This window comes from Tetrao urogallus, assembly GCF_951394365.1.
Source record: "Tetrao urogallus genome assembly, chromosome: 7".
Lineage (NCBI taxonomy): Eukaryota > Metazoa > Chordata > Aves > Galliformes > Phasianidae > Tetrao > Tetrao urogallus.
Window position 1 is genome coordinate 9,233,483 of NC_136820.1, and position 144,179 is coordinate 9,377,661.

The following is a 144,179-nucleotide window of genomic DNA, read 5'->3' on the forward strand; positions in this document are numbered from 1 at the left end:
TTTAAACAGTACCTGCTGTGCAGAGAGCTTCTCATTGCTTCATTGTGTGAACCCTTCAGGAGGCTTTTTAGTGGAAACAGTAGAGCTAAAGGAAGAAATGAAGAAATGAGGGACAGGGTGAGAAGCTGGTAACAGAGGTGAGGGTTGTCCTTGCTTCAGGGTCTAAGCAAAAGACACTTTTGAGCTGCATACAAGTAAAAGAAAAGCCTTCTTCTTTTGCCAAAGGGGATTTTGTTTTTTTCAAAGCAACAGAAGCTCCAAGCTAGCAGTGAACTCTGCCAACTTGCTGAACAACTCTGAACTGAAGTCCATCCCTCACTCAGCATCACCATTTCCCCCATTGCTAGCTCTTGCCATAGCAGCCACTAGAGTCCTTGAATGTCATATCCCATCACGTCCCTGCAGTCCGACACTGGTAATGTGACGAAAAAGATTATTTCAAGGATAAGGAAGATTGTTAGAAAGAAAATGAAGCTCTTGTTTCTTGGAAGCCTTCGTCTATGGCAGCTTGTTAATCGAATGGTGTCAGAAGTGAACATTTTTTCCAAAAGAAATGGGGCAACAGAGCCTCTGCATTTCTCATTTGGGATGGGGCTCTGTGAAGTATAGGAATACTGAAAGTGGAAAGCAGCCATCTATTTGCCAAGGTAGAACCGTATGTCTTTGTGGCAAGAGGATGTATGTCTGGTCTCTCCCCGAAGACCAAGCTCGGGAGAGGAAGGGAAGATGTATAAGAAAAGGCAGAAAGGCCAGCTTTGTTACTTGGAACTATCTGGAGAATTCCTGGCAGCGTGCTGCTGGTGACGGAGGTGTCGTGCCTAAAGTCACCACAGGCTGGCCATGTGGCCAGAGAAAGGCCTTCCTCAGCACTGGAACAGAACTAAGACATGACATTAAGTGGAAGTTATTTGTACGTGATAAACAAGTGGCATTAGTTTAACAAAACCCTGCAATTATGCTGCATATTCTGGATATGATCTCTTTGCTGTTCTTCAGGAATAACGTGTTCATACGGTGATACAAAGCCCTGCTGTCTGGGGGTGCCGGTTTTGTAATCACTCCTGGACAAGCTGGACTTTGGGTCATACTTCAACAGGCCCACTACCCTGTAACTGATTAAAAGCCCCTCTTATTCTTTGTAGCACTACCTGAGGTCTTGGCTTTACAACATGATTTGGGTAATGAGAGCAAGGTGATCAGGATTATTAATAGACATCACATCTAGCTGGAAAATTGGAAGCTGAGAGTAAACGTGAACACCTCCCTTAAGTGAGTTTTCTCTGTGAGCTGGCGAAAGGATTGAAGTGCGAGGCAGAATCATTCTCATTTCCAGTAATATTTTATTGATTTACTTCACATCATGCAGTTCAATAACTCATCCTCCAAATAGATGAAACTTCAGCTCCATATAAATAGGTATTAATCTCAAGTAAATTACCAACGAGTCTTAATTAAGCAATAAGACAGAACAGCCCATATAGTCGGGTTGATTAATGGCACACCTTGGACATGCACCAAGGCACAGGGCAAAGCAAAGTGCTTTCAGTCTGCTCATGGCCTGAAATTCATCAAGAGAACACAACTCCAAATCGCCTCAGGGCGTGGACACAGTCAAGAGCTTGGCTCTTGCTCCAGCCGTGACCACAACTTTAAACTGCCTGTTTCAAAGGAAATAGGGCAGAAACAGAGTCCTTCCAGTTCTTACAAAGCAGCAGGCCATGTGATTGCATTGCTGTTTGCATCTCTCTTACGCATCCGGATAAAATACGCCAGTAAGAGCAGTAGAAGCATGGGAGGTATAGGAAGTATGAAACTCGACAAGCTGAGAGGTGCCTTTGCAAATCTCCAGAACACATCGTGTAAGCCAAAAATATGTCTGCGTATTCTTCTCTGCGTCCTCTTCTCTGAAGAGGATATCGCTCAGATTTTGTTTATGGCGCTGTTTATTAGGAGGGATGTCCTGGAGGTCAACAGAACCAAAAGAGTGGAAAATCGATGCAAGGGAGGGAAGAGAGGGAAAAATTCTCTGTATGATTCTCGCCTTGCACACCGACATCAAAGCCTGCTTCCTGGTATCTGAAAACATGCTGTAGCCCTTCATATTTCCCGCTAGAAAAGTAGACTATTAGCATACAGCTGCAGCCCTTAGGAGAGCTAAACAGAATGAACTGGAGATTTGGCAGAGTGTTTTTCTGCTTTTTTCTACAACAGGCTATATAAAACGCACAGAAGAGGGAGACACTACAAAGCAGGTTCTCAACTACAGTAATTCAGTGCAGCTCCATTGTAGTCAGTGGAGCTATATTGATTTACACTAGTGAGTTCATTTACATCTGTCTCCCCCTGCCCCTCTCTCTCCCTGGTTTTGGAAAGGTTTTGGAAAGGAAAACAAGTGCTGAGGAGAAAATGACAGAGAAGGGCAAAGAAATTCAAGTAGCAGAGAGCAGAATGAGAATGCATCAATATACAGCAATGCAAAGACTACAGGGCCAGAAAGGGAAAAGGGAGACAAAGGGCATTCCTGGGAAATCGAAGTTTCCAATGGAAAAGGCACTGCAGCCAAACAGTCTGAAACTGCTCACGCCATTTCTGAGCCTATCCTGAGAAGGGGGGAACACAGCTTTAAGAAGTAAATAAATAAAGCACTCCCACTTTGCTCCACAGGCTGAGATTACAGGTTCGTAACTATGGGATCCTGCTGGTTACAGGTTTCCATTCCCTCCTTGCTCAGGACTACCTGGTCTCCTGGGACTCTGTATGCCCCATCCTCACTGTCCTTTTCCTGCTTACTCAGGATCCCTTCCAGCCACTACCACAACACCTGCCTGGCACCTCCTTATGCTCCTTCCCTGCTAAGCCCCTGCTACACAGATTTTGTGGGCTGCACACGACCTGCACATAAATCAGGTGGATGAAAAAAGGAGGGAGAGTGGATAAAAAAAAGAGCAACTGGCCATCAGTTATCAGCACTGGGGACTTCAATCTCATGGGTAATTGCCCTTGCTGATGACAGGACTAATCTTGGCTATCATATCATTTTCTAGCTTAACAATAATCTTTCTGTGTGCTGTCCCCCCTTCCAAAACAACTGGAAAAGTCCAGACTGGAGTGGGCTGGAAGCTTTGCAATGAAAATCAGGGATATCAATCAAATTAATATGGCAATATGCTACCTGGGACAGCTGGGGACCAACCAGGTCACTTATTCTACCATAGTCTTCTTCTGACAGCATGAAGCTCTGGTGGGGGTGAGGTGGGCAGGAAGAAGTCAGCAACCTTCTCAAGCAGCTCTGCAGCATCCAGCAGACAGCCTGAATCACGGCACCAGAATGAATTTGAGCACGTCAGGATGCCGTGCTAACTCTTCCTCAAACTTCAGCACTCTGTTGTAGTATTTTTATTCCAATACCAGAATAACAGACTGCATATTAGAAATCTTTTTTCTCTTTCAGTATTCACTCTGCACACTCGACCCACTTCCATGCACATAAACACATTTGAGCTTCTAGCAGTCCAGCTATACTCGTCCTAGCGAAACCCTCTAGGGCAAATGGAAGTAATACCAGCCAAAAGTGCTTTGGGTAGTGCACCTTTTAGTCTGGTTCACTGATGTAAATGAACTCTGTCAGGGGAAAAAAAACTGTTTGTTTTCATGCTTGATGTTGGTATAACTGCAGCTGCCATAAAAATATTGCTGGAAATGTCACTGCAGAATCACACCCTGACTGACAATGAAATACCAGCCAACGTTTCTAGCATAAATCTTGCATAAAGAAAGTGCCAAGGTTAAATTTCTAGGGCAAAGGGAAGCGGGCAGACCCAGCAGGCAAGAATTTAAAAGGAAGGGAAAAAGAAAGGTACCTTAGGAGAAAACAATTCTATTATTAGATAGATATTCATTCATGTACATCAGCTGGCAGCATCATGTCCCTTTAGCAGTCAGTTGCAGAACAGCAAGAATTTTTATGTCTGTTTAAGGCCTCTGGATAAAGCTGCCAATTGTTGAATGGGAAAAGCTCCAATGAAAATATTTAGCTTTGGCGGAGACGAGGCCACCTACGAGGCTGTCCGTTTCCCTTTCTTCTTCTCCTTCTGCCTCTCCCAGCCCCCTCGCAGCCATTAACTTAATAGCAGCTGCTGTGACAGTCTGAGATACGCGGAGAAGTGTAAGAAGACCATCCTGTACCCCATGCCAACACTGTTAGTTCAGAAATATTAGGAGATTATTTTTAAGTTCCCCCTGTTGTATGCAAGGCTAGAATGAAGGAAAAAAAAAAAAAAAAAAAAGGAACTTAAGAGGATTTTCATGCAGTGTTTGTTATTCATTTTGTTGTTGCCACAGCATGTGGGATTTGTGTGCATTTAAGATATCAACTTAACTACACTGCCTTCACTTCATTACTTGTGTTTGCCAGCTGATGGAATGCCAAGGTGAAGCGAGTGAATCAAAAAAGATTTAAAGTAAATACCTTTCAAAATATGGGGCAAACAATGTAATATGGCGAGGTGGATGGAGAAGGGGAAGAGGAGGGGAGGAAAAGGGATATCGAGTGCTGCTGTAATAGAATGTACCTCTCCAAATGACTAATGAGTGGAGAAATCATCTCAAACATTGCCAGAGACTTGTGTTGTCATCAGCCCCTTTCTCCAGAGGGGTTGCCACACACAGGTTTTATTTGGCTATATCTTTTGTTGTGCTAAAAAGGGGTTCCAAGCATTAGTTCTCCTCAGAAGGATAACTTAAATAAACTACAGCACCGTGCTGCTAATTGTTTTGTGTCATTTGCTCCGCTACTGAATGGGTTTTGTCTATAGGCAAGTACATGTGCACTGGAGATTCTTCTTTCATCCGCTCATTCTCTGAGGTATAAGCACCAGCTAGGTGTTCTGTGCCCTACCCCTGCTTTTTTGGACAGTCCTATTCAGCTAAATCACGTGTTGTTCACATGGCAGAGCTCTGCCCAAGGGCAAGAGCTGGCACTGATTTCTAGTCTGAAAGGTAAAATCTATCCTCACACACCTACCTAACATTTCTTTTGCTGAGGAGACAGACAGTCAGTAGAAAACGGTTTAGAGAAAGGTAAGAGAAATCCCATTGTTGAAAATCGTGAGATAACTTGGGTCTTGAACAACTCTCAGGGGCTGCCACTATGTGCACTTCAGGCTTTTAGGGTCATTTGTTTTCTCTCTTTTAAACAGCGAAACACTATTTTGTCTATGGGCACACCACTGTAGAAAAATCAGAAAAAAAAAATCTCTATATATTACCTCTCTCTCCTCCATCCGGATTTTGGAAATGAGACTATTTCTATTATCAGTGGCAAATTGGAAAAAGATATAGCCCAGTGAAAAGGACAAGTTATTGCTACTCATTGCGAACATCATTTTCCAGCAGCTTCAAAATCCACAGACCCACCAAGACAACCTCCACTGGAAAAGAAAGTCAAGAGGGCTTCAGGGATCTGATAAACACCATGTGAAGCATGAAAAGTCCGCTGCTGAATTACCATGGAAAGGTCTGATTTCACAACAGCCTTCCCCAGGCCTTTCTGCCTTCTAAGCAGCTGCCCAGAATAGTGCTTTTAACCTTGAAACAGCTCTGGGACATCCAGAATGCAGTGTCCCCCAGCCATTGTACATCTGGGTGGGACGGCATGGAGGATCACAGCAGTAAGGAGATGGACATCAGAGTGCCCACACAGCAGACTGCTGCACTGCCCACAGCACGTGCTGGTGTTACCCACCCTTCTGTCAGCACAGGGAAGAGCAGCAGGGCAAATGGGGGCTGGGAGGGTTTTGGCATATGCTGGGAATCAAACCGCATAACCAGGATCCATGGAGCGTTTGCACATTGGTTGTGTGCAAATGTTAGTTCCCTGCTGTAGCCTGGGCACAGCTGTGGCAGCACACGCTGCTCAGGGTAATGCAGGACATGGTGTGATCACACCTTTGCTGTTCTCTCAAGCTCGTGGTGACCACTCTTCAGTCACAGCCAGGGGGCACCACACAAGATGTTCAGAGACCTCACGGATCCAGATAGGTCATCCCACTTTGTGCCTCTGCATTTCCCCTACATCTTTTTGTTCTCCTGTTTACAGTACTGCTTACAAGGATGCTGTGGATTGCTCTCATGTGTTTCACTTTTTCACCTCGACTATTTATAAAGCCCCACTTAAAAGGCTGAAAATAAAATTTCTTTATTGATTTGGTCTCTTTTTCCATTTGAAAAACATTGATTTTTTTTCCTTGTGTTTTTAATGGAGCTTGAAATTAACATGAATCTGTTTGTTCAGATCCCTGTCTGAATTAGTGCAGTTTTAGTAATAAAGTTAGGTAGCTGTTACCTTGGAAACAGAGCTCTGTTTTAGAAAACATTTTAGCAAACATTGGAGCTAAAGAGAACAGAGTAGCAAAATCAAATTCCTCAGTAAGGGATTGGTGGGTGTTGGTATCAGCCAGTACCTTCAGCCCAGAGCATGCCGCCTGCCTGACGGCAATCCCATAAGAAGTGAGTTAACTCAGGGGCTCTGGCTATTTTACAGTGTTTCAGTTTTTGCAACGGCTCTCTTCTTCCCTTCTCCTCTGGTAGCGCGGTGGTGTCAGTCAGCATTAAGGATTCACAGCTCTTCACTACCTAATTGCCGCACTAATCTGAACTCCTTGGCTTAGCTGTGAGATCCTCTACAGGTGCAGAGGTTCCTGCGGCTCCCCAGCAGTGCAATAGTAAAGGCACCGGGGACAGCTGTCACGGCAAGATGGCCACAGGGAAGCGGCAATTGGTTGCAGGGATATACTGCGCTGCCACAAACACGCGAGTTGGAACAGCGGCCTGCATACACAGAAATACGAGGCCTTATCTTCTGCAGAACAGCAGGAGAGAGCCTCAAGACAAAAACGCTGAGTATGTGACAGTTCAGAGTGGTGGTACACACACAAGGTAGAATATACTTTTGCTTGTATACCTATACCACAAGCAAAACTGGAAAAAAAAGTTGTCCATATACAACAATATCACTGGACAGAACAAAAGGTGAAGCAGACTGAGTGAGATGTGTTAGGCTCAAACACCTAAAAATTGCTCTTGAAGCGGGCTCGATAAGGTTCATTTTTCTCAGTTTCTTTAGTTTTCAGTTCCATCCAAGTGGTGCACCAGGAGAGGACTGTTGCCTTCCTCCCTCCTTTGAAAGATGAAGAGTTTTACAGAAAAGAACTGCAAACAGCAGAATTGTTTCTACACTTCCTTTAGAGGTACAATTCTTCCATGCTTGACTTTCTCTGACCATGAAGCTAACGTTATTTCAGCCACGTTTACTCAGGTCCCAATTAAAAATAAATAAAAATAAAATGCTGCAGGAGAGATGAGAAGATGTTCTGCTGAGGCTTGTTCTTTTTAACCGTTTCTGTCTTCCAATATCACCTTCAAATATAAAACCCCCAGCTCTGCAGAACGCTAACTGACTGCTTACTTGGGTACGTACATCCTTAGTGGGCAGGCAGCAGGACGATGAGGAACAAACGATAATGCTCCCTGTAACCTCAGCATTAATGCACATAGCATAATAGACGGCTGGCCACTGCATTTGAAAAACAGTTCATGAAGCAAAGTAGAAATGATGGGTATGCAGGATATAATTACAGCAGTAATGTAATAACATTCCATGTTAGATTATTAGGGGTCTATTCTGCCCTTGACATGCCTACATAACTTCCATTAACGTTAATTGAGGTTATGCACGTGAATCAGCAACTGAGCAAATCACTAAATTAATTACATGTAAAGTACCTGTTTCATTTTTTTAAATCCACCAATACGTTTGGCCTGTGCAAATGCTTATAGTCTAGCAGAGAAGAACCACAGTGTGGAGGAGAAGCCATGTGGAAAAGGCTGTATGGTTTTTAAAACCCCATTATACAAAATTAAGTTTTGATAAATAGGTAAAGGATAGTAGGAATACTAATTCCTGGACGGGGCTTCCTGCACATCCTTCAGAAACCCTGTGGCTTTGTTTAAATAAACTAGGAGAGACTCCTGCTCTTCTGCAGCACCTCCTGCAGAGGAGGTTATCTGGAGCTTTTATAAACAAAGGTGTAAAACGCCGGCTCTGCAGGCAAAGGCGGCACCTACTGTGAGTGCAGCCATGGGAGCAAGAGCAGGCTTGGACAAGGCACAGAGCTACTATTTTCTTCTGCTTGGCAATTGCAACCCCCACTTTCTGTCGAGGCACGCTTTGATCAAGCAGATGTGATGACAAGGATCAGTGTGACAACAAAGTCTCTGCATACAGTGGAAGAAGTTTGGGCTTGAAATTCAAAGCCTGTGTTTCACTGAAGGGTCTTACTCTGCACTTATCCTGGAGTCTGAAGGATGGACGTTGATCTACAACAAATGGAATCACTCTCCTCTCCCTCCTTCTTCCTTTGATTTTTGGTCTGAGTGCTGAGAGCTGTTGAATTTTCAGTACTCCTGAGCAGTTAAAACCAGATGCAAAGGAAATTAAAGTGCCTCCTGGAGGAAGGAGGGGAGCAGTAAATAACCTCCGTCACCTGCACCTCTAACCTGCCTTCTTGTGATACTATAATTATAGCAGAGCTAGGTCGTCAGTCTTTTCCACCCCAGGAACTCCCTGGAATTCCCTTCTCAGTGAGCCAGGCTCTGGAAGGGATTCCCCCACCCATTCAGCAACCTGAGAAGGTCCGGATGGCCATAAAACCTCGGCGCCTGTTTGTGTCCTCCACTGGGAGGGGGCACAACTGCCCCACGTTGAGACTTCCTGAAATAGAGCAATATCCATGAAGCGACCAACAGAGACTCCCTCATTATAGATTAGAAAGGATGCCTGAGCTTTCAGACTTTTTATTTTGTGTGGAGTAAACAGCCTCTCTGGTTTCATCTGGACATGTCTTGAAAGAGCAGCTCTTGGAGTGGCTTTAGTTACAGTGAGCTCCACTGCCCCCACAGATGGCTGGTGGCCTGTTTCCCCACGTGTGCCTCGTGGCACTGGAGCATGCAAGCCATGCAAAGAGCCTTGGCTTCAAAGAGTTACACTCATGGGCTCACTGCCTGTCTGACAGGCAAATGGGAACTTAAGTTTCACCTCAGACAGTGTAGACACAGCTGCTGAAGCAATGTGAAGCTAACCCTGGCCAGCTGCACTGCAGATGGTGTTGCCAGTTTAATTAGTAATAGCATTATTTTCTGTAATTCTAAACATATATTTATTAATACTCATTTATTTGCAATAAGATAAGGACTTTGAAGTCCCTTGTCATCACTGGGGTATATAAACAGGACCAATTGGAAGCATAAGCAAGGTGTGTAATCACCTGTGCTGGTAGAAAAGGGAGAGAGGTAAAATTTCAGCATTAAGGATGCATTAAGATGCTCTGGATGTCACTGCAGTGGACCTGGCCTGGCAGTGGCAATGACAGAGCTATTCCCACAGGCTCAATCTCTCCTCAGGAAAAGCAAGTAGAATCATAGAATCATAAAGTCATCAAGGTTGGAAAAGACCTCTAAAATCATCCAGTCCAACCATCCACCTATCACCAATTCTAAACCACGTCCCTCAGTACAACATCTAAGCATTTCTGGAGCGCAATGTAGGAGTGATGGCTTCACTGCCTCGGTGTCTGGTTTACTTCTCTCGCTCTCTCACAGATACAGACAAACAAGCTGTGCAGGAGGCATGCTTCCCAGGAGCTGGGAAATTAAGGCAGCACAGAATAAAGGTGTCTAGAGTTGGGCTGTGCTCTTCCCCTCTCTCTGCTCTTTAGCATGTGGCTCAGTGTTGTCCTGTTGGAACCAGCAAAGGTGGAGAAGTGGAGGGAGAGGTCTCCAAAGGAAAGGAATCTCATCAGCAGGACCATAGCAGCCAACAGTGTGACTTGGCAACCTGTGCTTAGTGCCTCACGATGCTCAAGAGATTGTGCTTCAAACCATGGGCTGAACAAAGAGTGAGAGTAGGTGCTCTAAACCCAAGATGTCCTGACACCTTACACGTACCGGGCTGAGAACACGGAAGCCATCATGAGGAAAGGACTGGCCTCCACCTCACAGTGGCCACCACAGAGAGAAGATGAGGGTACAAATAACAGATGGTTAGATGCCAAATAAGAATTTTGATGCGTAATTTCACAATTTCACATTTAATAATATTGATCTATGTATTTACTTGAGAAACCAAATGGCCTGTTCATCCCTTGGTTTTATCTGGTTAAGTTTACAAAGGTCTCCGAGAGGCATTTAAGGTTATTCATGTCATAATGGCCGAGCTTCATCACCTGATGTGCACGTGGATCCTGTTCCCACTGTAATTGAGATTCAGGGATATCAGAAAACGGAACTCACCTCCAGCAAGTCACAGAATCACAGAGAATCACAGAATGGCCAGGGTTGGAAGGGACCTCAAGAATCTCCAATCCCACCCCCCACCACTGGCAGGGCCACCAACTTCCACATGTAATACTAGACCAGGCTGCCCAGGGCAGGCCTTGAACACCTCCAGGGACAGGGCATCCTTTATTCCTCCAACACCTCCTGCCTTTCTAAGGCATCATCTACATACACAGGCTCTGTGTAAGCATACTGGGGCTGATGGTTAAATATGCCTGTATGAAACACCCAGGAGCTGGAAATTTCACATTGTAATTCCACAACTACTGATTAACTGGCCCAAATTCTTCCCCATTTTATTAGAAATTGCACATTACTGGCGTATCTCCTTTTGCATTACAGACTGTATTCCTAAATATTCTGTTCCAGCTTGCTTTCTTTAAAAAAGTTCTGGGCCGGGAGAGAAGTTGTAAATAACAAGAGGAAATATGGCAGCTCAGCAGCTGCACACAGAGCCAGCCAAATCAAGGCGAAATTGCACGATTCAAGCGTTCGTTCAAGTGTTCACACTTAGACAGAGGCAAAGAGAAGTGGGCCATACCTCCTTCACACCGGAGCTGTCGCTGAATTTAGGAGACGCTTTTCACATGATTAAATCAGCACCTCTGCGCACGGTGACTGCAACGTGTAAGGAGGCGGCTGTGCTAGAAAAGAGACGCTTTTCCCCCTTTTCAGCCGCGGGGCTCCGCGCTGCCTGAGCCGCGGCCGCCACCTGCTGCCTCGCCGCCGCGCTGCAGCCACCCGCCCTGCCCTGCCCGGCCGAGGGGCGGCCGCCAGCCCCAGCTCCCCGCCCGCGCTGAGGCAGGCGCGGCCGCCATGTCGGGCGGTGCCCTCAGCGTGCGTGTGGCGTGCGGGCACGGGCGGTGGCGGCGGGCTGCTCTGAGGGGCCCTGGTGGGCGGGAAACGGCCTGAGGAACGGGCGGATTTTTATGAGAGGGGAATGTGTTTGTTCAAGCACAAGTTGCGGTCAAGGAGAGGCGAGGAGCGGGGTTCTCTGTCTTCAGCGGCAGACGAGGGTTTAACAGGGACAAGCATGGCCACTGAGAAGGAACATCACTCACCACCGCCCAGAAACCTGAGGGAGGCAGGTGCTGCTGCCATGTTGAGGTGCTCAGGCTGTGCCATGCTCCAGGCTCAGACCCCTTCCCGAGCTCCCCAGCCACCCCTCTCCTCTGCTCTATGCTCTGTGTGCTGCAGCCCCCAGCACACATCCCCTTGCTGTCCCAGCAGTCCCTGTCTGTCTGCCCATCCGCAGCCTCAGCAGAGCGTGTCCTACCTATCTCTGTGCCCTCACTGCCATCCATGAGGGCCAGCTTCCCCTCTCCTGGCTTGGCCTTTCAGATGCAGCAAGGGGCCTGGCAAAGCCCAGTGGATAAGATCTGCACGGCATAAAGGAGCACAGAGTTGCAGCCGTGCAGCGGAGGGATGCGATCTTGGAGCTCAGGAGTGCTCTGGTGCTGGGTAGCCTGTGGTCTCCTGCCCGTCAGTCTGGCATTTTCATAGCAAATCCCATGAAAGGTTGAGCCAGCTGAAGCAAAGCAAAATCTTGCTCTGGTATTTGTCAGCTGATTTTAGCTTGTGAATTAAGCCCGCAAGTGAGAGACTCTCCTGAGGGTCTTTGAGCAAGAAATGCCTGATACAAGGCAAATAGTGCTAACATATGGTTAGGAGTAACTGGCATATGCCCAGAATCCCTGCCACATTCTTTTTTCACCTACCCTTACCTTTCTTACTATTCATTCCACTTTGCTTTGCTTGTTAAGTGTTACTGATGTTCATTTCACAGACAAATCCCAGACTGATGTAAATCACACCACATCACTGCAATGCCCTCTCACATCCTTTCTCTTTAAACAGTGTAGCCACAAAGTGCTGTCTGGCATTTCCAAATAGACGTCAGTCCTCTTGAGATTCGGATTTACTTCTCCACTTTTTGGCATACTAAGTCAATGACAGATAATGACTGTCGCAGCAATCAAACAGTACGCATAGGTTGTAATGATTCAGTGACTTTGAGCCAGAGCATGGGAAGAGGCAAGTTGAGGACTGAAGTTTTACTCACCGAGGATCTTCCTTGGAAATGAAGTAGAAGGATTTAAATGGTTTTGCCTATCACTGCTTTGGTCATAACAACAACAGCTAGGGTACAGTTCTGTGGGTTTTAGAAAAATGAAATAAGGCTTAGCAGAATTCTTCCTTGGTTAGAAAATATTTATTCCTCTGTATCTGCATTGATTACCTTTAGGTATGAACAGCAACGCCACTCTTATCCTTCAAATGTTTGTTCTAGTCAATAACAAAATTAATTTGTATACCAACAAATCACAGCTATCCAGGAGAGCAATGAGCTCAGTATATAATAGAGATGAGAGTTTTGGCAAAAGGGAGAGTGTAGAAACAGCCCTGCTTATAAGAATTATTGATAAAAGAATTATATCTTTATAGAATCCAATTCTGTATCTTGAAGCATTTTATACACTTAGTCTTCAGTGAAAGCAGCAACCATCTGAATGACTGCTGTTTGGTGAAGAAAATTGATTTTAAAATATCTTATTTTGTTCACGATTTTTATTTATTTATTTATTCATTCATTCATTTGGTACTAAAGTTGCACCCAGAGTCTGTAGCACAGATGCAGGTTCCTCTGTGGTAGGCACTGAGTAAACCTGCACCAAAGGACTGTGGCCCTTTACAGCCATCACCCAGGATCTGGTTTCTAAAGCACACAGCTCAAAGAGATGCATGTATCTATATATTATCAAATGATTGCTCTAAAGCTGATGCCTGAGATAAAAGCATCTATATTTAGTCTCAGTAGGCTCTCAAGTACCAAAAAGTACCTTAAGAAAGCTCAGTATCCACACATAGAAGGCTGATTCGCTTAAAATCCAAATCCAGACTTGAGCTGCCAGTGTTACAGGCACAATGAATCCGAGCAGCTCACAGTAGGAAAAGAATTGTTATAGAAGGTATATAGAGGGTATGGGAAAGGTGTATAGAGGGTATGGGAAAGGTGACATGCCATCCACATGCCAGACATGCCTTTCAGACTCTGCCTGTACTAACTGAAAGTTGGGAGGAAAAAAGGAAATGCTGGCAGTTTGCAGGGGTGGGATAGGTTCCCAATACCTTACCTGACTGAATTTAAGAAACAGGCTCGTATGGCAAACACTCACTGGTTCTTCTCCAGTGGTGCAGTGAGCAGGCAACTTTCCCTCCCTGCGGGCAGCATCTGCTGAGTGACGTGGAGCACAGGAGCTGCAGAAGGGAGGAACAACTAAAGAGCCAGTACCGCAAGAGGCACAAAGAAAGATGCATTGGGACTCTCACAATCCAGAAGACTTTACACCATTTTGAAGTAGGTAAGTTGGACACAGAAGTGGTAGGAAAAAAAGTTTTATTCTCCTGATATAGCGCATGTGGAATTGCCAATGCAGGAAAATAAGATGTTGAGAAACAACATTACCACCAATCACAAATGTGACATTGCCAAATTTTTGGCTGCTCTAAACCAGCACAGCTACCCTGAGTTACATAAACCAGCAGCTGGGTCAGGAACTAAACCTTAAATCAGGGAAACCGGAAAATTCTGGGAATGCAGACATTTCATCGTGCCTCACACCATCCGTCTTTTGTTAAACTTTTTTTTTTACTTTTTTTTTTTTTTTTTTTTTTTTTTTTTACATTTGCCCAGAAAACATGCCAGCGTGTCTTTCACAGCACTCTGATGAAGAAAATTCAAGCTGCTCTGCCTGATATTAAAAGAAGTAGCTTTTGGTAGTATTTGGATGCTGTCCAATTGCTAAACTGTAAAGTGCAGTACGTAACACAAGCACAGCTTGAAGGGTAAGCAGCAAAAGACAGATGAAAATGAAAGTTATCAACAGGAATAAAAGAACATGCAAGCAGAAAGCAGCAGGAGAAATACACAGTGTCTGAGAATGGAGAGAAATGCTTTAACGTGCTTTAACAGTGGTATTAGCGATTTAAACACAACCACACAATGAAGTTCAGTATTAGCACCATCATGAACTGGAAGTGGAAGAACGAGCTTTGGAGTGAACAGAAGCATAGCATGTGGCCAAATGTGTGATGATGTGCAAATGGAGAGTCTCCTCACCTGAAACATGTTAGATGCTGAAGAACAATGCTAGCCACATAGTAGAGTGATGAAATCAAAGTTGCAACATGTAAGATTAATGTATATTAGAGGAAATAGCTTCTCATGCTGTTAGAAAGATCATGGTCTGGTTATGAAGCACTCAGTGGTGCAATCTCCAAGTATTTATCATTCCAACACATCCAATTAACAAAATCGTATTCAAGTATTAGTAATTAACTGCAGGATATTAACCTTAAGCTTTGAATTTCCCCAGATATTGTCAGTTTGAATCTGACTCTTGGCATTATGATAGCGTGTTTTCACTTTTAAAAGGAATGATAAGGTCCTAGGAATATCACATCAGCCTTCATAATGAGGGAACCATAAAAACAGGGCTGGAAGGGACCTTGCGAGGTCACCTAGTCCAGCCCTCTGCCCTAAGGCAAGATCAATTATACCCAAATCATTTCTGACAGATGTTTGTCTAACCTGTTCATAAAAACGTCTAGCAATGAAGATCCCACAACCTCCCCAGGCAATCCATTTCACTCCTTCACTCCAGTTACAGCTGGAAAGCCTGTCCTAATGTCTTCCTTAAATTCTCCTTTGCTGCCATTTAAATCCATTAGCTCTTTTTCTATTCCCAGTGGACACAGAGAACAGTTTATTACTTTCCTCTTTGCAGCAAGCTTTACATATCTGTGTCACGTTCTTACTCCTTCCTCGGCATCTCCTTTTTCTAGATGTAGAAACCCAGTTCTTTCAGTCTATCCCCACAAATCATGTTTTCTACACTTGTGATCAATGCCATTACTTTCTGTTGGGCATTCAAATTGATGTACATCTTTCATTTTTCAAGTACAGTGTACAGAAGTGCACACATTACTCCAGCTAGGGTCTGGAGCAAAGAATAACCAGGGTAGGATTGCTTCATTTTTCTTCTCTGTGACACGTCATTTACAGATCCAAGTCACAAGTCACAGTCTGGATGAAATGGGAACTGTATCTTCTCAGCTCCAGCTTGGCTTGTTGTCTAGAAAGAAAGTTCCATCTCTATTTATCTTATACAATCTTGAAACATTTTACAAGGGACCAAGTATTTTTATTTTCTGCTCTAGAGGCTGATGAATGTCACCTTCCCCCATTTTTTATTTTTATGATATTTACACTAATTTGGCATGATTAAAAATTAATACTGGAATACTCACTAGCTTAAAGGAGCAAGTCTTCTAATTCCCATCAAACTTGAATGCACAAACTCCACAGGTGCCTTTGAAAATCCCTGCTCTGAATGTTGTTGTCCATTGGATAAACAACTCAGACATCACTGGCTTTCTACACAAACGCAGCCTGCCTGGAATAACTTATGAAAATCATAAAATTGATTTAAGCTCTGTTCAGTGCTCCATAAATTTTATGCAGTCCTTAAATTATAAAACTGCTGCTGCTGTGGTACTGATCAGAACAATGCTTTATCTCTTCTCTAGGGATAGTTGGCATGTCAGAGGAGAACAGAGGAGACCGAGGCAGCTGAATTGTTTGTTTCTATTTAACAGGGCAGAATAAAACAGCCTGGATGCCAGGGCTCTAGTTCCACCGAGACTGACTGCATCAAGTTTTTATATATAATAGCTATTATAGTCTTCCTTTGCCTTTTCTTATTATTAAACCAGAAGATAGCTGTCGCTGATTTCACAAGGACACTTTTTTGCCTACATCATCAGATTTGTGGAGGACAACTACAAGGCACTTGAGGTATTCCCCTTCTACTCTATAATCAGTTCCCATTCTCAGATATATGACAAGAAAATGCTGTGACTGTCCAATTGCACACTGATGTAGAAATGCTGTAGAAGCCTTGTCAAGTAGCCTGTCCCACAGCCCAGAATTCTACCAGAAAAAAAGACGGGCTCTCTGCTTTTACCAAGCTTAGATTTCTTAGAAGTATCTGTTTCTTTTCATCTCTACATTCATTGGCAGATTAGAAACATCATTTTTGGCACTGAATCTAAGACAAGGTAAGATAAAAGTCCTCATGTGGGGAAACTATGCTTGAACGGGCTCCCTACTCTTCGTCTTGGCCTACTCACATATTAAAACTGTAGACCTCAGGCTTTGTCCTGTGCTAGCAAACTGAGATTGAGTATCATTGCTTTTTTTTTTTTCCTGAAGAAGTCTCATCTGCAGTAGCCCAGTTTTCAAAAGCAAATGCTCAGTGCATTTTACTAGAATCGCTCTTTTCAGTGTTTCAACCTGGGCATCCAAAGTCAGCAGCTGCTGGGAGTCTTTTTCTTAGCACTGTCGTTTTCCAGCTCTTTCCACCCTCCTGACAACGTTTCCTGGTCTGTCATTCAGTCAGTTGTCATTTTGAAGGGATGTGTTTTCAACCTTTCTATACTCACGCTTTTCTCCCACGTAACCCTGTGAGCCTCATTCTTCTTCATATGCTGTGTTTTTGCTCAGAGGTATACAAACCATCTGTGCCTCTAATACAATGTTCTTAAATAGCCTCCAGGCAGATCTCTATGGTTTTTAAGTATTTCTCTTTGCCCTTCAGCCTGCTGTTAACCATTTTCCTCGTAGTTTTATAATCTGCCCTTTTAAAGTTCGTCGTTGCTACGTTGTCCCTAAGGGACAGTTCTTTTTATGATATCAAAACTAAAAGCGTGCCATGATCACCATTACCCCATGGAGGTTTGATAACTTCCTCTTGCAACTTCTGCCTATTACAAGGGAGCATCCTCTGGCCCATGGCCTTAACTAATCAGGTTTTGCACTAAGGATTGCCACGGGAGCCAGAGGGAAGGATTACTTTGCCAGCTGTACTGGAGTGGCACCAAAACCATTTTACATCACCTGATAGAGAGAAAACTGCTTTTGCCAGCTGTTGCTTTACCGCCAACAAAAAACAAGAGGAAAAGGTGATGATGGGAAAAAAAAAATCATTCATAATTTTTCCTACTGCTCCCATCCATTTTCCTCAGGAAGAAGTTAAAGTTACTTCCCAGGGGCTTGCTCTAAGATTTTATATGTTCTAAAAATCTTGAGATCAGTTTACAGGAGGTTGCAGCCACCCATGTAGTTCTTCTCCAGTTTTTACAGTTACCCTTGTGACTGCTGCCTCTGGAATAGTCTCAAGGAAGTGGGGCAGAAGAGCAAGTCTATGACATGGAAAATCTCTTTGCAGATTAACACTTCACTGCAGGAACAATGAGATGATGCTGACAAGGCAGCTGATAGACCAGTCTGTCAGGTAAATGGACGAAGGATTGATTTGTGGCATCTTGCCACAAGAAAGGGCTATAGGTTATTAACCAACTTCAATGGACAAATACTTGCTGAGACTGCATATCACACTTCTTGTGCTGTGCCAAAGGTAATGACTCATCTTCAGGCATGCCTGATGTCCTTGAGAATGCAATTGGCTCTACACAGCCAAGTGAAGCATTACTTAGTTAATACACTACAGCACAAGGGAAACAATCAGCTGAAACGATGACACTGCTACTTCCTGCTTTGTTATAAATCTGAAGCTAAATACAGGCTGCTCGTACTTAGTGCATGCAAAACACAGCCTTTGAGCCTCCGGTGATACTTCCTGGAAAAGTACTGGACACAAAAACTATCAAATAGAATTCTTACTCATCCCTTTCTGTTTAGGTCAATGAAATGAACTTTTGCAGTCCAACAGATCTGTTTTTAACTTTGAGTCAAGCCGGAGATATAGCCAACGATAAGAACTCAGAGACTACTTGCCCATACATGCATTTTGTTGCTCACTCTGCCAGGTATCTTTGAAATTTCCTTTCTCAGTAGTGGAGTGTTCCTGATGATCCACCTTAATTCCTATCATTTACAAAAAGATCCTATTCCTTTCAAATAGGGATTTCCTTCCTTGATCGCAGACATCAGCGCTGCTCTGAAATAAGCACTTGGATGTCATCTGGAAAGGTGAGATGTTCTGTCAGCTTTGCAGTGTGACAAAGCTTCCTCTATAAACACCCATCACTACTGTGCAGTTATGCTATTGCAATTCATCAATAATTTTTGAGTCTTAAAGAACTGGAACTTGTCAAAGATTGTATCAACAAAAGCTGTACACAATTCCCACACCAGTTAACAGGCCACATCTGACCAAGTTTCCAGTGCTGGGTAACAAGCCTCAGCTATTTTCACCTTCCTCCTTCATAGCGCTTCTCTCACACTTGGCTGAAATGAAGCTCCATGAAGGAGGGGAAAAGAAGATTACTCTTTACATAAGGGAAAAAGGAGGGAAGAAAAAGGAAAAACAAAGCAGCAGCTGAAGGATTGTCCATTGTAGTGGATAGCCCCATGCTCCATCTACTCACTTTGGCTTCCCCTTTACTAGAAAGTTCCCACAATTATTTTTTTCCATGGCCCATTGCTTAAGGCAGGTGATTGCTTAAGACAGTTTCACATTTATTTCATAAATGAACCAGTAATTGTTCTCTTTAGTCACAGGTTCTGTGGGGTGCTGATGGCGTGTGTAATTTTCTTGATGTGTCACATAAAAACACTGCATTTTCACATGACTACTTGACTAAAATGCTTTTGTGCATCACTCACACCTCTTAATAAAATATATCCAATTAGTTATTGCTAGGTGAACTGGGAGTGAAATACAAAGGTCTCCTGGACTGAGCACCACAAACCACAGTCATAAGAAAGTAAAAAACCTGTGTTTCTGTATCCACCTTTCCTTACCCTGCTGCGCTGCCTGATGAACATGCTTTTCATTATATTATTTCCAAGCAAACCCAATTAATTTATTTGCATTCCAGACATCTGTCATGAAGTTGCAGGGCTAGGAGCATGATTAAGCAAAAGTACTGTACCCAGAATTTTAAAGTAATTCTCTTTTTACTGGATTTGAATCTAACAAGTCTTTCATTAATAACTTTTGTTTAAATGCTGACAGGATTCAAACAAGACCTCAATCTCTTTCTGAGTGTGCCAAATTGGCTCCGCATTTGGGAGGCTCTCTCAGATTTTAAGGTAAATGTAAATTCCTCTGATCTATGGCAGGCATTTTTCTCTTGATAACCACGTCTCCTGAACTGCCTTGCAGCGAAAGCAAAAAGCTTTCGGGCTCCGCAAGAAAGATGTAAGCAAGTGTGGCTTTGTGCTGATGACCAGAACTGGAAATGTTTAAGCAAGCATTAATCGGTTAACTCATCCCTTCATGAGTCTCAGCAAGTCAGAATATTTACTCAGTCATTTAAACATGCCCAAATATTCCTTAAGAATACTGTAATACCAATCTCATGGTTATATATATGTGCGTGTGTGTGTATTTTAAATTGATTCAAACAGATGTTAAACATACAAAGTTAATGAAAAGATTAATCTCTGGGAACCTCTGATTCTCTATTCCTTCTTCCTGTATTTTTCTTTATTATATGCAAAATGTCCTCATGGGAATCTTCAGGATCTTCAGATGGTTACATGGCACATCTCTGGCAGCTGTAATATCAGACCCAAGCCACGTCAATACCTTAACATCGTTCTAATTTTAATCTTCTGGAAGGACAACATACTTATTCATTTTCAAAATCAAGCAAACTCACAATAAGCGTGAAGTGGCAGGCAGGCTCGCATCTGATCTTATGCTGTAAGAGGTTGCGATATATGAAGACAGGCAGCAATTACAAAAGACTTCACTATTGGATGACTCCAAAAATTCAGTGCATTTTTAATTTAAATATCCTTGGACCACTTTCAGAAAACATAATTTATTGTTTAATACCAAATTAACAAACTCAAAACAGCTGTTTCACACAGCAACTTCAAATTTGCTCCTCAATGAAGCTTTACAGCCCAAATAACTTCGAATGACCTGTCATGCAGCACAAGAACCAGTTTCATTGCTTCATACCCTGTAATTTCGCAGCAGTCTCAGTCTTGCTTACATATGGCTACATAACACACAATATATTCAAGACATTTCAGACCAATCAGTCCTGTTTCCACCTCCTGGTGCTTCCAGTCCCATCAGCAGTTATTTCATTTTGGTACATCCCATAACATAAATAGTACAGGAATGGTCATTTTCAGTGCACCATACACGGTCAGTTGAAACATTTTAAAACTTTCTACCACAGCCATAGCATTTCTTGACTTAGCTTTCCTGTTTACAATTTCCTATTCAAACAAAATTAAAATACTTTTTCCACAGATTAAAGATGAAATGCTTGTCAAGAACAAACTGATGTCCCCAAAAATTACAAATACATATGTAGCTAACTAGACTGTACTTCCAAAAAAACACACCACCTTCACACATCAGAATAGTAACCAAAGTGTATGATCTCAAAGGGTTTAGGCATCTTTCTTTTGCACTAGTTGATACAATCACAATTTTTCATATCTTGCCAGCACAATTAATTCAAATTAATTTGATGCCTCTTGGACTGCATTCAGTGCAGACAGCATTAAGACTACATGATTTTAGAAACTGCAGGCTTGCTTACTGCAAGAGAGCTCACATAGAGTTTATCTGACAAACCATACGTGCAAAATTTAGTGCAAGCTTTTGTTAATATACGAGGCAAAATACATCAATTTCTGTTCCACAGCAATGAAGTCTCTCTCTTTTGAATGTTAAGACAATAATAAGTAAAAAAAGTACACAACTCTCAATTAAGCCCAACTGATAGAGGGGAAACAAAATTCTACTAATGAAGGACATTTTAAAATGAACTGACTAAAAATACATTTAAGCTGGATATGTACAGGTATATTTTGCTACTCATTTAGCTATTTGAGATGCTACTCATCTCAAAGAGCTTTGACACATTTGTTTAAACTCTTTTTTAAAAATACAGATGTGAGATACTATTCCTGCAGCTCCATCTGAACTGAGAAGTCTGAGCTCAGTTTTGCTCATGCTATGTTTCTCTAGATGAACGATAACAAAGTAAGAAAAGATTCAAATATCGTGTTTAAATTTCTAAGAAAATCCACACTCTTCTTCTAATCCCAAAAAGGATAACTAAACATATACAGCTCCTAATCATCGTTTTCCTCATCATCAAATGAGAGAAGACTACTGTTTTTTACTTGCTTGGCTGTACTTTGAGAAGTAGTTGCTTCTCTGTCAGTTTTCTTTTTCATCTTCTTACTTGAACTTACATTGAAGTCCAAAACCTTCTCTGATGAACGTTTGGCTGGCTTTCTGAACATAATTTTTCCATCAGCAGATTCTGATTCACCATCTATAATGAATGGAATAAAATGAGAACTCAACTTCACACAACCATACAGAACTTCACTACTGTCTTCTCCCCAAAACCAAGACTAGTGAAACCTCTGCTAGAATAAAACGAACATGAATATGTAGAGTTTTTTTTGACTACACAGTCTCCATCAATGAATGCCCTCGAGGCACACAGATCTGTTCCATGACAACCAACCCCTGAAGACAGTTCTCCTCCTATTGTTCCGAGTAAGAAACTAACCAGAGCTCTAACTGTAATGACTGTGAGCAGAAAAGCTTTTCCCACACAATCCAGCCTCATCCACGTACCAAAATGGAGGGGATAACTTGATATGATCCTCAGTTCTCCTTCGCTGTTTGTAAAATCCATGGCAATGTACTTGTTTTAAAATTATAGTAGCTCTTTAAAGAACACATGTAAGGGACAGAGCTTTTCTTTTACTCTAATGTGCCATGCCTTGGAAAGAAATAACTGTTTCTTCTTCTCTGCATGTACTGCAAATAGTTAAAAACCAAATCCCTTATATTCTGAAGACCCTTTTTAAGAAGAAACCTATTGTAAAAACCTGAGCACCAATTCTGTCAATGACTTCTACATTATGTACGCTTCTCCAGTAGTTTGTGAAAGAACACCACTATGCAGAGAACAGCTAGCTAGGTTTTTTGACAACATTTCAGTACTGGCACATTAGAAAAGCATTACACTCACACATAATAACCAACAAAAATAAACTGTGCATATGATAAGCTTATTTGTCAATTGATCCTCTGTGATATCTGCATGGAAAGCTAAGTATTTACATGCTGTACATTTGATTTGTAAGTTCATGAAATGCTAACAATAAATTCTGGGAGACAAAAATGACTAATTGTGAAAACATACCACACCACATATCGCTTTTCTCAGAAGCTGGGCTAAGAAGTCAAGACTCAAAATATATATACGTATTTTTTTTCCACATAACTGCTTCTATTTTAACTCTTGGCCTGGTAAAACAATGTTAAAATTTCAGTATGTGCTCAAGGACGTTCCGTTCAGCAGGAAGCCCAGGACAACTTCAGAGAGCTGTGATGTGTCAGCAGCGCTTGACAAAGAATCAATCAGATGACCAAACACAGCAGGCGCAGGCTTTCCTAAGCAAATTGTGAGAAGAACAGAATATACTATTTTGAAAGACTCTGAGGTAGCAGCTCAAGAGATCTGTGTTGACTTGTTAGGATTGTCTTTCCCAGATTCACTTCACTTCATCCCTTCTGATTTTACCAGACTGTTAGAACATGACAGCTGTCTTTTTTGTTTATAGTGATGACCCTCAGAAATAGAAATGTGTTCAGCAATGCAAAGAAGAGGTTAAAACAGCAATCTCAGTGTTGGTAGTTTCTTAAAACGAAGTCCTGATAAAAGACTGTAACAGTATTACAGACAGCAGGATTTCTGATAAATCCACTGAAACACAGAAAGTAAAAGACAAGCAATGTAAAAGCACAACAGGAGAAATAATAAAATCCACTTCTTACAAGAAAAGAGGCAGAAAACTACCACTAATAGTTCAGTTGTGACCGTGCTGAGTCACTGCTGCTTTTACATCTGTCACAAACCTTCATGCTGGCATTTTCAGACATGGAGCTGAAAACCCACTTCACCAGTGACATCAATGTACAAAGCCACAAATTCATAGCACTTCTCCTTTCTCCTATTAATTACAGTTTATATCTTGCAAGAGGAGTAGAGAAGTAGAGAGTATCTGAAAAGAAATACTGCTCTTCTGTTTATTTTTTATGTAGCAGTCATTTGCATAGCTAGCAGCACAACTTTTCAGCAGTCAGCTTCTGTCCACATAGGTTTATTAGGCTGTAGGAGAAAACAAATGCCAATAAATTGGAAGGACAGGAGGAGCAGTATGAACAATATTTCAAGATACACATCTATTCAATGACAAGGGTTGGAAAAAATTTATGGCAACCTACTGAATTTCTTTATGTTTCTATGTTTATAAGTTCAGGTCAACAATTTCCACTGTTCTTTCTAGTGCTTTCTAGTCACCCTCCTCCATGCATGCCTTTGGAAGCTTTTACTACAGGAACTCCACATACCACTGTCATGAAGATGAGATGACCAGCCTTTTCTCAGATATTCAGACTCATACATTTATGAGAGAAAAATAAAACCATAAAGAATGTTTTTGTTATTTAAGAATTGTAAGATGAACTCTGATTTAGATTCCTCCTGTTTACACGTCAAAGAGCAGCACGAACCCTAAATGTGATTTAATGGCTGTGAAAGCTTAAAGGGTCTGATACTTAAGACAGCATTGCCCGTAATCTCTTTGCCTCTCCTCTTTTCCTCCCCTAGCCCTAATGTGTAGAATGCAGCAGGAATAATATCAAAAGAGTAAGGACACCTGCCAAATTTGGTCACCTGCAGAGCATCCCAGAGACAAGATGAACTAAAAAATCCATAGAAAAATAAATTCTGGAGAGTACAAAAAAAGCTGGGAGAAAGTATCTTGCATTAATTACCATCTTTTGTGCAAACTTAATTTCTCATAAGGCCATTTTTATCTATGAACTGCTAGTAACCATTTATAAAATGCTGCACAAAAACTTTAAACAAAATGACTGATGTTAAACAGAGGCCTTCTTTCTAAGCTCCTAAGCTAGCCCTCCACTCATAAAATATTTCAATATGGAAGAACTTTTTTCCTCATACAGCAAAGTTTAAGTCTTAACTAAAAATGTGCTCTATGACTGAATTTGCAAAAGCCAAAAAATTGTGCTTTGCCTCAGGAGGCAGCTTAGTGCAGCTAGGATCAACTTACTGATCAACTTACTTGTTTTTGCCAAATTAATGCAAAAGTGTCGTTCATCTTTTAAAGAAAGCACAAGCCAGAAGAATTTGGTGTCTAAGATTTAACACACACATACACACACACACACACACACACACACACACACACACACAAAAAGTGACTCCATGTCAACCTGATTGTAGAACAAAATGAAGCAGAAAGGATGCAAATGAAAAACAAAAACTCCTAGAGTAATATTCTAAGCCAAAGCCTGAATGCAAGAACTTTCAAATGAAGGCAATCCCTCAGATATATAAAAGAGGAGAGGGCAAAACCTCAAAACAAAATACTTGCAATTTTTTTGAAAAGCTGACAGTTTTTATTCACAACGGATAGTCAGCAGTCTATTTCTTTTGACCTACCAAGGCACTTTGGCATTGATGTCAACATGGTGGGAGGAAAAATTATCAGTTCTGAAATGTATTTCACTGCTACTCTTTCAGTTTTTGCATAATTTCACTGCTGAGTAATTTGGGGCTATACATTATGGTGTGGTATCTGTTACATTCATTTCACTTTCTACGCCGAGATAAAAGAAATGTGAAATTTAATTGAATCATGCAGTGTCAAGCTTTCATTATACCCCCAATTTATACAAGTGGCAATTACCAAAAAAGAACTGAAACTAACGCATTATTCAGAATTCTCTTAATTAAACTGGAAGCAACAAGCTGCCTGAATACCTGCCTCAGACTATAAAGCTGAAATGAAACCTCTACATTTAAATCTCCCTACTGACATGGCAAAGATGGACAAAGACTTGAAGAAGCCTTCAGCAACTTGCAGCACCAGATCTTCACTGACAGTTTCACACTCAGTCCTCTATATAGCAGAGGCATACATACAAACACATTTAACCTGGGTATTCCCATAAGAACAAGAAGCAAAAGCAAGACCTCAAAGTAACAGCAAAGGCAGATGAGCAAATAGTAGCACTATCATGCAGAACAAAGGGCAGCACTACCCACCCTACAGCATTTTAAAAGTCCTGCTACCTGCCACTGCAGATTTTTTCCCTCAAGTGCATGTTATCTCCCGGTCAATGAAGGAGAAAAAGCAGAGGTCATAAAGTCCTGCAAGGACTCAACACTACTATCCTTACTACACAGATTTATATTTGTTTCTTAGGAATGCCTTTTTCCACCAGAGACATTCAGTGACTGTTCAAATACACTTTTGTTTTCACACTGTGTATTCATCTGAGTATATCGGCTGTTTTTGAACTCTTTCACAGCATGGAGTCCACCTCAATAGATTCTCGTGGACAACTAGTACTTTTTGCCTAGCTTTACAAAATCATTTTTCCTCCTACTGTGACTGTTCGAGAATCAACTTGCTTACATGAAAAAGAAACCAACACTCCAAAAGAATGCCATTTCTTTCCAGTCGGTTGAAATTTCTAGCAGCACTAGGATGACAGTACAACTTTTGAAAAGAAATCATGGAACAGCTATACAAACTGCAACACCAATGAACTGTCATAACAGCATTAGCAAGAGTTTTTCTGCTCACTCTATTAAGAATGTAAAGCTGTAAACAGATTTTCCAAAGAGACTGAACAATACAATGAAATCATCAATTCCCCATCGAAAAACAAGGCCTTCATTTTTAGTTGAAATGCTGCATTTCACTCTTCTCACTGGTCTGTCATCCACCTAAGACAAAGCTTTGCCATACTAGCTGTAGATAGTATGTATTTTCTTGCATCAGTTATTGAACATACTGTCCCCTCTTCCCAGGTTCTAGATAGTTTATTATTTCCAGAAGAGGTAAGCAATGAAACAAAGACCAGATTTTTTATTTTACTGGCTTTTAAGCAATGTAAAAGCAAAACTTTATCTGGGTGGTTTTGTTTTCAGTGAAATAGTCTAAATTTTCAAAGCAAAATAACTGGAAGGATAGTTGAAATATTTTTCTGTATTCACATAAATACATAATGGTGTAGAAGATGCATAAAGAACAGCAGAAATAATGAAGTCTGATTTATTGCAGTTTGATTCTAGATTGCAAATCTGCGTTGGAGATCATGGCTCCCTTTCATGTCACTCCCTATATTCTTGAAAACCTTCTGTTCATCTCCTTTCTTTCACATCTCAAGTCAAACCACAGCACTCCTACTTGTCTTCCATGTGCCCTGACTACTAGTTGTGCAAGTCACAATGCATACTGAGGATGATTTCAATACAGTAGTGATGTGGAGCAGTCAGTTAAGTCATCAGGGAACTGAGTTTACAAGCCTGTCATTCTCTTCTCTGAAGCACTAACTTGAGTTTCCGCCTTCTAGGTACATACTATTTTACAAACTCCTAAGATTACCTTTAATATCCCCACCATCAAACAGAGTTAATTAACTGATTAATGAGTTCAGAAGTTATCACAGGCGATGTCAAGAAGATACAGCAGGCTAATGACACTCCATTTGCCTACCCCCCAATTATTATTAATAATAAATTAAGGTGGTGCTTTAGAAGTAGAATGATGCACTATCAAGAGAAACAGAACTTCAACAGTATAGAGACGGACATCTCGGACGTTACTTCAGATTGGGAATCAAAGGTAATATTAAATGATAGAAAACAAGCAAGGATCATCAAGCTCCCTTTTATGACTCTCTTGCTTTGGCTATACGAAGCAAAAAATTAGTAGTTTTAAATTCACCTTGTTCACTTGACTTCAAGGCCTCTTTGATTTGCTGTTTAATTTTCATTGCTTCTTCAGCAGTCAAGTCCCCTTTTTTCAGCGTTACCACTTGAGGCTGCTCATCTTCATTATCACTGCCATTATCAGAATCACTATCCGCAAGTGGAAGCTGCTCTCTCTGGAGGAAAGAAACAAAAGCAATTCTGATCAATTGGTACAACAGCAGGCAGTAGTTTTGGTTTCACTTCTGCAGCAATGTTGGTGAGGAGCCATGGCACAGCCCACAGCGCCAGTGCACTTTACCTGAATGACACACATCTACTGTTGCATCCTTCAGCAAAAGTCACAGAATCACAGAATGGCCAGGATTAGAAGGGATGTCAAGAATCATGAATCTCCAACCCCCCTGCCACATGCAGGGCCACCAACCTCCCCATTTAATACTAGACCAGGCTGCCCAGGCCCCATCCAACCTGGCCTTGAACACCTCCAGGGACAGGACAGTTACTGCAGCCCATGGCATGCATTCCCAGCACAACAGGGACAAACATACACACACACACACACACACACACACACATTAAGTTTTTTAAGATAGATATATATATATATATATTTTAAGATTTGCTCATATTTGGCGACTAAAACAGGCTCATAGGACTCATTGCAACTCTTAGGACAACACTCAACTCTGTCATGGAGACAGTGTCCCACAGAAAGAAAAAAAGCACGCACAGACCCTATGGCCTCTACTCTAGCATATGTGTCAGCTGAGCAGGCATTAAGACCATTTTAACCCTTTGCATATATAATTTTTATTACACTTTAAAACATTTCTTTCCCCTAACCCCGGTCCTATTAGAACAGTTAAACTTGGAGCATATCTCCATCCCTCTGGGGATGCCAAGAGGTGAAACAACTGCTCTGTGATGGGGCACCAGGGCCGCAATTACTAAATGACAATGAGATGGGGCAGTGTTTTTTTAATTTATTTCCATCTTCGCCACAAGAACAAGTCCCCTAGGCAGCCCCAGCCCACAGCAAGCGGGCAGCTACCAGCACCCCAGCCCTTCCAAGGCTCATCCCCCGCCTCCCAGCGGGTTTCGTCCCCTTCCTACCCCTCTGAGGGGAAGGGAAGCAGGGCAGCGGTGCGCGGGGCCGAGGAGGGACACGCTGCCGAGCAAGGACCTCTCCTCAGGAAGGCCGTTACCTTGGTTTCCACCGTGGGCCCCTCCCGATACCCGACCTGCCGCTTAAAGCGGCTGAGGAAAGCGGGCTCGGCCGGCCGCACGTAGGAGACCTGGTTCCTTTTGCTCATGGCCGCTGCCCCCAGCTCGGCCGCAAGCGGACAGCTGCCCGCTTCCGGTAGCGAAGGACGGCAACCCGAGCGGGACAGCCAGAACGCTTCCTGCTTCCGCCGTGCTGCTGATTTCCCCATCACGTGACGAGGGCAGACATGCTTCCAGCCAATAGGAAGAGAGAAGCCAGACTAGGGGCAAGAATCGTGCAATGAAATGGCCGCGCCCTTCTTGGCCTCATGTTGGGGGCGGGGTTGTGCCGCTTTCGGCTCTTAGCGCCAAATTCAAACACGCCGCCATTTTGGAGGAACTGTGGGCGGGTGGGGGGCCGTAGGGCCGGCGCGGATTATGGCTCCCGGCACGAGAGGTGAGGGGACGAGGGGGCGATCGGGGTGCGCGGTGAGAGGGGCGGCGGTCCGCGGTGAGAGGGGTGGGGGAGTACATTAGTGCCGCTGTCACTACATGGGGACTCTGCGGGGACTGGGGCCGCCGCACTGAGCGGGCTGCGGTGCGTGGCGGTGGGATGGGACGGGACTGTTGTTCTTAAACATTAGGTTTTTATTTTGATTTTTTTATTTTTATTTTTATCTTGACTATTTTCTGTGATTTTTTTTCACCTTTTCGTAGATTTACGTGATTCTGCAGTGCCTTTGCTGAACTCACCTAGGTAAAGTATTATTGGCCGCTTCCTGTATGCGAAACTTTCCTGTAGGAAAAAGTGCAAATAGTGTAATTGTACAAAATAATGTAAAGTTTTTCACCCAGTGTTTTTCCCACACAGGACTGCCTATCTCTCTCAACTTCCTTTGTGATTTAAAAATAAAATCTCTTCATCCAAGCGCTGTTTTGAGGCATCGGATTTCTTAGAATGTTGTCATAATTCTTGAGTGTAGGCTGGCTTCTATGAGCAAGTCCCAAGCTAAAAGAAAGACACATAAAGCTCTCCAAATATACATGATTGCCCCAACTCAAAATATCACATACTGACAAAATATTTAGCAAGTTAGTGAGATGTCTCAAATCCAGTTTCAGATCTTCCCTTTCTCAGCTGCTGCTTCTTCCCCTTTTAGCCTTTTCATTTGTTGCTCCCCCATCTCACATTTCACCCATGAAATATACTTCTAAAATTGTTCTTTTCCTTTCTCTTGTGTTGCCAAATGTAAAAACCAATGCCAGTTATAATACTATCTTGCTCTAACTGATTGATGTGAAAGAATAAAGTAAATACAAGCTTGCTGTCATTTCATGGAGGAATTAAATTATTTATGAATTCAGTTGGTATAAATATTTTTATTGATATTTATACTAGAATGTCATAAAGCATTAATATAATTCATACACAGTTGGAGTTTGGTTGCTCCAAAACTAATGCCTCTTATTTTCAAGGAAACTGCGACGTCTACGAAGAGTACAATAACTGTTTGATAGAGTAAATTCTCAGCTACAAAATGCTGGTTTTCAACACAGTCATTATCGTTAGTTATGCATTCTCACCAGCAACAAACGAGCCTGTGTACTGCACTCATAAAAGTCTGCAGCAGAGGAGGTGACCCACTATTGTCACTGCTGAACCAAACCACCCACTGCCTCACCAAATGTCAACTGGGGCAATTTTTTCCACATGGAGGAAGTTATTGACACCCCTTCACCTCATCTGCATTTCTGTGTCAGATGCCATTCTGTCAGACTGCGCCTCCATGTCCTTCTGTCACACAGCAACAAAATGCAACAGGATATTGGTGGGAAGGTTCAGCCTCTGCCATACTGCCAACATCTGCATCAGATGTCATGTGCCAAAATAACAAAATAGGAGGCATTACTTTAAAGCATTCAAGCTGAGTTTTGAACAAACTGTTCAACAAAGAACAAACTGTTGTATCCGCTGATTAATGTGGTGAAATTGGACAGGGAACTTAATTTTAGGAGTGCTGTCCTTGATCAGATTCATCGATTGAGAATTGATTATTTTTTCACTTCCTATGAAAAGCAAAGAGAATGCAAGATTTCTTGCTGCAATATAGCATTGTGTGTTCCACTTATTCAATCTTTCTCTTCAGTTCCTGTAATAAAGAGGATACTTGAAACCTACAGCCTTAGAAATTACTGAAGCCCCATTATAACTGCAGTGGCCTGTCTGGTCTCTCTTCCTCCCCTCTCTTTGTACTTCAAATTCACTGTGAAATGTGTTCTTTTAGAATTGTATTTACATGCAGAAACATCAAATTCCGCCAGCTTTTTGTTCTTTTTTAATCTGCCACATTGTAAGCTTTAATACTGTGTCTTATAATGAATTCATGTGTACAGCTACAAGGTCTGTAATTTGAGGAAATATGTTTGTATGATTTCATATGCTTAATCTGATTTTTGCAGTGTAAGTCTAACAAACAGCTGATAGATGTATTTCAAAGAAATCTAATGCATAAATATTCATTCAGCGTTGAAGGGGATGCTATCAAGGTTTACGTAAGAGTACGTCCCCCTTCAGAGGGAACTGCATTAACTGATGGAGATCAAGGCTTGTGTTTATCTGTTCTTTCATCAAACACCATCCGTCTGCATTCGAAGCCTGAGCCGAAGATCTTCACTTTTGATTATGTTGCAAATATGGAAACAACACAGGTAATAACTGAATAACTTACAGAAATTTGTAGCTGTAGTGCAGGTTTTCCCCACATTTTGGCAACTGCTGTGTTAAACCTTTCTAAATACGTCATTCCTTTGGTCATATTTTTGGGGGTCTTATTTTTTGCTGTGCTCTATTTGTTAATATGTGGCTGTAGTTCAGAGATACTGCCCTTAATTCCACTTTTGAATAGTTTTTATGCATTTTTAAGCACCACTAATTTGTTTAATCAAAGCTTGCGTTAGAATTAAAGCTCCTGTTTGTAAACATAACAGTAATAGCATGAACAGAAAATAACGCCCTGTTGAGATAATCACACAAAAATGGATGGTAGCCAACAGCCGATGTGATTCGTATGTTAGAAGTTTATGACCCTATTACAGTTATATTTCCTTTTATATCTGCTTTTTAACAGATATATTGTTCAGAAATTTTCACTGCTTAATGTTCTTATGCCCTTGGAAAAGGTAATACCAGAAGGAAAATGCTCCAATTTAATCTTCGCAATTTTGCATTCTTGAAGTTCTGAACATCATTTTCATTTAACATCAAATGCACCACACTTCCATTTCCAAGCTCTTAAGGAAGTCTTTCCTTCCTACAATATGATCTTAATGGGAAAACCTAAAAGTAATCTATCTTAGTTGTTTCTGCAATGTCCTTACAAATGGTGATTAATTTCTTCGTTTCATAAAGCATTGGTTGTATAAGGAGTAAGAGTGAGGTCTTTTTAATAGTGCTGACTTGAAGTGTATTCTAATAAAGGAGCAGCGTCATCCTTCAAGTGTCATCTCTGTTTTATATGAAGAAATGAACTGCTCGTGACAGCATCCTGTCATCCATCTTCATGCAGAACTCTGCACAGAAGTTGTGAAGTTCTTAATAAATGTCATAATAAGAACCCATAATATATACATCTCATTTAGCATCTCTAAAAGAAAACGAGGCGCTCAGCTATCATTTGCAGCGAGGCTTTTCTTGCATGTCTAGGAAATGCATGAAAATGGAAGCTGAGTGGCTGTGCACGTTTGCCCAGTATGCTATTGTACCATGGCAAATGTGGAAAGCTGACCAGTTTTGCTGATCGTCATTGTTTCAGTTTTGCTATAAACCACATAATAATTATAATGAACACTGGACCAAAATTAATACTATACATAATAAAAATTTTGAAACCATATTGTGGTGAATTTTACTCAGTTTTTTCACAGTGTTCTACGTCACAAAGGCTCACCATGTCCTATGACTTTTTTTGCTGTGAGAGACCTCCAAGGGTCGTGATAACCTGTCTGACCCTGAATAATGCAATTATTTTATATGTTATATTGTTATCACACAGAACAGGCTGATAGAAAAGATACTTAAACTACTGCAGCCAAGTGTCTTCTCTTTCCTTTGTCCCCAGGAGTCAGTGTTCTCAAGTGTGGCCAAAAGTATTGTTGAATCATGTATGAATGGCTACAATGGAACCATCTTTGCATAGTAAGTCATTTAATGGTTTAATTTCATAGAAATTACACTATTTGAGGAGAGTTTGTTAATGACTAATAGTGGTTTTAATTTCCTGAGTCTGCTTAATGTTAGGGTAAGCTCTGAAAATGCTTCCTTAGTTCAGAACAAAGAAGAAAATGTTCTTGCACTACTGAAGTATACTTCTTGTTTCAGCTTTCAAAGTGTTTTCAGAGGAAAACTATATCCAAGATTAATAGCATTAATATCACCATATTAACTGAAAATATTTTCTCACTTTGAAAACTGAGTAGGCACTTTTGTTAAAAATAACTAATAACCAAATAACCTAATAAACCTAATAACCAAACTAACTTGGAGGGCTGATCTTATGGAAGTGTTACTGTTTGTTTAGTTTTAGTCTGGAAAAGCTTTTGCAAAACTGAACTCTACTTTGGAAAAATCAAGTGGAATTGCTGTGAAACTTCTCTAGCATTATTAATAACTAAGGATAATAAGAGGAAATATTCAACTTGAAAGGATTTTAATTGTTAGTTTATGTATGCTACTGAGGGACATTAAGCTCATTGTTTTGGTGCAGTCTTCTGGGATTTTATGTGTCTATTTGAAAGATTTTATTTTAATGCTGAGTTCCACTATTCCCTTTCCAACAGAAATGCAAAAGAAAAGGGAGGTGGGGGGAGCAAAGAGGGCTGTGAAAAAGTAATTTATCTAATGTGGTCAAAATTCACTCTTCTATTTTCATATATTCTCAGCTTCCCTCTGTTTTTTTAATCTTCTGATTCTTACATTTGAAACTGTCAGTTTTCTTTAAAAGATACACATTAATTTAAAAATCAGAGCTGGGATAATGCTTTGTTGTCTTACTACTACTTTTTGGGGTTTTTTTTAGTGGCCAGACTGGATCAGGAAAAACTTTTACTATGATGGGTAAGTGCATTAAGACAGCTTTATCTTACATTGATCATCGTATAGAACTCTGTATAGAAGTTGTGAGTTAAGTAGTTTCTTAATGTTTTTTTTCTGGAGTTGAAATGTCTCCTTGGCTCAAATGCTGGGGACGATTGAGATTTTTCTCTTTCTGTGGGTAGCTTTAAGGTTTAAAGGAGCAGAGAATCCTTATGGTTGGAAGTGTCCTTTAAAGGTCATCTAGTCCAACTCCCCTGCAATGAACATGGACATCCACAGCTACATCACATTGTCCAGGGCCTGATCCAGCCTCACCTTGTATGTCTCCAGGGATGGGGCATCAACCACATCTCGAGGCAGCCTGTTTTTGTGCCTCACCACCCTCACTGTTGAATCACAGAATCACAGAATCACAGAATGGCCAGGGTTGGAAGGGACCTCAAGGATCATGAATCTCCAACCCCCTGCCACATGCAGGGCCACCAGCCTCCACATTTAATGCTAAACCAGGCTGCCCAGGGCCCCATCCAACCTGGCCTTGAACACCTCCAAGGACGGGGCATCCACAGCCTCTCTGGGCAGCTGTTCCAGCACCTCACCACTCTCTGGGTAAAGAATTTCCCCCTGATGTCCAACCTAAATCTCCCCTCCCTCAACTTAAAACCATTTCCCCTCGTCCTACACATATCAACCCTTTCAAAGAGTTGATTCCCCTCCCCTCTGTAGGCTCCCTTTAGGCATTGAAAGTTGAAGACTTTTTCCTTGTATCCAATAAACGGTGTGGAGCTCAGTGCAGTTACTCTTAGTTTTTATCACGATAGCAAAGTACAAGTACTCTCCTCCATCTTTTTGAGGTTGCATAATTTTGTTTTTGACAGGAGAAAAACTTTTCAGTGGAATCAAGCATTTTGAGTAAGCTGTATCAAAAAATGAGCAGTTCTGCTGTTTTCCTGTTTGGCTGATGTATCCTACATGTGTAGAAAAAATATTAATATGAAAAAAATATTTATATGTAACATTCTTTCATAGTAAAATTATAGTGAGGTTTTCAAAATAACTGGTTCATACCCAACTAGGAATTTAAGACCCCTCAGTATATGAAACCTATTGTATTTTGTACATCATGCAGTGGTAATTTTAAATGCATTAATATTTCACTTGATGTTAGAAGGGTACTGAAACAACCAAAATTGTATGGCTGATCTGTTTAAGAGGACTACATAGGAATTAAATGAACATGGGGCCAGAACCACTGTCTGTCTGATTAGTCAAGTCAGGCTTAAGGCCTCATCTGTACTATTTGACATGGAAGTTCATGTTTCATACTATTTTAGACGTAGGTAACCCTAAAGACATAAAATGACCTTTCACAGGGATCACTTTGATTTTGTTTAAACCTGAATATTGTGGAATATCGTCTTGGATCATGAAAGTTGATTTCATTGATTTTTGCAGTTCACTAATTGAGTTTTGCCATTCACTAATTAAAACTTACTGAAGTCCTCTATAATGGCACCTTGGAAAACAACCAACCAACCATTTCACTTGAGTAATACTAATTAAAACTTTTTATTTAAAAATCTCTTTAGGACCATCTGATTCTGATAATTTCACTCACAGTCTGAGAGGTGTCATTCCACGGAGCTTTGAATACTTATTTTTTCTAATTGAACGTGAGAAAGAAAAGGTACATTTATTTTATGCATACTAATGCAGTGAGGTATGTCTCGCATCAAAATTTAGCTAAGGCTGTTTTGTAATGTGGTGTGTAGAAGTGAAGTTTCTGAGATTATGGCTGACTTGCTTAAAATCTATTAATCAGAAGCAATTGTGTCTAGCTCTTCAGACACGTGCATGCTTGTTGTGAGTCTAAAAATGCATCTAGGTTTCTGGATGTCGGTTTTCATCTGAGTTTCAAGGGATGTCAGAAATGCATAACATGCTGAATATACATAAGCAAGCTTACAGCTTCATATATATAAAAATAAAATCACTGTCATACAATGAAAAGCTTAATAAAACCTAGTGCATTTATAGTGTAAATGTTTGTGTTTTGAAGGCTGGCAGTGGAAAGAGTTTTCTCTGCAAATGCTCTTTTATTGAAATCTACAATGAGCAGATATTTGACTTGCTAGACTCTGCTTCAGCTGGACTCTTTCTCAGAGAGCACATCAAGAAGGGGGTCTTTGTTGATGGTGCTGTTGAACAGGTGTTATCATCTGCTGCTGAAGCATACCAGGTATTTTTGCCACTTTTAAATGCTTGAACTTCTAATCTTGATTAACGGCCTATTTGGTAAATATTTCTCTAATTTAAGCCCTTGGTTTTTTGGGCGCTGTCTGTGACGCCCTCTCCCCCAACCTCCCTTTCCAAAGCACTGGTAAAAGTCTGTGATTAGATAGCATTTCTTGACCATCTCACGTGTAAGAAATCATAGAGTTGTAAAATATATGGAACATATGAATTGCAATCACCATAATCTCTCCAGAATACTCCTCACATCTTTGCAATAACAACAGAAAATTACATCCCGTGCTAATTAAGCAGCATGTGTGTTTCAGAAATTGTCAAGTTGATTTCTCCAAGAGTGAAGTGCACAGTACTGTTGTAACTTCAAATATTCTTTTCCTTGCGTACTGCTAACATGTACAAGTATTGGATATGTTCTACTCTGAAATGGCAATGGCACTCTAGGAGGGAAGAAATTAAAATTGTAATTAGTTTTTTATTAAGCTTGACTATCTATCTGTATAATATTCCTCTCCCTTGTTTTTTGTAGAATCTATCTCTTTTATATATCATGTCAATATTTTTTAATGTAATATATAAAATACTGGAAAGAACGTGCTTGTCCTTGGGATTTTTGAAAGCTCTTGCACTGAAGTGTACTTACTACTGTTTATCTCACTTTCAAGTAAATAACAGGTCCTGTCTGAAATACTTGTTTAATGTCTTTTTCATGTTTATTAATTAGGTATTAACTATGGGCTGGAGAAACCGTCGTGTAGCATCAACCTCAATGAACAGAGAATCCTCAAGGTCACACGCAGTTTTCACTATCACAGTGGAATCCATGGAGAAAAACAATGACATTGTTAACATTCGTTCTTCCCTTCTCAACCTGGTAGACTTGGCAGGGTCTGAGAGACAGAAAGACACCCATACAGAAGGACTGAGACTGAAGGTTAGTTCTGTACAATCTGTGGCATCTTTTTCCTCTCAGTTGCATTGCCCTGTGCCATCCACCAGATCTTCTCACTTGTATTTTCTGTTCTAGGAAGCAGGTAACATAAATCGATCACTAAGTTGCCTGGGCCAAGTAATCACAGCACTTGTTGATGTGGGTAATGGAAAACAGAGACACATTTGTTATCGGGATTCCAAGCTCACTTTTCTGCTACGGGTAATATAGATCCTCTGGATTTTACATACTAGTTGAGGTAGAAACAGTTTGTGGTTGTTTGGGTTTTTGTGTGTGTGTGTGTTTTTGGATTTATTTTTAAATTCAGCTTTGGCAAACTGAACACACGTGCATAAAAATGTATGTTAGTATGGGGCATGAGGGGTAAAGCATGAAAAACATCTTTTCGCCTAAGCAGATGCTCCACTGCTGCTAACTGAAGACAAGAAATGTATTTATGTTTCCATTTTCCTTTTACATATTTGTAAGTGTTGATAAGAAGTGTATGCCTTCTTCTTTATAATTTGGGAATTAAAATTTGGGAAAGACTCTGTATCAGTGATATTTAGAGACTGGTTAAAATGTATGACAGGGTCTCCAGAATTAGTCTGTGTGCTAATGGTGTGACACTGAGCATTTGACAAATTTCCTGTTTCCTATTTGAAAATTCATGGATTGTTTTCGAGCTGATCAGAAAATAAAAGATAGAAGCATTCGAAGATGAAGCATTCTTTTCTGTGGGATGCCAGCACTCACTAGAACTCTGAACAGTTACTAATATCAGTATATTTTTTGTTTTATACGACATAGTTGTACCTAAAATTTCTTTTGCTTACAACAGAGATTATTATTTAAAATGGCAAAACTGCAGCATTCCATTCATTTCATGTACACATTAGAAGTAGGGACCTCAGGAAAGTTATACCACTTTGGTGTAACAGGATTTTGCATTGTAGTACTAGGGCTTCTTGGTGTAGCCCCAAACCTGCAAAGCTAATTTCTATGGATTTTTTTAAACAGGATTCCCTCGGCGGTAACGCAAAAACATGTATAATTGCAAATGTCCATCCAGGATCCAGGTGTTTTGGTGAGACACTGTCAACCCTTAATTTTGCTCAGCGAGCAAAGTTGATTAAAAACAAGGTAAACAAGAACCTCAATGTCTTTATTGTCTGAATCAGACAAGGTTTTTTTATCATTCAAATTACATATCTACCAACAGGATAACTTCAGTAATACACTCTCATGCTATCACTCACTGAAATGAATATAACATCTTAAGATATGAGTTTGCTTTTCCTGATCTTTTTTTACAAATTATTTTTGAAAAGAATTTGTTTGCTTTTGATTATGAGTTGAGAACAACTGCTGGAGATTTGACAGTGGCTCAGGACAGTGTTGGTGTTTGTTGTTTCTTCTCTGAGCACTAACATTAGGAAATGTGAAATGTACCCAAATCTGTACTAAAAGTTGTCGTGACAAGTTTAGATTAAATGTTATTCAGTACATCCACTTTTTCTATATGCTATATGAAAAAAGTAATTTCTCATGAGTCAAAGTATGTTTACATCTTTTGTGAAACTATTTTATTCACCACATACTGCTTAGCTTTGTTTTTCAAGATTATCTAGGGTAAACTGTGCAGAAAATATTCAAATTTCTTAATCTTAATCGTTGCTTTTAGCAAAACTAAATTGTTGGCTGCTCAATAACTTGAACATTTGGCCGTGAGTTCTTTCTTCAGAAAGACCTAAAGAGTTCTCAGTAGTTTGATTGCTTTGCAGTCTTTCAGTTTTCCTTTAACTATGAATTATAATAAGCTTTCTATTTGTACCTTCTCATGATTTTCTCTTAAATATTTATCAAAGGCTGTGGTGAATGAAGACACACAAGGAAACGTGAGCCAGCTGCAAGCTGAAGTCAAGAAGCTGAAAGAGCAACTTGCTCAACTTACGTCAGTGCCATCTATGCACGATATTTCTGTGTCACAAGGTAAGATCGATTTAAAAAGAAAATTTGCTTCTTTTGTAGCTTAGAGTATGTTGGAGCTTTGTATAATTCATCATGTTTCTCAGCAATGGTTTTGTAGGTACCAGCCTGTCATGGTTTTATGATTTGTGGTTGTTGGTAATCCACATCATAACATCATACACAGATTGCCTGTATTTTATGTTGCCTCTATGTACATCCAGTATTTTGCAGAAGTTCTTAATATGTATTTCATTGCTCTCAAAAGTTTAAGCACTGGGCTGTATTTCCTGAAATAATACCTAAAATAAGTGGTAGGTTGCCCAGTACTTCCAGTAACCAAAAATTCACATGTGATTGTTTGTATATTTAGGTTGCAGGGGCACTAAGGTGTTGATAATGTCCATCCAATCTGTATTCGTTTTAATCTCTGGGCTGGCTTTTTCTCCTCTTCCCCATTTTGCCTCTTCAGGAAGATCTTAATAAGAGTGTTTGACTTTCAATAAAAGGCTAGTTTCCTTGTAAGATGATGATGTTTTTATCTAGATATATTTTTTTCTTCTAATAGTTTATCACTAGATGGTTATAGCTGCAATACTTTTCTTCATGGAAATAAGCTACCTATATCATGTTTTGATTACAAGGCAATAAAGTTATCTTGTAACGCCTGCTTTGCTCTCCTTCTCTCTGGCCTCGTCTCTGACTTTGACAAGAAATAGATCCAGTTTCAAAAGATACCACAAAGGTTAGGAAGATTTGCATAATACAAACCATCTGTGGTTGAGTTTTACTAAGGGAAAAAAAGACTTCTCCACAAGAATATGCATTTAAATTGTAAAAAGTCAGTGATTGTGGGGGCACCAAATCTGTTGAACCCAGGGTACTGATGGAGGGCTCAAAAATGTTGTTAGACTTGTGACAGAGTTCTTGAGGAAAGCAAGTGATAATGCTTAAACACTGAAGGGAGCTTTTATGAGATAGCTAATATTATAAAAGGTGTATTTGCTCTATACAGATAAATCGTGATGTTTGTAATACTTGATCACACAAAAATGCAAAATCTGCTTACTACAAACTTTATGAACATAATGACATTGTTTTTGTCTATTAATTGACTATAAGGTAGTATTTGTAACTGAGTAGACTTGCCTGAATGAAAGCTGTTTTCAGTTTCTGAAGTTGATTAGTTAAGTCCATTTAAGTCCTTGTGTGAACACTTTACTTCCAATTTAAGTTACTAACTGTCCACTTAATTCATGTTTATTTTTCTGAATTTCCTTATAAAGCAGTTTGTGTATTTTTAATATGTGCAAACTACAATAAAAACGTGAGTAATACGTTATCAAGCTCATTTTGTAGGGTTTTTACATTTTATTAGATATACTCATTTGAACAAACTGATTATTTAATAAAAGTTAATTATAAAGTTGTTGAACAGTATTGCTAATTATAAAATTATGTGCAGGGGTTCTGGTCCCTATAAGCACGCACAGATGGCTAAGAATTACAGTCTAAACTTCTTTACTCTGCGTATCAACATGATCTTTGTAGAGGAATTATGTTGTTTGAACATGCTGTCATGTTATATGTGTATGTGATTAAGTGACATTTTAATACACTTGGCATTTGGTTCTTGCCCTGCAGATGCTGCTGAAAAGGAGAAAAAAAATATAAATTACATTAACAACTTTATTGAAGCAATGTTGTTCTGGGAGAAATCAGAATGTGAGAAGAAGGTAAGAAAGCAGAGGTATTCCTAAGTGCATTCTACAGTACTCTCTTGTAGAAGACCAGTGAGCATACTGAAATCAATTGATATTTATGTTTTATTTTTTGAATAAAAATACTCTGTCCAAAGCTTATAAGCTTCAGTAACAAGGAAACGCGTCAAAGAGCATTTGAGATAAAATCTTTCATCTCAAATTCAAACAAGCTATAAGCTTTCCTAATATGATTAAGTTTAGGATGTGATTTTTTTTCTTTTTTTCATTAAAAAATTTGAACAGGAAAACAAACTTCTGTTTCACTTAGTTTTAAGGGCATCTCAGAGCATTTGGATCAACATTGTGTTTTTGATGCAAACCTGCCAGTCATTCATTTTTGCTGTGCTCTAGTTCATGTCATGGTGCAGTGCTGGATCATTAAAAATGGATTGTTTTTGGAAGAAACTAACTAAAAGAGATGTTCTAGGAGTGCACATGATGTGCTTCCCTGTCTGTGAATATTTAGTCCACAGAATCACATTGGAGCTTCTTCTAAGTAAACTTTTTCAATTCACATAGTGTGGAATTTGAGTTTTGGGTGTGAGCTGTTGCTCTGAACAGATCTGCTCCAAACGAATGATAGTTTATATATTTCTAGAAATTATCATGAGCTGAGTTTTGCATGATTCATGTGCCTACATATGTAGGTGATGTTTAAACCTTAAATTAATCTGATGTAACTCATTTTTTCATTAATCTATGTATGTACTTTCTAAGAATTTACTAGAAAGAATTGCTCAACTAGAAGACTTGTGTGCCAAGAAGGAGAAATTCATTCAGTCCAATAAAATGATAGTCAAATTTCGTGAAGACCATATTGTTCGCTTGGAGAGATTGCATAAAGAAGCTGGTGGAAGTTTATTGCCAAAAGAGCAAGAAGATCTCCTCAGTGAATTGAGGGAGGAATTGCAGACACTCAGAGAACAGGCAAGTCTTGTGGTTGGCTTTTTTTTTTCCTTTTTAGAAAAAATATGTTTTGTGAGAATGGCTCACTTGATAGAGTTGTGAGATGGATGGATTCAACCAGTCTGGGAAAGACAGGAAAAAAGGGGACATAAAATGTTGCCTCTTTATGTAAAGAAGTATCTCAAAAACCATAGCACCTTCCATCTCTCCATTGGAGGGTGCTATGGGTGGGTTTAAGAGCCTGAGTGTTTGCATAAGCGAGTCTAGTAAGGGAGATGTTGTGGTGGGAGTACGCTGCAGGCACTACTATTGAAGTTAGGTAGTAGAGGACCCAGTCTGCTCTAAGTGACTCAGTGAGATCACAAATACTCATTCTGAGGAAGAACCCTCCTGACATCTGCTGAAAGAACAAGACAGCAGGGTGCAAATAATGCAGGAGGTGTCTCAGTGAAAATAATGTAGATGTTAGATGGGCCAACCTGGGGTTTTGCTTGAGGAAAGGAGACTTCAGATTATTGATGGATATTATTTGTGAGGCAGCTCTGGAGAACAAAGAAACTAAAGAGAAGATAGATCTTTAAAAATAGCTTATTCCAAGTGCAAGAATATTTCAATAGTTAGGGAAAGGAGTAGCAATTGTATAAGAAAACTAGCTTGAATCAGTCCGAGTCTCGTAACTGAGCTTTAACTGAGAGGATGGGGAAAAATTCTAGTACAGAAATCAGGTCAGGCATTATTAGATATGTACAGTGTTGTAATGTTGTCTGTAAAATAAAAACTGTTGAAAAAAAATAATGCTTATCACAGATGGAACAACACCCACGAATTGCCAAGTATGCCATGGAGAATCATAACCTCAGAGAGGAGAATAAAAGACTTCGTTCTCTACAATCAGTGAAAAAAGCCCAGGAAGTTGACGCTCAGACTGTTGCAGAACTAGAAAAGGCTTTTTTGCAAGCTTCAGCCACAGAGAAAAATACTGGAGGTAAAAATATGCTGAAGTGTTTGAGCTAAATAAGCTTACTGCATTTCTGTTTTGTGCAGAGTAGTGCTGGAAATGTCTTGATGTGTGGGTTTTTTTTCTTTTCTCACAGTGATACTTGAAGACTTGAATAAAACAGGTTTAATTCGCTTTGTTTGTGTTGGCCTTCTTGCCAGGACAGCTGTAGGGTATTTGGATTCATTTTAATCTTGTGCATACCATCGCTAATCTTATTCTGTTTCCTTATCTCTATCATGGGAGCTCTAGTAATGTTTATTATTCTAGTGGTTGTCACTTGGGCTGTAGCTGATACCTGTTTTGTTCAATCACTGTTGCCGTGTTCAAAAGTCTGCAGATGAATGCTTGCATTTGGGTAAAAGTTAAGGTATTTGGGGTACTCTGCGATTTCAGAGGGGCTGTTCTTGTTCTTTAGGTCAGCACGTCTATTCTAGCACCACATTAGCCGAAGGCAACTCTCTGGCATCTGTTGAGAAGCTGAAAGCACGCCTGCTACAAACTCAGAGTGAACTGGCGAGTTCAAAACAAGAATATGAAGAATTTAAAGAGCTAACCAAGTGAGACAAAACAGTATAGAAATGTCTTCAGTTAAATGCTTTTAATTACTTTTCTTTTTTAAAGTGAGATTCAGATCCTGGATATATAAGAACGTATTCTTTGTATAAAAGTTTCAGAAAGATGATATACGCACAGAACCTGTTCCAGTCAGCTTAGTTACTCCCAGACACACACACCTGTAAAGCAATCACTGCAGCACAGACATACTTTCAGATGCATTGTCTTTCCAAAAGCTTTTCCTTGTGCTAAGAGGCAAAATTACGCTTCACAACATGCCAGTTTTGCACATGTCTTTGAATCACCTCAAGTCACCTGCCTCTTGGAACAAGGATCTTGGCTTAGTCACTGTGTTGAGGAAGTGTTTACGGTAACTGAAATACTATGGGTGGAAACAGTGACAGGAACCAGTGCCTGATTGCTTTTCAGGAGTGGGAGAGATTTTTTTGCTTGTTGTATTTTAGTGCTACAAGACTTTCACATAACTTCTGCAAGGTTGCAGGTGGAAGTCATTATAAATGTAGAATCCAAGCATTCCAGAAAGTTTTTACTAATCTGTTAATATTCATCTCCACTTGAAATATTTTTTAGAAGGTGATAAAACCACCATCCTGAGATTTGTTACTGGAGAAGTTTTAATTCAAACTGGAACAAAGGGATGGTGTCAGTAGTTCATTAATGTCCATTTGCTGTGACATCTGAACATGAGATATGGGTCTCTTACTGACACAGGAAAAAGTTTACTGTTAGTTTTTGTCTTGAAGTCACCACAAGATGAAAGGCCTGCATAATGCTTTCAGATTTTTTTGTTTTTATAAATATATATATTTACATTCCAGTGAATAATACATGGCTTATCTTGATCAGTTCTGTTTCTGAAAAATTCAGATCCTGTGACTACAGGATCTGATGCAAGACACAAGAAAACTGAGTTCAGAGAACGTAATATCAAACTGGAAAGCAAGAGAGACCTGACCTTCTTGTTTTTCATCTTGTGTCTAACGCTGTTTTGCAATGACCTAGAACTGATTTTCAACTTGGTGCTTCTAGAATTAACCTTTTCAGTTGTTTTGATTTTTTTGCAAAGCAGCTTTATAATATGCACTCTGTGCATTCAGACAATTGTACAAATTACATTTAGATTTGAGTGTGGTAAATCCTATGACCTTTGTATAGCATAATGTAACAATCTACTGAGTATCAATTCAGCAGTGCATCTGTTGTCCAGTATCACTGATTACAGATTTATTCATGACTTTTATATTAACATATTAACATAACATTTATTCATAACTTCACATCAGTTCATTTTCCTGCCTGTGCAATATATTTTTATCTTTTGTATTCAGAGTTTTATGCATGTCTTGATTTCTTTATAGTACATACATGGTTTTTGTTAGAAATTTCAGGCAGTTTAGCTGGTGAAGTCACACAGTGTATTTTTGAACTCAATGGAGTTGAGACCTCTGGACTTACTAAATGTTAAACTTGGTTCCAGTTTTGGAGTAACTGGATGCTTTATTTTGCATGCAAGTGATGACTTTGTGCTGCAACTGAATAAACAGAGCAACACTTAACAATTTTGCAAAAAACAATCTGTTAATTTTTCTGCTGTCTCTTAGCAGTCAGAACTGAAGTTCTACTTTGTTCCCTCTGTTTCGTTGCACAAACTCATATTACATGCAAAGTTGCAGCATTAAACTGCCAAAAGATGAAATAGCACGTTTCCTTTTGTCTGTACACTTTGACCTTACAATCACGTCAGTAAGGCCAACAGTCACAGTAATACCTTGTAGGTCTGCAAAATACCTAATGAAAATTATTCCTAAATTTCTGTTCAACTGTTGGATTTGAGTTGAAGTGTTTCTGTAAGGCAAAATAATCTTAAAAGAGTAGCATTTCCAGAGGGAAAAAAAAAAAATCTTTAAAGGATTTTCTTTAATCCTGGCAAGCACCAGTTCAGACTTCTTGTATAACTGGATAACATTTTTAAAGCTTAAAACCATCTTGGTGGGGGTGATATCGCTTCCTCGTAAAAGGAATTGCAGAGTGCTCAGCTTACTTCCTACCGTGTAATGGATTTTTTCTGACAAGTTTAGTTACCCATCTGTCTTCTTCGTTATGAAAGCACAAATAAACTTCTTAGCTTTTCAATTTATTCTTTTAACACAACATAAAGCAGTGATGACTTTCTTCTCAAAGAAAAAAAAAAAAAAGTACTTCCATCTTTGCCCAAGAGTACAGTTTCAGTATGATGCTCGTTGGCAATGCTGCAGCTAATTCTTACTTACGGAAGCATATTCATCAAGAGTTTTTGACTCTGTATTTGTATTTTTTGTATTAAAATGCTTTCTAAACAGGAAAAAGCATATGGAACTGGAATCAGAACTTCAGTCCTTACAGAAAGCAAACCAGCACCTTGAAAACATTTTGGAAGCGACCAAAGCACACAAACGCCGAGAAGTGTCTCAGTTGCATAAGCTGCACAGAGAAACTCTTAAGGTATAATTTCTTTAAAGCCAGGTGTACTTAATTCTAAGTCATGTGAGAACATTGGCAAGAACAATCAATGTGATTCATTTCTAGGATACCTTAGCCTCACTACAGTAATCTATACATGATAAACTAGGAGTGCTGCTTTTTGTTCTGAACTATTTCCTTAGTTATTTCCTGCTCTAATCAGGTGACAAATCTGAAAGTGTAGTGGTTTAGAACTAAGTGACTTTGAGCAGTTATATATATGCAACACTAGAGAAAGCTTAATTACTTACTGCAGTTAAAATAAGGATTGTTATGAAATCCCCATAACAGAACATAACTACTCCAACAAAAGCGTACCAGCTGAGGTCTCGCCTCGTGCCACGGATAAGCCCAGAGATCTCAGATTTTCACTGTGAAGATTTTGAGTGTTGCAAAGAGACGATGGATGACATTTTTAAAGAGCCTGTTCCCCCAGAGATGAATGAACAAGCATACGAGGCCATTGCAGAGGAGCTCAAGGTGGCACAGGTGAGTGTTTGAAACAAAAAGTGGAAGTGAGTAACTTCATAATAAAGCAAGTTTGGGCATGAAGTAACTCCCCCACCAAATATATTTTGATGAGCGTAGGAAACTAAACCATGTGATGAATACTTAAGCTATCACTGAAATGTTGTCTAATTACACAATGTACTTAAGAGGGATTACATTGAAAGTATTGAAAGGGATTTGGGAGTTGTATATCTTAATCCTAGATGAAGCTGAAATTTGCTAATAGCTGTTATGTAGGAAAAAAATGCATAGCCATTTCCTAAACTGTGATTTGAGATAAGCAGGATACTTAACCTTTTACTGTTCTAGCCTGGTAACTCCTATCTAAAGAATCTTCCTGATAAGTGTGAAGTGACTATGTTTGGAACAAACCCCAAGCACAATGTAAAATACTGCATTATTTGAAGAAACCTGCCAAATATTGCTTGCCATAGAAGAGTGTTACATTGTTATCTGAAGTATTCTCTAGAAATGGAACTAATTTTGGTGCTTGTAAAATAGACAAAATCAAACCAGCATGCATGACAGGCAAAACTTTGTGAACAGACAAAAAGAAATGCATCTAGTCAATATTTTGAATAATGTCATTTTTAAGTCTTAGATCTCTAAGATGAATGCGCATCTGAGAATGAAACACACATGTAAGAGCTTATATGATTTGGTCCTTGTTCTCACAGATGGATTTTCTTGTGCTCTGGCAGTCTAGTTGGCAATAGGAGAAATCAACTACTGAAGTTACCAGTTGATTTTTGGATGTTCTTTTTACTGTTCATTCGGGTCATTAAAAAAAACTTTGTATTTAATATGCACACACTAACATATGGCCCTTAAGAGTAACTGAAAGATGAATGCTCTAATTGTTAATTTCTTTTGTGTCACAGGAACAACTGAGCACAATGCAGACAAAGCTGGATGAAGAGGAAAGCAAAAATATAAAACTCCAGCAACATATTAATAAACTGGAACATCATTCTGCACAAGTACAGGAGGTGAGAAATCAGTACAATAAAGGTTTATGCTTGAGTGGTATCTATGTGGACCATATCTATCAGTGGACCACACTGAAGCTACTGTCTTTTAGTGAGGTCAGAAGCATTACTTGCATTTTGACTTTTGAAAAAAAATATAGTAGCATCATAACTGTACAAAAAGGCAGGAACTACAATTAAAATAGCAGCACAGCTTAAAAATAATTAATAAATAGGTCATAATTCTGAGCCTGCTGGATCTTAAGCTAAAACATAAGCAAATAGACAATCAGGATGTCAGTGCTTGTTTTTGGCCAACTTCATTATTTCTGAAGAAACAGAAAGGAGTCACCAAAATTTTGAACTTCAGAATGCTGAATATATTGCTTTCCTCAGTTGGAAATGAGCTGAAAAGTCATTTATATACGGAATATTTACAAGTCTTCCTTAATCTAATACGAAAAGGAAAAACAAGGCTTGTAGTCCTTTATCTGATAAACCTGTTTTAGAGTAGACTTCAGCTCTCAAGCTGTGCATTACTTTTAAATGATCTTTTTCCCTTTAGAAAAAGTAGCTTCTTCACTTATATTGAAGTATTTTTTCTTGAACTTCTATTGATTTCAGATTCACCTGCATCAAATTGTATTTATGATCAGCTAATGAGCAATTCTAAAACGTTGTTACAGCTCTGTGACTTAACCTGCTATGTTTATTTTCATTTAAATTTTTTCTACCTCTCCAGCTTCTTTCATCTGAAAGGAATGACTGGAGTAAGGAGCGTGAGGAACTACTTGAGCAGATAAAACTGCTTGAAAAGCAATTTCAGGATGCTCAAAGCAAGGCTGATAGTAAGTCTGTGGAACACTGAAATTCCAAGTGAAGTTTTGAGGTTGTCTTCATGTTACAAATCAACAGCAGTACATGCTGAGTAACTAATTTGGTTTAAGATTTCAAATGTCACACAGGTTTGATTTAAAATAAATCTCTAATAGCTGCAGAATAGCCTTTTCTTTGCTCAGTCTTCTGCAGTATGCAGTTTTGATGAGTGTTCTCTATTCATTCTGATATGAATACAGTACAGGATGCAGTATTTTTAAAAGAAAATGTGATCCAAAAATAAAGGGAAATCCTTCGGCAGTGTAAGGAAGTACAGTGATTTCTGATGGAATTTGGTTGATTCTGCCTTTTTCAAAATCAATTATTGACTTTTCACTTTTTTTTTTATAGTATTAACAAGTGAAGTCTATGACCTACGCATTGTCCTGCAGTCTGCAGACAGGGAGCTGTCTGCTGTAAAACAGGAATATAGAGCCTTTAGGGAAAAGCAAGAGAAGGAAATGAGTCAGCTTTCTGACAGACATATGGATGTACAGTTCAAGCTGGACAGTGTCAGGTATGTTGGCAGTTTGGTAAAATGTCTTAACCTTCCTCCTGAATGCATCTTCTGTCTGCAAGCTTGTACTTTGCATTTCTTAGACACACAAAAAGCAACTTTAAATGTTCTTTCCCTTTTTTTTTGTTTTTCCCCAATTCTTTTCAAATGCAGGGTGGAACATGATGAAATTAGCAGGAAGATAATTAAATAGGCTTCCTTAATTTTAGTTTTCTTACAGCATTTTCCCATTTAGTAGGGGATATCCAGAAGCTTAAAATAAGTAGAGTGGGTTTTTTTTTAAACCAAGTCTTAAAAATTAACTCTCATTCCACTACCTGTTCACATGATGCAGCTGACAGAATGATGCTGATCTAAAAATACAAACAGAAAGAAAGAAACAACAACCAAAAAAGAAACCAAAGCTTGGCTGTTGAAGTTGGAACTGTTCTAATAACCACAGAGTTCTTTGTCCAGCTGTTGGAAAAACAAAAAAAAAAACACAAAAACACGTCTGAACACTGATATCAAGATTAGGTGACTGAAATTTCTATAGAGTTTAGCAAAAAAATGAATTATTTCTAGGGATCAGAAGTAGCATTCTGCCTTCTCTGCTGGTGCCATCTAAATTTCCTATTTTATAAATATGGGGTTTAAAAAGAAGCTCTGTCACAGTCACTTGTTTTGAAAATAACTGTACTTTGTGGATTCACTGAAGCTTGTAAAATACAATTGGTTGGAATGTTTTTATAATGAAACAAGCTGTTAACACTGTGGGTGTTGTTGTTTTCCTTTTTAAATAAAGGTTAGAATATGAAAAGAATCTTGAAGAAAAAGCAAGCCTTCAAGATGACTATGACAATTTGCAAGAAGTGACAAAGTTTGAGACAGATCAGCTGAAGCAACAGCTTGAAGACAGACAACAAGAAACTGAAGCAATGAAAACTGAGCTCTGCGTAAGAAAAAGCTCTTAGAAGACTATGTTATACAGTTACTGATCTAGCCAAATTACCTAATTCCTGTTGTGATATCACCAATAATAGCTTCCACAGTAATAATAGGCTTCCTAGCATTCTCACACAGGCAGAACCAAAGGGTTTTCTTTAAAAAAAAAAAAAAAATAGGACAAGATTGTAGCAAATGCTACATTTGATAGCATTTCAATGATACAATGATTGATCATTGTGATCCAATACCACGATGTAGTAGCAGATTTTTTGGCTGAATAAATTCCTCTGGGAATTTTAAAGGAAATAGGTCAGTTAGTAAAAGGATAAGAAACTGTTTTGGGAAAAGAACCCTGACATCTAAACAGCAGTCTGTCGCAGTGCTAGCTAAAATGAGTTTGTGCATCCCTTCTTGGAAAAAAGAATTTGCTTTGTCTAGTGGATGTAATTTTGTTCAAATGTTTTAGGATTCTTGTGGGGAGTTGTTGTCCTGCAGTTTAGTTGATGCTGTCCTTGACAGACCATCAGACTGCAGTGACTGCAAAACAGCAATAAGGTTGCTCAAGGGCTTTTGTAAATGATATTTCCTGGTTTTCTGCAGTGTGTGCTGTTTGCCTACTCAGCAAGTTTGCTGTAACATTTCTCTTTGGGTGTCAAAAGGAATACTAACAGATTGAAAAAACGTGATTTTAAATTACTCTTGGTGAAACATCTTGAATTGCTGCTTAAAATTGGAAACAACTTCTCCTTTCTTCTATTAATCTATACTGGAAAATTCTTATTTCTCCTTTAATAATGTGGATATTGAGGAACATTACAGCCATAGGGTATTATTATCAGTGGCAAATGAGAAGAGCTGATTCCTAATCGTAACTAAGTCTTTACTTTAGCCTTTTCCTGGACCAATTCTGAACATCTTTCCAATTAGGGTTCTGTGGGTTTTTTTTTTCCCTAGTTATTTTTTATTAGTTGTTTAGAATTTTAAGTTATTCTAAAAGCCTTCTTTTAACTTCTTATAATGAGAAATATTTCTGTGTTCTAGAACCTACTAAAACTCCTGGAAGTAGAAAAAGAACATAATCAGAAGCTAAGATTACAATTACAAGAAGACAAAGAAAATTCAAAGTGAGTTTTACATCCTTGTGTCCTTTATCTTCATCTAACTTCATTGGTTTTGCCCTATGCTAGGTTTTATCCAAACTATGTAAAAATGAGGTATTTTCATTCCAATTAACATTGCAAATTTTCATTGCCAGTAAAGTTCTTCACATTGAAGGTAAATTTGTCTGGTAACTTAACTATTAGTCCTGTATGATAATGAAAAGTACTTAGGTTTTTTTTTTTTCCAAACTTCTTTAACTAAGTGCAGATGAGAATAACCATACATGACTTGATTCTTGTAAAAGCTCTCTGTTGCAATTATATTTCCCATGAGAGATATTTTTTTCTTTTCTGCAGAGAGCTCTTGAAAGTACTTGAAAAAGCACAAGTGGAGAAACCGTCATCTGAAATGCTGACACGATGTGAACAGCAGGTACAACAGCAGAACTGAACGACTAAGTCAATTTTGATGGATATCTGTGTATGTTAATAGCAAGTCTGTTGGAGAGCTGACTGTTCGTTAGATTATCAGCAAAATAAATTTAGAGTTCTCAAATTTTAGATTGTTAAGCTACTCTTAACTTTTCTGCTAAGGTAAACAGCTTAGTTTCTCACATTTTTTATTCCTGGCTTTGTGCTTAAAGTGTGTTTCAAAAGTAACTAAGTCTCTTCATAATATTATTTCTTCTAGGATGAAAAGCTGCAGAAATTAGAGCAGGAGTTGGCTGCTGCCGAAGAGATGGTTGTTTCTTTGAAGAAGACAAATGATGCAGATAAGGTTTGTGTTTATTTCTGGTACTGCTACCTAGCTTTGCAGGTAGCTCTATGCTCTGTTTTAAAAGCTCAGAACCTTTCTATTATACTTGGTAATTCTGTGATTGTAGGCAATTCTGGCTGTATATTTAGGTAAAATACGTCCTACCACTTACTGGCATTGAGCCTGTGGGGTGGCAGGAAATTAATCTGCATTCGGGGAAAATGAAATAACTAAAGGGGGAAAAAAGAGAGCAAAGGTTAAAGCTCTCTGCTGGACGAAGCATCCTATGTGGAAATGATGCACAGATCCCCTGCTGAAAAGATGGCTTTGGGTTTTGAAAGCACAAATTGCAGAAGCTCCCACAGCACAACTATTTATGCTGTATGTAAAGCAGTAGTGCTTTTATTACTCAAGCTCTTACTAGAAGATACACATATTATACACTTAAAGGTTTTCCATGCTAAAAAAAATAAAAATTAGAGATCAGAAGAGTCTGGTATTGGTGGTGAGTGGTGTTTCTTGAATGCATCTTTTTACTTTACAAATAAAAATAAACAAATAACGTAACCTTAAGCTACAGTACAGTGAGAAGCACATCACAGCCTGGGTATAAGTCTCTTATAATAAACACAGCAGATTATTTAATACTTTATATAACTGCATAGGCAAAAACAAAACTTCAAGAACTTATTTCCTGTTACTCATTTACGTGTGTATTTTGGAGCCTCATTTTCAAATTTGAAATTTGTTTGAATTTTGGTATTGACAGATTATCCACCAAAGCAAGTTCAGAATGAGAAGCATGTGTGTATAAAATACATGCATAAATAATATATACATGTATTTTATTTTTAATGTAAGAAAAAATGTCTCCAGATTAACCTTTTTTTTTTTTTTATGTTGCAGGAAGTTGTAACTGACTTAATGAGACAGATCCAGGAGTTGAGGTCTTCAATTAATCATAAAACTGAATCCATAGATGGGCTAACAAGAGAGCTGGAGGATATAAATGTATGTTCTGTCATTTTGAAGGACGTGGTGTCGTTTCTCAGAAATGGAAGGCAATGACATGTCTTATCATGGGTCTCAAACAGCATAACTTGCTGTAGTGTTTTAGAAAGAAACTTCTTTGTTTTGACATGTTGAAATCTTCTGAACATTTTATGCCTAAGGCTGTCTTGCAAACTGAACTCTTTCCACGTGGTGGGTAAAGAGCAGTGTCTCTAAGGGGACCTATTCACATCCTGTAAACTGCACTCAGCTGACAGTCACATTTAGATTTTCTCAGAAAATGGTGATTTCAGACATGAGCAACTGAAGCAGAATTGTAAATTTATTGGCGAGGAAGTTAATTTTCATGTAGCTGAGATAACTATCTCCTACATCAAAAAACACAGCCCTAAAGTGTTTATCTGAATATTAATAAACATTATGTCTTTGTTATGAAAGTATTTCGCTTGCAGACTGATAGACTGTAACCCATGACACAGTTCACTGACATACAGCTCTAAATGCTGTGTATCAGCATGTTAAGACAAAATGTTCGTGAGAACAATTCCTGTGTATGGTTACACATCTTTATCAGTAATTATTTTGGCAGTTAATATGTATTAACTTTCCTATTGTTCTGACAGCTCATTTTTAACATATTGTTTGAACAATTTAACTAGTCACTGATTTAAGCAATTGATATAGATGAGATTTTTAAGCATTTTGTAGTTGTTATTATAAGGACGTGTGATAGGCACACACTTATTCTGCATTTGCCAACTTGCTTTTATAACAGGCTTTCCTAAAATCTTTAAATTTAATTTAATCTTTTTCTTAGTGCAAGTATAATTTTGTTCTGGCTGCAAAAGAAGAAAGCAAAGGAATCATAGAGGATCAGGAGAAGAAGATTGAAGAACTGAGGGAAGCCTTGGAGAGAAGACAAATGGCAGATAATGTTGAGGTAAAAACATTTATGGTGGTGTGATGATTATTTAACGGATTAATCAGATGTGTTTTTTGCCTAACATACTTGTGTAAAACTTGACATCATTTCAGTTCAAAATAAAGCTGGTTAGGCTGCTCTTAAAGGAATTTCTAATGAGATACCTGACAAATTCTGTTAAATTATCACATTACTTGACATAAATATTTTATAAGCTACTTCATTAGAAACCTATGCTGAAAGTCTGGTTTAATTTTGTTAAGGCCACTGAGGAGTCATCAGCTGAATTTAATGGTAATATTAGATGATGCAGCTGAGAAATTAAAGTAGGTAGAAGAATACATTATGTTCAATATTCTCTTCCCCAGTAGCTGCTATATTCAATGACTTCTTTACTCGTAATTTTAAACTAAAGCTCCACCTGCTGGAAAGCAATTTAGTTAGGTTGCATGGTTGATTTGAGTACAGCTTTGCTTTTTGAAATAATCTTTCTTTTTAATTTAGTCTTTCCTGTTACTGCTGTCCCCATTACTCTGGTAAACACACCCTTCAGGCAAAACCACCAATCTGTCTTAGAAGGAATTTCAGCTTTCACAAGATAATCAATCGTATTACATAGGTGTAGTCCTATCAGTAAAGTGCACCAGAGCAGTGCCTGCTTCTCAAAAGCCATTCTTAAATGGATTCACTAAGTTTAATAAGCAGGTTATCTTCACTAATAGCGATACCTAAACGTAACATTATGAAATCCTAAACCAAGTTGCTGGCCAAATGAATCACTTTTTGTTTTGCCACTTTAAACAAAAATAGGATGACAAATGTACTGTCATCCTGGAGCATATCTATCTACTGATGGAAGCATAGTTTCCCATTCTTGGACTTTGTACATCACTCATTAGCTTTGTTCATGGTTTTTTTTTTTTTTTTGATGAACAGGAAAATCCCATCAGTTGTAATCCAAGGTGGTACCTAAAATACTAAGAACTGTTTCTTCTTCCAGATTAGCATGCTTAGTGGAAATACTGATGCCCCATCATATCGGGGATGGGAGTCTAGATCCTAGAACAAATTCAGGTGTCTACACAACAGCAATGCATTAGAAAGGCTGTAATTGCTGACTGAGCATTTCTCTACATTTTTTCTAGTTAATTATTTACGGAGTTGTATCTAATTTTTCAGTATGCATTATTCTTAAAAAAAACCCAGCAATTGATGCTAAATATCTCCCACAGGTATCTAGGCACAGCTATATTCTCTGTAAGTTCTGTGATCAAAATCAAGGATATGGAAAACTTGGCCAACGTAAGAAATTTATAGGTGAATGCTTGACAGAGTTCATAAAGGAAACATGGAAGAAAAGGGCAGATGCATTTAGATCACTGCTGTTAAGATTGATAAAACATCTTGAAGAAGCTGCTTTAGAGTAATAACTTTGTTTCCTTCTTCTCATCCACTGACTTAAAAATAGAGGGACCTTCTGTGTGAAGAATTGCATCATACCTCCGATCAGCTGATAAGACTGACAGAAGCCTCTAAGAAACATGATGCATTGCTTCAGTGTGCACAGCAAGACATAACAGAGAAAGAAGCTTTAATCCAGGAACTCAGAGAACAGGTAAAACAAGGAAAATCTTGTGATAATTGGCTTCTTGGGAGTGGGTTGTGACTGACAGTAACTTCTGGAGAATATTTTACCTGTAATTTTGGAGTACCTTGTACACAGCCTTCCTGAACAACAAACACTTCTTATTGTGAATCAAAGCAGTTGTTCAAAAGCTTTTGAGCAAAGGATAAGTAACCTTTAAATATTTTGGAAATTGTATCTGGAGATCAGCTTCAAAGAAAAATATTTCCATCTGAGTCAGTATGCATGATGGAGAAACCTGAGGTGATACAGACTAGGGGGTTACTTTCTGCTCTTACCCACAAACAGGATCATTATGTAATGGATAGTTGAGTTCTGTGTATGATGCTGTCTGAATTATTTTGAACCTTTGCAGACCAATAGCCCACCTACATTAAGGCTTTATCCAGATTTTAACTCTAATTGCCATAACTATTACAGTGCCAATTAACATAGCTGTGTTGGCAAAAACTCTACTGGTGATACATTACTTTGGAAAAGAATCATTTCATCTCGTTGGCATATTCTCTTTGAGGAAATTGTCTAAAATTATCAGCATAATATTTGTATCAGATTGTGTTTTGACCAGTAACACCTGCAAAGTTCAAATTAGCTACACATTATATATATTATATATCTGTTTCCAAAAAACACTCCTGTGCAACTGTCAAATGATTAACAGTAAATAGGTGAATGTGGAAAGCAGTCATGAAAGTGATGTCAAATATAGTATATATTAACATGTATTTGCCTTGCTCAAAATAGGGATATGTTTGCTGTTTCATTTCATGTTTTGTGACTATTCTGAGCTAATTTAATTCTACTTGGGATTTCTAATAGTTGGACAAGATGACAGAAGAACTAGAGAAGAGGAAGAGTGAATATGAATTCAAAATGAAGCAAATAGATAGCTTTTTCGTGGACTCATCTACAGTAACATTTCCTCAGGTATGACATTTCTAAGAGAAACATTTTCATTATAGTGACTATTAGAACTCAGTGAAAAGGATTTAATAAACTTTACTACACCGTGGTGGGAGCAGAAAATACAGTGTATCTAAGAATAGTCAAATCCTATCCGCCTTGTTTGTAGCTTTTATATATTATTGATGATGTTTTCTGCCAGGGATCTGTTAATCTGTGTTCTCCTATTAAAGCACATCACCAATACACAGGAGAAAACTGGGGGATTGGACTAGATGATCTTTTGAGGTCCCTTCCAATCCCTGGCAGTCTGTGATTCTGTGTGAAAACTGTTCTTGATTAATTATTTTGGGCCATTTTTGTTTTGCTTTTTACCTTTCCAGTGTCCAAAAACTCCCCCTAATTTTGATGTGAATCTGGCAAAAATCTTAGAGACTCATGAGCAAGAAATAGCAGATAGGAGGGCTTCTGCAATCACTCTAGAGCACCTTGTACATGAACTGAATGAAGAACGAAGAGCTAAAAATGATGAGATTCTACGGCTGAAGGTACTATGAATTAAACTCTGTCATCAATTTTTAAGATTACAGTAAGACAGAGTTCAGATTTTAATGAGCTCTGCTTATTAGCTTGTCTATTAATGCAGGAAGGCAGTTCTTGGTCTTCTCTTCGGCTTGTAACAAATGTTGACAACTTGCTTGAGAAATCCCTATGTCTTGCCTTCCCTAAGGAATGAGTGGTTTCCTTTCATGAGTGTCAAATGGTAACATTGTCTTTAGTAATGAAACTGTTCTGACTTCTAAATCAAATTACTAATGAAGCTGTGAATTGAAAGGTCACGCAGATCTCTGCCAGAGGACTGTGCTTATTTTTGGAGAAAGAGCTTTGTCTTCTACTTTACTCAGACAGGAATCTCCATTTGGTATTCATGTGAAATGTTTTCAATCTCACTTGCTTAGGAGCAATTACATGAACTGGAGAGCTTACATTTGGAGATGCAGATATTGGTGGAAAACAACAGGAATTTACAGAGTCAACTTACAGAAGCTCAGAAACTAAGCAAGAACAGGTAAAGGAAAATAAAAAGAAGTCTTAACTTGAAGCAATTAAGTACAATAAACTGAAATATACTGTTTTTATTTGAAATACAATCTCGTGTATTGCTTATTTAGAGATTGACTCAGCCTTTTCTATGAAAATCATGTACTGACTTTAAATCTTACTAACTTTAAATCATAAATTATAAGACTTTGTTGCACTTAACATGGGAAATACGAAGGAAAAAGAATCTAAAATAATTATACAAGTACTATTACAGTGTATTATGTATTGTCACATTACTTGAAGTCTTACAGATTCAGCAGATATGGAATTGTAGAATGGCCTGTGTTGGAAGGAACCTTTTAAGATCATCTGGTTCCAACCCCATGCTACAGGCAGGGACATCTCCCACTAGACCAGATTGCTTAAAGTTCCATCCAGCCTGGCTCAGAATGCTTTCAGGGAGGGGCATCCACAACCTCCCTGGGCAACCTGTTCCAGTGTTTCACCAATCTCACAGTAAAGAATGCCTTCCTAATATCTAGTCTAAGTCTACCTTCCTCCATTTTATAGCCATTTTCCCCTCATTTTGTTGCTACATGACATTATAAAAAAATCCCTCCCCAGCTTTCCTGTAGGCCCCTGTATAATCAATGAATATTAAGATGCTATAATTACAAAATAAACAAGAGAGTTAGGCAAAGCAGATTATAATAACAAAAAGAGAATAGATAGAAAGCTTACCTGTATCCTAGGCTCATTTACAAAACTCCAGCAGAGTGGATCTCCAGAAGAAATCCTTCCCCACTGGCAGTCAGCTCTTAAATGGGTCCAGGAGAGGTGCAGCCAGGCTCCACCGCTTCCGGCAGCACAGCTGAATTACCTTCACCTGTGCTCCTATGGCTGACTCAGTGCTTGCCTCAGGTGATCAATCAGAGGCTCAGGCTGTGATTCAGCAATTCCCATACGTCCCCCCAGAGCCGGGGATGAAAAGCCCCAGCTCTCTCAGCCTGTCCTCACAGGGGAGGTGCTCCAGCCCTCTGATCAGCTTTGTGGCCCTCCTCTGGATACACTCCAACAGCTCCATGTCCTTTTTGTGCTGAGGCCTCAAAACTGGCTGCAGTACTTCAGGTGAGGTCTCATGAGAGCAGAGTAGAGGAGTAGAATCACATCCCTCAACCTGCTGGTCATGCTTCTCTTGATGCAGCCCAGGATACAGTTGGCCTTCTGAGCTGCAAGTGCATGTTGCCAGCAGCACACGTTGCATACATACATATATATTATATAAGCATACATTGCTGTGGAAAACTGAATTATGTGGCTTCATTTTTGACACAGCTGTTGAATAGGTTACTTGGTCCCATTTTCTTTCAGGGAAAATCATTGCTTGTATGTTCTTCATTTGCTGATTTCTTGACAGGAAACCGTGAGATGTAATTTGGACAGGCAGTCCCAATTCCCAGCTTTTAGTTGATGGGAGTTGAGGTTTGAATAGAGAGAAGATTATAGGAGCTCTGGAAAAATCAGATTTAGATATTTCAAGTGGGGATATTCACAACAGAGACATGCTTCATACATTGTGGGAAGAGCTGATAGCAGCAGGCAGTCGTTACCTCGTGTGCAGTCTGGTATTAGAAAGCAAGATGCTTTGATCACTGGTGTCACACATCACAAAAAAGCAAGATGCAGAGATCGTGGACTGAATTGGAGAATGTATGAGAACACATGATGAGACCAAGTGTCTGCTCTCTTCTTGTATTTAACCTTAAAGCAAGGAAGAGTAGCTGTCCAGGAAAGGTGAGTATTCACCTCTGCAAAACTAAGCTGGAACACTCTCCTCTCATTACTTTTGAGGTAGTATAGGCCATCTAGTAGCCTAGTACTAGAATGTCTCAGCCATTATCAATTATACTGTACCTGAGCTTTTTAATGAATGTAAGCAAACAGAGGTGGATGTAGTTCTTTCCAGCCACTAATAAGCTGGCTGAATGTGGCTGAATTTTGGAAGTGGGTGGTTCTAAAATTTGTCAAGGAAAAGCAGTTATCCCAGAAGTTGTCAGACCTTTCCAGTTGGTGTTGAAGTGCTTAAAACGAAACAAAAAAAACACATTTCACACACACACACACACACACACACACACACACACACACACACACACTCTCAGTGTGAGGCTGTATACATATACCAGATACAAACAACAAATAAATTCCCCTAGTTAGGTAAGCTGACAAAGATTTTTAGTTTCTAAAACACTAAACTTTTAAAATTGTGTCAAATTGGAATCATTATTAATCAGTGAAGTTCTCCCACTTAATGTGCTCAACAGGAATTAAGAGACCCCAGTGGCATGTAGTTTTGGAGTGGTTATTTTAACTTTTTAGTGTTTGCTTACTTCCATCCAGTGCCATGTTTAAAGAACAAAATAAGTTTCCAAGTCATCTGAATACAAAAGTTCTAACTTTTTAAGTTGGCAACACCACTGTGCAAGGATCTAGTAGGAAGGAATTCCTTTTTGCAGACTGTGTGCAAGTGAGCACCACCAACTCATAAGACATCTACCTCATTCCTGAATTTGTTAAAAAATCTGTGTCTTTGTACTCTGCCAAAGGAAAATGAGATGTTCTTGGAATGTAAAATTAATACCCTTCTGGAGTTGTTTTACGATGATGCAGGATTCTGGTTCTCAAGATGCGTCAAGACAGTTACGTGCATCAGTAGTTTAATCTGGATAAGCAGTTGTTTTTACAACTGGTTTCCTATGTTTGCAAAAATTTTTTCTTGTTCTTGAACCTTCCAGTGATCAGAAACACACTGATGTTCAGCAGCTCCAAGAGAAAGAGGAGGAGATTGCTGAAGAACGACGGGCAAAGGTATCCTCTTACCCTTTTCACGCAGTGGTTGCTGTTTCCCTGTTCTGAAGTATTGCTCATGTTTTCTTCTATTTCATGCCAGTAAAACAAGTATTGATTTTTAGTGGTTTCTACCAGTTCCAGACACTGGTGCTCAGATCATAAGATTTCTATCTCAGTAAAACTTCAGTAAACTGTATATCAGGTTGCACAATAAGCAAAACCAGATTCAGATAATTAAATCTGACTCATCTCCATGGAGCTGGAAAGTGGAGGTTGTATCACTTGCTAATATCAAGGCTCCACCAAAGGGAAGCTAATGTCACAATAGAAGTTGAAATGGATCTCCCAGGCAGAACTTCCAGCTCTTGCTGTCCTGTGTATGGGCAGAGTGTGGGTCATTTGTGCTGGCATGAAATGGAAATATGTGTGTATAGCCAGGAGGTGAGTTTATAATGAATGTTAGAGATGTGAATTATTGGGTAACAGGATGATTTTGGTAGTGTCTGGAATGAGATATTTGGCATCAGGTGAGTGACAAATCATTTGGGGAAAAAAAAAAAGTAGAATGCATATATATATATAAGCAATTTAAACATAATGAATATAACTAATATTTTGCACTTTTACAGAACAAAGCAATGGAGGAGATGCTGAAAATCAAAGCAGAGTAAGTTTAATATTACACAGTAAACTGGAGACTTTGTATTAAACTCGTTAATACCACAAATGTGTATTTAAGGAGTCAAGTCCATGCCTGAATTTACAAATTCATTGAGTAACATTGAGTTCTTGCTCTTTTTCACCAGTAGGTGGTGGTAGCACCTGTTATGACATTTTCCAAAAGGTATCTAAAAGTGTATCAGGAAATGCTCTGAAACAGCTGGAAGCATAAGCAAAGCTTAGATTAGAAGAGACTTAATTTTGAATTGTTTAAAATAATCTACAAGATAAGGTTTTGAACACTTCTATGCTTAGTGACATGTGAGCACATTCCTTTTCAAATGCAACTGAAACACTTCTCATTTCTTTACTAACACTGTAAATATTACATAATTTTAAACTTAATCTAAATGTTCTTATGCTATTTGTTGGGGTTCTATTGCACTTCAGCTTGAACAACTAAATGACTCATGAGCAGGTTCCTACGCTGTGTTTGCACTAATGTGCAAGTAATGCTAGAAATTCAGGTGTGCCACATCACAGAAAGATAGTAGTAAAGAAATAAAATACAGAATTAGTAGATAAAAACTAGTTTGCAGCTGCTCCTCCTGTTATTCTTAGGCTCATCTGTATTGCTTCAGGGACTCATAGCAGCTGAATCTCCTCATATTTGGCTTGCGGCCATGTATCGGCATGTTTCCTTTGTAGACAGCTTATTTTAAGGGAGGCAGAGGTACTGTTTTCTGCTTCGTGAGCGGAGTTGTGAGTCCTGGACTGGAAACAGCCCACTTCCCCAAAAAGAAGAGCGGCTTCAAAACATTGCTCAGCTTTAAGAGATGATGTCAAACGTAGCAGTTGTGCAACGGCATGCAATTTCCCCTTCTGCTAGCACTGAGTTCTGGGGAAAGCTAAATTCTGTCAAAAGAAAGCCTTTACAAGTCTGCCTCTGTGTCCAAAGCTGACATGAGTAATTCATCTGTATGCCATTTATGTTGGGTTTTGAATATTTCATGATGCGTTTATATTGGCAGATTAGAAGAGACCAAAAATGCTCTCAGAATCAGAGAGAATACCTGTCTTGAAATGACTCTGGAGATGGAACGAACAAGAGCTTTGGAACTGAAGGCGTTTCATGAAAAAGAAGAAATTAGATCAAAATTGGAAGAAACGTATGAAGAGAGAGATAGAATTGGAAAGGTTATATATGTGTAATTTTTATCTTTCTAGTAAAATCTTACTCTGCAGAGGTAGAGCTCTGCTGCTACTTGAATGATATTCTAAATTAGCAACCAAAGAAGGCCTCTGAAAATGTTCTGCTTTACAGTTCAGGCATATTTGTAATGCTGTGTACTGGTGCACTGGTAAATCCTAGTGGAACTGAGTACAGAAATCAGTGCTGCAATCTGTAATACAAATCATATGAGGCATTTGCTCTTCAGAGGCATCCAGAAGAGCACGTGAGAAATATGTGTTGCCTGGATGAACCAATTCTTGCATCATATGTTACATCAGGTGTAAATGTTAGTGTGTTAATCACATCAGCTATTTCTTTTGAAATAGAAGGAGGGTCTAAAGCTAGAAAATGTACATGATATATTTATTAATTACAGGAAATAGACGTGCTGAGGAAGCAAGTTGACTCTCTTGCTGAGGAGAATGGGAAATTACTCGGTCATCAAAATGTAAACCAGAAGATTCAGTATCTTGTGAAACTGAAGAAAGATTACACTAAACTCACTGAGGTGAGTTCCAGAGAGTAGAACACAGAGCAGCAGTCTGATATAAAGGAGACCTAAACTTTGATGATGGAAACTGGCATTCTCACTCTTCTGTTTGAGAGTGACACATACCTCTGCTTTTATACAGCTGTATGGGCCATGCCTGCTCTCCCTTCTTGCAGGTCCCAAACAACAGTTACCTTTGTATTTCCTCAAAGCACATCTCCTGAGCTGTTTAAATCACCTGAAAGTGCATAGATGTACATAACTTATTTGGAAACTTGAAAGGTGCAAGAATAAGGTCCCTTCCGTACTCACAGTTCTAAATATCATTTTTCTGTTTTACAGGAGACTGAAAAACTGCGAGCTGAAAATGCCTTTTTGAGAGAAACTAAAAGATGTGACGTATGTAGACATCATGATCAGTTATAATGGCACGAATCTGCAGAGCTGTATTTTTAAAATGTACAGCATAAGCAAAAGCTTGACTTTTGCTGTGAATGTGAATGTTGTCAGCTGTATTCAGTACAGGTTTTTTTGTATTCACATACTCCTTAGATTTTTTTTGCTGGTAACAACTTTCAGTTACCAACTTTTAGTGAGGAATTTTCTCAGTTAAGTGGGCAGCTTTCATTGGTGTTTCAATACCTCCCTATTGAAGAGGCTCTGTGACTCTTCAAAAACTGATTTTGTATAGGTGCTAACAGACACCTTGAATTGTTTGTATCTTGTCAAGGAGAACCTTTCTCTCTGGGAACACGCCTGGATTCTTCATTCCTTTTGTGCTTCTGTTCAGTTCCTGCTGAAATTTCTGAAATGCTGCATTTTCCACCTGAGCTGAATTTTAAAAAGCACAATTCCTTAGTTGTTTGTTTGTTTTACCTAAGCATAGGATGTTTTTACTAGGTGAACATAAACTTGTCAGATGGAACAACCCATAACCTTCAGTAGCTGTTTAAAGACAACTCTCAAATTGAAGTTTGCTCGATAAAGCAGGAATGTGTATGTAATAATAGATTTGTAAATACTACCATACATTTTTTTTGCCTTTATTCTTCTCTTTTTCTTATTGAAATTAAAATGCTTCAAAAAAGTACTTTTTACCAGTATACATTCTGTATTAGTACTGTAGGCAATGCACTCTAAGCTACTTAGAGCCATTCTGTGCTCAAACAGAAGATAGAAATGTGATGAGAAACATGAAGTTTGCAAAGGAGCGTGGCATAAGGCCATTTAATCACACGTACTGTAAGTAAGTGAAACGTTTCTTAGCAGAACGCAATGCACTGATCTAGGTTGTGACACCGAGCACTTGTCTTTTTAGTGGCTTCTACGGTCAGTAACGCCACCCTCTGTCCTGGGTAGCAACAAAGCTTTCTGCCCCCAGGAGCAATAGGGCTAAGGAGAACGGAGCCGCCCCCGGCACGGCCAGCTGGAGCCTCGGGAGCTCTGTGCGCCGTACCTCTGCGTCTGCAGCCCTAAAGCTCTATCGGTACCGCGTCCTTTCTAAATAAAGCCTTTGTACACAAACGTCGCCCTGCCCCTCTTCCTCTCGGCGCGGGGCGGTGCTGCGGCGCTCCCGGAAGCGGGGCGGGTTGCCGGCATGCGGCCGGGCGGCGCGGCGCTGGCCGCGGGGCTGCTGGGGGCGGCGGCCGCGGGCGCGGCGAAGCTGGCGCTGGGGGCGCGGGCACTGCGCGGCGGGGAGGCGGCTGGAGGCTGGGTAAGGAGGGAGGGAGGGAGGGAGCGAGCCGGGGCGGGGAAGCGGCCGCACTGAGTTACCGGCTGCGGCCTCTGCCGGCCGCGGAGTTCGCATCTGATGGAGAAGTGCGTGCGGGCCCTTCCTCGTGCTCCGGCGGGTACCGCTTTGCTCTTGCAGCCCGTGGAGATGTGCTAAACGTTTGGGGTACGGAGAGATGCTGAGCTCTGCGGGCATCTGGAAAACGCAGCAGGAGTTTCCGTGTGTCTACGAGTGGTCGGAAGGAGAATGAACAAATTCTGATTCCACTCCAAAAGATTCTGCTCTGCGCTGACCAAAAAGTAAAGCACGGAGTGTCAGCAGATCCTAATGTGCAAGTAACTGCGAGCTGGGACCGCTCACATGGGGAGGGGAGGCTCGTAGGGGTCTCATCCACATCCATAAACCCTGCCGTCCCCTGGCACAGCTCCATTCTCTTGCGTCTCGTTGCTGTCACACAGAGCAGAGCTCAGCGCTGCCCTCCGCTCCGTGTGAGGAGCTGCAGCCGCCATGATGCCTCCCCTCAGCTCCTCTGCTCTGCGCTGAGCAAACACAGGGACTGCAGCCGCTCCTCGTATCCTTGCCCTTCAGACTCTTCCCCATCTTGGTAGCCGTCCATCTTTGTAGCCCTCCTTTGGACGCCCACATAGTTCTATATCCATTTTAGATTGTGTTGCCCAGAACTGCACTCAGTGCTGCAGGTGAGGCCACAGAGCACAGTGGGACGAATTTCCCTCTCCCAGCTGGCAATATGGGCCTGGTGTGCCCCAGGTCCAACTCCAGGCTGGACGAGGAGAACTGCAGAGGCAGAACTCCAGAGCTCATTCGTGCTCAATTCTGTGATTATAATTTGTTTTTCTGAACAGATTGGCTCCTCCACTTACTTTTCAGGTCCATTTGAGTGATTACTGTGAACTAAATTAATCAGTCTAGCTGTAACACATAGGTTTGAAGCAAATGCCGGTGTTCCCAGAGCTTACACGTTACAGGACCTGCAGGACCATAAACACATAAACACTTTCAGAGGGTTCACTGTTTGACTCCTGTGCACTTGCTATGAAGGCATTTCTGCAGAGCTGCCGCATAGGATTGAAGTTTGAGTTTTGCATTTGTGGAAGAACTACAGAAATCTACAAATGCACCTAAAAAAGCTGCTGACATTTGTATAGTGTGGAATGTAGCAGATGTTAGAAGTGTACTGATGCTTCTGAGAGGTGGTGACAGAGCTTCAGGATGCTCAGTAGCAGCACAGAGACAGATCTCTAGGGCAGACGGATGTGTGCTGGCCCCACCTGAGAACGACCTCACTTGTGGGGTCATTTTGCCTGAAGAAAGCCTTTTCTTTACTTTCCCCACTCTCCTGCCAACCTCCGTCTAAATTTGCTTCTGCCACTTCAGCGGTGGTTCTGGATTATCTGAAATGTACACTCACTTAATCTCTTCTTAGAAAAGCAATCAGAACAGTAATCTTTGACTCACTGGGCTGGCACTGCTGAGCCCTTTGCAGGGAAGCAATTACACCTCTGTCCTTCCTTGTGGGGAGCACCCGGAGATGTTCCCATCTCTGCACTGCATGCTATTGCCATGACTGCTCTTCTGCCTGAGATGCAGAAGGACTCAGCCTCTCTGAAAAACCTTCCTCTGGACACGTGCCACCACCAGAACATGCTACAGCTGAGTTCTGAGCTTCTGCAGTAGAAGTTCAGCAGTGGACAGCCAGCATCCTTCTAAGGCTGGTAGGCTCATCGAGTAACGTGGGTCAGGCAGCACCTGCAAAGGTCTCTAGTCCAGCCCCATCAGGGCTGGCTGATGGCTCATGGCTTTCTCCAGTCAAGCTTGGAACGCCTCCAAGGTTACAGAACCCACAGCCTCTGCTTCAGTGCTTCTGTTTTCCCTTGTGTTGTATCAACATTTCCCCTTTCCTAACCCATGCTTGCTGCCCCTTTTCATATCCCAATTTAACTCACTGAAGAGCCTGGCTCCACCACCTCTTCATCTTCTTGGTGGGTAGCTGGAGACAGTATGAGATCTTTTCATCCCTGGATGCATTCAAGGCCAGGCTGGATGTGGCTCTGGGCAGCCTGGTCTAGTGGTTGCAACCCTGCCTGTGGCAGGGAGGTTGAAACTAGGTGATCATTCTGGTCCAGTTCAACCCAGGCCATTCTCTGATTCTGTGATTCTATCTTTAGGCCCTTTCTCCTCACAGTCTACACTGATAGGGTCTTTTTGATACAGAGAAGAATATACTGAATTTTTATAAAACATGGAGATATTTTTCATATCTTCCAAATGTGCCTGACCTCTAGCAGCCTACATAGACATACTGAGCTGCCCCGGCCAAGGCAAAATGTGCATTAATCCAGGCAGAGGGAGAGGCCCAGAGTAAGAAGCTATCTGGAAGGCAACCCCCATCCCACAATGAGCCGTGACATAGCAGCAGATTTCTTCCTCGAAGGACTGGTGTGTCTGGGCCTGGCTGACCCTGTGATCCCTCTCAGCAAGGTTTGCCAGGGCGGTGATATGTCGGTGTAAAGGGCCTCGCATTGCAAAGCATTGCACAGGTGGGAATTGTTTGGGAATGTTTGCCATTGCCGTGATAAAGTTGGAGGACTTTGCTACTGATGGGGCAAAATGAGGCCAAACACGTGAACTCTGTGGGATTGGGGTTAGCCTTGGAGACTTTGTGCCAGCCATCAAGCAGCAGTTTGTTTTGATGATAGAAGGAAAGGATGCCATCCAAAGGGATCTTGCTGTTAGAGCAGGTTCAGAGGAGGGCCATAAAGATGATCAGAGGGCTGTAGCACCTCTCCTGCAAAGACAGGCAGAGGGAGCTGGGCTTGTTCAGTATGGAGAAGGAAGGCTGCATGGAGACTTCACTGTGGCCTTCCACTATTTAAAGGGAGATTATAAACAGAAGAGAAGTGAACTTCTTACATGGGTAGATACTAATAGAAAGAGAGGGAATGGTTTTATGCTGAAGGAGGGGATTTAGATTAGATGTCAGGGAAGTATCTTCACTGAGAGGATGGTGAGGGACTGGTACTGCCTTCCCTTACAGATTGTGGATGTCCCATCTCCAGAGGCGTTCAAGGCCAGGCTAGTTGGGAATCTAGTCAGCCTGATCTAGTAGGTGATGGCCCTGCCCGGGCAGGGGATTGGAACTGAACGATCTTTGAATTCCCTTCCAACCCAAGCCATTCTTTGGTTCTATGATTTATGGCCTTTCCCTTTAAGTTTCTGCTCCTTTAACAGCCTCCCTGGCTGGTGTTTGTTAGTTTCTTCTGAGCAGGAGGTGGTTGGAGGCCCCAGGGGTCAGTTGGCAGAAGGAAGACGCAGTGCTGCTGTTCATGAGAGGCAGGCTGGATTTGTGGGTGGCTTCGTGCCTACAGCTTCTGCGCCTCAAGGGCTGATCTCACAACGGCCTTCTATTGACTGAGAGAGGCAATGGGATGTGAAGATGTTATCACTGTGGGCTGAGCAAAGTCTTGCTTTTCCTCACCTTCATGGACTCCCTGAGTGTTTATAGGAGTTATTCTGCCTGTGACATCATCCCTTCTGGCCTTCGCATCACCTGCACAACACTGAGAGGCTAGGAAATGGGCCACAGCAGCTGGAACAGAGGATATTGGGTAGACTGCCTAAAGGCTTTTTAGGCAAAGCTGTGAACTTACACAGTGCTGACATGTACAGCTGCATTCCAATCTGACAGGGAAAAATAAGACCCTTTTCCATATGTCTGGTGATGGAAAGGCACTTCACTGCATGGTGTGTGCACCAAGTTGTGAGGCCAGAAGCTTTCTGGACTTTGGCAGCTGCTGTACACTGTCCCAGCACTTCTGAGCTTGTACTTGAGGCTGGATTCATGTTAAGATGCCTCAGAGCCGTGCTCCATCCAGGGCTGTTTTCTTGTTTCGGTTGCCTTCTGTGATGTAATATATTCATCTTCATGTGTTACCTACTGTAACTTAGTTTCAAGCCCATGCTACTTTGGTTTCAAAGTGTTCATGTTATAGTAAGGCTTAATAAGCAGTCATTGAAAATAATCAGTTCTTTCCCTTTTGTTCCACAGCTGCCAGTTCTACTTCGTGTGGGCTGCATTGGCTTGGTGTGTGCCTGCAATGCAGTCATGTGGACAGTCTTTGCAAAAGCCCTGCGACTGTCCTCCTCCTCGGCCTCTGCTTCTGTGACCACAACAGCCTCCAACTTCATCTCTTCGGTGAGTACATTCATTCCCGAGGTGCTGAAGCCTAGAGGAGCACGGTGATGCTATGTGAAGGGAGGTGTAGGTACCCCTGTGCAGACAGCAGTGAAATAATTGTGTCAGCTCACAGCTGTTCCTCACACAGAGGCTGCAGGATTTTCTGCGTGATGTGGGAGGGAGAGCATTACTGCCACGTGCCATACCTTGGAGCAGCTGTAAGGTGTTTTTTCTAATTGCCAGTGAGAGTTGGGGCTGGGAATGTTTGCTTTGTTTTGGTTTAGCTAAAGCAAAACCTCACTTTTGACAGATCAAAGCCACCTCTTAGTGAGAGCACAAGCACTTTTGGCCCACAGGCATGCTTGCATTTCACTCTCACAAGCCATTAATCTTCTTTCTGTGCTCCAGCCCTTCTCATCCAGCTCACAGTCTTGTCCAAAATGCTCTCAAGTAAGTGGAGCTGTGTTTTTACTGACTGAAGTGGAGACTTGCTGGGAAGACAGCAAAGCATGCTTGCAGCTGCTGAAATCCTGTTGGGGAGCTCCATCTGGCTGTGCTTCCCAGCTGACTGCTAAACAAGGTTACCTCCAGCATCATCGTCATCCATATGTTGGTGATGATCCCACCAGGAGTTATCTCTAGCAAGTTCTCCTGGGCTGCTGAAGCAGCCCTAGAGGGGAGCTGGCAGTGCAGAAGGCTTTAAGGTGGTTCAGCTCCACAAAGCTTTGTCTTTCTCTTTTCCTCCAGGCCATCCTGGGCAAGCTTCTCTTTGGGGAGACGTGGACACCATTGTGGTGGGTTGGCCTCACTGTGACGCTCTGTGGCCTCATGCTGCTGCACACTGCTGCACCCCAGCCAACACTGCACATGGTGGAGAAGAAGGGGTTGTGACATCTCTCTCCATTTCCAGCTTGGATTATGCTTCAGTAGTGCTGCTGCCAGGTCCCAACCAGGTCCTCACACCATGCACTCTCTCATTCCGTGCCAGAGCCTACTGAGTGCCGTCAGACCTGCCCAGCTCCCTTGCATGTTTCTCCATCAATTTGCAAAGTCATGCAGATTGCGTTTTCCATGGTTGGCCAGAGCAACCATTCCGTGTGCCTGGTGGAGGTGTGGGAACAGTGACAACTTGAGGGAGAGCTGATCAGTCTGAGTCAGTTGTCTGGAAACCAGAGCCAGAGCTTATCAGCCACCCCTCCTCTTCACACCCTGCGCTGATGGAGCCTTCCCAGTGCCAGGACGGGAGGGAGAAAGTAAACATAGTGGCTGTGGAAGGTGACTGTACATTGGTACTTTTCCATGAGAGGAACCATCCCAAAATGAAAAAGAAAGCAGAACTAGGCACTGAAGGTTGTGGACGTTCCTGCCCTGCTGGTGGTGATTTTCCTTGCTGCCTCTTGGAGAGGCCCCATGCTTGCTCCAGGTTCCTATTGTCTGGAAGGTGGTGGAGCATTACATTAATTCCTTTGGCTGCCTCTATCACACACACTTTTGACTTGCCATCTACGTCTGTTGCCTGTAATTCCCAGTTTCCCATTCCTGACATGTTGCTCACTGTAAGGGGTTGCTTTTTCATTTAAACTCTTAACCAGCACTGATTTTTTATCACTATTTCTGGTTTGTGTATGTCATGCTGTAATACGGGAAGAACACCGCGTCATCAGTCAGCCCTCTTCATTATGTCTGTGATGAACCCTCATCACTTGAGCTGACAATTGCTTTAAGTAAAAATGTTTTTTCTCAGGCAACATTTTTTTCCACTCCTGAAAGATGCTATTTTCCATTTGTGCAATGTAATTAAGTAGATCAGTGGTTCCCTCTTGTGCTAAGTTTTGGGTCAGTGATTACTCTTCGTTGCCAGAATGAGATGCCTGCCAGTATGTTACGTGTGGCAAGAATCACCATTTACAAGGTGTTGGTTTCTTTCCCCCGCCTGCACACGCTTGTTTTCTGTGGTAATTTTTGACTGCAATCCTAATAAAGAATCATAATGATGCCTAAAAATGTATGCATCATGCTGGTGATACCATTTGTTTGCTCTGGGCTTGCCAAGTTGTGTCTTCTTGTAACTGCAGAAAGTGAGTCATAGTCATGGCATGTGCAGAAAACCCAAGGACACGTTTGTGTGAGCCTCATTATCAGGACCTGTCATGTTTGTATTAGCTGGCAGATCAGCTCTGTGCCCAACAGGATTGTAAAAATAGACTTGTAGGTGGAAATGCCACTGGAGTTGGATTTGTGCCTTTTCCTTCTTGATATCAGATGGCTACAAAGTCGCTGTCCCCTTGCTGCTTCAGGGGAGAGCCCTCGCTCCTGGTGCTTGCCATCCGTGTCCTGAGAGGCCACTTTGCTTTTCCCCTTACTGTGCTTGTAAGTCTTTTCCTCAAAGAAAGCAGCATTGGTGGGAAAGGGGACAGAGTGCTCCCAATGCCTATTCCTCATAAATGCAGAAAGGGCTTTTTGGAGGCTAGCAAGGACAGATTGAGCGATATATGTCCATTGGCCTTGGAAGCAGGGCCGTGTTTCAGTAAGGGACAGACAGAGGAGGAGGTGTTTCTTGCTTGATTAGGCTGGCTGATAACTGGCGATGGATTGGTTTGAATTGGCTTAATTCACATGTGCTAGACAAGCAGGCAAACACTGGCCAGCTCTGTCTGACACAGGATCTGCTGAGCTGCCAGTGAGCTGCCATGACTCAGGGCATTAGAAAGGAAGTTGCTGCAGTCAGTGGCTGAAACAGCAGCAAGCCTGGGGCAGCCCCTGCTCCTGCACACTTGAACCCCTTGGTGGGAGCAGAAAACAGCTGCTAGGAGCTAAGGCCCATCATCATCCCTTGTCTGTCTGCAGAGCCAACAACCAAGAACTGTGCATTTTCAAGCGTATGAAATCTCGTTAGACCTTCGCATGTGACTGAGAAATAACAAAGGCAACAAGCCTAGTTTGTTTACCCCAGTGTGTCGCTTTGAGGCATGACCAGTCAGCTGTAAGCCTCCATGCAAGTGACTGGAGAAAAACTAGACTGGCAGTGATTGAGATGTCTGGTCTGTGGATAGCCACAGTGCCCACAGCGCTGTGCCATGCTTCCAACCTTGTGCCTTGCTCTTTGCCCTTGGCTCAATGTGCACAAAATCTCAAAAGCAAAATGTAGAATTTCCTTCCAGGCTCTGAGGAACACTTAGCTCGTTTCTCACCTGGCATTGCCACGAGTAAGGACTTCTACCAGATGAGCATCAAGCTCACTTCTAAGTCCAGTGCTAGAGTGCAGGAACAAGAAGTTTATCCATTCCGATCACATTTTGACCTCATTGGTTAGTTTGATTGTTACTGCCCCTCCTTTTTTATAGTTCAAAACTGCCATGTATTTCAGAATCACTGTTGCGTGCCAAGGTCTAGGAGATGTTCGTACATCCACAGAAAGCTTGGGCAACATTTTCCTCTGTGATACTTTTAAGACAGTAGAAGACAAACTAGGACTGTGAAAACGTTGTCCAAGACTTCATAAATATTACAAGCTGGAAGTGGAAACCAAGTTTTTAGTTCCAAGAGCTGCAGGAGGGAAAGATTGCTGAGCAGGGCACATTGGTGGTGGAATTCCTCTCTTTTATGTAAGCAGGGATTGGTGGAGCCTGTCAGCGCAGGGCCGGGGCTGCAATTGCTGCGTGATCAAATGGTGCTTCTTGTAAATAGTTTGTGTGTGGTCATCCAAGGTGCACCTGAGGTGATCACAAAAAGCAGTGTTGTCATTTTCAAATGTGTCTTAGAATCATAGAATCACCAAGGTTGGAAAAGACCTCCAAGATAATTCAGTCCAACCACCCACCTACCCCTAGTATTTCCCCACTAAGCCACGTCCCTGAGCGTATCTTGAACACCTTCCCGGGCAGCCTATTCCTCTATCCAAACCTCAGTGGCTGAAATTTTCTATGTACAGATATTTTAAATCACACACAATAAGAGGGATGTGAGACTAACACGCAAATGTGGTAGACATTGTGAGGTGGCTGAAAATCATGACCAACCCTACAACCTTGGCTTACAAGGCCAGAAGGTGGGTTGTCCGTATGCTGAAACTGCAGCAGTGCATGCGGCTTCTGCACGCTTGAGCTCAAGTATTTATGGAGAGGATTATCCAGTACACATCTCCCCAAAAACGCACTTGTGTTTGCACATCTCTTAGGCACTGATGGCAGTGAGTCTTTCCCGCACCTTTCCCTCACTGTCAAGCCGATTTATAAGCATCCTGGTGATCAGATTCTTCTGAAGCAGGGCTCTGCCGTGTCATGCTTCAAACAATAGAACAATCAGGTGCATGGTGAACAGCAGGATTCATGACAATGCTCACAAAGATTGAAGTATTCTTGAGTTAATTGTGGGAAATGTTTGAAAATTCTATTGTACGCGGAAGGTCCGAGAGTATTATATTCTAAGATAAATAATGTCCTGTATACCTTCACAGGGAACAAAACCAGATGAAATGGTACTTGCAGTTGAACCTTACAGCGTCGTTTGACTTGATTGGGTAAAGGACTATACGTAAAATATGAGAAGTGTCCCTATTGTCATTGACAATGAGTCATTTACTTGAAAGATTTGTACAACAGCCCAGTCACAGTGTTTATCAAGATAGCTCAGTGACAGTGTTTATCAAGACAGCTTACAGGATATTATGTTTACAAGGGTGGTAAGTGGTAGATGTGAGTATGTTGAATATGCTCAGTAGATTGTTCTGCAGACTGCTGTATAAAAAATTCCATCTAACACAATTCAGTCCTCATGTGACCCTCCAGAGACCTTTAGCGCTGATGGCATTGCAAAATTGCAGTGCAACACCGTAAATTGTTATAGTACATTTTTCAAGAAAGAAAGTCTCAATGATTCAGAACAGAAGAGTAATGCCATGGGACTGAACTTGACTGACACCTAAAAAAACAGCGTGGTCCTGAGGAAAAATGAAATATTTGAGACTGAAGTACATGTTCTAACTTTGAAAAGACAACTGTTAGGCCAGGTGTTTCAGTACTCTTTCTAAGGTATTTTTGTTTCTAGATCTTTTGACACATCATCATGTTATCTGTAATATCTGAAATGGGCTCCTGAGCTGCTGGCAGGGTGGGCACTGTCTTGATGGTGCTTGAAGGAAAGGTACAAAGGTGGTGGAACCAGGCTCCTCTCTAGCAGACATTATTAGAAGAGGCAGTAGGCGCAGGTTGTGCCTTGAGAGTTCCAAGATGGCATTCAGGAAAAAAACATTTCGCCAGGAGTTGAGTTGCCCAGATGGCTGCTTCTTCGTTACAGAGGTTTTCAATGCTCAACTGGACAAAACCTCAACTGACCCAGTCTAGTACTGGTGACCTCCCACTGTGGGGAGGAAGTTGGACTTTCTGTGACCCAGGAACAGATTTCATGGGCAATACCACATATACTGGAATTTGTTTGCCTCCGCATTTGGCAGTTCCCATTAAGTGCTGCTGTGTTACGGAAAGGAGGTTCCTCTTTGAGGTACCATACAGACCTAGGCTACCAGGGCGTGATAGCTAACCACAGAAACCGTCATAGACACTTGGGTATGCATTCATGGCTTGAAGAGAGACGCACTGTTATCAAAGGAAAAGGGCCCTACTGCATGGCTGCTGATAGTGCGAGTTGCCAAAGCACCTGGAGTCCACAGTTACAGGCAGCACCACAATATCCAGCCATAACACTTGGCACATGCAGCACACTTGCTCTGAGCACCAGCTCCCAGGAGCACTGGATGCCCTTGAAGTCCCATGAAATTGCCAGTGCTGGGTTAGTGAGCACCAGGGAGCTCCTGGGCTGGGGCAGATGTTGCACAGGCCTTGCAGGGGTTTTGCTACACCTTGCAGAGATGAGGCCACTACGATGGAAATAAGGAGGAGGGCAGTGGGAGGAGTGGCAGTCAGCTGGGTGCAGCAGGTGGTACCAGCACTATTTGGAAGAAACGTGTACACCTTCACCCCGAACCCAGTCACTCAGTGTTCCCTGGTTCATACCGTGGTTTCATCCTAGCTATGGGAATTGGGATGAAGCTTGGATATGTTGAACGTGACACCTGCTCACCTCCTCTGAGAAAGGAGCAGCTGGTTCTTTTGGGTCTGCATCAAGAGATAAGCATTGAGCAATTCTGCTTGGCGCCATGGCCTGCTCTCAGTGCGTGTGCACGTCCTGAACATCAGCCAGGGTTTCTTGTAAATTACAGCAATGCTAGGAGCAGTGAGCCGTGCCCCCAGGGAAAATAAGTCATTACAAATTCCACGTTTTATGCTGCCGAGTGAGATGTTTGAAGTGACTTGATCCCTTCAGGACATTCCCAAGTTAGGCAACAGGCAGGCACGGCTGTCAGGAACCAGTGCTGCAGGAAGATGCTTCCTAAGAAATCCTAATGGGCCTGGAGCTGTTCCAGCTGCCTGTCTGAGTGAGAGCTTCTTGAGCTGCTATGAAGGGCTATGACCTGGATCTTGCAAAGAGGGGTGAATGGGAGCGTGCTGCCTCAGCAGCTTCTCAGGGAAACGGCTGCAGGTCCCCAGACACAAAACCCACCGTGCTGTGCCCATCCATGCAGCCACACGTGTTGTGGGCATCCCCACAGGGACAGACAGGAAGCAGCTGTGCCGCCCCTGCAGGAAGAAATGTCACTTGAAGAAGCTGGCAGGCCAGTTTCTGTTTTCTCAGTCAGACATGTGCAGCCAAACACATATCCTGTAGGTGGGAAGGCATTCAGTCAGTATTTTCCTTGTTCTCTGAAACTGTTTTAAATATATGGATAAACTATTTATCGCTGAGTCAATATTTATGCTGTTGATTTCCTTGCCCTTACCATTTATTTTTTCTATAGCCTTCTTCTGCTCCTTTTTCCTCGTGCCTTTTCATATTGTTTGCTGTAGGTGTAGGCCGTGGATGTGTGTCCACACTGCAATCAGTCAGCGTGGCCGCACATGCACCCTGGAAGCTGGTTCAGGGCTCTAGGGTGGAGTAATGGCCCTGCGGTGGCTGCACCCGCCCCACTGAATCCTTTCCAAGGATGTCCTGCATGCTGTGGCCGCTTGCAGGCCTTTCTGGGGTGCAAGGTTTTCTCTGTGTCCCAGGTCTGCCGATGGAGTGGAGCTGTGAGCAGCAGGTCTGCGGGTTAGGATGGGAAAGGGGCCAGCAGTGTCTTGCAACAAGGGGTTGAGAAGGCCATGACTTGCACTTGCCAGTTGCTCACCGTCTCCTCTACCACAAGGATGGGGGCCACAAGCAAAGCTGAAGCAGCTTCCTCCTTGCATGGAACAGAACTCAATCTGGGGGCCCCTGTCCCACGTCACAGCAAGTGCTGATGATTTACTTGGGTTAAAAAAGGAACGATTTCACAAGAGAGGAAGCTGCTGCCTGGAAGAAGCAGAGGTATTTTCATCAATTCTTGCACATAATTCTAAAGAAGCATCTTGCGAACAAGTAGTACTTTGACCTGAACCATTTTAGTCAAAAAAGTAATGCAATCCTTTCAGCCCTGCAAGGTGATTATTTTGGTGCTTCCAGTGATTTTACAAGAGTTAAGGGTCACACTGCACAATTCTGACATCCCAGGGTCTATTTCTAGGCAGGGATGCCCCATATGCTGCGGCTGCCCTTGCCTCATGCAACTCAGCCAGAGAAAGGTCTTCAAAAATAATAGAAGAGTTATGTTAGCACTGTGTCACTCTGGCTTACTGTTAAAGCAGCTCTTTTCCTTCAGAGCTACGCAAGAGGTTTTTGCCTGAGGAAGGATTACAAGACCATAAACTGATGTGTGGGATGTGTGTAGCTTTGGTCTCCATTTGAGGCAAAAAGCCTTCTTTGCCTCTGAGGGGTGCTGGGTTGGGTACAGAGACTGTTTTCATTCCTGCTGGAATGAATGCCCAAAACTTGGCACCCAAACCCATAACATTAGGTCCAAACATTCCTTAATGGGTAAATCAGAACGAAACAACGGAGTTTCCATTGCAAGCTTATTGGTATCTATTACGTCTTAGTATTTGCTAATGAGAAACTCATTATGAATGAGCTGTGGCCTTGGAAATGGTTACGGTCTGGGCTTGGCCATCTTGCATCAAGTCCTGACGTCCGATCAGCTGCCACAAGTCAGCTCACGTCAGGTTAGGGGAGAATCTGCCTGCCTGGGAGGACAGGATGCCCGCAGGGCGTAGCCAATAGGCCACTGTCATGGCCTGTGCTGAAAGGGCATGAGTGAGGAGTGATGGGATCAGCGCTCCCTCGAGAGTAACAGGCAGCGAGAGCACATCAGGTTCCTTACGTGTAGATGTGTCTCACCATGAAGAAATTCCTCAAGACAGAGAAGACTGTGCCAATTTTGATCTGCGTTTGATTTTGAGAGTTGCTCTGGATGCAGGAAATTAAAAAAAGACACGATGGGAGCAACTCAAATGCTTGAACGGTGATAAAAAACGTAGGTCTGGTGTCACTGTTACAGAAGGCAACGTCTCCCTAACTAGACCAGTAACTGACTAAAACTGCAAGCTTCTTGTTCCTGCATGGCATCAGTACCTGTGGGAATGCTCTGGAAGTTTGCCTTACTCTCGTCATTTTGATACACAAAATAAACAAAACCTGGGACAAAGAGCAAGCTTGTAAATAGGGGAGCAGCCACTGGGGAATTCTAGTTTTGTTTGTTTGCATTGTGTTGCATTTTGTGTCAGCTAATAAGTTGACTTAACCTTTCTGCAGGTAAGTGCAGATAAGGCTAATAGCCTCTGGTGTCTGATTTTGCAAGCTGGAACAGAACTGTGGGAGCTTAAGCTTTGCTGCAGCGATAAGTAACAGGCTGGTGATTGCCAGGGGAAAAAAAGATCATGTCCTGCTTCTGTTAATTAGAAGAGCACATTAGGTTTTTCATAAGCCTGATTGAAGTGATTAACTGTTGCAACTGGGGAAAAAAAATAAGGAGGCCTGAGGTCTTTAACAGCAAGAAACAGAGATGGGAAAAAGCCACAGCACAGGACCACAGCCCTCTGCCCGCTCCATCCAGCAAGGGCAGGAGGGAAGTGGTGGCAAGAAGGATGGAGATGACCTGCTGACAACATGGAACAAGTAAATGCCATGTAGTTGAAAAACATTCCTACAATCCCTTTTCTCAGAGCTTGCCAATGGCTCTCCCAGAGTGTATTGCACTTAATGACAGCCGTTTCTGCCGAAGCAAGCTGGTACGAGGTGGGGGAGGATGCTCTCTTGCCGGAGCGTTGCATGGTGCTCCAAATTTAGTGCTGTTGATTTGAGATGATAACAAAGCACAGAAGAAGGTAACGGGAGCAGGGAAGATCAGCAGCTGCACAAAGTGAAAACAGAAATGAAAGCTAGCCCCTGTGTGCTGGTGTAAACCAAGAAGTCCTGGAGACAGTGTAAAAGTCAGCTGTCTTCAAAGACAAAGGTTCGTTGAAGGGCAGAACTCACACCCATCTGATTTCAGTAGTCTTTCCTTGAACTCTGAGGCTCAGAGGATCAGAACGTGCATCTTGTTGAAATCAGCCTTTTGCAAAACCCTACAGAACTAGAATACACACCCTGCCTGTACTGACCCTCCAGTGCATACCGATGTAATTCCTTTTTCAGGAGCAAAGCGTTACTGACATCAGCCCCTTCCTGTTTGCAAAAATCTGTAGTTTTTGCTGTAAGACTACTGTGCCAAGACAATGGAAGCTGCCTTCAACCAAACACGGAATGACGTCTATAGCAGGCTGAGACCAGATTAGAAAGCTACTGTCAGTGACTTCAGATTAAGTGGATTTTAGTTGTTGCTACAACCAAATGGAAACCAGCAACATAGGTTAAATGTTCAGATCACACGTACTATTGGTTGTGTTATTGTGTTGACATTCCATGCATACTTTACTTCATCCCATCCTAGTTCTAAACAAAGGTGTCTTCCACCCTCTAGGATGAAAGAAGCACAGAATGAAGGCAATGCTGAAAGGTGAACCGGAGTTGCATTGCTTTTTCAATAGTGAAACATTCGAGAGGCAGCACAGTGTCTGGCTCTGAAGGGTGGGTGATGCTGTGGCTATTGCAAACGCTGCCAGCTCAGATGTTCATATAGATGTCCTGTGAGATTAGGAATGCGTGCTGAACCCTCCGTGCCCCGTGATGCGCCTGTCATGCTCTCAAGTGGGGACATCTCACTTGCTCCTGAAGCAAGCAGGGACATGCTCAGAGGGTGGAATCTGCTAACTTGGCACCAAATGGACAGGTCCTCCTAGAGCAAATACCTCGCTACCTGAATTGATGGGGAAAAATTGGTGCCTTTGAAAGCTTCATAGGGAGGTAGAGTCGGAATATCCCAAGTTAGAAGGGATATGGTAAGGATAATTGAGTCCAACTTCTGGCTCCACACAGAACCGCACAAAAATCAGACCATGTGACTGAGAGCACAGAGATGTTATTTAGGGAGCTTCTACTCTTAGATGTGCTACTCTTGCATCCTATGCTGGTGGTCAAAGCACTCTGCAGCACTCAGCATTGACTGCTGCCGCAGAGGGGAAGCACTGGAGGGCTGAGGCTGCTCCCACTGCTGAGCTGCTCCTTCACTTTGGAGTATCTGAGGGAACATTTTCATCTCTCTCTGCCCCTGGCCACCGTGCCCGTGTCACTGATGACCTGTGCCATTTGTTGTGCCCTCAATGGGATGCCCTCCTCTCTCCCCCTTTGGTCACCCCAGGACAAGGAGGCAATGGGGCTCATAGGGTCCAGCAACTCCTGGGCAGACTCTCTTCAGCCAGCGATGGCTCCTGGTCCATCCACCACATTTCTTGTTCCTTCTGGACTTAGTCTTGATCTCTTCTTCCCACCCACTTTCTCCTCCAGCCTCCACCCAACCCCACAGGTAAGGGGCTTTGCCACAGGTGGGAGCACTGGCTGCTAGCTCACAGCACTGGATGTTTCTGTCCCAAACCTCATGACAAAAATCCTGTTAAATTCAAAGAACATTGTACCGTTCCTCATGGGAAACTCTTAATTTCTGAAGAACATTTGTGAGCTGCTTCTTGAAGTTAGCCCAGTCCCAGTAGCCTGGATATTAGGGCACGAGTGCGTTCTCGTTACTCATCTAATCCATGATTTACTATTTGTCAGTGAAGGGTCTGTCCAGTTGTCATCAGATTGTGCAAATTTACCTTCCACGTGAGGCGGGATTTAAGTTTCGCTGTTCTTCAGGGGCTGACTATGTGCAGAGGGAGTTGTAGTCATTTTTTTTTTTCTTCTGCAGGAACTTCCTTTCTTTAAACACCACCCCTTGGCAATGGACCTGCTGACACCTCAGAGCAGGAGAGATAAAAAGGGCAGCCCTGTTCCTGCTGCAAGCACACAGGCAAGGGCAGAGGCTACTCGGGAGCTCAGAAGCCACCAGCATCGCATTCTCCTCTGGTCACACCACCGTCAGGAACCATGAATCAAGGTACTGATGAGCTTTATGATAACTTGCGGTATATTTGCGGCTTGGCAGGGCTCTGTGGTGAGGACTGGGGCTCAAGAACGCTGGTGAGTGGGACTCGGAGGGAAAGCATCTGGGTGCTGCTGGGGAAGTGCTGCTTTTGGGGTCAGACTGTGCAGGTGGTTTTGAGGGCTCACTGAACATGGCTGGAAGGCGCAACTCAGTGCTCATCGCTTTCCTTCAACCTGTAGAAATCTGGCTCTGCCAATGGTAATGGGCAAGAAGTGTGTTTTTTAGAATCTTACTGGGCTAAGCTGAAAGGAATTTCTTTCATCCTGCTTGACTGTGCAGAGTATTGCTCTTTAGGGATGGCTGACACCACCTGTCAGAAGTTGCAATGTGGATGAGAGGGATTTATGTGGCTTACCCTATTGTCAGCAGAACCTGCACTGGCCCAGTGAGGTGCCTGAGTCACTCCTGCAGCGGCTGCAGCTGCTGGGGCCACCCCAAGCCCTGGGCTTGGTGTGTAGCTGGGCAGCAGGGCAGCAGGGGCGGCTGGCAGCAAAGTTGGCTGCCCAGTGCTGCCCAGGGGAGGCTCAGGTTGGATATTAGGACAAATTTCTTCTCCAAAAGAGCAGTGAGGCAGTGGCACAGGCTGCCCAGGGAGGTGGTGCAGTCACCGTCCCTGGAGGTGCTCAAGAACCGTGTGGATGTGGCACCAACCTTAATGATTCTATGAATCTATGATTTCATACCTCTGTACCTTATATGTGGATGAGCTGGAATTTCCTTGCCAGCCTCAGGCAGCAACATCTTTGCCCTGAGATGAGTGCTCTCTCAGGGTTGGGTAAGGATGGTAAGTAAATGCAGGTCTCTGAATGTTGTTCCTTCTTGCAGCCAGACCATATAATTCCCACTGCACTTCCTTCCTGAGAAGCCCTTATCCCACTGAAGCTGGGCTGGCTATAAACACACTGCTTTACAACATGATTTTTTAAACCTCATGACTTACGGATGGGGCTGTAAGGATGAGGGGCTGTGGGTCAGCCTGTAACATCTCTGTAACAGATAAATCATGGAACTAGGAGAAGAATACATCTGTATATTTATGTAGTTCAGAGCACTCATCCACTATAAACCATTAATTCTCATGTTTACAAGCCTGCAGGCAATGCAAAGAAGGCAGCCTAAGGGTAGAGATGCTTCCAAAAGATAGGGGATGCCTCCAGCTGGTTTCATGGCATTCCTCAGAACAAACAGCTGTGTCAGCTGGACCACAGATCACCAGGAATCACTGATTTCTCAGAAATCAGTGCAGGGAGGTCAGCATGCAGCCCTGGGCAGGCACAGCTCCTCAACTTGAGACTTGGCATAGTCAGGGAATGCTTCAAAAAAATAATTAACAATTACCTGCGTTATTTTCTCTCTGCATCCTCAATATCAACGATAGTCAGCAAAAAAAAATATTCTGAGATGAAAATCATAGAATCACAGAATGATTTGTGTTGGAAGGGACCTTAAAACTCACCCAAACCCAACCTCCTGCCATGGGCAGGGCAACCACCCACCAGAGCAGGCTGCCCAGGGCCCCATCCAACCTGCCATTGAGAACCTCCAGGAATGGGGCACCACAGCTTGTCTGGGCAGCTGTGACAGGGCCTCACCACCCTCTGAGAGAAGAGTTTCTTCCTAGCATCTAACCTAAATCTCCCTTCTTTAAGTTTAAAGGCATTCTCCTTGTCCACTATCAGATGGTGTAAAAAGTCGGTTCCTCATCTGTTTCTAAGTTCCCTTTAAGTACTTGAAGACCTCAGTGAGGTCTCCCCAGAGCCTTCTCTTCTCTAAGCTAAACAAGCCCACTTCCCTCAGCCTTTCCTCATAGGAGAGGTGCTCCAGCCTCTGATCATCTTAGTGGCCCTCCTCTGGACCTGCTCCAACAGCTGAATGTCTTTCCTGAGCACAGGCTCACCAGAGATTCCGAAAGGAGCAAGGGCAAGCAGCTCTGGTGGCTGGAGTTTGGTTTATTCCTTCCCTTCGCCTTCAGCAAAGGGTTGAACAATTCCTGCTGAAATTGTTGGTGTCCTGCATACCCTGTTGTGCAAAATATCAGCCCTAGATTGACAGTGGCATGGAGCAAGCAAACAAAAAGCACTCCAAAAGGCAGCCAGTGGATGAAAAGTGATAGTTAATTTTAAGTCTGTTTACCATACCTCTGATAATTCTTACACAGCTATGACAAATGGGGTTTATTGAGTAAATAGGAGGGAATGCAGGGAGGCAGTAACTCGGTGCAGCTCACTGGGCAATCACTTTGGTTTGCTCAGAGCTGTACTCATTGTGCAGCAATTGCAGCCTAGATCGAGGCTGGGTTTCAGGATCCAGCCCTGCTCACAGCCTCTCTCACGTGGAGCCGTGTCCGCAGCAGCCACCGGCACATCTCAGCCTCCGTGGTGCTAGGGCTGGCACCCAGTGATGCTCACCTTGGCACTGCTGGCGGTGCCATATAAAACTGTCAAGGCATTTTGTGACCTAATCCCTTAACCCCTCCTACCTTTGACTCCTTTATTTCTACGTGATCCCAGTTTTCATATTTCGTGACTCGCCCACCTCTTTATCTGAATCACCGGTGAGCCAAACGCTTGCTTAGCGTTGCTACTCTCTGCTGTTTGCACAGCACTTAGCTCTGAAGAGGCTCATGGGCAGAGACAGGACACGGTGTGACACTTCAGAGGAGCCGTGGCCGTGTCCTGGCATGCTCTGGGCTCTCTCTGCCCTACCTGAGCAGAGCCCCAGGCCCCCACCTTACTGGGGAGCAGAGGGGTCTTGCTCTGCACCTGCCAAGTTCAGCAGTTTGGAAGGCTGACTTTTGACACTTCTGGATTACATCCAACTTGGCTAAGTGCCTATGTCCCACAAGGGTCAATCACGGCTGTCAATATCATTAACTGATAACCACAACAGATCAATTCAGTGCCAAGATAAGGGCAATAAAGTCTTTGATGTGAGGAAAAAAATCAACAGTTGGGGTTAATTTTTAAGTCACTGGTCCCGGCTGTTATTACTATGACTGCTCCTACTACAATGACTGCTTCTGTCACTACTATCACTGTTGCTTTAATATCTGCAACAACAACCGTTTGTAGTGCTCAAAGATCCTTGCCCTTGGCTATACATATATTTCTATAGCTGTTTATACACACATTACCTATGCAAGGATAGCAAGGTGAGGAAGATGCATAGCTGCATGCAAGTGCCTGTGGCGTTATTCCCTTTGGCATCTGCTGCAGAGCAGCAAAAACAAAACTAAAAACAATACACAAATGTTGCTGTGCCAAGGCAGTGTTTGCTTTGTGGCGAGGCAAGTTGTGTCATAGCAGGATGGTCCCAGCTGCTGCCAGCGTGACCCCTCTTGCCCCCAGCACCTGCACCATGATGTGGGGTGCTCCAGACCCAAAGGCAGGAGAAGTGGTATTGTGAAGTGGTATTGTTTTTTCTGCTGAGCCATCTATTCCTTGCAGTGGTCCTTGAAAGCATTCTTGCTGGCCCACTGGGTGCCCAGGTGTTTTCGTGACCCACAAAAGCTCTAGTAAGAAGAAAGCTGTCTTTACTGACCAGTATATTTTTTCCTATCTCCCTCTCCGCAAATGATCTTTCAGACAGCGACCTGAAGGTCACCAACGTTGACTTCCTGAAGAGCCAGAACTCGGTGCAGCACCACACGGATGCGTACGACACCTCGAACCTGGTGGTGCGGCGTGGGCAGCCCTTCCTGCTGCAGCTGACCCTCAGCAGGGAGCTGCGAGCCGCCGACAAGCTGGCACTGCACTTCAGCATTGGTAAGCACTGCTCGGAGTGGGAGAGCACCGGGCACTGCACAGCCCTGCACAGCCCTGCAAACCCATGCAACTTGTTATTTCCAGGTGAAAAGCCAATGGAGCCCACGGGGACCCTGATGTCACTGAACCCCAGGAGCACGAGGAATGTCAGCGGTTGGCAAATCTCCATCATCAAATCCAGTGGCACAGAGGTAGGGGAAAAACCCCATAGCCCCTGTCCTGTGTTTCCTTAGCCCTACGGATTTCCCGTTCACCTCCCACTCCCCTACTGGGCACGCAGGATGAGCCCCATCCCCCTGCCCCACAGCACTGGTGCCACCATGGAGGGTTGGTCACGTCATGTCCCCTCTCCTTGTTGCCTCCCAGTGCATTCTGTCTGTCACCAGCGCACCCAATGCCGCTGTGGGAATATATGGCCTGATAGTGCAGACTGGCCCTAACATTTACAAGCCCGAGACGAACGCTGTCTACCTTCTGTTCAACCCTTGGTGTGAAGGTAAGGAAAGCAGTCCAGCAAAGTGGATAATCAATACTGCTTTCAAGGACTTGACCTGGGAGCTTCTCCTCTCCCCCTTCCCATGTACATCCTTTCTTCTCTCCAAATTGCTGCATCCCTATGAGTCAAGAGCAATGAGCCAGCTCCTCACTGGGGAGCCTCTAGGGCTTAAAATAAAGACTAGCCTTATAGGAACTCTCCCACAATAGCAAGAGAAGTGTGAATGCCACACGGCCACCAAGCGGTGTGAGTTACAGACCACCAGCTGCCACGGTGTAGCTTTCCAGGAAAATCTTCCTATAGCAGGCAGCCGACATCTAAGTGTTTTTCTTCAAGGTGATATTGTCTTCCTGTCCAACGAGGCTGAGAGAAGGGAGTACGTACTCAATGATACGGGCTACATCTATGTTGGGTCTGCCTTCGACATACACAGCAAACCCTGGAATTTTGGGCAGGTGAGGCACAGCTGTCCCCACGGCGTCAATACCTCTCTTCACCCTTTCTCTGGTGTTAATTTAAATGAATCCACAAATAGATTAAGCACGCGAGCAGCTTAAAGCACTTGAGTAATCCCCCAGTTTCACTGGGAAATCTCAGCTGCTTAAACTATCTGCTTAAGCAGATTCCCTAGCCCCAGACCAGAGCTCAGTGGCACATTTGCCATCGGATCACCAGACACCGGTAAATTCTTTAGAAACTGAGAACAGAGCATTTCTGACCAAATCTTCCCCTCTGGGATCCCCCTTGCTGGCCAGCTCAGCAGCGGGGCAGAGGGTGGATACATGATGACATCTGATTCTGTCCCCATTGCATCATGAATGCTGTTGCGATCTTTTTTTTATTTTTATCTTTTGGGGGTTCCCTTTTTTGCTCTATTTTGTTCTCCAAGTCTGCAATTTCAAACGGAGTAACATAGAGGAGCCCATCAAACGTCCTCGTGGTGCTGCCTTTCCCACAGATGGGCATCGCCCATAGCACTGTGCCTGTCTTAGTATTTATTCTGCCATGAAGCAAGGGGAAGCGATGCTGATATTCTGCCAGGTTTCACTGTGTAGGATGCCTGACATCTCTCTGAGAAGGATCTGAGGGAGCTTTACCAGCACCTGCTAAGGAGGAATCTTTTGCCATAGTAATCTGCAATTGTGTAATTTTTTAACCAGAATCTATTTTATATATGTCAATAGCTTGAATATCTGTAACCCCCTCAAAATGTCGTTATTCATGTGAGCAATGTGCAAGGCTTCAGGGAGGTGCTGTAGCTGACTGAGGAGTGCTCGCAAGAGCAAGAAGTTGCTGGGCCGGGTTCTGGCTCTGCTTGTGAGATGCATGACATAGGCTGGTCTCTCCCAAGGTGGGTTTTCATTTAAACTCTTCTTTGGAGAAAAAGGCTTTTGGAAGCTCCATAAGCTCCAGAATCACAGAATCATAGAATCACTGAGGTTGGGAAAGATCTTTAAGTCATCTAGTCCAACTAGCCACCTACTACTACTACTGGCCATAGAGAAGAAGTAGGTTCATTCAATATCATAAGGAAAGGTCTGAAGGTAAGGCTAGTTTGGCAGTTTCCTCCACAAGAACCTAGATAGACCTCAAGGCGAATGAGCAAATCCTCTTTCAGAGTGATGTGTAAAAACATCTCCTTTTTCTCTCCAAAACAGTTTGAGGAATCAATCCTGGATGCCTGCATGTACCTGCTGGACAAAAGCAAGCTCAAGATGAGCAGTAGAAGGGATCCCGTGGTTGTGTCCAGAGCCATGTCTGCTTTGGTACGGCACTCTCAGAGGAGTGGTTTGCCCCTCCAGCTTTCCTTCCTGCTTCTTGCTTGCTTTTATTTCCCTGGGGATTAGAATGAATACAAAACTGCAGGAGAAGAGCTAGGGAGGCATTTTGGGTGGAAGGAAGAGGCAGGAGAAATGCAGCATCTCTCTGTTTCCAAAATGTGCCGCTGACCCAGCAGTTGTCCTTCAGTAGGAAGCCGGTGGCCAGACCCAATGTCGTGCTTCAGGGGCAGCTGCTGGTTGCACTGGGAGGCTTGCTGGGAGCAGTGGGGCCTAGGATGCTTGAAGACATCCAGGCAGAGGGTTCCAGGCAGGGAAGCCCCAGCTGGTGCCAGCAGCCTTGTAGAGCTGTGAAGCACCTTGGGAAGATGTGGGCCTCATTCAGCCTCATTCCTGAAGTTGTCTCCTCTGTGTGTGCATGGACACAGGTGAATGCCAACGATGACAGTGGTGTCGTGATGGGAAACTGGTCAGGGAAGTACGAGAACGGGACTTCCCCCATGGCATGGATTGGGAGCGTTGCAATTTTGCAGCAGTATTACAAAACGAAGAAGCCTGTCAGTTATGGTCAATGTTGGGTCTTCTCAGGAGTCCTCACTACAGGTAAGGGGCGAAATCATGTCTCTCTATCTGGTATCCTAATTACTGGGCTAGTAATCCAGGGAAACTTCTGCACGCCCTTTGATCCTGGTGTTTTCATTAAAGGCTTGAGGCACCTGTATGTGAGGAGAGGCTGAGGGAGCTGGGACTGCTGTAGCGAAGGCTAAGGGGTCTTATCCATGTGTATAAATACCAAATGGGAGAGAGTGATGCACTGAGAGCCAAGCTCTGTTCAGCGGTGCCCAGCACTGGAACAAGAGGCCGTGGGCACAGTGTGGAGCACAGGAGCTCCCTCTGAACACCGGGCAGCACTCTGTGCTGTGTGGGTGACTGAGTGCTGGCACAGGCTGCCCAGAGGCCATGGGGTCTCCTCTTTGGGGATTTCCAAAACCCACTTGCACGCAGGCCTGGGCTCCTGCTCTGGGTGTTGCTGTTTTAACAGGGTTTGGACCAGGTGACCCCAGTGGTGCCCACCAGTGGTTTTGTAACCTTGTGTTCTGTTTGTGTTGCAGTCATGCGCTGCTTGGGGATCCCAGCCCGCAGTGTGAGCAACTTCAACTCAGCGCATGACACTGATGAGAACCTGAGGGTTGATGTCTACCTGAATGAGAAAGGAGAAAAGATGAAATGGTTGTCCTCTGACTCTGTCTGGTAGGGTTAACCATCCCTAATCCCTGGGACTCTGCATTCCCCAGCCCCGGCAGGCTTTTCTTTGAGAGTTTCCTTTTGCTTCAAGTTTGCTGCTGGGGAGAGAGAGAGACAGCCTAGGATCTCACAGGGCTGCACACAAATCCCCTATTAAAGCTGCCCTTGAAGGAGCTAAGCAGAGAAGCTCACCACTCTTACCTACAACACCTCACTCCCCTTCTTTCCAACCTGAATGTACACAGGAACTTCCACGTGTGGAATGATGTCTGGATGAAGCGGAAGGACCTGCCATCAGGGTTTGATGGCTGGCAGGCAATCGACGCGACCCCTCAGGAGCAAAGTCAAGGTAGGATTTACCTGGAAGGGCTCTTCTGCAACTCCCAAGGGAGGCAGGGATGTTTTGTATGGAGCTGTGGTCTCCAGCCAGCTGTGAGCTCCTGAGGCCAGCCATCTCACTCCTGCGGTCTGAGCCCAGGAAGCAGGGAATTGTGTTTCTTGGCAGGCTGGAAGCCAACCCTGCAGGGCACTGTGGGTGCATGAATGTTTAAATGCACTATGTGTGTGTCATGTTTGGCACAGCAAATGGCATTGAATGTGCTTTACAGGTATTTTCCAGTGTGGCCCGTGCCCAGTGAAGGCTGTCAAAGATGGAGACGTGTATTTGCCCTATGACAGCAAGTTTGTGTACGCGGAAGTGAACGCCGACAAGGTCTACTGGCGCGTCACGGAGGAGAACGGCAGGAACCAGTACACCAAGCTGGGCGTGGAGAGCCGGAGCGTCGGCGCCAACATCAGCACCAAGGCCGTGGGGCAGAACAGGCGGGAGGACATCACTTGGGAGTACAAGTTCCCTGAAGGTGACTGCCCTCATCCTCCAAAGCAGAGTCAAAAGGCAGGCCCCGCACCCAGCGATAGCACAGACCACAGGGCTCTCGTGAGCTGAGGCTGAGGCAGTCGGTGCCCTGACACCTTCTGCTCAGCAGCAGAAGAACAAATAAAGGGCAGGGAGGTGGCTCTGGGTGAGAGCGCTGAGATACAGGTCTGAGGCAGATTTTTTCCTTCATCAGGCTCTTTAGAGGAAAGAGCATCCATGAAGAGAGCCGTCTCTTACCTGCAGCCCTCAGGGATGACACCTCGTTCACACTTTGCTGCAGTCCCCAAGGATGTGAGCCTAAGAAATGCGGGAGAGAAGGACATGGTCCAAAATGAGGTGGTCCCCAAGTCTGGGGTCCAGCTGGAGATAACCAACGAAAAGCCTCTGTGTCCTGGTAATCCCATTGAGGTGGTCATCACCGTGAAGAGCACTGTGGCCGGGAGCTGGACTGTCGACCTTGCCAGCTCCTGCCAGCTGCAGTCCTACACTGGGAAAGTCCATGCCAATCTTGGATATATCAAGCAGACTGTCAAGGTGGAAGGCCAATCTGGTAGGCATGGAAACTGTGATATGTTTTATAGGCTATTTACCCCCAGGGCTATCTGCTGCTTGCTCCATATCTTTGAGCAACCTAGGCTCAACACTGCCGATCCCCAGCAGCACGACTGCAGTGTGCCAAACAACACACTAACGAGCGATGAATACTTAACAGTATTTGCTCATTCCAAGCATGAGTCACCTTCCCAAAAATATACATCTATATCTTTGCTTCTAGTGCTTTCTGAGCCAGCACTTGCACGGGGGGGAGATGGGTATGCAGGGCAGGATGGCCTCAGCAAATATGCTTCACCCCGCATCCCGCCAGCATCACTTGGCACTGCCACCAGTGCTGCTTCTGCCACTGATGTGCTAACGAGCCAGGTCATGCTTTCCGTCCCACAGAGGTGCGTGTCCCGCTGAAGATCATGCCCGATGATTACATGAAAGCACTGGCCACAGTGGATGATGAAGAGCACGTCCACGTCACTGCCATCGCTGAGATCCAGGGGACACCTGAGAAGCTCACCAAGGAGGTGTCTCTGAGCTTCGAGTACCCCCCCATCCAGGTCCAGGTGAGGCTGCACCCCTCCAGGCTTGGCTGGGGCTAGGGGTCTCCATGCAAGAGTCCCAAAATTAGATGGGGGGACTGAAGGAAACATTTCCCCTTGGCAGCACCTCCAGCACCTCTATCAGCTCTCTGATGCCCCGTGTTTATGTTTGCTTCACTTTCCAGATGCCAGAAACGGCACAGCTGAACAAGGACTTCACCTGCGCCTTCATCTTCAAGAACAAGCTGAACATCCCCATGGACAACTGCAAGCTGATGGTGGAGGGCTTGGGCATATTTAAGATGGCAACGTTTGATGAAGGGTAAGACAAGGTTTTGAGCAACCCTGAGCCCCAGAGCTCTGGGCATGGAATAACATCCTTTCCTTGTCTGTTAATTCTCCTTGAGGAAGTGGTAGGAGACAGTGAGCGGCGCAGCTCTTCGACATACATGCTCAAGACAGGGCCTGGGGGGTACTACATGGGGTACCAAACCCTGCTTGCTGCAGTTTGGTTGCAGAAGGGCATAACCGTGCTAAATACATGCAGTGGCTTTTTCTTTAAGCAAAACTATGACAAACAGGCAGATGAGACCGGTGATGTGCAAGGAGCTCATGCTGGGACTGTTCTCCTTTCTCCCTAGGGATATACAGCCGGGCAGGATTATTAAGTCTGAAGTCATATGCACTCCAACAAGAGTAGGAGAGAAGAAGATCGTGGCCAGGCTGACCTCCAACCAGGTCAAAGACATTTCGGTGGAGAAGGGCATCACGGTCACCCACTAGGAACAGCACCATGGCAGTGGACAGAAGGGGACCCTGAACATGTGACAGCTGCGGGTCACTGCCACCACTCCTCTCCTCGACTGCGGAATAGGGCTTGATGAGCAAAGAACTACAATCCCATTAAGCAAAGGGAATTACACTGGTGTAAAGGCCACAGCTGCTTTGATTGTAGCTGACTGTGCTTCAATAAAGAGCGTTAAAATCGACAAATTCACTGTGTGACTGATGTTTGTGCTGGGGCAGGGGCTGTTTTGCAGCCTCTGCAGTCTCATGAGGCTGCCCAGACCCCACTGCATTGGAGCTCAAGACACATTTTAAACAATTCCCCATGTCCTTTCCTCTCTCTCCCCGCTGGCAAACATGCTGGCACTCTGTGATTTGCTTTAGGCAGCAAAAGGAGCAAACTTGGCACAGTCTCCCCAAACAGCGTTTTTCACGTATCTTCCTCCCCTCTCGCACCCTTCCTTAGTATTATTTTGGGTGGGGGTGTATGTTTTCAAAGTACCACCATCATTCCAGCACTCTCCTGGAATAACATCATCCCTTATCTGGCTCCGGCTGCCCAGAGAAGCTGTGGTGCCCCATCCCTGGAGGCACTCAAGGCCAGGTTGGATGGGCCCTTGGTGGCCCTGGGTGGCAGTCCTGCCCACGGCAGGAGGTTGACACTGAGTGGCATTAAGTCCCCTGCAGCCTGATTTTATTATATGAATCACAGAATGGTTTGGGTTGTATGGGATGGGACCACTCAGGTCTAACCCCCTGCCATAGACTGATATAAAGTCATAGAAGGATTGGGTTTGGAAGGGGCTTCAAAGATCACTTAACTCTACCCCCTTCCCGTGGGCAGGTTTGCTAACCAAGCACTCGGTCAGACTGCCCAGGGCAGAGTGGAGCACAGGGAATGGAGGAGCACAGACTGCAGCATGGAAATATGAATTCTTTAATAAGTGTAATTAGCATCCGGAGGCATAAACCAGAGTTATGATTACCAAAATATATATATTTCCAAGAGATACAGGTTCTTTACTTGCATAGAAAGCCTGCTTTAAAAGACCATGAATGCTGCACATGGCCACTGTGATCCCATCCATCACGGATTGAAGCCCCATGCTGCAGTGCTGATGGAGCCCAGCCTGGGCTGGAGGTGAAGGCACAATGCCACAGGGAGGGGAAGGGGGCTGGTTTCAATTCCATGGAAATAACTTTGGTCTCAAGCTACCTGGTGGGAGTTACACTACGAGGTGGATGCCAAGGCTTGGAATGAAGCAGATCACTCCAACTCATGAGGACTTCTGCTGCTTCAGACTTTTGCCATGCTGTACCAAGGCGGAGCAGGAGGGTACCAAGGAGTGAGGGAATGCTCTGATTTCCTGATGCCAGCATTCTTCCAGCTCCTGCACCTTTGATGGGCAAAAATGTGGCAGCATGGAGCGGGCAGAGAGGAGTCCTCCTTTCATAGAGCTTTCTAGTTTCAGCTATTGAAACAGCACACAAACCCACACTGCTGAGGAGCAATGCAGGAAGTGGAAGGAGATCAGCCCAGCAATCAGCACTGTGGATACAGCTGTCACATTACACCAAATGCTGATCTTCCACGGCTGGTCTTCCTGTGGGGCCCTGCAACCCCACCTCCACCCACAGATGGGAGAGTTAACTGAGATCAGCAGCTCCCAGCTTCCACCTTATGCATCCCCACTTCTCCCTCTACAGATTCACATGTGTCCCCAACGTCCCTGTGATGCAGACCCTGCCGTGCAGACATGAAGGCTGGTGCAGAAGTGAGACAGGCTCAAATTCCCACACCGCACTGCTTCGTGCACTACAGCAAGACGATACCTCAGTTTCCCCAAGGTACAGCACGTTTCCCTTTACCAAGACATTTAGATAAACACACAGTTCCTTATGCATTTTTTTTCCCCCCAAATCTATTTTTTCATAGAAAAAGAGGAGATACACAGGGGGTCACTATGGTTCAAAAACATCTCCCCTTGTTTTCCTGGATTCTGGCCCCACTGTACTCCTAGCTTCCACCCCACCAGACTGTTTGTTACTTCATGTTTAAACTCCTTTATCACTGCCATGAGGAAAAAAACCCCTTGCAATACCCAGTGAAATTTGGGCTTTCATAAATAACTGAAAGTTAATCCAGGTCTTCCACAATACCTCGGTTTACCCCCCAACTCCTTCATCTCTCTCTCCCAAGGCGGTAATTATCTTTGCTGCATGTTACAGGGCCTCAGAGCTGCACAACTGGGGGTGGGAATCCAGGAGCACGTTGCCCAGGTGAGGTGTCACTGGTCAGTAAGGTGGGGGAGATGACAACAAGGCAAAACCAGCCCAAAACCAGTCTGGATCTTGGTTGTCAGAGTGCTGATGCCTGGAGCATCACCTCTGAATGCAGGCACTGGCAGGACGAGAGGCAATACTCATCCAGTCAGTGCCATGAGGACACGAGGCCCCACGGCTCCGGCCCCACACCTGGGTCTCTCCCTGAAGGCCACACAAGAGCAGCTCGGTAAGGCAGGACACAGCTGCAAAGGCCGTGTGGCTCTCACTTTGGGTTAAACTCGCTCTGGAGATTTGCATTGCTTCTGCTGGTGCTGGACCCGACTTCCCCAAGAATAGTCCTGAATTATATTCTGCACCAGAAGCACCCGAAGTACAATTAAAAAAAGACAAAACAACCCACCCTGCTTCTCCACCACAAGCAGTTAATAAAATAACACACCGCCTGGACGCGTCCCTTGGCCCCTGGGTTGATGCTCTGCTACTCATGGGGCACTTGGATGTTCACCTCCCGAGCCAGGAACTGCTCGATCTCCTCCTGCGTCATGGTGGCGGCCGCGGGCGCGGCGGGGGCTGGCGGTGGGCTCCTGCAGTCCATGTTGGAGAAGGGGTTGAGCCAGGACAGGGACGGGGTACCGCCGAAGGCCGCCTTCATCCCCTCCCAGCCTCTGGTCCGCTCCCAGGTCGGCTTCTGCTTCTTAAGGCGCTCGATGCCCTGCAAGAAGAGGAGAGTTTGGGGTCGTTTCACGTTCAAAATAGGTATTTGAGCTGCATCGTGGTGCTCACAGCTCAGCTACTGAGATGGACAGACAGGCAGAAATGGTGCTGTACCAACAAATTCATGCCCAGTAACATCAAATCCCCAAAACACGACTCAGCTCATGGACAGCCCCAACCTTGGCGAATTATTTGGTACTGCTTGGTAATAAGGCTTCTGGAAGGTCATCCCTCTTTCAAACTGAGACCTCTTCTCCCAGTGCTTTTAGAGTCCTTCCAACAAGTAACAAAATGCAATCACAACCTGAAATTTCACCCTATTTGGGCTTTTTTTCTTTACAATGGTTCAGCTACAAGAAAACTGCCGTATTTCCCAGTCACTGGAATTACTACAGACAGATGTTGCTTGGTAAAGAAAATCAATATGAGAACACGCATGTTTGGCACCAATTAAGAGCAAATATTGAGGAACGCTATTTCTGTTTCACAAATTGTCCAAGGCCAACCCCGGTGCGAAGGAGCACTGGGTCAGCTCCAACCATCCTCTTCCCACGGCCACCAGTAAGGACACAGGTTGACTGTCAGTGCTCAGGTCTGGAAGTCTTCTCTATGTAGAAACTTGGAGCACTTGTTTTTACTCCTACGTGAAGTCAGGCACACATCTTCATGCCCACCTTCTGCGTTACACACGAGATGGAGTCAGCTTTGCAGATGAGAGCGACAGTGACAAAGGTGACAGTGCAGAAACGCTGCTCCTCGAGAAGTGAAGACGCGGGACTGGAGGTTGGAGATGTTCAAGGAGAGGAAAAATGAGCAAGTTCAGTTCAAACCATTTAAAACAGCAGCTTTAGAATAGCGTGACACAAACCAGCCCTCCATTCTGATTCTGGAGGTGTTCTCTAAGTACCCACAAATCATCTCAGAGCTTTGCAAGGGGAAAACAACGACATGCGAATGACCTCTGTGGCACCACAACTGCACACCTAGTGAGCCTCATAATTAATGTGATATTACATAATTAACAAGCAGCAGCTTGCTTCCGCGCTAACACTGGGGAGAGAAAGCACCAAGCATGGAAAGCCTCCCTGGTCACGCCAGCTCTAACCCTGTCTTTGGTCACAGAGTCATAAAATGTTTTGGGTTGGAAGGGACCTTAAAGCCCACCCAGTGCCAACCCCATGTCATGGGCAGGGATGCCACCCACTGGCTCAGGTTGTGCCATCCAACCCGGCCTCGAGTGCCTCCAGGGATAAGGCACCACAGCTTCCTTGGGCAATTGGTTGTGTCACCCAGTTCAATCCACACTGCTAAAATGGGGGATAAGGCTTGTGAAGATTTCGAAGCAGCAAGCCCCATCTTTCCAAACCACCACCCATCACTCAGAACAGCATCTGCCAACCATGGCACTACGTGAGGTGGGCTCGAAGCTGTGCTAAGGGCAGCTCAGCACAGCAGGCAGGGCAGGGCTCTCCCTCTCCTCTCCATCCCCAGCCTTACTTATCCTTCCTGGGCACATATTCAAAATAGACAAAACTGTTCAAAATCAGCTCCTGTTCACATTCTGCCTGGCTGCCACAGTCAGCAGGGCGTGAGGAAGGTTACAGAAAGGGAGGGAAAGATAAAGAAAGGTTCCCAGATAAATAAGTTTACTTTGTGATGTGCAAGCGCAGATAAATAGAGCCAAGTGAGAAAAGAATCAGCAGTCAGGAACTTCTGTTTTACCAGCAGCTCTGTGTAATTGGCTCCTTGCCCCATCTCCCTCAGCACCCGTTTCTGTGCCGTGCCATACAGGGTGCTGGGGGCTCTGGCTCAGGAGCAGTGACCTGCAGACCGCTCTCACGGCTCAGAAGGAAGGCATTTGGTTCTTTTCATATGCTTGTAAAATCCAAAAGGAAGACACAAGCAGAACTTGCAAACACCGTAACTTCTCTCCACATCTGTGCTCCCATTTCTGTCAGCTGCACCAAAGCAGAACCAGCGCTTGAAATCAGGCGGTGCTGTTTGGGAGAGCCAGCAAGCCTGCCTTCCTCGTGTTGGTGCTGAGCCACATTGCAGCAAGTCACACTCTGAGATGCACAGTGCAAATAAGCCAGAGAACACCAGTTAGAGAGGCACACCAGGCACCAACATCCCTGCCAGCTCCGAACATCAGAAAGCTTGCCTGAAAAATACAATACTGGGTAATACTTCAACACTTTGTGTTTGTTTGAAACCAGAAATGAGTAATTACATTTTTGTTTTCTCCACAATGATCTACATGCCAGAACAATGCAAGCAACCTTCCTTCAAAATGCGTAGTGAATAACAGGACATAAAACAAAACCAGAACGTGCAATTCAGCAATTAATTACATGGTGAGATGCATTCATTCATTACCTATCTGGGTGACAAAAGCCAATCCTGCTCAGACCAAGCTCAGGAAACCGTTACAGATTTTCCCAAAGTTTCAAGAAATTAAGAACAGCAAAGAATTTTTTTGGAAAAGTTTTATTGCATTTGTTTTCCATATGGAAGCATTGACAGATTGAAAAGATGCAGCATTCACATTACTTCCAAAATGAGACATCCGCTAAACTTCTCCTTCCCTGATTTCCCTCCATCCCCCCATGGCTTTGAAGCAGTCTGAACACATCATCTTCCAAAAAATACGGCTTTTATTTAAACCAAGGAAAGAAAAGATTCCTTGGAATTCCTGGACACAGCTGATGAGTAGTTTTTCCTTTGTTCGCAATATTCTGATAAGTCTATAGGAGTAATGATCCAAAATATAGCCAAATTTCTGCCTGAACACAAGGCATCGGTCACAGTTATGAATGGTTTGGCCTTACCTGTTTCTGGAATGCCTTCTGTCCCTCCCCTTTCATCACCACACAGTCCATGAGGTACACATGCTCCTTACCACCACCAGTTCCCAGCTTTAACATACATACACACGGTGTGCGTTTGCACACAGGTGTGCACATACACAGTAAAAGATTCACAAAGCTCCACACCAGGCGATGCTAAGAACGTAGGATGGATCTCCCTGGCATAACGACACATCCCACCAAGGTCAGTCTTTATCCATCTGCCTCCAGGCATTCACACCAGTTTTTCAAAGCTATTTAACAGGTATTGCTCCAACAGCTCATTTACGGAGACAAACACACGCCAACACGATGCTGCTCCCATTCTAAGCATTTGAAAATCAAATTCTTTCTCTTTCTTTTCTGCAAATGTAAGGCATTTTAAAAATCCACAAAGTCTTCTAAATCTGCAACACAGTTACCCTAAGATGGCAACAATTTCCTGCGCACCAGGGAGGGAACGGACAAAATAATGCCAGAAAGATGAAATCGATTTTGTAGCCGGAAGGAAAAACGAGGGGGAAGCAGCGTTGGCAATGTTTGTTTTAGATACTTGAACTGCGTGCAATCACCAGGTCAACTGGCTCTCTTGCTGCGTTCTCATCTTGTGCCTTTTGGTAAAGTGAAGGGTCTACTTCCCAGTTCAAGTTCACTTCTGAAAGAGCAGCGCGCTCCTTCAGGAAGTCCAAAGGTGTCTGTGTAGGACTTGGCACTCACATGTCTTCCACAGAGCTCAGCACAGTCAGGAGACAGCATGAAAACCTACTCAGAAGAGGTGGGTCACAACGGAGAAGGAAAACTCCCTTCACATTAGTTATGCCATACAGAAAGCAGAGAGAAACAAAGGCCAGTAAAGTTAACATGATTAAGAAAAAAAAAAAAAGAAGAAGAAAGAAAGAAAGAAAAGCAACAGCAGCAGTTTCAGCCAGAGATATAGAATTATCTGAAGTTGTGGAATACAGGGCTTTTTTTTCTCTGCAATTATCAGCCATTCATTAGACATAAAAAAAAGTTTGTCTTGCTTTTCGTTTTAAACATTCATGGAAAATTTAAACAGTAGTGCTGCAATATGTTTCTATCTTAGTGGAAATGCTGGTCAAGAATTCCTCAGACCACATACTGGTATGGGTCTGCTTTTCCTTGGTCTGGTGTTGCGAATGGGCTAAGCCATGCTATAGAGAACGGATGGCCAAATACTGCTTTCATGTTCATCCATTTTGTTTTTTTAGCCCATCTTCTCTCTTCCTTTTTCAATTGCTCTATTCCCTGAAAACAGAAATATCACATTTTCAGTCAAACGCTCAGTTTTTGTCGCTCTGGGTTTGTGGAAAGGTCTATTCTCAGTTACCCCTTATCCAAAGGATGGAGTAAGAACATTAAAACGCATCTTTAGAGCCTCTCCTCTTTCCATTGCTTCATACTACTACTAATAGTGCTACTAATAAGAAGATAGAAAATGTTTCTCCAAAATAGAACTGTTTTAATTTTGTTCAGGCCTGGAAATTTCATCAAACCTTTTAAGACCTGACCTCCAATTGTCCGTATTGTTCAATTTAAAAAACCCACCACATAAAACCAAATACAAAGCACATACTTTAATGGCTGAAAGCATTACGTGCTAACCAGACGGGGAAAAAAAAAATCAGAGGAAACAATCATAGGTTTGCAGACAAAAAAACCCAATGAGATAATCTCTATAATGCTCCAAGATTCACCAAGCAAGTTCAGGAAGTTCAGATTCACCCATGGCTCCACGTAGCTAAGTCTGCCTCTTCATGTTTCACTACATCACTGCCAAAACATGCATGGGCCGACAGCAGGGAGAAAAGATTATATAAGATACCAACTGGAGAGAAATCATTAGCATTGTTTAGTACAGGTTAGAGGGAAAATAAAAATAAGCCATCAAGCAATCAGCTGGAACACTCACTGGTCAGTCACTTTTAAACCAGAACAGAAAAACCCCACAAACTCAAATTTGTGCTGTACAATAAACACAAATTGGGTCTTCCAGGAAAGCTATGACTGACTGAACACACTGCCACAGAAGCACAATTAACTGGTGCAGTCACTGGAGAGCATTATTTTTCCAGGGGTAGCGCTGGCAGGCAGATTGTTATGATTTTTAACTTATTATCTTTTGCAAGGTAAGCTTCTCCTGACCTTCACATCTCTCCTGTGCTATAGATTAATGCACTGTAATACATCTGTGTGTCTCAAGTTACCAGTTCTGGGTGCTCTGCAGAAAAAGCTCAGCCAACTGCAAGAGCTGCAGTGACCCCTGAGAATGTCACCTCCAGAGGTAACGGCACAATACTGGGGGATCTGGGTGCCTCCAGGCAGAGAGGAAGCATCCCAGGGGGCCAGCATGCACAGGACAGAGAAGGAGGTCTCCTGGGGATTGGAAGAAGGTGAGAAAGGTGACGACACAGTCCTGTCTCTAGAATGTGACAAAGAATTCTGAAAGGGGCCGTATCAGGTAGAATTTCACCTGGAAACATCCTGCACTCAAAACAGATTGTTTGCAAGACCCAGCTAGCTCAAAGCTAGCAAAATTAACAGACAAGACAGAGGCCTCCAAAGAGCAAAGTCTTTACTGCTGAGTATTAAAAAAAACAAAACATAAATCAAAAGCAAACCCCCACAACCAAACAGGGAGTGTCCATATCTTTAATTTTAGTCTGTGGCTTAAGTCCTTTCACAAGAGCTTCCAGAATTCGTGGGGATAGGAAATGAAGGAGACTTATTTGTGTACTTGACTATGGGAAGCAGCTTCTAAAAACTCCTGCCAGGTTTCAAAGACTGAGAAATTTGGGTGATGGTTTCACAGAGAGCATTGCTAATTTACACACTTATTGATTAACTTAGACAGGATCTGGTTCCATATGATACTGTACCCCATCGCAGAGGTCGCCCTGGCAGGACGAACAGCTGCAGCCCTCCTCTGAGCACAGAAGAGCCACAGTGTGAACATCAGCCTTTTGCAGAAGCCAGGCAGAAAAACATGCACTGTAAAGAAGGCTCAGGAGCGATGGGTTCTTACACACTGCAATGACAGTCACAGCTCTCCAATGGCAGCCAACATATTTATTCTAGCTTCAACTGGCCACGAGTAAAGCAAAGGATAAGGACAACTAAAGAAGGCAGGGTACTCTGGTCCCTCTTTTAAGACTGTAATTTCTCTTCAGTCACTCCAGTTAATTCCAGTCCTTTGATGTGAGCTATCGTATCTCTGAGCATGCTTGGTGAAAGCCAGCAGCATTCACTTGTGGGAGTATCACCAGGAGGCACCAGCTCCACCTTTACAGAAGCAGCAAGTGCAGCGACACCAGGGCAGCAACATTACTGCGTCACCTCTACTGTGATGTATTCAAACTTGGTGGCTTTGCAGCAGACTGTACCCATCACTATTGGACTGTATTCCATTTCCAGGAACGTCTCAAATTTCCCCTGCTTTCCCTCCCCACTCCTTGAGAATGGATTTTGAACAGATTAACAAGCAAAACTGAAAATTTTCTAGCACACAAAGCTGCATGTTGTGACACAACAAAAATCTGAAACGCCAGCGTAGCAGCACTTCATTAAAGGAAAAATATTCCTGAATCTACAGTTCTTGAATCTGTACAGAGTAGACCCCAATACCAATGCCTTACCTTACCCAGGGTAATGTCTGATCCCACAACATCCCAGCCAATAATTACGTCAGTGGACACCACTCCTCACAGTGACTTTCAGAGGACAATTTAGCACTGTGCTGATTCAGCTGGTCACAGTGGATTTTTCCTCAAAGGGTACACCTGAATTCCCCATGCAACGAGGCAAAACCCCGTAACTCTTTCTATTAACGGTGAGAGACAAGGTAAAGAAAAGAGGGTGTGGAACACCCACCGTTTCGTCGGTGCAGATGGAGTGTACTTGGGTCCCAAACATAACCGAGGTGAAGATGAGAAAGAGGAGCGCCTCAAAACACAAGAGGATGAGAAGGATCACTGTGGTTGGTGGAGAGAAGGAGCTGCATTCTGTGAAGACAAAACAACAGAGTTGGAAGGGGAGAGATCAGGTAATGCAGCAGCTGCAAAACACCCACTAGGCCATGAGTTTTCAGAATGAACTGCACGGTGATCATACTCAAAAAGGTGCACGGGGAAGCTCAGACTTCTTGAGGATGCACAACAATGAAGCAGTCACTCCTACAAGTTCCACAAGGCAACAAGAAAGCACCACAGGGTTTTTCTGTGTTAAGCAGCATCTCACCTTTTTCAGTGAGATGTTTTCCCAGCCTGCTACTCAGGAACCCATTCTACTCTCTTTCACTTATAGCACGGGTGTCAAACCTTTTGGCTTGCCAGGGCTGCACTGAGTGAAAGGGAATTGTCTTGGGCCAAATGTAAAATATATAATAAAGTAACAAAACTTATGTTTTTAACATATTTTTTATTAAAATGTAAAAAGCAGAGAGGAGCAAAACCATAAAACTAGTGAGATGCTTGGCCCTGTTTTTATGAAACTGATGCATCAGTGCCTGGTTCAATGGAAGTGGCTGCAATTGTTAGTGAGATCTCAAGGTGCTCGTCAGAGATTTTCAATGAAATGCTATTCTTCCTGTGATTCATCCTTGAAAACAACTGTTCACAAGTGCACATACTGCCAAAAAGCAATGATGTGAATAAGGTATGATTGTGAAGCACAGGATATTTTTCTCTGTTAAGGCAGACCTTATAAAAATCCAGTAACGAAACAAGACCGAATTTTCTTTGACTCTAATGTCTGACTGCAACTCTATACGTTCCATTTGAAAATGTGCAGGTAATGTATTTGCATCAACTGAAAATGGAGTCACAAATAAACAAAAAAAATGATGATTCTTTCGGAAATCTTAAAACCTATTCCCAAATTCCTTCATCAAATCAGAAAGCAGAGATGCAGATTTTTCGCTGTTCACAGGCCTGTGTTTAGCCAACACATCAAAATGCATGAGGCCATTTGCCATCACTTGAGCTTACCACAATTTGTTTCATTGCAAATGCTGTCATGGTTGAAACAGAAAAGATAAGCTGATTCTCACCATGAAGACACACATTTAACTCATTTAAATGAGCGATCAGATCCACCAAAAACTGTTAAATCTGTGAGCCATTTTTCATTTTCAAGCTCTGGCACAAATTTCATTCCACAAATGATTTCATATCACAAATCATAGCATCTTTTCAGCACTTTACCCTGACTTAGCCACCTTCCTTCAAAAAAGTAAATGATGTCCTCGTAACTGCATCCATTCTTTTAAGGAACTCCTGGAACTGGTCAGGATTCAATCCATTGGACTTTAATGCAATTCTCAGCTTAGATGATGATTTGCATGACATTATCCATTTTCAAAGCTTCTGCACACATGTTTTCTTGGCTGTATGATGTGGTGATATTTCATCAAGCGTGATTTTCTGGTGGCAGTTGCACCACCTTCTATTAATTTAATAAATCCCCCCTTTTTTACCAGCCGTTGCTGGGGCACCATCAGTAGCTACACCACATTATAGCTGCCACACTTTCCAAGCACTGCTTAATAAGCACATCATCAGTAAATAGTTCAGATTTATTTTGCTACCACGTGACTAGCTCTTATAACAGAGTCCATTTGAGTTTTTAACCTTATAAAGATTTTGTTGAGATGACAGACTTCGTCTTTGGTTCCACTGTCTTCACAAAGTGTTCCCTGATACGCATCAAATTTGGCAGCATGTTTTTGCAGGTAATGTTTTCCCAATTGTAATCTTTGAAAACTATCACCATTTCTTTACAAATTAAGCAGAGTGCCACGTTATTTGCCTTGAAAAACAAGCACCCATCTGTCCATTTTTTTGTTGAGCACACTTCCTTCGTCCGTGATTTTTCTTTTTCTGGGTTCTGTTTTCTTCTGAGATGCTGTGAGGTAGGCTGAAATATTAGTATTGGCAATCACTGCACTGTTCTCAACAGGTGCCACATGCAGTACGCACACGGCATCGTCACAAAAATAGTAAGAAAAGATGAGTATTTCTCCCATGAGCAGATGTGAAGCTTCGAGAGATAAGCAATAATCAGGCCCAACCAGCAAAAATGTAAGGCAGCTGGAACAACAGATCCACCTCTTGTAAACTTCCTCTTCTGCTGCCAAAACCTGGGACAGATGGGAAACTGCTTCCCCCACAGACACAGGCTTGGAGAAAGGGAACTTTCCTTTGATGTATCCTTCCTTCATGGTCCTTGCCACCACAGTCAAATCCAGATGTTCTCAGTGGCATTTAGCAGCTGGTTGGCAAAGTTCTGAACTGCAGAACAACCTTGTCAAATTCAGTTCATAAGTGAGTGCACCCATCCTCTACATTATTACAAGCTAATAAAACCAGTCCTTAAGCACAATGACATGTTTTAAGAAAAGGGAATTCTAAGAGAAAGGAAGGTAATGCCCTTCCAAGAAAAGGCACAAGCTGCACACACAACTTGTGGCACCTGTCTCATTAACTCAGCATTATCTAGAGGATTGCCCATACTCCCACTTTTTAAAAACATATCTCAAATGCTTATGGGAAAATTTGTTCATTTGTTGCTCCAGAACAAGGGCTGGCAGTTTGTTTTGGTTCTTGTTCATTTTTTGTGTGTGTGTGTGTGGAAAGGAATTCCTTGTTCTCGTGAGGGTGGATTTTTGGATCTGAGTTAATATGTTTTCCTGGCAGTCTTGCAAGAATGATTCATGTTAGCCTTTTAAAAAGAGCATACACATTCTCCTTATCTTGCTTTGGCATTCAGGAAATCAGTGCTGCATTTAGGGAAATAGTAGTTTACTGCACACATAGTATCTAGGAGTCTTTATGTCTCAGCTTCCTCTCAGGCAGTTTCAGCCCTAAGACAGAATAGGACATTTTTCAGGGCAAAAATCCTGGCAGGTCAGAAAAAATTATGAAGTTCCAGGATTGATCATTAAAAAAATAAAATTGAAGATCACATAACAGAGCTTTGATACCATTCTCCTCAAGATGATACAGAAGGGGTTGTCTTACAAGCAAACTGCATTATAAGGTCTTTTCCATACGCTAATCTGATATCTTAATGAGATGCTTCATTAGTACTCACTTGTCCAGTCCTCTTCAAAGCAATACAAGAAGTGAAATCCCACCATAATTAGAGCATGCAGAGAAATCAGTGCTATATACATCTGGAAAAAAAAAAAAAAGAAAAAAGGAAAAAGGATGCAATATAGGCATCAGGCAAAGACCAGAACGCTCACTTTCATCACCTTAAAATCAAGCGCAGTGTTCAGACTTAGAAGAACCCTACAACCAAAAATCAACAACCTCCATCCCCCAAATAAAGCAACCTGAAGGTGGTAAACACTAAGGTAACACCCAACTCAATGTGGCCTTACCAACAGCTCCAAGGGCATGGGAAGAAGAAGTTTAGTTGGAAGCCAGGCAGACACAAAGCCTGGTGTGCTGCGCCTCAGTGTGGCCTCCCAGACAGCGCACGACCCTTCCTCTGCTGAGCACAGTGCAGCTCTCAGATACCAGCAGCTCTCTGACACTCAGGTGTCATGCTGTCAAAGCTCATGTCCATGCTCTCAAGCACGAGAGCACCACAGTTTACCAGTGAAACAACAGCTAATTTGTTTTAGCCACAAGAAGCGCTTAATCTGTTTTCCAGATGTCATTTCTTTCCCTTAAATAAGTGTTTTTCCCTGAGGCAGACACTGGCATGGAAAATTCCTGTCAGCCTTCAACACTTTGTACTTAATCCATTTTTTTTTTTAATCCTGTCTTAGCTTTGCAACAAAATACTTCAAACCACTGGCAGTACTACACTACAGTTTACAGAGACAGGGCTAGAAGGATGACTTTCCTGGACCTACAGACTACTAGGTGTGAGGGACATTTTGTTACAGGGTGACCCTGTGGGAGCAGAAAAGGGTGACAGGAGAGCGTTTTGCCTCCCCTTGGAGCTGGAAGGTGCTGCCATGCTTTCATCTCCCCAGGTCTTAAAGAGAGTAAACAGGAACAAAACAAAAAGAATAAAAAAATCTTTTGTTTCCCTTGCAACTACACTGGCTGTTTAATAGAGCCCACTTGAAAGTAATGGCAGTTTTAAGGGAAACAGAAATCCTTTTGATATGATTAAAGCATCTTGCTTATCCCTTACAGTGAAAACAACCTTGCTCAAGAGAAAAAAAAATGGGTTTTGTTCTGTAACCCACATCCTAACAAACCACACTGTAGAAAATAAATTTTGGAGCAAGACTTCCCTCTTAATTCAAAGTTTCTCCCTTTCTACTTGCTAACATGAGAACACACTTCCTTGAACCTACAGATTTCTCCAAAGACTTATTAATAAAATAGGGCATCATTAACAAGCAGCCTTGCAACGCTCACGCTGCTCCCACAAGACATTTGCAGTCCTTTTGATGAAACAGATCTGCACCCTCCCATGTAAGTAGTATTCAAGTCTGTGCTCCTGCTTTCTTACACATTATGCTACAGAAAACAGCACAAAAAGTCAAACATCTCAAGCACAAAAATAAACTTCTTGCAAGTAGAATGTGAACAATGCTTTCCAAAGGGGAGGTAGATTTCCCTCTCCTTGCTTAAGATGCGACACCATCTCTTACTATGCAATCTCAGACAAGTGCTCCTTCAAGGACAGCATTTAGGTACCCTATATGTGGGTCCCAACTCTACCAAACACAGAGCAGAGTGAAAGAATCAACAAACCACATGAGTTGGGAAACAGCATGCCAATCACCTGACAAAGCAAGCTTCACAAAGCCCTGGCAAACACTTTCTGTTCTGCCTTTTCCTATATTGCTATATTGTGTGCGTTCCCCAATTAGTGAAACAGGAGTCTGCAGGAGTTCCCTGAAAAGCTCTTCTGAAACAGGAAAGAAAAGCAAGCCAGCATTGGAGCTGCTTCAGAAATGACATGCAATGTTTTGTGGCTGCACAGCGGGCAGCCTCAAACAACACATGTGAAATACTTACTGTAAACAGTACAAAGTACTTCTGGTTATTCTCTCCTACGCAGTTATTGACCCATGGGCAGTGATGGTCCATTTTCCGAATACACCTCTTGCAAACGCTGAAAGAAGACAGAACTTTATTTGTAGCACATTCCATTCCGGGAATACAAGATTTCACAGAAATTTTAGGAACACAAAGAAATGTAAGAACCAGAAGTGAAACGTAATGAGGTTCAATAAGGTCAAGCACAAGGTGTTGTTGCACTTGGGTCAGGGCAATCCCTGGGGTTATACATACTGGGCAAAGAACCCCTTGAGAGCAGCCCTATGGAAAAGGACTTGGGGATCCTGGTAGACGAGAAGCTGGACGTGAGCCAGCAGTGTGCGCTTGCAGCCCAGAAGACCAACTGTGTTCTGGACTGCAATAAAAGAGGGGTGGCCAGCAGGGAACGGGAGGTGATTGTCCCCCTCTACTCAGCTCTTGTAAAGCCCCATCTGCAGTACTGCGTCCAGGCCTGGGGCCCTCAGTACAAGAAACATGCAGAGCTCTTGGAACAAGTCCAGAAGAGGGCCACTGAGATGATCAGAGGGCTGGAGCACCTCTCCTATGAGGAAAGGCTGAGGGAACTGGGATTGTTTAGCTTGGAAAAGAGAAGGCTCTGGGGAGACCTTATTGTGGCCTTCTAATATTTGAAAGGAGTGTATAAACAGGAACGGGTATGACTGTTTATGAGTGTGGACAGTGACAGGACAAGGGGGAATGGTTTTAAACTAAGACAGGGGAGATTTAGCTTAGATATTAGGGGGAAGGTGTCACACATGTTAGGGGGGTGAGGTACTGGCACAGGTTGCCCAAGGAGGCTGTGGATGCCCCATCCCTGGAGGTATTCAAGGCCAGGCTGGATGTGGCTCTGGGCAGCCTGGTCTGGTGGCTGGCAACCCTACACATAGCAGGGGGTTGGAGCTGGATGATCATTGTGGTGCTTTTCAACCCAGGCCACTCTATGATTCTGTGAAAACGGAACCTCTAAATTTAAAACACATTAATATTTCTGGTTCTCTCTCTATGTCTGCTGAAATCAGCCACACAGTACAAAATGACCACCGTGAAAAATTCATGTCAAGCAATACACATTCTCATAATGTTATCAGAGGTTCTGCCAAAATACAGTTTGAAAAATACATTCAGGCAGATGGAAAAATTGCGTGTTAGTCTGATTTTAATCTAGATAGTCTCTGAAAACATCCACAGATTAAAAACTAACCAAAAATCCCACCTACAACACAAAGATGTGAAAAATGGTTAACAAGCAAGAACACTTCCCAGAATCATTAATCATAGGATCATATCATCATAGAATGGCCTGAGTTAAAAAGAACCTCAAAGATCATCCCCCCCCTGCCACAGGCAGGATCACCAACCACTGGACCAGGCTAATAGAAGGTAAAGGCTTATTTGTTATCATTATCTGCCAGCAGGAACTTGTGAAGAACAAAACTGAAGCAAACATGAGAATACACTCTTGAAAACAAGGTAAGCCACACGCTAGCATAAAACAGCCAGGGCAGATAGTCAGGAAAACATTACCACAGTATACATCCAAGGTACAATTAGATGTTAAAGTACTTCACAAAACCACACTTATAAAATCAAAATTCAAGTTCTTGCCAGCAGGCACACTGTGGCTTGAAGTCAAATAATTAAAAGACTGCTACTTTGTCTGAACATCATTCTCCTGATTAGTCAGGAACTGCTCCGAGCCTCATAATAAAAGAGGTCTTTCTCTCTGCTGCTTTCTCATATGATAGCAGATGAAAGGCTGTCTCCTGATACTGCATCACACAAACAAGCACAGAAATCAAATATGAAAAAGCACGAAACCCCAAAACAAACAACAATGGCCCCATAAGAGGGAGCAGCAGCAGCGATCCCAGAACACTTCTGGCGGATCTGAAACAGGAAGAATTGAAGGCTGCTTCATTTTGTTTTCATTTTTCTTCTCAGGATTAAAAACATTTTGACCTTTAATATAAACAACAATACCCAAACACTTAAAGAGAGCCTCAAATAAAAACATAAGCATGTTCTAATGAGCACTTATGAATAAATAATAGAAAAACCTCTCTCTGAACAGCCCTGCACTGACTGCACAGCGGGAGGAGTTAATCCCAAGGAGTCTTACCATGCCTGGCAATGAATGAGCTGCTACAGTCCTAATGCTAAGGGAATGGCTGCCTGGGCAGGCTGCCAGAGCAAGAGCTCAGGTAGGCACAGGTAGCCTGTTACCTACTGGTCCCAGACACAGTAGACAACAGCAGAAGCCTCATTTTGCTAGAATAAGCAACTCAAAAATGTTTTTGAGCTATGTGGTACTCAAATCAGGTTGTGTCATAAAAACAAGTTATCTGCCTGAAAATTTCAGACTTCAACAGGACAAACATCAACCTTTCACTAGGAAAAAAGGGAAAGAGGCAGAGGGAGAAGGGTGGATGGCATAAAGCAGGAGGGTGCCTCCCTGTACTCTAAATTAGTTTGTGTGTTTTTCTCTGCGAGCACACAGACTTCCCTTCAGCTGTGAAGCAGGTTGAGCACTAAAGCAACCCCTACAATTGCTGCCAGGTCCTAGTTCCCCAAATAGGGACAGCCTGAAGCAGTTAAACCAAAGAGCTCCACAAAGGAGGCAGCTAAGGCTGGAAGGAGACTTATCATTCTCTGCTTGTGTACCAAAAGGAGATGGATAAGAGGCAGGTGAAACTAACTGGTTGAAAAGGAAGCTCAGAACCAAGGACCAAAAGTGGTCAACAGCAGGAATTGCCCATACTCTAAAATACACTCCCCTCAACCGCCCAGCTTCCAAACACTGGAAGGAATGCTGCTGGGCACCAGGGACTCAAGTGAATCAAAAAGCACCGTGGTCCCTCATGCACACAGCTAGCAACAACTCCTGCTGATGCACATGCGCAGACTTGGGGTGTGAAAGTCGAACAGATTTCCACAGGGAACATTGGGCTGAAAATTCTCAACACCATTAATGCACAGTGGATGGGTTTTCCAAATTTTAACATCTATAAAATTAACTTAAAGAATGGAGAAAAGAACTGTGGAGATGATTTGCCAAACAGCCTTTTTCATTTGCCTACAGTATGAGTCATCAGCCAGACAGCATTTTAGCTGTGAAGCTTCATTCATAATTGAAGACGTGTCAGAGGGGATTTTACAGCGGCATTAATAAGTGATCGGAACAACCACATTGCTCCTACTGAATAACCAACTCCTGAGCTGGATTACGACAAAAAGCCAGCGACAAAAAATTTGCACACTAAAGCTCTGAGATCTGAAAAATGCAAACAGCAGAGCACGTTTGTTCAGCTCAGTCATATCCGTGTATTTCCCTCCCCACAAGACCTCTGCCTGAATCCAGTAACCACGACACGAGCTCTCTCAGTATGCATTGTGGTTTGGGGGTAGATAAGGAAAGGATACCAGTGCAAATTCATTAACTGATTACTGGAAAGCAGGTTCTCTTGTTTTAAAAACAGAAGGAAATGTTAGGAAGCAGTTACTTTCTTACTCACTGCTTTTCCTACCTATCTCACTACCAGTTGCTTTCTTCTGTTACACCGTTACCTGAACTTCAGTTTTAAATTAAGTATCATTTCTAAATCTATAGACAATAGGTCTGACTTAAAAGTAAAAAGGCCACTGACCTTTGAGACATTTATGTTGCACGGACTTTTGGTGTTTAATGAACCTTTTAAAGTCATTTTAAGTCTTTTTTCCCCACGACAGCCCGTACTACAAATCATAGAACGTCAATTACAGGTGTGAAGCAGCACTCATGTGAACTGTTTCTCACTTTGCAAGAAGCAGCCCTAGCCTGCTGAAGATGAAAACGTCCCTGAAAACACCTGAGTTTTTTTTACACGGAAGCTTGAATGCATCTGCCACTCCTGGCAACAGAATTTGAATGCCAAACTCCCAATTTAAACACTCAAGTCTTACACTCTAATAATATTCAAGCACACAGGACAATTCTTGAGGTCTAGAGACTTTACCTGCAGTGATGTGCTCTGTCAGGTTTGATGCTACAACATTTTGGGCACTTGTAAACCACCTGTCCTGGCTTTAGCTGTAAACTCTCAATGAACTCTTTTGTTGCGTTACCTTTGGGCACAGCACCCTGTGGAAAAGGAAATCAAACCAGAAGATTATCCTGTGAACACTGTCAGTGCTCAGAATAGTAGAGATGACTTAAAACTATGGAAGAGGAGGAAGAGAAAATAGGAATAAAAAATCTCTAATATCAACTGGGAGTTGGGAAGAGCAAGAAGGAAAAGAAGTTAAAACAAGGTGGTCCTAATATATGGATGTAATACGTAGAACAATATATTCAAACATCACTTTTAAAAACAAAATAAAGCAAGCAGCAGTACATCCTTACAGAAGGAATCAGGCTTTTGTAATCCCACAGTAATCTTCAAATATTGAAGAATTTTTACCCCCCTCCCCACATCTATCAATGGATTTTTCATCCCAGTGTTTGTCATCGCAAATTGAAGACAGCAGATGTTTTAATTCAAGTAGAAGCAGCTACTTCTGAAGTACCGTTGTGTACAGCAGCAGTTACTGATAAGCATCTAATACATTTATAGCTATACCTCTGTTGTGCATTTGATATTTAAATCAAAGTGTAACATTCAAACAGTGCACTCTTTCTAAGAATCCAAGTAAGAGCAGGCAAAATGTTCATTTTTGTGCAATTGTGACATTAAAATAAGTGTCTTTAAACAGGAGAAGCTGCAGAAGCCTGAACTTCCAGAAGTTTTCAAAACTTTCAAGAATTTCCAGCCCATGGCCATAAATTTGGTCAAAAGATTAAAAAAGGATGAAACGTGCGTATGAAATCACTGCTGGGACTCTGACACAGCGCATCCCTGTAGGTGTGGGCTTTTAGACTGAAATAAAACAAGGCACTGAACGGTTTAACACATTTCTGATGGAGCAGCCTCTTCTTAAAGCTATATTATTTCTCAGCAGCAATAAAGAATAATGCATATTAACAAAACACATTAAACAGGTATTATAGGGCTTTCCTGAGCAGTCTTGGGATTTTTCTGCACAAACCTCCCAACAGTCCTGGCCAGTCTAGGACTGATGACCAAGACCAGTTTACACAAAATAGTACAACTTATGCTCTCTAAGCACACAACAAAGCTCCAAACACAAGGAATGTTTTTAGGGAGAACACAGAGGAAGCAGTTCCTGAAAAGGATGATATGCTATCAATTCTGAAAAATACAGGTGTTCATTCGTTTTTGATAACAATTTCATTGCAGTGCTCTGCTTCATTCTTGATCCCAGATGTGCTGCTCTTCTCCATCTCCCACAGCTTCCTCCCTCCCAAACTCACACTGCCCACCCTGCCTTGCTGCACTCCCTCCCTGTGTTCCCTTCTCCATTTTGCCTAGCTGATTTCTTTCTAAAAATCTCTATGAAAAATAAAACAAAATCTCACTGGTTCCCTCCATCCACTCACAAAAATCCCACCAACCACACAGTGGGAATTAAGATACCTTTTCCAGATTCCTCTGTAGATTTTATCTGTTTCTCTGAAACTGTGCTTTCTCAGCCTACTTTAAAATGCAGCTTTTGTTTCAAGAGTGACCACTAGCTCTGTAAAATAACACCAGAGACCTGAAGGTCCTCGATATTAAAGCCACACAACATATAATAATTAACAACAACAATAAGTCTTATGTAACAAATTACTACAACCTTGTATTTGTGAGCCCAATGACCAGAAGTTTCAGCACCTCAACTACTGCTCTAAGTTCTGCCCAGAATCAGTAGCACTGAATCACTCTTTGCTTTACCACAAACTGCAAAACTACCCCAAACCAAGCAATTTTTGCAGCTCTGCAGCTTCTGGAAGAGCTGAAAAATCAAGCAATAAAAATTACACTGAAGTTTTAACAGTACCTAACAAGGTTTCAAGTAGGAAATGACATTTGGAGGGAATAATTTGTGTATCAGGGATGCATTGCCATTCCCAGCAGGAACAAAGACTCAGGAGGGAGGAGAGAAGGAACCTAAGCTTGTTTTTTGTTCCACAGTTTAGTGTGAATGGGGCTTTGAACTGAATGTACTTTTCAGAGGCTGATAAGCAAAATAAGCACAAGCCATTCTGAATAACCTTCGCAATATTAATCCATCTCTTATTAGAGAAGCAGTGTCCTACAAACAGAGGTAAGGGAGTGCCACAATCTATGCGCTTCCTGTCTGCCCAAGAACTTTCAGCTGGTAGCATGCTTATATAATATTTATTTTTGCACGGTCCAACAAATTTCATTAAAACACTAGTGTGAAAGATGGCTGCATTAAAACTATGCACGTTCTGTTCCATTCTGCTGAAGTAGTGCTTGCCAAGGCAGATAACCAGAACCAGCTTTTCCTGCTTTGCTGTTTTGTCAAGACATGACAAGCCACAAACATGAGATCCAGGATTTGTGAGAAAAGTCTCGGGGAGAAACGCTCTCCTCTTCAGTGCAGAAAGAGAAGCTGCTCTCACAGGGAGAATCTACAGTTGGGTCCTCAAGTTTGCATTTGACTTGAGTGGGATGAGGAATTAGCCTCCCACATCAGCAGCTTCTCTCAGCAGGCTGACACGCAGAAGTTATTTAAATCTGCCACTCACTCAGCAACCGAGTTACTCAACACTGATCAGATAAGAAAAACATTGCCTTGTTCTTCCCGAGACATGCAGAGAGATACTTACTGGATCTGTCAGCATAGCACGAAAATGTGAAGCCAAAGCGAGGAACGCCAAGGTGTTGAACAGCGTGCCATTGATGACACTATAAACGTAATCTCTTGAGGGAACCAGCATGACAAGAAGGACTACAAAGTCAGCGTAGAACACCAGCATCCAGGTGACAACGGCACACGCGATACCACAGCCATCTCGAATAAACCACATTGTTCCCAAGGAAGCGCGGCTAGGAGGTGGAACACACTTCTCCGGCTGGAGGTATTCGGGTGTCCTTTCAATATCTCTGAAGCGGTGGACTGAAGAAATCATCATAGGCTATTATGTCCATACTTGCATCTGAAAGAGAATCGGAAACAGCACTCACTGCCTCACAAGGCCCTCTGAGATCTTTTCACACAGCGGGATGGGATGGCGTGAGTAGAAACAGTGAAAAAGATGAACCAAATAAAAAATAATGGCTTTGGAAGCCAGACTTTCATACTTATCAGAACACCTCTTACCCAAGAAGACTCTCTAAGTGCTTTTCAGACTTGCTTAACCACACGCTGACTCCAGCCACCCCCACTGAGGAAAGGCAGCGAGCGCTCTGATGCAGAGCACAGTGGCCAGGTGGTGCCAACAGGAGCGGCGGCAGAAACACGTGGGAACCACCATGGGGAAAAAGAACAGAGCAGAGCCCCTTCTGCTGGGTCAGGCCCAAGGAACAAAAGAGAGCCTGGGGGCTCAATCTGCACAAACTGCTGAGCAGCAGTGGTAGCAACTCCTGAAGCAGCAACCATGCAAAGATTTTTATAGAACTCTCCAGTCTTGCCTGGACTGCGCTCTTCCCTCCTCCACTGGCTTCATGGCCCCTTGGAGTCTGCTGCTCCACTTCACTCCATCCCTTAATTGCGTTTGCTTTGTCCCCCTCTGGAACTCCTGGAGGCTTTGCAAGTGCCACTCACACACCCAGCCACTTCTTCTAGGGACATTCCTCAAGAAGTGTTTGCACAGCATTCGAAACACTCAAACGCCACAACTGATGTGGACCCACCTTCCACAAAAATGGGCTTGGCTACTAAATACACTGAATTGCACGCACCCACAGAAGGCTCAGCTGCCTGCCCCCTTAATGCATAAGGATTGGTTTCATCTCTTTCCAAAAAACAGTGCTCGTTGCCATTTCAGTTCAGAGAGAAGAAGGTGATGCTCACCGCTAGTTACATTTTCTGCCAAAAAGGTCACACTGAAGCTATTTTTGCATTCAACTGTTAAAAAAAAAACAAACACAACAACCCTAAAACATACTATTGATTAGACAAAATGGATGAATTTTATAGGAAACACAGTGAGATCACAAAAGCATCCAGAACCTCAAGCTTCTCTCCAAGCATTTACTCAGTTCTGTCCAGGAGAGGGAACAGCTTTATTTCAGAAGCACCAAGCTCCACAGCCATGCTGTTGCCCTATCCAGACAGTAACGAGGATGACAACTTGCTTTCTGCTGTTATTTCAGGAGGGCCAAATTCACAGGACATTGAGTTTCTCATGGCCTAAGGTTAAGGCTGTTAATGAACAGGGTGATTAATTAGGTATGTTCTTCTATTTCTGCCATTAACACACAGTACGCTACCAAGTGAAACAGCTTGGGATGTTTTAGGAATCTGATAAGAAGTCACATGGGTTAATGTTACAGCCTACCAACTTTACAGGCATATCACACAGGATAGAAAAATCAAGATTAAAGGAGTGTCTGTGTATCTCAATTGCTTTGGTGAGGAAAAAAATAACAAAACTCGCTTGCAAAACTCACCCATCACACTGCAATTATGTGTTTTAACCACAGCTATAGCTAAAGCTCCTGACAGCAGACACTTTAGGGAGAGAAGCATTTCATTTCCAGAAGCAGTGATTACCCTTACAATCTGCTGGCCTAAGTTCTGACAGATCTCTACCTACCAGCAAACCCACATCTTTTCCCTACACATTCACCATGCATGCAAGGATACACATTCACACAGACTTCAAAAGTGTTTGAAAGACTCCCCTCCCCAAGATAACAGCCGACCTTCACTGCATTGGTTAATAATCTTACTAGAATTATTACACAGGTTTGCTAGCTCAAAACAAAACTGACAAAAGACTCATGCCTGACAATGGTATTTTAACTGACTGTAACATAATGCATTAAAAGTATGAAAAAACTGCAATACAGATGTTCAGTTTTCAAACTAAAGTTTTAGACCTGACATGTGAGGTACAGCAGCAAGCTGGGACAGCCTCGAGCACTGACTTTCAGGGTTTTCTGCCTAGACCTTGTGAGACACCTTTGTATTTTTTTTTTCCCTGGTGTTTTGTTTTCCAAAGCAAAGGAGTGAAAGGATCACAAGAAAAGCCAACTCCTACCAACAGAGGAATGAGTTTGACAAGTCACCTTAAGGTCAGTCCTGGCTGAAAGCTAGACCAATGCATACAGATTACAGCTGTGGGCTTAGCCCTGTACAGCACACTTCTGCAGACAAACAAAATGCAGAGCTAAGCAGAAAGCTCTCTCGCTCCAATGGAAGTTATCCCAGAAATAAAGTGCAAAATAAAACCATTGCTGCAGAAGTGCCAAAGAAGGAACTGGTAGGACCTTGGCGGCACATCAGTGCCAGTAGGACCCTGGAGGCACCTCACCTGAGGGTCCAGTTTCTGCAGTACAGAAAGGAAGCCAGTAAGATGCAGCACAGGCCTCCAACACTGACTTCTGGCTGGAGGACAAGTGTGTTACTTAATGCACTCAGTTACTTAAGACTGCTTTCAGAGTCATCACTGAGCAACAAAATGAAAAATCAGTAATTGCTATATGAACACTATTCATTACTCGAGAAACGCTTATGTGTTTCTGTGTACATTATTTGTATGGAACTTCTTGTGTTGCAGTTTTTGCCCACTGCCCCTTGTCCTGCCTGTTCCCATCCATTTGATTCCCACACTTTTGATGTTTATAAACAGTGATGAAATCCCAGCCTTCTCTCCTCCAGGCTGACCGCTTCCAGGTCTCTGAGCCTTTCCTCATAAGGGATATGTTCTGCCCCCTCATCATCCTGGTGGCCCTCCATTGGATTCTATCTGGAAGTTCCCTCTCCTTCTCAAACTGAGAAGCCCAGAACTGAACACAATACAGTGTGTATCCTCACCAGGGCAGAACAGAGGGAGAGGATCACCTCCCTCGACCTGCTGGCCACACTCTTTAACGCATCCCAGAATACCAATAGCCTTCTTGACCACCAGGGCACACTGCTGGCTCGTGGCCAACCTGTTGCCCAGCAGGACCCCCAGGTCCTTCTATGAAGAGCTCTTTTCCAGCAGGTCAGCCCCTAACCTGCACAGATGCATGCAGTAATTCCTCCCCAGGCACAAGACCCTACACTTGCTCCTGTTGAAGATCATCAGATCTCTGCCCAACTCATCAGCCTGTCCAGGCCATGCTGAATGGCAGCACAGCCTTCTGGTACATCAGCCAGATGTATACTCCTCCCCATTTTGCATCATCAGCAAACTTGCTGAGGGTGGACTCTATCCCTTCATCCAGATCATCTAACAGCCATGCTATCCGAGCACAGAGTCTCAGCTCCCCTTCCACATGGTGAATGTTTTCAATTCCTTGTTCTGACCTACATAATCATCTTTTTGTTTATGCTGGCTAACCTGGAATTTTCATATTAAAAAAGAAACAGGGATTGTGGCATGGGGGAGTAACTTGCCCTGGCAGCCCTGCCCTGGAATCACCCTGCACAGGAGCTCATTTTGTCACACACAGCTTGGGTGTATCAGCCCCTCACGCTCAGGAGCACACAACAGGTGAACACCAGTAGCAAGGACCTGATCACTGCATCAGGCTGCAGGGAGGCCGGCAGGTACGTCAGTGACAGCAAACGTGTCCAGTCAGCTCCATGTCACAGTGAAACTTTTCTTTCTTATCTGGAAGGCATTTAGCACCACAGGAATAATCCAAGGAATATGTAACATACGCATTAGAAATGTAAACAAAATAAATTAAAATCCACTTCCTGCTACAATGGACACTTACAATACAGTTACACCTTTTATAAATTAAGTAACTGTATTTGACCTGACATCAATCATGTAAAAAAACCAACAAACTATTTCTGATGGCCTGTAACTGCTGAACAACACATTAAGAATGAATGAAGAACTGATCTGGGCCTTCATCCAGTGGGTACCTGAATGCAGTCTGATGTTCTGACCTCACAAGACGTACACAGCTCACCGTCACCCGGCTGATTTGCATCTAATTACTCATGCTGGGAAATACCTCAGTATGACCTGCCACACTGCACTATTACTGCAAAGACATTGCAAGTGTTTCCCCTATTACAAGTCCATTTAACATTAAACTGTGGGGAGGAGTTAGCTGCACGGACTGCCAAGTTCTGCCTGCTGTATTAAAGCAATTTTAAGGGAAAGGAAAAAAAAAAAAAAAAAAGAGAGAGAGACCATGGCAAACTCTGTGTCTTTCTTGAGGGTTTGGTTATTATTACATTGTTTAAGATAAACACATTCCTGAAGAGAGTTTTTCTAACACAGAGAACTAGAGTTTACTGACAGCATTTTGAGAGCCCATAAATAATTATCAGGTTAACTTTTTATTGTCATCAGAAGAAGGAAGCAAGCATACACTACTGGTCACCCTGTATTCACAACTGCTACACTAAGTGATCTTTAGGCACCAGAGATTCTCTATAACACCAGTAAGTAACCTACTCTTGCATAAATACACATATAAACTGCAAGCTTATTTTGTTCATTTCAGTCTTCAGACATAGGACCACATTAATGAAAACATTATTTAAACTTTCTTTGCAACAGAAATGAAAGTGTGCTTTCTAACTAACAGGATATTTACCTTTGCTTCTCCTCCCACACTTTCATACAGCCCAGATCTAACAACAAGCCTGTCAGAACCTACCAAAGCAAGTTCCAGCAGGAATAACAAGGAAATACCAATATTCAGTGTATTTTTTCTAATGGTTTCTGAAAACTTTTATCTGATCAACAGGAGTGGAATGAGAATGCTGTGAATTTTTGGCCATCTGCTGCAGATCCATCCACACATCCATCTGCCCAGCACTCTGCAACTCCTGGCATATAGAACCCTGCAGGGCCAACGGGACACTCCGAGCAGCTCTGTGAAAGGCAGCTAAAAAAAAAGCAAGCCTACTATCAGCAGGTTTAAATTTGCTATAGAATTGTACATTCATCAAAATGTTTTCAAGACTCCGCATACGGTTCAAAACAAAACAGACCCAAACTACCTCTCTCCAGGAAAATGTATAGGGAAGGGTTAGGCCCCAGGATATTAGCACTACACCAACCACACTCTGTTTGACTCAGATCAAAACGACACAGGTCAGAGTCCGTTCTGCCAGCCCGATTGCAGCCACCCCAGGAGCAGGAGAACAGCATTATGCCTGGTAGAAACAAGCTTAGATTTTTCTTCTGGAAATTCAGGCCACGCTTAGGGAAACAGTTTCAGCCTAATGAGAGGGTACAAAGAAGGAATGACCGCAATGACACCTGCCAGATCTAGGAACTCCTGCCCCAGGGCCAACACAGACAGGCTGGGCAGGGGTGGCCGCATAGGGCACAAACCTCACAGTTTTCTCACCGACACCACTGTAAAAAAGTAGCAACTTCTGCAGTGTCAGTGGAATTCCGATAGTATAATAGTAAGGAAAATAAGGCCACGTTTTCTTAATTAAAAGAATGTCTGTGGTACACAGTCTCTCAGGACAGATGGCAACAGCTTCCTGGCTAATGCCTATATCATTCCTGTTTAACCAACAAATACACATTGTATAAATAAATTATAATGCAACAAAGACTAGCCGGAGAGTCTTGAGTAATTGACAAATAGCTGCACCTCCACCTACACAGCCTTTTCGCTGCTGGCCTGAGAGCAGGAAAAAAGGCAATGAGAAAGCAGTTCCTGTCCAAGGTACACAAGCACAGGAGAGTGACTGAACCAGGTGACGAGGAGATGCAGGTCACACGGGCAGTAAGGAATCAGGTCAGGCCCACGGTCTGATCCCACAGTCAGCCATGTCAATCAGCGGTTGTCAGAGAGCTGCAGAGATGTCAGGCCCTGTGAGATGTGACAGGAGCTGCCCCAGTTTGGATGCTGACTCAGGACTTGACAGCAAGCCACCGGATCAAGGGAATTGAAATTCTCCATTTGTCCTGCATCAGCCTTTTGAAGAAAGGGAAAGATGGAAAGCAAAAGGGGAAGGTTTCCCTATACAGTGGGTATTGTTACTAATGCTTGTGTTAAAAACCACACTGTTTTCATGGCATAAAGAATGTATTTTCCAGAGAAGTAGAAAATAATTGTTGGTTTTTACACTTTAACTATCTCGATCCAGAACCAGAACCATCCCAGCCTGAAGAATATTCTGAATCACTCAGGTGAGCCCAAGATTTGGGTCTTCCCTGCCACTGCTGCAGGCCCTCCAGAAGCACGAACCAGTCGCTCAGCCTCTCCTATTGTTTCCCCACTTTGGCCTACACTTCTTCCTTACCACATCAGGGACTTTCACAAGTGGATGAAGGCTTCAAGGCATTCAGTTTTAAAATACCTAAACGCTGCACCTATACAAGTGGATACAGAAAGACACAGGCTGTACATTAAGTAATGCACTGATGAAACAGTGACTGAACAGATCACCTCTAGCTTGCGGAGGCCTCAAGTGAAAATTGGGGTTGTCACGATCCAACGCGATGATGCTAAGAGTTAGCCAAGGGAGAGCTCTGGTGCCACTTTGGGAACTGGAAAAACCTGCACGTTCAGAGCTGTCCTACATTAAGGGATTTCAAACAGAGAACTTTTCAGTTGGCAAACAGCATTACTTTTGCTCAGTGTTCTGCTGGCAGGCACAAACGGTCTCTGTCTTCCACTTTCTGTGGGTAAACATTAATTTTGTTATCCTTTGAAATACTGAGACACAGAAATCAGCCTAACTGCAGAACAGAATCTATTGCCTGTCTACTCCATGCTACATTCAGTGACCCAAGCAGTCACCGCAAAGATCAAAGATGTGCATCACACCCACCCTTACCCCTGCTACAGCCCTCTCACCTCTGTGTCTCTGTTGGGGTACTGCAGCCTTTTCACTAAGACTGGAAATAAGGCTGCAACTGTTTCTTTTATTATTAAGTAGCACAGTGCTTCACATTACCTTTATTCACCACAACTGCTTCAATCTGTGCCCATTTGTTCTAACTTCCAGAAGCTGCACCACATTTAAGCCTGGTTCCTCTTATTGCAAAACTCACAGCGAAACGCACCATCCACCACCAGGCGAGCAGCACAAACATCAACAAGAGCCGTGCTCTTCCTCCCATTCAACATTCCTTCCTCAGCCACAGGACACTAACGCTGAGCTTTCTGCACCATTCCTTGCAATTGGAGCTCACGGAGCAGCGGTACCCAAGATTTGCCTGGCTGAAGCTGCAGCCCAAGGCGCTGCCAAGCACCTGGTTCCTGGGGCAATGCCAGAAGCAGTCTGAGGGAGGTCTCCTGCCCCTGCATACTGGTCACCTTCTGCACGCTGGCTGGGAGCTGGCCCTGCTTGGGGCCTTAGTGTCCGCAGATCCAAAGCTGCCATCCTCCTTTGGACTCCCTCTCAGAAGGGCAATGTGTGAAGCGCTCCTGGCAGGCTTGCTGCACTGCAGCTCCAAGCAAGGTGCCGGCTATCTTTTTTCCTTCTCATCCGCACAATCCAGGAAACTCTCTCATCAGGAAAGCTCTAACTTCTCATTTACTCTAAAGCAACCTGGAATTTCAGATTAGTTATGTGCACAAAGCAAATGTGATGCTCTGGGTACCACATCATTCAGCTCTGGCTTGCTTCAGCCAGCTAAGCACAGAGCAAAGAAAATAAAAAAGGACAATGTTATACATTGTCATGTATTGCATTACAAACCATCTGCTCTCAGGAATGAAAAAAAAAAAAAAAACACAACCAAAACCCTGTATTCCAGTGCATCATTCCAAGAAAAAGGTCACTGTACTCTACAGGGAGACAGGGAAACCATACCCTGACTCAGATAACACCAGTGATGGCTGGCTGGGCGCAGCCACACACGTGTCAGATCAGTGAGCGTGACTGCCCATTGCCAGCACCACGGTTTCCTTGATGAGGCTGTACCCCACTACAGACGTGCCCTAATAGCAAGGCTGCATGAGCACATTTCTGTGAAATAATGCAACACATGGGTTTAAACCACACTGATCACACAGAGCTGCTGTTGGAGCTGTGTAGGAAGCAAATATCCTAAGAAGTGAGCTTATGTTTGTGAGAACAGAGCCATCTCTGCTTGGGTATGTGCCCTGCCATGGGCTCAGCTGGGGCACGGCAGGTGCGTTTTGGCTGAGGGTTGTGGCACTCATCTTCCCCCAACCTGCTCCAACAGCTGGAGTAAATCATGCTTTGGCATTGTCGTCTGTCACCCAACAAGCAGTTCCAACGACAAACACGTATCCTGTCTGCAACCACACTTCTCACAATGAAAAATGGCAACAGAAACGCACACGGCAATTCGCTGCCCGTGCCAAACGCTGCTGGAGGTGCCCCCAACCCGCAGGCACATCGCACCACCGCCGCTTTCCCGACCGGTAACCAAACGGACGGAGCTCGCAGACCGTACCCCGCCCCGCGGGGTGACAAACGCCGCCGGGCCAGAGGCAGCGCTCAGAGCCGCGCGGTACCCCGGGACACATCGCGGCGGGGCGGGAAGGAGGGCAGCGCGGGCAGCGCGCCGCGGCCTCCCCGCGTCCTCTGCCACGGGCCGCTCTCGGAGGCGTTCCCGGCCGCATCACCCCTCACCTCACCTCACCTCACCTCACCCCGCCCGCCCGGCGCGGAGCCCCGAGGCCCCGCGGAGCGGCCCCGCCACCTACCCGCAGGCCGCCGCCCGCCGCCCTCACGCCGCGCGCGCCCGCCGCCGCAGCCTCCCATCCGCCCCGCCGGAGCGGGCGCCCCGCGCGCGGCACCGGGCCCGGCGGCGCGCGGCCCCCCCTCCCCAAGCGCCGTCCCCTTACGCGATCCCGGAGAGGAGGTGGGGCGGTGCCGGAGGAACCAGGAAGTGGCGGCGGCCGGCCCCGCCCCGGGCTCTGGGCCCCGGCACCATGCGGGTAGCGGATCCGCGCAGCCGGTCAGCCGCAGCCGGCACCTGGGGCCGCTGGGTTTGCTCGGCGCTCCCGGTCGGCGGCTGCCGCTTGCGGTACCCGCAGCTTCGCCGGGCAGCGTGAGCTCCTGCGGGCTCCCTCCCGGTCTTTTTTTAATTTCAGCCAACACAGGTCGTCCGTCTGCCGAAAGGACATCACTGTGTGCTTGTTAAAAACGACAGCGCATCCTTTTGTCCGATAGCCTTCAGGGCAACCTTGCCTCTGAGGAGTTCAGTCCTCCAGGGAAGCCACCCCTCCTGAAAGGGGCAGTGATCTGCCAGCCCTGGAGGCTGCGTGAGACAGATAAACGAGCCGGATCCAGAATTCCTGTGCTTGTGTAAAGCTACTTTACTATCAAAGTAGGAAATGGCTGCCCAGGGAGGTTGTGGAGTCTCCTTCTCTGGATATGTTCAAGACCTGCCTGGATGCCTACATGCCTGTGAGCAGGGAGGAGCTGCTGGCTGCACTTCTGGACTGCGCGAGGCTTTGGCCATGCTAGGTCAGCTCTGGGCTGGGATGGCAGAAACGGCAAGCTGCAAGCAAGCTGCCCCTCCTTGTGTCTGACCAACTGTGGGTGCGGCTGGGAGCCAGGCAGGACCAGAGCCAAAGCCTCATCTCACTGCGCCCTTCGTGGGAAGCACTCCGCAGGACACCTGCCGACATCTCCATTCAGATGAGGAGCTCACTTTTGTACAAAGCCTTCTAGCAGGTCTCACACTGCACATCAGGGCCAAGAAATGTTCCACAAGGCCAACAGAAGCTCTGCCTGCCTGTCTTGCCTGTCTCCTCGCCTCCACAGGTCCAGCTGGCAGCTGAGTGCCCCATGGCCAGCCCTCCCTGTGGGGCAGTGCTCAGTACACCACAGTACAGCAGCGCTCCCAGCACTACGTGGCCCAGAAACACGCCTGCCTGGCTCCCACTGACATTGGTGTATGGCCCGTGGGCCCTCCTCACCTGGCACACACCTGCATGAGGCTTCAAGGCAGCTTCAAAGTAATTTGGAAACGATACACAAGAGCTGTGCTGAGTGTGCAACACTTCAATGAAAGCTGCCAAAATAAACAACCCTCAATTACAACGTAGTGTCAAGCCGGAGCCTTTAATCACGTTCCCACACCACCAGCACGGGTCCAGTGCTGCTTTCCCCACCGCGATGCCTCCATGAGGTAAAACTCCGTATTTCCTCACGGTCTGAGCGCCGAGCGAGCCTTCTCTACGCGTTCGAGTGGCCTCGGGGCGCTTTTACCTCAGCTAAGGGCACAAACACAGGACAGGACCCGCCTCGCGGCACACTACACGAGGGCTACCCGCACCATTTCCCGCCTGCGGAAATGGGGCCGTGCGCAGGCGTAGAGCCCGCCCCCCCAGGGGAGTTCACGTGATTGGGGGCGCGCGCCTGCTCGTTCCCGCCGCCTGGCCCTGAGGAAGGGGTGGCTGCCGGTTGCCGGCCGGAAGCGGAAGCGCTGTGCAGCGCGCGCAGCGCCATGGCGTCTGTGGTGCTGAGTGATGCGGAGAAGCTGTACATCATACACGGCGTCCAGGTAACGGCTGTACTGCTCTACTCTTACGTGAAAGTTGCTTTTCGTTCTTTGTTGATGTGTTTGGCACGGGAAAAGGAAACTTTAAAAGCGCAAGTTCTTATCTTTACGTTCGTGATTCCCTTAAGCAAAATCCGTTGGTTGTCGTGTTTAGGAGGATCTCCGTGTGGATGGCCGTGGCTGTGAAGATTACAGATGTGCAGAAGTGGAAACGGATGTGGTATCCAACACAAGTGGATCTGCGAGAGTGAAGCTGGTAGGTGAATCTCTCAGGAGTCACGTATGTTGCTGATGAAACTGGCTTATTTCAATTGGCTTATGATAAATAGTTGCTGTCTGTAAATATGTCTGTGTGTGTCTCTAGTGCGACAGCTGCTCTAAAAACAGCATCTCCTGTTTTATGTTGGCCCATAGCATTAGAGGCAGATGTTGGTGGTATGGCAATAAAGGTTGAATCTTCCCACCAGTATTTCATTCCATTTTGTTGCCATGTGAGCAGCAGAAGTGCAGTCTGACAGAATGGTGTCTGACATGGAAATGTTTCTGAGGTAAAGACGTGGAATTGAATTCCTTTATGTTGAAGCACTTGCACCTACTGACATTCATTGTTGCTTGCTGAATGTTGATGGAAACCCAGCAGTGGATGTGAGCACAGTGAAGCAGTGGGTGATGCATTTCAGCAGTGGCAACAGTAACATGAAATACAAGACATGTTCTGGATGGCCATACACAGCTGTCACATGATGAAATTAAGTGTCTTGATCAGCTCATCTGTGCAAATCAGCAGGTTATGACCAGTGAACTCTGTATGGAGCTGAATATTAGCTTCAGTGCATCAGAAATGATGGTAGCAGTGTTGGAATATCAGAAAATGTGTGCCAGGTGGCTCCCATGAACACAGATGCAGAATGAATACCATATGTAAGTTTGTCAGGATCACATCAGTATGGTGATGAGATGTGGTGTCACCACTATGCACTGGTGTCAAAATGCAGTCCATGGAGTGGTCGCATGAGAATTCCCTATTGAAGGAAAAGTTCAAGAGACAGCCTTCAGTGGGTAAAGTATTGTGCACTGTCTTTTGGGATAGGAAAAAAGTGATCCTATTGAATTTCCTTAAACCCAGACAAAACATCAGCTCTGATTGCTGCATTGTGACACTGACTAAGCTGAAGGCTTGAACTTTCAGGGTCAGACAGAGATGAAGACAGCTTTTCTCTTGCAGTTTGGTAACACCAGGCCCTATACCAGTTTCAAGACCATGGAGCATATTGCCAAATTTGGCTGGACTGTCCTATCACACCCACTGTGTAGTCCGGATTTGGTGCCTCCTGTCTTCCCCCTGTTTTGGGCTGATGGAAAATGGACTGCTCAAGCAATGTTTTCCTAGCAACGGTGCAGTCATAGCTATGAAACAGTAGGTTACCTCTGCTGGTGCAAATTTTTGTGAGCTCAGCTTTCAGTCTCTTGTTCATCGGCGGTGAAAATGCAGAGTGATGGTGACTATGTTGATAAAGTTTTGTAGTTGAGAATTTCTTCAATTGAATAATGTTATTGTGCTCTTTGCAGCTCTTATTTTTTCCATGGAAATATTTTTAGATTTCTTTCAGAGCAACCTATGCATGTATGTATATGCTTAGCACTAATTGAAATGATGGGTTGAGGAAATAATGACAAGATATATGAATAATTCAAGCTAGCTTAACCTATTTGAGCTAGATTTATAGCGGAGCCTGAAATTGGTCTGCTACTCAATGTTAGATACTTTTGTGCTTAATCACTGGAAAAATAGTTCTGTTCCTTTAAGTGAAGCAAAGCTACTTCTGGCATGTGTTGACTGTAAAGAAAATAGGCATTTTTTGGCAGTATTATAAATATTCTGCAGAAATAACTGATCCAGAACTGAAATGATAAAAAGCTGTAGCTATTAAGATTGTCTTCTAAACATTGAGAAAGCTGATATGTGGGCACAGCGTTGTTCTCCTAAAGCCTTTCTGTTTTGAGATTCTCTGATAGAGCAAGTAGCAAAGACAACAGAATAGACAGAAATGTTTGCTTGCTGTAGGCATCTTAACTGAGTGTATTTTTACCATAGTTCTAGCTGTGTGATGTATTTTTGTTTTAACAGGGACATACTGATATCTTGGTTGGTGTAAAAGCTGAAATGGGAACACCGAAGTTGGAGAAACCAGATGAAGGTTATCTGGAATTTTTTGTTGACTGGTTAGTACGTTAGAAGAAAAGGTAGTAGAGCTGTATGCATATACACTTCTTTGCTTCTCACATTTGAAATAAAAAACTAATCAGATCTGAAATGTATATCTTCACTGCCCTAACCTGCTTTAAGTGTCTGAGTAACAGAAGCAGTTTATTTTACTATCTTAGCTGTGGTGAATGTTCAGAAACATCATTTCAGCTCTATAGTATCAGTTGCCTTTTTTTTTTTTTTTAAACACTGATTGAATATAGACAATGTCTTTCAGTAATGAAGTATTCCAGGTACTGAGATGGAGGAAGAAAAGAATTAACTTAGAGATTATACTTAAAACTGTATCTCAAAGGATTTTACTTACTTTGTCTTTAAAAGCAGTGTAAAAAGTGTACTTTGTGCAAGACCATCCATTAAAAAAAATACACGACATAAACTTCAGATACAAAGGTTGATTAGAATGTGGATTTATTAATCACTTTTATCATCAAATCAGTATTTCATTAACTACATTGATAACTGTCTTCAATGGCGTTCCAAGCTTTGTGCTACAAATAAACCATTGCTTGTCTTTACAGGCTTAGTAGCATCTGAATTGTGAAGGAAGCTAGAAGGAAACAGAACTGCTCTGAGATAGCTTAGTGACATCTTGGTCTTAGTCCTGACTCTGCTGTCTGAAGCTGTGGCATCCATGTCTTGCAGATGTCATAAAGCTATTCTTAATGAAATAAAAAGCTTTGAGAGCTTCTCAAAGCTTTGTCACTGTCAAATTAGTTCTTCTGCCTATGATATATATATATATATATTTTTTTTGTTGGTACTCTGAAGTTAAATCAGTGTTAGTAAAGCTGAGATATGCTTACTTAGAGGAACTCATATACCTGATAATGTTTTTGAGGTAACTGGTATTATCTGTGTAAATACTTTTGTATCTCTGGCATTATGCAATTTTATCTAAGAATTCATACATGCATCACAGTCTCCTGGTTAGCTATGGAAACTTATGGTTTGCCAAGGGAAGGACTCAGCTAGGAATTAGTTTATCTGTGACTACTGTTCAAAAAATGTAAGACAGTAGGGCGTTCTTTCCAGATTTGGTCTTGTTTTTAGATAGTATCTGAGCTGACTTCTTTATAAAGCTCATGTATGAAATACTCCAAGTAGTTTTTATTTGTTTCTGTTGGTTTTTAGACAAAGTCCAACAAAAGAAGCTCTATACGCTGGTACTCTCTAACGCTAACACTTGTGTTAGTGTTCTGCCCAGCAGCAGTACTTGGAAGTGACAGCACAAAATATTCCAGAGATGACATACAGGTGGCAGATCTTTCAGTTCATCAGCAGGAACAGCAATTCTGGGATGCTTCTTTTCTGAGTAATGATGTGTTAGAGAAACTTTAACTCATTAGATTAATGTTAGGTTCTAATTTGTAGCTATTAACCACTGCTTTGTAAGATGGGAGGGAGCTGTGCAGCAGTATCCATGGATCTTGTTGATTCTAGAAATGTGCTGTTCTCACTTTCTGTAATAACACAGGCCAAAAGCATAAATTTGAGAGAAGAGTAATCACTTCTCCTGTGCTTGTGCTGTCAAGGTAAGGTGGCTTCTAGCTTTAACGAAGAGCCCAAAGACACAGTTTGAAGTGAGAGCTATTTGGTTTCTGCATAGATAGGGTAGTGAGATGTTCTCAGTGCTCTGATGCTTTTTCAGGCTCCCACTAGGTGGTAGTAATTCAGCACATTTTGATACACTGCTTCTCATAGTGAGGTTCTTCTATGTGCTTCTTGGATTCTATATTGTTTAAACTACTAAAGTAAATACATCTTTAAGATTATCTGTCATTTGGTTAAATGTTTTCCCTACTATAATTTCTTGCATTGTAGATGGCAGTATATTAAAGGCCTGAGCAACAGTTTTCAGCTATTGGGAGAAAGATTTTAAATGGGGAACAGAAAAAATATTTTTAAGGAAGCAATCTGTGGCAGAAGAATCTTGAATGTTGTGTGATGTGACACTGAAATGGTTTTAAAATTCTCTAAATCTACATTCTGAGAGTAGAAATTTCCTGTGCTCTGTACTCAGCATGGTCACTACTGAGTTCTTTCTGTGTTTTGTAAAACATACTTCTGGGCTTTTTCCTTTATTAGTGTACTAGATAACCCTCTTTCATTTTATTGATAGTCTAAATTACTGAAGTATTCTGTGAGCATTGGGTGGCAGTATTTACCACATAGTTATTATGTCAGTACCCTGACAACATTACTTCTGAATTGCACTTGGGTTGTGTGGAACTGAAGTGTTAAAATAATGATGGAATTAAGATGCAGTAAAACTTGCAGTATTCCAGTTGGGTCTTGCGTTCTTCTCACCTTTGACCTGCTGTCAAAGAAAGCAACCATTTGTATTTCAAAACTAGAGCATTTGATAAAACTTGGTGTATAAAAATAATGAGCTGTAGATTAAAGTTTGTATGATTCAACTTCTCATGAAAAGCGTAATGCTTGCAGGAACTGTACTCTAAAGAGAAGTTAAACAATGGTATGGTGAACTTGCAAAAAAACTGCTTGAGTGGCTAAGTTCTCCTTTAACACAACCTAAAGCCTTGACTTGGAAATATTTCCAGATTTAAGGTACATTTAATTATGGTCCTGTCTTATGAAATCAGGGCTGGAGCACCTCCCCTACAAGGAGTGAGAGAACTGGGGCTTTTCAGCCTGCAGAAGAGAAGGCTCTAGGGGGACCTTACAGCAGCCTGCCAGTATCTGAAGGGGGCCTGCAAAAAAGCTGGGGAGGGACTTTTTGTAAGGGTATGTAGCGACAGGATCGAGGGGCATGGCTTTAAAATGGGAAGAGAGCAGATTTAGACTAGATCTAAGGAAGACATTCTTTACTGTGAGGGTGGTGAGACACTGGAACAGGTTGCCCAGAGAGGGGTTGTGGATGCCCCCTCCCTGGAGGCATGCAGGGCCAGGCTGGATGGGGATTTGAGCAACCTGGTCTAGAGGGAGGTGTCCCTGCAGGGGGTTGGAACTAGACGATCTTAAAGGTCCCTTCCAACACAAACCATTCTGTGATTCTATAATATTAATGCAACTGCAAACAATAGCATTACGTTTTCAGTGCTTATTTGCACAGTAAAAGTGGTCTGCAAGCATAGGTCAGTGCTTCATTGACAGCAGTATTGATTTTTTTAGCATGTATAGTAAAGTCTCCTTATATAAGCAGCAAATAACTCCTAGGAAATCCAGTAGCTCTTCCCAGCATTCTGAATTTTCATCAGTTGTGCAAAGTTGGGAGAGTTGCTGTGTGGCAGGGGCTTCCCTTGTAGGCTCCACAGTTGTGTTGATACAGCACCCTTGATGGTTCAAGTTTTAAAGGTGAAGCCATTATATTCCAAGAGTTTGTTTTGTGCTGTATGTTTGCATTCTTTCAGTATTGGAAGAGAGCTAAGGATCCTCGTATTGGTACAAAAAGTGCGTGAGGAATTGGCACTGCAGGGTGCCTAGCCAGTGCAATTCAGTTTTTTTTTTTTACATTCAGAGATTTGTACATATCAAGCTAATTCTGAGGAATCTCCTTCATTCTCATATTCCGTCAAGAGAAATTGATCTTGGAGAGATGGAGATGTGACTAATTTATTTAAAACCAAAATCTGCAGTGCTTGCCAGAAGTCCACTTTTGAGCACGCTTTTGCCCTCTCTGTACACTGGGAGTGTGTTCAAAATGTTTCTTATCATACCATGTATTCATCTCTGGGCATTTCTGCTCCCTTTCATTGTGATTTCAAGGTTTTGGTTTCTATTTATTTTGCATGGGCCTGCTGTTTGTTAGAATGTTGTTCTTAGCTGTGAACACTTTATTGCACGACCTCATAAAGTTTGTTACATTGGAATTGGGAAAACAAAGACCACACGTGTTTTTTTTGTTGGATTCTTTCTGGAAAAAAGATGTTTTTTAGCTCCTATCCATAAACAGTGGTTGCTGAAAATAATGAACTGCAGTCTGTAAGAGGTTTGGTGGCACGGAGTATACTCACAGAAAAGAAATTACCAATTTAAATTAAGCAATCATATGAATTCTGCAAATCCTTGTTATAACGTCATGTCTTTCTCTTCTTACCTTATTAACTACATTCTTGCCTTCCTTTCTTATCTTGTTAATTTAACGTTCATCTCTAACAGGCTGCCTTGTTGGCCATTCTGAACTTAGTACAATTTTCTCTCATTTCTTTTTCTTGAAAGTGTTGAGGCAATAGAAGGTGAGGTTGCCTAAGAACTAATTGCAGGGGGAATTCACCACCTTTCATGCTAATGCTGGGAACTGAAGACTGGAATTTAGTCAGCGTCATATTTGGCACTTAGTATAGACAATCCATCTGCATTAAGGCATTTTGTTATGCAAAATGGAAATAATTTTTTTACAGATTAAGTTTTTATTCTTGTACACGTAAATCCTTGGAGATTTCTAGTATTTTATGCTGAGATATATATTTGCACTTAAGAAATGCAGCTCAAAAGTGAAAGGTATTTTTTTCTTCTTCTTTATCCAGTTCTGCAAATGCTACTCCTGAATTTGAAGGCCGGGGAGGAGAAGAACTTGGCACAGAAATAGCAAGTACTCTCTACAGAATATTTAGCAGTGAGGGGAGCGTAGACTTGAAATCTCTTTGCATTAATCCCGGGGAACACTGCTGGGTTCTCTATGTTGATGTATTGGTAAGTAAGAAAATGAAAACTAAAAAGGTTCAAGGAGGTTTTCAAGGCATTGGCATTAGCATAGCTGTGTTTAGCTTCATGTAAAAAATTCTTCCTCTAATCCAGCTTAATGTTTCACAGCATGGGTGGCTACTCTCTTGCAAATCTGTCTATAACAGTCACTGCATTCTGCTTATTCTTTTCCTCCTCTTTCTGCTCTGCTACAGAGCTAATAAAACAGATTGAAATACTGCAAATCTGTCACCAATAAAATCAGTGAACTCATATTCACAGGGAAGTTGCCACTAAAAAAGGCTGAACTTTTTTCTAAGTGAATGTATCATTTGATTGAGCATAACTGAGCATGAAGGTATATTAGCCCTAATATGAGTTTCCCTCCTGTCAACTTCTTTGTTCAGTGAAACTTGTATGGCAGACGTAACATTTGGCCTGGGCACTTTTGAGGAAGTTGTATACACATGTTGAATGTAAAAAAGAAAGTAAATATTTGTTCCCATTAAAAACTGGAAACTCAATTTTGTGCGTGTAAGTCTTGTGTGTGCAGCAGCTCAGTTTCCAAGTAATGCTATATTTAAATTCCCATCATGGGAATTTAATAGAATTCTGCAAGTCATACTCTCCAGAGCTTTGTTTCCTACTCTTACTGGTGCAGAGTTGAGTTTCCACTTGCCAAATGTGTAACTGAAATTATGTTGAGGGATCTTACGCACTGGAATCAGTTAATGTCTATGAATTACTTACTACCTGTTAAACTGCATTGCCTCCCCAAAAAGGTGCAGACAGACTTATATTAAAACAAGAATGAAATATGAATAAATGTGAAAATTAATCCACTAAGTTTTTAAATAGCAAAAGCATTACTCTAGTTACATAGACAGAGAACGTACTGTGGCTTTTTCCAAATACAGAATGATCAAATATGTATCACTGCCGAGTGCTTTAACAACCCCAGTCACCACCTCAGTGGAGCTTGGCACAGTTTAACAGGGAGTAAAGTGCTAGTTCTCAGAAATCACACCGGGACCTTCCGTTACTAGATAATTGCATGCAGAGGTGCAGGACGTTAAGAGCTGTGCTTATTTAAGCCATGTGCTGCTTCTGCAGCATAAACAAGGACTTTCATAATGCTGATTGCTGCAGAAATTGTTCTGTTCAACTTTTGTATGGGTTATAACTGGTATTTATTTGAGTTGTTCTGCACAAATCTGTTGATTGTCCACAGCTCCAGAGGAGAACAGCCTTGATGTTTTTAAGCTACTTGTCATGTCAGGATTATGAACACCCATGTTCTGTAGTGTATTCTGTTTAGCTTTATTTATAGTATCAATAAAGAATCTGTTGTAGGTTTGTAACTAGGATTCTAAAGTTGAGGAGACTTTTAATGTAGTATTCTGCAGAATTTTATGTGACAGCCACGGAAGAGCTGTGATGTAGATAGAATTAGATAATGTTAACATTCCTATTCTGCCCCCACGCTGCCCGAGCTTTCTGCATTTTAACTTTTTTAAGGTGTTTGTATTGTTTCTTTTTCCAAACAGAAAATGTGTGTATCACATGTGATAGTTGTACTTGATGCAAGCACTTCATACTTATAGGTTTCAGCCAGACACATTACATAGGTGCTGCTTGATCACTCAGAAACCCCACTCTCCACACATGGATATGATTTAAAGATTGAGAAATGTACCTTGACCTTTCAAAATATTCTTAATAACAGCAGAAGGTCAAATGTGTGAGCTACTCTTTGAATGTGGGAGTTGTACAGCACTGCAGAGCTACAGCCTGTTCTCACCTTCTGTCTTTCTGTCTTTTTCTTTCCCTTCCCGAGTTATTGATGTTTGAAATAAAGTTTTAGGAGATTTGGAGGGATGTTTTTGACACATTTTGCCTTCTTCACATAACACACACCAGCAGGCTGCCACACTGAGCAAGGAAAGCTGAAGCTGTGCATTATTTTTCCATTCCCTATCTCATTGTACTACGTGGTGTGCTTGGATCTTGCATTAGGTTCTGTTGAAATGTTACTGAGCATTCTTCAGGAGATCCCCACCTTAACCCAGTCCTGTTGGAGGAAAGAAACCCAACAACTTAGAAATCAGTCCTTTCTGATTAAAGTCTCTGAATAAGGCAAGACCTGCAATAGTTTGTTTTTCTAGTCATGATAACTTTCTCTTTTGTGTATCAGTGAATTAGAAGTGAGTCCTTCCTAGAAACTTTTGCTTCCCAAAACTCAGAGTTGAGCAGGCGTTCTTCAGTCTTTTTTTTTTTGTATGAATGCAGGGGGAGGTAGAAACCTCAGTACAACGTGACAACATGCTTAGGCTGAGAAGAGGGCATTCATTTATTTTTGGAGGAATTGTTTCACCATGCTTGGTACAGGCCGAGTTCCTAGCCCATAGGCGCCAGTGTAATACAGATAAGGCTTTAGAATAGTAGCTTGAACACAAACCTAGTAACAGTACAAGCACATCCCTTTATTGTGTTTTAATAACAAAAATATTGCAGGCTTATTCCATTATCCACTAAAATCCAATAGTGCCTGAAAGTGGCAAGTTAACCTCTCTGTATCCAGCAGCTGTTGGCAAGGAAATAATTTGATCACCTTTGTATTAGCTTTCCATCCCAACTTTTTGTCATTCTGTTTACACAATTCAGTCTGTCTTAATAAAAATAAGCTGTCTTTCCAGAATATCTGATTTATGACTCGCTCCCAGTGTGGGAGGAAATCTCGTTCTTAAATAGATTTTGAAGAACCGTCAGTGCTGTAAGGCTTGTTTTGCTCTCGTTGTGCAGTGTAGAACGGATGCTTCTGCATTACGTCCAGTGTTCATACCAGCATAGTTTCAAATGCTTGTGGGGATTTGATCATCAAATAGTACTGTCTGTGAGCAAACTCAGAGTGGAGAGAGAGACTTGTCAGAGAGCTATCACTAGGCTATCACTAAATGTATCTCTGAGTTGTCTGTCAGCCTATAGAAGGTATAAGTGGTTATGGGAGCCCTGCTATTTTTTAATAGTATGCAGTTTTGGCTGTTTTTCTCCTGACTTTAATGGAAAGAAACTGAGCTAGCCTCCTTCCACAGGCTTTGATTCAAGTGACAGTGCTATCAATAAGCAGGCTTTGAGAACAGAATTTCCTTAGATCTTTGTCAGCTACAAGAGAAACTGGAATTTTATGGAAAGGATTACTCCTTTTCCATAAATAATAGAGAATAAATCAAGAAGTGCCTTCAAACTATACTTTGTGTAATAAATTTCATGTATGACAGTATTAAACAACTTCACTCTCTGTCCTAGGTGAGAATTTGCATTGCTTTTTCAGAAACAGTAACACCAACTGGGTTTGCCCATCTAATATTGAAAAAACAAAGATTCCTTTTTGAAATACTAAATGGAAGGTGGTGTTTCCTGAGCTAACGTTAAACATTCTGTGTATCGGAAATAGTCTGGTTGTATTCTTCTTGAGAGCCTTACTGAGAAGAGTAACAATAGTAGTGAATTCAGTTCAGCTTCTATTATGAAATTTTATCATTAATTTTATTATGAAGTGCTTTAAGTCTTCTATTTCCCATGCATAATGCAGTCTACGGAAATTTTAATCTCGTACCTGGTGTTCATTGCCATAGGCTTTAAAGATAACTTTTTTTTAGCCTATTCTAGTTCTTAGTTTTGTGAGACTTCATTTAAAGGTACTAACTCGATTTTTCTTTTTAAGAGATTCTTTTTTTTTTCTTTTTCTCTTCCCCAGTTACTGGAATGTGGTGGGAACCTCTTTGATGCAATCTCTATCGCGGTGAAGGCAGCTCTCTTTAACACAAGGTAAAGCACAGAGCTCATTTCATGTGAGTGCAAGTGACAGGGGAAGAGAAATACTTTCTATGAGCTCAGCCTTTTGTGCTCACTGTTTTTAAGTAAGAAAACCTTAACTGTGACTTCAATTCAGGTAAAAAGCAGTCTGTTTGCAGGCAAGTAACATGAACTCATGACTTTCTCCTACCAGTAAAGTGTTGTATTGCACTGTGTTCACACTATAGTCTTGTTGCAAGTTGTTGAAGGCCTTTGTGTTTGTAAAATAAGCAGCATTTACTGACAGGTGATGCTTCTGACTAAGAAGCCCTCTCTGTGCCAGGATGACCAGCAGCTTGTAACTAGTTCTATTTTCCCGTGTTCTTTCTTATTGGCTGTTAATACACAGCTGCCTTTAAAACAGAGGGGAGAAATGGTTTGAGAGGTTGTGGGGACTGTGAAATGATGTGTCTTCAGTTTGACTTTTCCTGTGCATTTTAGTTCAAAGAACAGAAGAATGAAATCTGCTAGTATCAGTAATAGAATTACATTTTGAGTGTTCTAAGGACAGTAGTATTCAAAAGCAATTTTTTCTAGTGTTTTTATCTTCGTTATCTTAAGGGAATATAGAGTTTTGTAGCACCCTTGAGAAAGAGACCAGTGAATGGTTTTGCTAAAAAAGCTGGCATAAATGTCTGGAAGAGGTGCAAAAATAAGAATCTTAAAGGCGTAAAAGTTTTAAATTGGATCTCCAGTTGTTTTCCAGCTGTAAATTAGAGATGTGCTGAAGTCAGTGGCACAGTTCTTGCTTATTCCTCAGGGAAGCAGTGTGCAGTACTGGAGCACAATATTATATATTACATGATAATATTATATAATATAATATTGCTTATTATTATAATTATATTGCATATTATTATAATTATTGTTTATAACCCAATATTGTGTTATTGTGCATACAATATTGGGTTATAAACACCTTAATGCTGGGGAAGGGGGAAGCCCACCTGAGACAATGACTTCTTTGTATTGCTGAGAATTTTCCCATCTTAATTAAGTTCTCAACTGTACCTTTTAGCAGTGGATTGTTTTTGTAAGGTAAGAAATAGTGTAATAAGTGTAACAGCTCACAGAGACTTGACAGCAGTCTAAAGGGAAGAAATTCCTCTCTTTCTGTGTGGGCTTCCAGGATGCAAAAGTTGAGTGTTTAAAACCAGTTGCTCCCACGGGAGTTGTTCCACAGATTCAAGGCACATCCTTTATTTGCAGGATTATTCGGCCTTTTTTCTTACTTCAACAAGAGTTCTAGTTTTGAATAAAGAGTGAAGGTCACATTCAAAAACAAATGAAAAAAAAAAGGGTGAGTTTGTTGCTTTTGGAGGAAAATGCAAAACATAGAGGCTATATTGTGATTGTTCTGGAAACTGTCTCTTGTACAGCCTTTGATCTGTGTGTAACCATCCTCAGTCTTGTCACTGTAGGATATCCAACCAAAACGTGGTCTGATACGACATGACAGAAAGCACGTTAGTTTTGATTTGTGAAAACTGCTATGACGGGAGCAGGGAATGCTAGTACATCTAATCTCATCAGAGCTCACAGAGTCAGGGCTGAAATTCAAAGTGAAAAGCTGTTGTCCTTGTTCGGTATTCCTTCTTCTTTCCCTTAATGTCTACTAAGTTTTCTTTGGATTGATACAAAGGTAGTTTAGAGCAGCTGCCCACTTTCCTTAAAGTACTATTGCCTGAGTAAGATGATGTCAGTTTGAAGATCACTTCAGATTAAGTGTTCTGAACTTCACTTGACGTCTGTGTCTCTCTTTGAGTCTTACTCGCCTTTCATAATCTGTTTGCAGCCAGGTTTTAAGTGTTTTCAGATCTTTGTCAGCCTTCAATTCAGCTTTAAAATCAAGAGCAGAAAGTTCAAGTTGCTGGGTTGTTTTCTTTGAAACATTTTTTTTTTCTTCTGATATTCAGATGGGCATTTGAAAAGCTTTATCCTTAGAATCTTGCTTCTAACCATGTTTTGTAATAGCTGTGTCATCCAGCACACTTTTTGTTCAGGGCTAAGTAAATGCATTATAGTAACTTTGGGAATGTTGTGCAAGGATTATAGTATTTAAATCCTGTTATGTCTGACCTGACTCACTGTATCCCCTTCAGCCATGGAGCAATGACAACATGACTGTCATAGGGGGAATATTTACTCTTTGGAGATTCATTCATCTTGCTTACTGTGTTCTAAAAACTAGATCCAGATCATGTATGAAAGATGGCTGATAGCAGACTTTATTCCTAACTGAATCCAACGTGCTTAAGGCTAGATTTATCCATGATTGAAGTGGATAGTGCCAAATGTGCAAGCAGCCACCACATCAAAATTTAGCATTAAACCTAATCCCATGGAATGTGCTCCATTGCAACTGAGGCAACAGAAACGAGGCAAATGGCAAAAGCTACAGAGTTTGTAGCACAGCAGGCGTGCAGATGTGCTGCTTTTTTGCTGGGCAGCATGGCAGGTACAGAACTGATCACAGAATGGCCAGGGTGGGAAGGGACCTCAAGGATCATGAATCTCCAACCCCCCTGCCACATGCAGGGCCACCAGCCTCCCCATAAGTGATGCCTACATGTAAGTGTAAAGCAGGTTTTGCTGCTGTGAACCACGTGTCTCCGTTGCACGGACAAAAGCGTTGTTCATTATGTGACTGAGTCCTGCTGTACAGATCTCTGCTGATTAGTTGCAGGAATCACAACAGAAGAATAAAAGCTACAAAGCAAACATGTACAGCTAGTTCTTAAGAAAAATCTTCACAGACCTGGAGAGGAAATGTCACATTTTCTGGACGTGCTCTTTGTGCTACAAACACTCTCTATGCCCATTTGGATCCTTAGTTTTTTATGTGTATGTAGCTTTCTTTCATCCCTTCCAGTAGTCGTAGTTTGTACTCTGTCTTACCTGTTCTTGGCCAAAAGAGTTCCTTGCAGGGAATTTTCAGGTATGAATCCTGTCAGCTTCTTGTTGCAGCCCAAACATTGCTGTGCTTTCATTACTATTTTGGGATGGAGGTTAAAATTGCTTAATCAATCTCATGGACTGTTTCTTGATCTTCTTTCTCTACGCAGTGCTTTGGCACATGTACTCCTTGTCTAGGCTGGTGTCCAATGCTGTGCATTGTCTGTGTACCCTGAGGAGCAGTCACCTTGTGACTTTGTTCCATCAATTTTAATGGCATATTTTTAGCTTGAAAATAGACTTTGATGCCTCTCCAGTGAGTTGTTACGTAGCACAGAGCATTTTGATCCTAATTTCTTGAAACACAGTAGCTATCTGCTTACTGAAAGTTTTAGTTTTAGCTTGGCTCAGGGCAGTATTTTTGTAAGAAATTTGTTTTTACTAAACATGGGTTAGCTGTTGGCTCTCATATCCCCAGCCACAAATAACTGAAACATTTGTCTAGGGAACAACAAAAATCACTTGGTTTCCTGGAGAAAAATTCAGTCCCTATCTCAACCTTTAAGAGGGATTTGGTGCAGAATGCATAAACAAATGTAACCTTGAGAGTCTAGCTATGAAAAACAGTGCTACTGTAAAAGTGCTAACATAAAAAGAGTTTGAGGTTATGTTCCACACAGTTACTGAAATTAGCTTTCCAGGGATATCTTCAAGTATTTTATGTTCTTGTGTTCAAACACATACGAGTGGGAGCAGATCACTTGAGTTGTGTGGGGGCTGTACTGGCCAGTAAAGCAGAGTATCTCAGTACTGCATTCTAGCACCTGGATAAATGAGGTTCTGTAAGATGCTGAATTTCTTGTCTCCTTGAGATACCATCTTCTGCTAAATTGATTTAAATGGCTATTCATTATGCTAAGAATGCAGTAATAAATTATCCTCTGAAACTCCCATTAAAAGGCTGTGACAAATATTTTTTATGTACCACTGATGAGCCTGCCTGACTTCTTTGTGAAAGATCTCATCACTCACAATTGCATTCCTACAAGAGTTTTTATCCTTGACTATTGCTTCTGTATATCTGTCTTTAGAACAGCAGTCTTCTGGCTTCTAAAGAATGAGAATATCTTGTCAACCTTCCCAAGCTGCTAAAGAGAAAGGATTTTACTAGTGCCATCATACCCCTTCCCCCAAGTCTCCCTAACTGGTGTCATTGTTTCCTGAGCTGCTTTACTGCTTACATTTGCTACTGATAGCATGGCTCTGCCAGGCAATGCAATTGCTGTGATTCTGACAGCTTTATGGTTGTCTACAAGGGTCAGACAACTACAGGTCTGAATGATGCCAATAAACAGTGTCATTCTGAATATCTTCCAACTCAACTGAATATCTTTCATCTTTTGTTCAGTAAGTTGTTAATGTTTTGATAACGTCCTGATTTTTTCTCTAAACATGTAGCCTCATTTCACTGTCTGTTCTGACAATGAACTTGCACATACTTGTTTCTGCAGAATACCCAAAGTACGTGTTCTGGAGGATGAAGAAGGCTCTAAAGAGATTGAGCTCTCTGATGACCCTTACGATTGTATTCGACTTAATGTGGATGATGTGCCCTGCATTGTCACGCTGAACAAAGTAAGCCTGGAAAATTCTGACCACCTGCCCTGAGACCTCAGTTTCTTTTAATTTCAGCTGTTGTTTTTTTTTTTTTCCTCAGAGATAAAACTGGTGTTGGATGAGTGGTAACTGTGTATATGTTCATCCTAGGAAGTATTCCAGTTGGCTCGTCCACTTCTACTATAAAGCATTTTTTTCCATCTCTGACTTACACATTTCCTCTTGATGCATTCTCGAAATCTCATCATTGTGTGTTTTTCATTTACTCATTGATCAACATTCAGAGCAACAGATGCTCCAGTATGTTGAAACAAATAGGCATTATTGCAGAGGTCAAAAGTTGAGTGATCTGCCTAGAGTTTGTTGCTGGTTTTCATGGGTGTGAAATCATCCTTTCAAACAGGTTTTCACTTTCCTTTTCCACATGAAGCTCACAGCTAACAGTTGTTTTGCTGGCTGCTGCATTCTTCGTTGCATCTGTTAGTGATTAGCTTTGTTACTGGGAAGTTTGTATGATGTATCTTTTAAGCAAGTTACATAACAAGTTGGAAGTCCACCTGACTGAACCAGGAGCTCACCTGAGTCTCAAGATCTGTCATTTTTGCCTGGAAGAGAGGGAACTCCGTCCTTGGAGATGAGATGAAAAGGGAGTATGGAGTTTCATACAGTTAAAAGGGTGGTCAGAAAAAAATAAAACTGAAGAAACATGGTTATCTCATTTCTGTTTCATATGTGCATGTAGTTTGTGGTCAGAAGCTGACTGTGATATACATACATAGTACATAGTGATGTACTATCAACTCAGTCTCTAAACACTACCAAAGATTACATGATGTTAGGGTAGGAGGTTGACAGGTAACTGTCTAACTTACAGTTTAATTTCTTAGTAAAGAACTTAAACAACTGCAAACTGACATATTCTTTTGTCATTAACTTACAGATTGGATATAGGCATGTGGTGGATGCTACCCTTCAGGAAGAAGCCTGTTGTTTGGCCAGCCTGCTTATTGCTATAACCAGTAAAGGTGCCCTCACTTGTATGAAGAAAATAGGGAAAGGTAGCCTTGATCCTGAGAGCATTTTTGAAATGATGGAGGTAAGAAGTTTTGTGCAGTTACTGTCTTGCATGCTGGTGATACTGGATGAAGTGGAACCTGAGTATATGAAATGAAGTAAGGACTTCAAAAACAAGGACCCTGATGCTTGTATTAGGTGTGAAAGAGACTTGTTACAGGGCACAGACAGTTCCTTTGAGACAGAACTGCATATGGATAGAAGTTGTGTAAAACTTCAGGATACCTGGAGTGCGTAGTACTCACATCTGTTTCAGCTGGGCAACCCACAGCTGTGAGACATGTCTCCTATCCCATTATTTCCTGTAAAGAGTGAAAGAGCAAAGCTTCTAACATGGTAATGTCCTTGTGGAAGTAGGATTGGGACTTTACCAGGCTAGTGCATGGCGTACTTGTTCTAGAACAACTCATTTGTTTTGTGATAAGCTTTTCTCATTTTACTGTTGTTTTTCTTTACTCCTTTATTGGGTTTTTGATATGTCCTTACTCCATTAAAATACCATTATCTGGGTGTTGTTCACATCCATGTGAGAATTCCATTTTAAACTTCAGGCTCTTCTTGAAACCGTCTTCTAGTATAAATTCTCATGCCTGGATTTGGCCTTGAACATCAAAGTGAAATGGGTTTTGAACTTTGAGTCAGAATGAAAATTAAATACTTAAAACTGGCTCCGTTTCCTAGAGATCCAGAGCTAATTTTAGCATGGCTGTAGTGAGGAATGCAGGAGTTGGAGCCAAGTTTGAAAACAGTTGTTCTCCAGTGGAAATTTTGTGTTGAGTAGATGTTGCATTTCCCTATTTCATTATGTCAATCCAGAGTTCTAATCTCGGCGGTACCAATGAGGGTCTTCTTGCATCCAAAGAGGTCACTTATCCTGCTGGTTAAGTGATGAGTAGGGTTTATCTCTAATCTGGCATCCTAAAAAAGAAACAAAATGAACAGAACTTCATATGGACATCTGATATGTCTGCCATGATGGATTTTGAGTCCAATTCTAACCTAATGTCACAGAAGACTTGAGGTTTTAGGTGTAGGGCTGCTACAGAGTAAGAGGTGCTTAGTTTAGATATAGGCTCATGGTAGAAGCCAGCCCCAGTGCAAATTTTCTGATGTCTAAATGCAGAAAACACTGATCAGAAGTTCTGTTTTGATGACCAACTTTACTCTACACTAAGCCCTAACTAGAAAATGAACTGATGTGGTTTCATTGTACAGTCTACCCTCAAAAACTGTGTTTGAGATGATACAGTGCTTCCATAAACACTAATTAGAGGTGTGTATGGGAGTCTTCAAACCATTTTATTCTGCTTAAGAGTTCTTTTCCTTTCTTGTTTGTGGGAGGCATTAAAGCTTAAGCTTTGGAAGAAGAATTCTTCTAGGTGGTGAGCAGTTTGAGGGAGTGAGGGAGTAAACTGATGAGAAGAAATGAGAAGTAATGATGAGAAGATGTTTTTTGGGAGGTGAGAGATTATCTGTTCAACACTGCCCCAAACACAGCAACCCAGTTAGGTACCAAGGGGTACGTATGGTGTTGTACAGAAACTGTACTGCTTTGTATTGCATATGCTGGCTAATTTGTGTGTTTGTGCCTGATGTGAATTTAATTTGTTCTCCTGGGCGATCCAGGGACACAACATTTAGCACTGATGATTGTGGGATACTTCTGTGATAAATAGGAGCGCTGTACTTTTTCCAGAACTGAGTCAAATTAAAATGGAACTTCCACCACCATAATTTTTCTTAATTAAAACTTTTTGTTTTTATTATACCAGCTGGTGTATATTAATCATTAATGGGAAAATATTTGTCAAAAGGACGTGAGAGTTGTCTTCCTGTTAATAAGCATATGTCTCAGACTTGTTTTGCTTTCTTTGCATTGCAGACTGGAAAGAAAGTAGGAAAGTCATTGCACGCATCACTTCAGAAGGTTTTGGATGAAGAGGAGAGTTTGGGGACCACACGTCAGAAAGTTGGATTTCTAGGATGAGTTTTTATTAAATGTTCAAAACTGTTTTTAACCAGTTGTGCAAATCTTGTCTGTTTCATATGTAGAGAAAGGATGTTTTTGTTGCAGTACGTAGCTTCCAACTAAGAGGCTTTAGAAGTGTTACTGAGCTGAAAGAAAGTGATAGTTAGATGTGAAGGGCAAATGGGGGATGCTTACCATATGGGTAATTGCCTGCACCTAGGATGCACACCCACAGTTGATGCAATAGCACGGGAAGTGCTCAAGTCTGTTTTCAAGGGTGACTGATGTTGGTTCCGCTTAATTCAGTTCGCATGTGCTCCACTTCTGCAGACCAGCTGTTGAGTTTGAGAGCATCTGTGGGGGTGTCCTTGGTACAGCACAAGCCAGGTTTTGGGCCTCTTAGAACTTCTTTGTTCATCAGCCAGATAATTCATATTAATGGGAGAAAGAAAGTGTTACTTAATGAAAGTCTTCCTTCAAATTATCTTGCATTTCTTTCAGTAAAAAGAAGTTAGATTTTACTATAAATGCAATATGCTCACAAGCTTCTAAATCCTATTTTAAAATAAGATATTTTATTAAATAAAACTCCATCTGTCCCTCTTGCCAGCAGATGCAATAGCCTGGGTGAAACCTCTTATGGTGGAGAAGGGGCACAGCTAAGGTTGAAGGGAAAATAATACATTTTTCTGAGTTTGCTAGTTCAGCTGGAAAAGCATAGTGGCTGTGAGTAATGATCCTTAAGGTCATGGGGCAGCCGTGCTACAGGGCTAAAGCCTCACTTCTGCTATTGCCCTACAGAGGCATGTGAGAGAATGCAGGTTTTTTGCTTCACTGGACTGGAGCTGGAGTGAACAGGGAGGCAGTTGTACAGCTTGTAACAAGAGGAAAACTCTTGTTATTCTGCTTTGTTTTCACAAAGATTGGAATACATCAAAGCTGGGAAATACAGGAGAAAATGCCAGATAACGTGTGCAGTTGAGTTGTTTCACCAGATCCTCAAAGCAGTGGATGCCTGCATCAGTTGGCTTGTACAGAAAAGAGCAAGAGCTGTTCCTCCTGCATGATAGGAAGAGATGACAGATTGGAGAACTTGGAGGAAAAGTTAAATTATAAGAAGGGGTTTCAGCTGCGTTAGAAGGTTCCTTAAAGCATGTTATAACAAAAGCTACAGCAGTAATCCCAAAATCCTTTACCTTTTAGTCAAGCAGCTTTTTCTCAGTTTCCTGTTGTAATTTCCTAATACCAGATGTAGAAAATTTCTTGACTGGAACATGTTTGCTGAAGGGAAGGTGAGCTGATTATAGTGCAAAACAACTATGCTCACATTAAAACAGCAATCTCAAAATCTCTTCAGTCCTTTTCCTAGAGCTTGGTAAGATAATTATTCAAGGTGAAGTGCAGTGCTGCTGTGTATGTCAGATACGTGCAGCCCATACCATAATGAGCAAGTAGAAAAATTCCACAACATTTGCCCAAGATGCCTTGTTTCAAATAGTTTGGAGGTTCTTCTCTGCACTTGAAGTAATGGGTTTGGTAAGTTATGATAACAAGAGACAAGAAGTGATTATGATTATGTAGATCATCATACTCCATTAGAGTTATTTTGTGTGGAGCAAAGACTAACCTGACATAAGTTTTATGGTAGGTGTGTTTTATTCCTCGCCATGCAAAGCTACTTCTGGAAAGAAAGAAAACTGAAGGGGAAAAAAAAAAAAACTCCAACCACTTACAGTACCTTAGACATATCACAGGCAGTTTTTGTTTGGTTGTGTATTGTTTAATGTTTCAAAAAATGGTTAATGTAAATGAGGATTGCAAGTCTTAAACCGCAGCTGTTCTCTGCAGAGCTGTTGCCTGTTCTATTACAAACTTGTGATCATGTACCAGAAGGCTGCCTGGAGTTATTTTCAGGATGCTTTTTGTAACACTGTAGAGTAGTGTATTTCTAGCAGCCATCCAGCTGAAGGGACTAAAGACTTTCTACAAATTACCATCGATAGTCATAGCTTCACTAGTGGTGATAGGATGCTTCCTTGCCCCTCTCCTGGTCTTTTTCATGTTAAATTAGTTGTTAGAAAGACTGGGAGAAAAAAGAAACCCCAACACAGCTCAAGTGGGTTAACTGATCTGTCCATGGAGGCGAATATACATGCATTCCTTCTGCTCTCCTCACTAGAGAAAATGGATATTTAGCCTGAGATCTAGGCTCCTTCAACTGTCTTTGTCCTCCCTCCATTCTCTGTAGCTGTGTAAGCAGGCAGAGAACTTTGATGCCTTTGGGCGATCCTTTGTTTGGTCCATGTGCTCCCTAGCTCCCATCTAATGGCATTGAAAAACAGTGGGGTAGAGTGTGACTCCAGTTCAGCCTGGGGCTGCTTCTACCCCTGAGATGTAAATAATGAGCTCAGCCAAAAGCAATACACAGCCGCTAGTCAGTCTCAGCTGCCCCTGGAGATTTACTGCTACCAACTCATAGCCCGAATGGATAAACAAAGCTCAGATAGGGGTGAAAGGGCCTGCAGCTCTCCCAGTTGATACAACATTTGCCAAGAAATCTCTGAGGCTGTGGTTCTCAGGCATGCAAGGGACTATGCTGCCCACTTCTATTTTCTTTGCTCTCTAACTCCTCCCTTCCACCCCAAACAAAAATAGCAATTGGAGATTTTTCATAAAGGCTTCAACTGAGACTGCTCCTGTTCCCATTTGGGCTGGTGGAAAGTTCCATGTGTTGCTGTGCAGATATTGCCACGTTTTCATTGACTTGAGTCCAGTAGAGCTAAAAGGAAACATCTGTGGAGCAGGATAGCTCTGTGTTTGTCCCAGAAATTCAGTGCTTCTGCTGGGAGTGTCAAGCGGCTGAAAGTTGTGTGCTAGAGACCAGGAGTCTGGGGAGTCCTGCTAGGCTTCTGCTTGTGTTACAGAAGCACTGAGCTGCAGGTTACCTCGTGGATGGGGCCAGGCCCCAAGGGGCAGGCGGTGGGTCAGCAACTGTGGCTGGTTTGCTGCTTGCGTTCATTCTGTTGGGTCTGTGCTCTGTGTCACCCTGAAAGTAAACAGACTTACCAAGTCTAGGAAACGTGATCAGCTAATGTTTCACAACTACAGTAGCAGTTCAGTATTGGAATTGTTTAGTTTGGGGTGGAGAAGAGAGCTTGTTGTCTCCTTACAGGGAAACTAAGGCAGTGGGAGGAAAGGGCCCATCCCACCCATAATCAGACTTCATGAAAACTTCCTCCAGCGCAGCCTGACCCTGCTCACACACCCCTTAGTTCCTTCTCAGCTCCTGCCCATTTGCATTCCCTGCAGGTGTGAGTCAGCTGCTGCCACAGAGACTCAACATGGGTGCTCCTATTCACTGTGTCTGGCAGGGGCAGGTATGGCCAGATCTTGCTCCTTGCAGTGCTGCCAGGTGCCTGGTGCTGATTTTGGTTAGAGCTTTGAATGCCCAGTCCCTCTGTTCTCTGTCACCCACAGACTCCTGATCAGTCTCATCCGCAGGACTGACTTCATGCCCTGCACACTCAATGATTAGTGAAAAGAATGGGGATTTTCTGCTACTCACTTTCTAAACCAGTCTTTTCATTACAAACAAGAGAAAAACAGGTAAAATCTTAGTCCATTGGATAGCCATAACCCTACAGAAATACCTCTTGCTATTCAGGCCCATGGCCACAATGTGGTACAGAAATGGCTGTTACCAGCAACAGATTGCAGAGAGCCCATGTCATAAAATCACAGAATGGTTTGGGTTGGAAGGGACCTCAAAGACCACCCTGCTGCAACTCCTTGCTGTGGGCAGGGTTGCCAATCACTAGGTAGCCTGCCTAGGACTCAGTCCGACTGAGCACCTCTAGGGATGGAGCACTGCAGCTTCTCTGGGCAGCCCATCTTTTCTATGCAACAGCAAATGTTGGCATTCCTTCCCAGGACAGTGTTTTTGGATGTTGGTGCCTGAGTTTAAGTGCATCGGCCCACGTATTCTTTAGATGAACTCCAAAGCAAAGATAAAATTTAAACTAAAATATGCATACCAGGCAAGCTGCCCTATGCCTGCCAATAAGATATAGCTCATGTTTTGGCAATTTATTGCATCTCTAATGTGACCTTCAGACTTCATAATATACTGAAAAGATTCCCAGAGGGTGGGATCAACTGATGTAATACGGTTCTTGAGAGCAGTATGAATCAGGAAGTACCACTTGAAAGGCTTCATAGAGGAAGCTATCTCTTGA

At 42.7% G+C, this 144,179-nt stretch overlaps 6 protein-coding genes across 6 annotated transcripts; 4 read left to right on the forward strand and 2 right to left on the reverse strand.

The window, feature by feature from the left end:
• Window positions 1-21,523: 21,523 nt before the first annotated feature.
• KIAA1143 lies at window positions 21,524-28,538 on the reverse strand (the record flags this gene model as incomplete). The annotated part of the gene is made up of 3 exons (XM_079538309.1): window positions 21,524-21,729; window positions 27,239-27,398; window positions 28,431-28,538. 3 exons carry the CDS (start codon window positions 28,536-28,538, stop codon window positions 21,524-21,526), a joined length of 474 nt encoding a protein of 157 aa, XP_079394435.1.
• A 328-nt stretch (window positions 28,539-28,866) lies between these two features.
• On the forward strand, window positions 28,867-62,253 carry KIF15 (kinesin family member 15; the record flags this gene model as incomplete). The annotated part of the gene is made up of 35 exons (XM_079538368.1): window positions 28,867-28,885; window positions 29,146-29,185; window positions 30,954-31,137; window positions 32,547-32,623; window positions 33,504-33,541; window positions 35,110-35,207; window positions 35,580-35,759; window positions 36,495-36,704; window positions 36,798-36,923; window positions 37,722-37,844; window positions 38,570-38,693; window positions 40,314-40,405; window positions 41,150-41,359; window positions 42,146-42,323; window positions 42,754-42,895; window positions 45,254-45,395; window positions 45,705-45,902; window positions 46,805-46,912; window positions 47,634-47,739; window positions 48,119-48,284; window positions 49,069-49,219; window positions 50,253-50,335; window positions 50,669-50,744; window positions 51,003-51,089; window positions 51,975-52,079; window positions 52,897-53,019; window positions 54,470-54,616; window positions 55,466-55,573; window positions 55,933-56,097; window positions 56,509-56,618; window positions 59,389-59,461; window positions 60,073-60,110; window positions 61,135-61,300; window positions 61,714-61,845; window positions 62,170-62,253. 35 exons carry the CDS (start codon window positions 28,867-28,869, stop codon window positions 62,251-62,253), a joined length of 4,209 nt encoding a protein of 1,402 aa, XP_079394494.1.
• A 1,171-nt stretch (window positions 62,254-63,424) lies between these two features.
• TMEM42 (transmembrane protein 42) lies at window positions 63,425-68,645 on the forward strand (the record flags this gene model as incomplete). Its single annotated transcript, XM_079538475.1, has 3 exons — window positions 63,425-63,541; window positions 67,626-67,772; window positions 68,502-68,645. The coding sequence occupies 3 exons, from the start codon at window positions 63,425-63,427 to the stop codon at window positions 68,643-68,645; spliced, it is 408 nt and encodes a 135-aa protein (XP_079394601.1).
• A 10,539-nt stretch (window positions 68,646-79,184) lies between these two features.
• TGM4 (transglutaminase 4) lies at window positions 79,185-89,273 on the forward strand (the record flags this gene model as incomplete). The annotated part of the gene is given in 16 exon segments (XM_079538476.1): window positions 79,185-79,277; window positions 82,619-82,697; window positions 82,700-82,729; window positions 82,827-83,006; window positions 83,091-83,197; window positions 83,373-83,502; window positions 83,839-83,957; window positions 85,161-85,268; window positions 85,709-85,883; window positions 86,393-86,531; window positions 86,771-86,874; window positions 87,134-87,385; window positions 87,596-87,952; window positions 88,345-88,514; window positions 88,676-88,812; window positions 89,132-89,273. Coding segments are annotated over 16 exon segments (2,322 nt in total).
• Window positions 89,274-96,229: 6,956 nt separating this feature from the next.
• ZDHHC3 (zDHHC palmitoyltransferase 3) lies at window positions 96,230-111,184 on the reverse strand (the record flags this gene model as incomplete). Its single annotated transcript, XM_079538418.1, has 6 exons — window positions 96,230-96,388; window positions 99,011-99,141; window positions 102,230-102,311; window positions 104,125-104,221; window positions 108,159-108,283; window positions 110,879-111,184. 6 exons carry the CDS (start codon window positions 111,182-111,184, stop codon window positions 96,230-96,232), a joined length of 900 nt encoding a protein of 299 aa, XP_079394544.1.
• Window positions 111,185-121,567: 10,383 nt separating this feature from the next.
• Window positions 121,568-139,962, forward strand: EXOSC7 (exosome component 7; the record flags this gene model as incomplete). Its single annotated transcript, XM_079538545.1, has 8 exons — window positions 121,568-121,624; window positions 121,776-121,877; window positions 123,750-123,844; window positions 128,378-128,543; window positions 132,292-132,362; window positions 136,796-136,919; window positions 137,842-137,997; window positions 139,858-139,962. The coding sequence occupies 8 exons, from the start codon at window positions 121,568-121,570 to the stop codon at window positions 139,960-139,962; spliced, it is 876 nt and encodes a 291-aa protein (XP_079394671.1).
• Window positions 139,963-144,179: the final 4,217 nt, after the last annotated feature.